The sequence below is a fragment of the Cheilinus undulatus genome, linkage group 17, assembly GCF_018320785.1.
Source record: "Cheilinus undulatus linkage group 17, ASM1832078v1, whole genome shotgun sequence".
Lineage (NCBI taxonomy): Eukaryota > Metazoa > Chordata > Actinopteri > Labriformes > Labridae > Cheilinus > Cheilinus undulatus.
In genome coordinates, this window is record NC_054881.1 from 14470254 (window position 1) to 14614432 (window position 144179).

Sequence of the window (144179 nt, forward strand, 5' to 3'; positions counted from 1 at the left end):
GCTAACTCAATCCTCTCCTCGTGTGGCCTGTGGCGGGTACCTACACACTGCATTAACTGTAACACAGTCAATGTCTCTAGCCTGTCAACCCGGGAAAGCAACCTTTATTTGGCGACCCCCCTGCAGAAGTGGATGTGTGCCCTAGCGAGCAAATGCTCTCCACATAAACCACAACTTTTAGACAAAAAAACAACAGACACCTATTGGAAAATGCCCCTTCGGCCTGACAGAGAAGCCTATGTCAGTGCATCAGCAGTAATGTTACTCTGAGTGATACCAACAAGCCAGCATTAACCAACAAACAAAAGGCTTCCCAGAGAGCACATGGTAAGTCTCCTAACAAACAAAACCTGTGAAAATAGTTTTTTTTAGGCCGGCCACACACTAGACAATGTTTAAATCTGAAATGATTTTAAAACCCTGTGAGACCACAGATATGAGGACAATTTCAAAGATTTTTTATCTGAACGCACACACTAGACGACCCAGCCAGATTATCAGATCACTGGAGACCACACACCTGCTCGCCTGCCTATGACCTTGCGTGATCACGTGAATTCAGAAAAGAAAAAGATGGCTGGATCATGGCTGGAATTAAGGTACAGTTGTGGTTATGGCTGTGAGCGGTGAAAGTAGGTTATGTATGATGCATATGGTGATGCTACCCAGGGTGCTCGCTCTCATTGGTTGTGGTGGGTACTCCGTCAGAGGCACTACAACCTAGAATTGTAAATGTTCGATATTTACGATTCAGAGTTTGGGAGGCTACAACGCGGTTTGGAGCAGTAAATTAGTTGTGTTGACACCACACACATGCAGACTACTCAGACAAATAATCGCTTGCGATGAGGCTCCAGTCGGTATGCGCCCCCACAATCGTCAGGGGGGTCAAATCTTGCCTAAAATCACGCTTAAAATCCTGTAGTGTGTGGCCAGCCTTACCAAACAAAGCTAAATGGACCAGCACCCACTTGTCATGACCTGGCTCAGGTGGTCACAACAAAGAAGTACACTGTGTAGACCGCCTTGCTTAGTTTTAGTATTTTTGTTATTTGACTCTTTGAAAACTGTAGCAAAAGATCGTAGTTAAAGTCTACCCAACTGAAATACATTGGCATTAGCTTGGACAGTGTTTGGATTGTTCTTTCCACTGAGCTGATTTAGTAGCTGAGAGTAGCAGCCAGCCTTATTATCTTTGAGAGGCTGTTCACATCAGCAAAAACACTTTTGTCTGTTAACATTTAAGCAAGGTAATAGAGTTTTGGCAGCAAACACTAGCAAAGTACTTGGAATCATTGAAACGTTTCAAAGGATTTTGTAAAATAAAGGAATGAATCCATGCTTAATGACTTGATTCTTTTTTTTGTTTGTTTTCAAGGCTCAGAAACATCAGGACATTGGCCCATTTGAGCATTCATTACCAGTCTTTCATCTCTTTGACAAAGCTGAACATTGTTATTGGTTCTATGTTTCCACTGAAGTATTATTTAGCCCACTTTGCCTTGAAATTGAAAGAAATGATGCCACAATTAACAGAGCAGACTTCTTGTTTATCGAGCAGTTTGTGTAAAAGATACAATGGAATAGTTTTGAAAGTGTTCGACAACTTTTTCCTCTCTTATGCAGACTGAATAACAAGACGGTGTCCAGACAAGAGCCGCCATGGCAAAAGCAGCTCTTTATATCTACAGAGATGATTGGCACACACTCTTGTTAGCTGCAAGTGAATGCTCTATAATTGGGGACCCAGACAACAGAGAGACAAACAAAGGCTAATTTCCACTGTAGAGAGGACAAATCAGCGACATCAACAACAACATTACGCTCTCTGATGGCAACAGAAGCAGTGCAGACTAAGGTGGACGGGTCCTTTCATTGATAGCATTTTTTAAGGGGCCTACACACTCAGATTTAATGCCCTCCTGTCAGCCAGCCTCAGCTGAGGGAGTACTGAAAAAGAGCCAAACAATGCTGCCCTCTGTTGGCTGTGCAAGCACAATCCAAGGGATAAAAAGGCAGAGAACAAAGTTAAAGTAAAACAGACACGATAGTTTCTGCAGGAGAATCATCTTAAAGCAGCTGTTACTTTCACCTCTTTGCATTTCCCTCTGCAAGAAAATATGTCCCTATTAAACGCTGAGGTACATGTGAACTTCAAAGCACACTGTGAAATGTGTCTGTGATAAGACTGTGGATTTTTCCTGCTTGGATTCAACTAGATTTTTTAAAATTCTGAAACTAGAAAGTGGGATGGATTTAGGCGGCGCTTTTAAGGTCAAACACTGTAAGACTAATAGGAAATGTAACAGGACCTGTGTATATATCTGCTTTATTTTCATCAAAGTGTCCCACATCGCTGAATTGTGATTCTGCTTTCTTAAATCTGGGGGCAGTGGTGGATAAAAAGATTCCCCCTAGCAACACTGTGCAAAGAAAGTTTGCTTTTCATTATCAAAAATACTTTGATGGTAAAAAATGTCAAAATCAAATTGAAAATAGCCTGTTTTGCATATACTCTAACCACATGTGATTTCAGGGCATAATCACGCTACCTAGTATCTAATTTGCATAACGTACAACAGTTGTGTTTTCATTATATAGAAGGGCTTCAGGATAATATGTGTCATTCCCATGATCCGAGTCATGTGTTTTTCCCCATAAGGCTGCAAGGGAAGTTTTGATTTGTGTCATTTTTGGCATCCCCTCTGGACAAAAGCATTCATCTTGTATGATGCTGCTTCTGGTCTGTGCATGCATGCACATGTTCTTCATAATTACTCTCCCCTGCTTCATTTTAACAGTTAAACATATGACTTACTGAACATTTTTGACTCCTATACCTGCTCAGTGTGTGATCAGAAGATGCCAGTGACATGCAGTTAAATTAACTACACAGGTAGAGCACCATTGTGTGAAATGAAACGGGAGTGTAGATAGGAGTTGCTGTTGTTGAGCAGACCCATGAAGGTGGTATTGGCAGAATGCTTGTAATAGATGCCCAAGCCTGAGACCAGCCCAACGTGGCCTACGGCCTGGAACCGAGTTGGGCTGGACCACTGCCCTTCCAACTGAGCTCAGGCCAGGTTAGGGTTGAGGGAACTTGCTGCCCAGGTCTGCTGGTCATGTATGTACAGTCATGTGCATAAGCCTTAGGCATGAAGGGGTGCTAATGATTTACAACAGGGCCCGACGCGCCACAACTCAGAGTTTAGGGGGGTTCAAGCTGGCACGTGTTGTCACATGTGTGTTGCGTGGACCTGTTGTCAAATTTGACTGAAAAATCTACAAGATTGATTGCATTTATTTTGTCTGGGCATTTTCACCACTTGTGACACACCTAGAGTCCATCAGCATTTTTTTTACAGTTAATTACTCACCACATCCACCTCTTTTTCTGTCCTAAAGGTGTGGATACTTACTTGCCACATCTACACCTTAACTTCAGCCTCCAATTTTACCCCAATCATCCCTAAAAGTTTCGCACAGTACCATAATATTTTGACATTATGCCGGAGAAAAGCTGTTAAAAAGTGACGCTGCCAGCCTGCTTCACTCTGCAAGCGAACACTGTGAAACAGTGCAGTGGGGAGCAAGTGAGGGGGCGCAGTTATGCACAGGTGGCCATGTATGGGAGAGTTGCAAAGAGAAAGCCAATTTTGAAAAAAAATCCTGACTAGAGCTCGCCAAGCTTTGAAAGTTCTTTAGTCTGAGACCAGTATGGGGCTTTTTTGCCATCATACAAGACACCAAGCACACCATCCCACTGTGAGGCATGGTGGTGGCAGCATCATGCTGTGGGGATTTTTATCAGCAGCCAGCTCTGGAAGGCTTGTAAAGGTAGAATTAAATGGAAAATGTTAACAACAGCTGTTAATCATCTCATGTAGCCACTGACAGCTATACAGGCATTAATATTAACTGTACATAATCATCTCTGATGGTCTTGTTTGCTTACTATTTAAAGATTAAACAGTAAAAACTCCTCACAGTAGCTTTAAATCATAATTTCCAACAGTGTTCAAACAGGCACTGACCATCTGCTGGGGCTCTTCTGTAGATCCATTGTTTGAACATATATGAAACTATTTCCTGCACATCTGCAAAATAGAGGCTTTTAATGTACATACACTTCAACCCAATACAGCTAATTTATGCACTTCTTAAGGGAATCCAAGCCAGTGTGGTAGAGGACAATAGCTGCTCTCGGTAAGGATGTAAATCACTGTGCAAACACACACTAATAACATTATTGCAGCATACTGCATCTGTTTACTTTGGACTTTAGACTAAAAGAGGAGAAAATCCTGGACATAAATTTGTCCTGCACTTCTTTCCTCTGTTTAGTAAGAAGAGTAATTAGATACCATACATTTTTGAATATATACTCTATATAGTGTGACTTCCTACTGTGAATTCGTCATCATAAAGTGTAAAACTAGGTTATGGATTCAAAAGTTTTTATGAGTTTTCAAACATTAACTTTGGATTTAAAAGTTCCTGTCTCCCACACACCCATCCCCTGTAAAACTGGGTCATAAAGTTCTTCCCTCCTCTTCACAATACCTTTTGTACAGAGACACATTTCCTCTCCCTCACACAGACACACTGTCCATACATAAAGCTACAAGGAAAGGCTCCACCTGTTTGTTTTTATCCTCCAGACATAAAAAGTGATTGTTTAGATGATTCTAAACAACAAGAACATCCCAGTAAAGTACCTAGACAAAAGAATTGTCAACTAGGTACTGGCACTATTGTCAAAAATGTATTGAACATTAAAGGCTGCTTATCCAGATGAGCCAATAAATGAGCCAATAAGAGTTAAGGTAGAAACTTAACATTTTTCAGCATGGTCACCTGCTCACTCAATCCTAGGATGTCTTTGTTAAAACCTGAAGGAAGAAAAACACTTAACTTAGATGACCTTTTCTGAATTATTGTCTGCTAACCCCTTTGTTAAACATTTCCTACTGGAAGAAAAAAACTGATTTCTTTGTAGTTTTGAGGGAACATGTTACCTACACCGTACTGAGCACAACTTTGAAGTTGTGCTCTATTTGGTTCAGGCACTATACAGTAAACCAACATTTCAATTTTGTGGATGATTTCTACATATATAGAGAGAGTGTTTTAAAGTGCAGAGGCCTTCCAGTCTTGCACCACACTAGGCCCCCAAAATGCATTGCATATGGCTCACATCTGCAGGAGGCATAAGCAAGAATAGGCTGGCACTTATGGACAGCTTTTCTCCATCAGTATGAAAATGCATTCATGAGTTGACAAGGGTAGTTAACTTGTTAACATGACAGTAAATACTCATAAGAAAGTGTGGTTTCTAAAATACATAAATAAAAAAAGACTCCTTTATTCAAAAAGGCAAGTAGGCAGTAGAGGTGTCTGGAGCAAAATGTCGTGGATTGCCCACTAGAGGGCGCTTTGTCACATCTTGTCCACTGGAGGGCGCTTTGTCACATCTTGTCCACTGGAGGGCGCTTTGTCATGTTTTGTCAACTAAAGGGTGCTTTGTCACATTTTGTCCACTGGAGGGCGCTTTGTCACATCTTGTCCACTGGAGGGCGCTTTGTCACGTTTTGTCAACTGGACAGCGCTTTGTCACATCTTGTCCACTATAGGGTGCTTTGTCACAGTTTGTCCACTGGAGGGCGCTTTGTCACATCTTGTCCACTGGAGGGCGCTTTGTCACGTTTTGTCAACTGGACAGCGCTTTGTCACATCTTGTCCACTATAGGGTGCTTTGTCACATTTTGTCCACTGGAGGGCGCTTTGTCACATCTTGTCCACTAGAGGGCGCTTTGTCACGTTTTGTCCACTGGACGGCACTTGGTCACATCTTGTCCACTATAGGGTGCTTTGTCACATTTTGTCCACTGGAGGGCGCTTTGTCACATCTTGTCCACTTTAGGGTGCTTTGTCACATTTTGTCCGCTGGAGGGCGCTTTTTCACATCTTGTCCACTAGAGGGTGCTTTGTCATGTTTTGTCCATTAGCAGATGCTTTGCTTTGTGGAGAAGCCCCTGAATGCAGTGTGCATTTCAGGCAGCGCTCAACGTTCGGCGTTTGACTCCACCCATCTCAATGTTCCATAAACAAATCACGTTTGGTCTCGTTACTTACAACTTCACTTCATTTTGCAACCGCTTTTTTAACCTGTCTCCTGCTCTACTCCAGACTTGTAATTTCTGCATGTTATCCCCTATTTTTAAGTATGAATCTGTCATCTCTTATATTTTTCAAGTCAAAGCAAGACCTCTACTTGTGCTTTATAACTAAACCTCAAAAACATCCATCCCTCTCCCCGTAGTTGGTTTAATCCAAAGACACTGCATGAGACCCTTTCTGCAGGTTACACAGACACATGTGTGTCACTTGTTGCTGAAGAGTTTATTAGAGCTTCAGCTCTTTTTTTAAAAACGTGTTAACATGATACACTATATTGCCAAAAGAATTCACTCTCTTGCCTTGACTCGCATATGAACTTAAGTGACATCCCATTCTTAACCCATAGGATTTAATATGACCTTGGTCCACCCTTTGCAGCTATAACAGCTTCAACTCTTCTGGGAAAACTTTCCACAAGGTTTAGGAGTGTGTTTATGGGAATTTTTGACCATTCTTCCAGAAGTGCATTTGTGAGGTCACACACTGATGTTGGACGAGAAGGCCTGGCTCTCAGTCGCCGCTCTGATTCATCCCAAAGGTGTTCTGTTGGGTTGAGGTCAGGACTCTATGCAGGCCAGTCAAGTTTATCCACACCAAACTCTCTCATCCATGTCTTTATGGACCTTGCTTTGTGCACTGGTGCACAGTCATGTTGGAACCGGAAGGGGCCATCCCTAAACTGTTCCCACAAAGTTGGGATCATGGAATTGTCCAAAACCTCTTGGTATGCTGAAGCACTCAGAGTTCCTTTCACTGGAACTAAGGGGCCAAGCCCAGCTCCTGAAAAACAACCCCACATCATAATCCCCCCTCCACCAAAATTTACACTTGGCACAATTCAGTCAGACAAGTAGCATTCTCCTGGCAACTGCCAAACTCAGACTCGTCCATCAGATTGCCGGATGGAGAAGCGCAATTCGTCACTCCAGAGAACACGTCTCCACTGCTCTAGAGTCCAGTGGCGGCGTGCTTTACACTACTGCATCCGACGCTTTGCATCTCACTTGGTGATGCTTGGATGCAGCTGCTCAGCCATGGAAACCCATTCCATGAAGCTCTCTACATGCTGTTCTTGAGCTAATCTGAAGGCCACATGAAGTTTGGAGGTCTGTAGCGACTGACTCTGCAGAAAGTTGGTGACCTCTGTGCACTATGCGCCTCAGCATCCACTGACCCTGCTCTTTCATTTAACATGGCCTACCACTTCCTGGCTAAGTTGCTGTCATTCTCAATCGCTTTCACTTTGTCATAATACCACTGACAGTTGACTGTGGAATATTTAGGAGCGAGGAAATTTGACCACTTGTCTTGTTGAACAGGTGGCATCCTATCACAGTACCACGCTGGAATTCACTGAGCTCCTGAGAGCGACCCATTCTTTCACAAATGTTTGTAGAAACAGTCTGCATGCCTAGGTGCTTGATTTTATACACCTGTGGCCAAGGAAGTGATTGGAACACCTGATTTCAATAATTTGGATGGGTGAGTGAATACAATATAGTGTATGTGACGAGTTATACTGGTTGGATAAAGAGTTTATTCATCCTGTGGTTTAGCCCTGTTCTCGCTATCTAACATAAGTTCTGACATGCTTTAACATAGCATCCTCTAATATTCATTTGGAGAGTTAAGAGCTGCGCAAATCTTAAAAGTAAGGAGGCTGACTGTTACTATCATGACTGACTTTCATAAAAAGTGTCTTGTCTACAATCATCTACTCCAGACCATATCCAGCTGTCTTCCTCCTCCCTCCCCTAATCCACAAACGGCTAAAACCTTGTTTCTGTCTCTCTCCCGGTCTCTCCCCTACTCTTCCAAAATACCCCAAAAAACTTGCCAATAACCTAGCTAGCAGAGCTATAATAGCTTTTGCTAAAGCTCACAGAGCTAAAGTAAGCCACCATTCGTTCTGCTACTTTTGAAACGGGTTGGTACATTATTTAATCCCTCATTTGACCTCTGACCTTTTTCTCTGTTTCATTTAAGAAATGTTTCTAAGTCTGTAATGTTTGCCATTTGTTTATTTCATGAGTGTAACCACAAGACTTTATCTTGTTGAATTAAAAAAAAGCCCCTACAACCTGAAATATGATGTACTGACAGAGACTGCAGATGATTGGTCTGTGAGAGAGGTCATCAGAATTGTACAGTCTGCAGCCAGACTGTCTTGTTTTTCTGCATTTCTATGAACATTATGGTACTAAATGGACCCTTTGGTACTGTATACGTACATATATATTAGGACTATAGTAAATACATAAGGACTTTAAAGCCTGACATGAATCAATGCTTGCTTTGTGACGTTTGCTGTATGTTATCATTTTAGGAAATACTATCAACTTAGTATTTGTACCTGTATCCGTCACACGTTTGTTTGTGAATGTTTATGTTAACAGTGCTTCTGTACATATTTATTTCACCAACCTACAGGCATCTTCCTCTGTCCCTGCAAGGTGCTTAGTTAAGGCAACTACATGTTTCTGTACTTGTGTCAACAATGAGTCACTTCCATACCAAATAATGTATTTCACTGTTCAAACAGTGATCCTATTTGCTGCTGAAGCCAGGCACTTTGGAAGACTTAGGTCAATGAAATCAATTTTGCAATGATTGGGACTCTCTCTAACACAAAAGCTGAGTTTTTGTTTCAAGGTTGATAGTAAGTGTACAATCTTGTGTTTTGTCGCTCTAGAGGAAAACTTGCCTTGGTGGCCTTAGCAGTGAGTTCAGGATGTGCTCCAGAAAACTCTGTTGTCCTGATGTTAAAGCACATATATCTGTCCCTTTACTGGTGGGAAAAACAACATCCTTACAGGTAGTTGTCCAGGCTTCTTTTATGGTACGAGACAATATTTTGTAATGTTGTTGATTCATATCTTCAAAATTAAAACGGTACACAAAAGGCTTAGTTGTATAGCAACATCAAGGCATACGAGCTTTATATAGGCTGAGCCTTGTGTATGCTCTAGTTGGAGCAGAATGGAAGCCCTGTGTGTTGTATGCATACAAAATAAAATTTAATTGAATATGGCAAACAGTCATCAACATGCTGGGGTAAACGTTGGGTTGTGCAAACTAGACTATATTATCAAAGCCAATTTAACCGAATCAAGTGTTCCCTTCATCCAACAGAAGGACAAAAGGAGATTTCACTTCTCCTGAAGGGCACACAGTATCAAGGCCTGCAGCTGCTGCAAGTACCATCTGTACATCTCTGATTGAAAAATACATCAACAGTCATGTCTACGATCCTCACTTTTTCGATTAAAATCATTGGCTCCCATACAGAAATGTCTTTAAAGATCCACAAAATGGATCTAAAAATGTGTACAAAGATACAAAAATGTTTATAAAGATCTACAAATGTGTATATATATCTACAAATGTTCATTAAGCTCCTTGATGTGTACAAAAATATACTAATGTGTACACAAATCTGCAAATATTTATATAAATCCACAGGGGTGTGTTCTGTTCCACAAATGGGCACTTAAATCAACAAATGTATAAACAGGTCAATAAATGCGTTTAGAATTCTATAAATGTGCACAAAGATCCACATATGTTTATGAGTCTTCACATGTTCATTAAAGATCAACAAATGTTTATTAAGATCTATAAATGTGTAAAAAGATCAACAAATGTGTACGAAGATCAAGAAATGTTATTAAGATCTACAAATGTGTAAAAAGATCTACAAATGTGTACAAAGACCTACTAATGTGTACAAAGACCTACTAATGTGTACACAAATCTGTGAATATTTATAGAATTTAGATCCATAAGTGTGTTCAGATCCACAAATGCATACTCAAATGTGTGTTTAAACAGATTCATAAATGAATTTGAAATGCTATAAATGTGTACAGAAATCTACGTTTCTTAAGATATACAAATGTGTGCAAAGATCCACATACATTCATAAAGATCCAAAATATATTTAAAGATCTACAAATATTTACAGCAAAAAGGAGAGATGTACCGTGAGCTCTCATTGTGTGGTAAACTCCAGGTAAAAGCCAGATGGATTTGAAGAATGAGTCGTAAATTGTTGATAAAAGGGAGAGCCCTGGTGGCTTCTCCCATTTTTGGACTATGTATAAAAGTTTTTAAGAGCTACACACATGTAGAAAGAATCCCTTATATTTATAAAGAAAGTTTATAAAGATCTACAAATGTTCATGAAGATCCACAAATGCATGCAAAGGTCTACAAATCTACAAAGATCCCCATATGTTTACAAAGATCTGCAAATGTGTACACAGATCTACAAATGTTTTTTAAGATCTACAAATGTATACAAAGATCCACATATGCTTATAAAGATCTACAGATGTTTATAAAGATCTTCAAATGTTATTTGAGATCTGTAAATGCATACAAAGATCTACAAATGTATGCAAAGATCCACATATGTTCATAAAGATCTACACAAGTTTTCTTAGATCTACAAATGTTTACAAACATCAGCATATGTGTTCACAAATCCACAACTGTAAGAAGGTCTGAAAAAAAAGTAAGATCTACAAGCGTGTACAAAGATCCATAGAAATGAATTCACAAATCCACAAATGTCTAATAGGTCCTTACTGCATTCGGAGATTTACAAATGTGTACAAAGATCCACAAATGTGCAATCAGAGCAACAGCCATGAAAAAGGAGCCACATATTTATACTGAGATCCAAAAATATGTTTGCTGACTCACAAATACGAAAAAAGATTTAAAAAGTGCAAACAAATTTAGAAATGTTTATAGATCCCCAACTGTGTGGATATATCCACAAAACATAGACGTTTACACTTTTTTTTTTCCATTTAAAAACGAGGTTAAAAACAACAACAGTCCCATCCAAGCTGGATGGGATAAAGATAGTATTGTACCATTGTAAATTTTCATTTTTACTGAGTTAAAGCATAGTCAAGAACCAAATTAGCATTATTAGTAAAATAAAAGGCAAACTTGTATTTATCTATGTTTGTAATGTAGAATCAACTCTGTGTTGTAGGGGTAATACTGTGCTTTACTATTGTTACTATTACATAGGCAGATAACATCTTAGATGTAGTGGAGTTATTGTTCAGAGAAAACAATTGGTCCTTCCTAAATAGAGATCAGCCAGTGGAACATTATGATAGCATGTACAGCATGTTTGTAACAATAGCTCCAGCTGTTTGGTGGAGTTCCAACATCATCTCAGCCAACTGAGTGTAAGGTCATGTGGAGAAGATACCATTCAGTCTTGGAGTATAATGCAATAAAAGAGCAAAGTCAGAGAGGTTAAAATGCCAATATAAATCATGAAGTACCATATCAATAAACACCATTATTTCTGGCTTCCCAAATTTTTGTAAATACAACCAAGTCTCTTCCAGACAGCAGCTCTGGAGTAGGAACGGTGTCATTATCAACTTGTAGAACAGCTATCTCCTTTGTTTGGGGGTGGGTGTGGTGGTCTGTGTTCCCCTCTGTTTCCTATCCTGCATCCTCAAACTGTGTGCAAAAACACTGGGAAGTGAGATAATCATACACGCCGAGACCTGGGGACATGATACATCCTGTATAGAGCACGATGAGGGTCTCAGAGTTGAACAAAGGTGATAGATAGAGCATTATGGTGTGATATTAACAAGATAGCATCAATATTTGTGATGCCTATAGCTATACCTTGATTGAAAATATGTTTTTCCTTCAAGAAAACAATGCAAAACAACAACAAAATACCAAGAACTTGAGATTTTCTGTTTTAAATTTTTTTTTTCATGTAATGCTTTTTAATGTATGGAATAATACACAGATCTGATTCTCAATGTTGTTTCACCAGAATGAAATGTCAAACATTTCAACAACATGTGTGTGAGGAGCAAAGGATTGGTGTGTTTATCTATCTGCTTGGCAGATTCTTGGACAGTTCCTCGGAAATCCTTCTGTTGCACTCAAGCATTTCGTGCAACAAAGATAAACAATGTTGTATTAAACTTTGAGAGGTCACTCCGTGAGTGCTTATTCAGATGTGGAAAGTGAGCTGTCACAATCCATCAGATAGCAGGAATCGGGGGTCACTTCTCTGTTTTTTACTCATCCAGTGCATTGCAGTGTTGTGATTTTACACACATTGGTAATATGTCTCTTACCATGCATGGGACCACTTCATAGGACAAAGGATAGCTTTGTTTTACAGCCTATAGATCAGTGGTTCTCAACCTTTTCAGCCCGTGACCCCCAAAATAAAGGCGCCAGAGACCGGGGACCTCCACTGTACCTGAAGGTGGTTGAACACAGCCATGCACAATTAAGAATAGTCATGTGCAGACAAGACCGTCCATAAAGGGGGATAAATGGGAGAGCTTTCTGGCACCCAGCCAAACTGGGGGCCCATGGAGGTCAACAAAACCATGGTCCACTGTAAATTTAAGCTGTGACATCCATATTTCATATTCAACCTGAAAAATAACCACTCATATCAAAGAAAAAAATATCTTTTTTTAATCATCTGTGTAGTAAATTGCCTTTGTTAAAAACATAATTAAAATTGGTTTAAAAATTGCTACAATGTGTTAATAATGGCCAAAAATGGTGGAAAAGATGGTAAAACTGGATTTTAAAAGTAAGCCAAAATGGCTTAGGAGTGGCAAAAATTTGACAAAAATGGCAAAAAAAGATGGTGAAAATGGGTTACAGTGGCAAAAATGGGCATAAATAGTGGTATAAGAGAGTTTAAAAAAAGGCTGAAATTGCTTAAAATTGGCAAAAATGGGTGGAAATTCGGTGAAAATTGATGAAAAATAGTTAAAAATCTGGCAAAAAGGGTAAACTGAGAAAGAAAAAACATGCAGATATTGGGAGAACTTAGTTAAACTAGCAAAAATGGCCATATAAAATGGTGAAATGGGGTTAAAATGGCGTAAAAGGTGGTAAAAAGGGGTTAATAGTAGCAATAATGGGTCAACAGAGGCAACATGAAGCTTAAGTGGCAAGAATTGATTTAGAAGTGGCAAAAACAGGCAGAAAAAAAGTGGTGGAAAGAGTTTAAAACTGACAAAAATAGGTGTTAAACGGCAAAAATTTGTTAAAATTGGTGGGAAAAATAATGAAAAGGGGTTAAAATCTGACAAAATTGGTGTAAAGTGGCAACAGTGTAATTTAAAAAATATTCTTAGTTTTTTAGGGCATCTGGAGACCCCCTCTTAGTGTCTCGTGACCCCAAAGGGGGTCCTGACCCCAAGGTTGAGAACCACTGCTACAGATGGTAGCATCACTTTAGGCATTGTGTAAACAGGTCTGTGAATTGGACTTAAACTTAATGATCTTAACATTTATTCAAGGATTTTTGAAACAAGATGATTTCCTCCTTGCAATTCAGGTCAGACTTTTTGTTTGAAATATCTCAACATTCCTACGGATGTATCCCACTGACTCTGCCAAAAGCCAAAAGCTATTAAACTGAGTGTCATGGACTTAAGTGAAGATATTTATGTGTCCCTCAGGAAATTTTTAAAAGCTGTAGGGATCGTCTAACTTTTACAAAACAATTACATCAGGTTGAACATTTTAGCTTTTTGTCCAAATAAGTTGATAACATCCCCACTGGGCAATGCTTAACTGCCTTGTTTGTGCTATTTGCAGATGTTCCCATGTACCCCAAGAGACAATGAACCATGGAACAGTATTACACAATCCAGTGATGGGGATCTCCATGTTGGGAATGTTGTCCTAAACTAACTTTCCCCATGTTTATTACAATGCATTAAAAAGTAGGATTTATATCTGATATGTGCATTCAGTGGTACCAAGTGGTAATCCTTAAATTCTATGTGTGGATGCATGTCAATTAATCGATCAACCAATCAATCAATCAAATCACTTTACAAAGAGGGCGGGTCTGGACCACACTCTCTGATGCAGCCTATTATTATAAAGACCAGTGCTAATCACTATGAGCTAAGCATAAGCAGTATTTAGCCTTGTTGTAGTCTCTGTAACGAGCAGTAATGTCGAGCAGAACCAGACTTATGTTGACAGCCATCTGCTGAAGCCACGCTGGAATTGGAAAGGGGTAGGGGACGGGGGGAAAAGCAGGAAGAGGGACAAGAGAAACAACAAAACAACAGATACAACAAATTTATGGCTGTCATCATTCTGGGCAAACATTACCTGCCTGACTGCTTTGTGCCAATTGTAAAGTTTGGTGGAGGAGGGATAATGGTATGGGGCAGTTTTTTAAGGGTTTGGAACATGCCCCTTATCTCCAACAAAGGGCAATCTTAATAATCCAGCATACCAAGACATTCTGGAAAATGCTACGCTACCAACTTTGTGGAAACAGTTTGGGGGATGCCCTTCTCTATTCCAACATGTTTGTGCTCCAGTGCACAAAGCAAGGACTATAAAGACATGGTTTGATGAGTTCAGTGTGGAAGAACTTGACCGGCCTGCACAGAACCGGAGAGACTGTGAGCCCGGCCTTCTCGTCCAACATCAGTGCCTGACCTCATATGTGCTCTTCAGAATGAATGGGCACAAATTCACAAATTTAAACAGAAACACTCCAAAATCCTGTGGAAACCCTTCCAAGATGAGTGGAGGCTGTTATGGCTGCAAAAGGGGGAACAACTCCATATTAAAGTACATGATTTGAAAGCAATGGCATTACAGTCCCTGTTGGTGTTATAGTCAGGCAGATAAATTCTTTTGTCTAGTGTAAGAAAGCATATAAAATACAGTGCATGCACATAATGGGTTGCAGAACAAATGCCTTATACAGTTAAGCTGCAACAGCTGGAGCTATGCCGAAGAGTGAACTCTTAAATGAAGCCTATATTCCCGTCGAATGTGTTATCTGTTTACAGGAGTGTTGTGACCAGCAGCTGCTAATGTCTGCATAAGCAAAGCTCAAGTTATAAACATCTTTGCCCTTAACCCTCCCCAGTGAATGAACTGTTCCTACCTTGGCAATGCTCACTGATGCTCAGAGGTCCTGTGGGCTTAAATTAAAAGGTTCTGGCCCTGTGAGGACCATGCCTAAAAGTCTCAGTTCTCACAACTCAAGCTGGAGTAAGCAAAACATGTTGGCAAAATTTCTGCTTTTTGTTATGTAACACTTACGGGAAAAACTCTCTCCTCTCCTTTCTTCCTTTTCTGCACAAATCAGGTAAGTTCATACATCATTAAAAATTTAATAGATCTCTGTCAGCTCTCCTGTGGTACATCTCTCCTAAGTGAGATGATGCAACCCCCCCCCCCCCCCACCACCACCACCACCACCACCACCCCCCTTCCCAGGCATCTTAATGTCAAAAACAGTCCCATTTTTTTAAAAGAAGGAGGAGAGGTTCACTTACAATAACGCCTCATGGTTATTTGTGTCTCACGTGTTTAAAGATTTAGAGAAAGCACTTGCATGGGCATGTGTTTGACTCTTCAGGCAACGGTGGGTGAGCAATCATTCATTTTGACAACTTCAGGTCACCAGAAATTCTCTTTGAAGTGTTAAGCTAATACCCCCCCTAACATTTTCTCAAATATTCAAATTTTCAGTCTTAACTAGGTCACGTTTTTAAAATTCCACCATAAATATGTGGTGTTAAATTTACCACACAAGCATAAAAAAGGGCAGATAGTACTTGGAATACTAATTTTAAAAAAGCAGCCTTACAAATGATACAACCAATGCATTTAAAGGTACGGCAAGCACTCTATCATTGGATACTTTTCTGAACTTTGAGAAAAAATGTACATATTGATAACAGGGAAAATACTCACTGTTGGGCTGTGGCAACAACAGCAAGGGCTACTGTTCATGTGTGATGACAACCATCTGGTCAGAAGACCCGAGTGACCCAGATTGCAAAGTAGGGGTGAAGAGTTCAAGGAAATTTATAGATACCACTCCATTTAGTGTTTTGTCAGAAGCCCAGAACCATCAATGGTGGTACTACAAATAGAATGTAGTCTACAATAAACAACAAAAGTTTCAAAATCAAGCAGAACTTTTTAAAAACTTAATTTAATGGTGATTTAGTTTGAATAAAGACTTTGCATTTCCTCAGAGCTTCAGAACAAACATATGATGAACAGATGTTCACCAGGCAGTGTAATCTTTTGCAGATTGCCCAGTTTGGCTTGCTGCATCTTTGAAGCTGGCACTGCTTTTCACAAATTCTGCTGCACTGCAGTTTATAACCAAATTCTCACATCTTCCCTTTCCTCTGTTATGAAACTCTGGGTGGAAGCTCTCAAGAAGAGAGCAGCTAGTAGCAGTTAGCATTCAAGCAATAGCAATTGTTAGAGTACAAGATTATCATTAGCTAGCCAACATTTATTTTATTGTTAATTCTGTTGGTATATTGACAGTTTTCCCCCCTCATGTTTACAGTTGTTCTGATATAGGTGGAAGCACACAGAAAGCAAAGAGCTAGCAGCAGTTAGCATTTAAGCAATACTATCTAGGAATTGTTGGAGTACAAACATTATCATTAACATTTATTTTACTTGTAGGAAAATTTTGTCGGTATGTTGACAGTTTTTCCCCCTCATGTTTGCAGTTGTACTGATACAGGGATTTAGCCGATAAATAGCCTAGCTTATAGCCTATACATTTTGATAAACATTGGCTGTCAAGAAACTTGCTTAAAAATAGTAATCAAACTTTTTTAGCTAGCAGGGCTGTTCAGTGGAGTTGAAAGGAAAGGTAAAACTCCCTCGCGAAAAACTTGAGCAAATTAACATTAAGAAACTAAAATAATGCTACTGTTAGCTAGCCAGCATTAAGCAACTGCAAAGTATATAGACGCTGCAACTCCTGAGGGACGTAAAACCATATTTCATGATAAAACAATTTGATAAAGTGTTAGCTGATATTGCACACTTAGTTATATCAGGACTCAGCTAAATTTTTGCTAGCATTACTCTTTAGCTAAGAGACTGACAGGAGCAAGACAGTCTGTGAGAAAAAGATAAGAGGTCAAAATTATGCATAGTCCTGTTTTAGAGGTAGTTATATGAATGGTGGCTGGCTTTAGCTTTGTTAGCTTATAAAGCTAAAATAGCTACATGAATTACATAGTTAACATTTCAACATGCTAATGTAGCCAAGTTAGTTTTAGCAACATGAGCTTTAGCAACGTGAGCTTTAGCAAACATAGCCTGAGCTGACATGGCTACATAGAGAATGTAGCTTCTTTATGAGCTTAGCCTTAGTTACATTAGCTATGTAGCTTATGCAGCTAACAGAGTTAGGTGAGCTATGCTTGCTGTGCTAGTCTTGTCATGCAGGACAAGCTTTCTGAGCAGACTGCTTACTTAGCTTTATTAAACGTTTTGTGATCAGGTTTTTAAGGTCAGGTTCTTGACCTTTCACTTTTGGTATCCTAACAATTACCTTCACCCTTGCCCTAACTCTGAACAGAAGTTTAATCCGGCTTTATTTTGAAAGTTTTAGCATGTTTTTTTTTCTGACAGAGATGTTGTCTCAGGTGAATGGACTGTAGCTAATGGAGCCAGACTTTAAGTATTCATTGTCTTTCCACTAATAATTCAAAAGCTGTGAAATATAGTTTAATTCTGTACTTGGGACATAATAACAGAATTATGCTTCCATGCTTGTTGGAGGAAAACAGTCGGCATATGAGTGCATCAAGCACTTTTTTAAGTGCTGTTGATTTTCTTTAAAATGAATGAGCTTGTTTAGTTTTTCTGTCCAGTGTTTATCTGTTATCAGACTCATTAATCAAACTAATGTCCTTTATTTTCTCTCTGCCAATTCAATGTTGTTAAATGGTGTACGTATATATCCTATTACCCTGTCATTGTTTCCTCACATAGCAATACACAGACGCAACATCCTCTTGAGACTAAGCGCACTGCTGATTGCATTTTCCTGTTATGTTAAACATAAAGCTTGATGTTTATAGATAGCTGTTTCTCGGACTTCTGGACTCCAGGGGCCAATACAATGCACACTACAGGGGGACAGCGTGAGACAATGGATATATTTCCTATAGCCTATTTACAAAATTAGGACAGCAGATGAAAAAGTCTCCAGATTTTGTTCTTCAATCAGGCTGTTCTTTGAAGTTACAGAATATTTTGTCTATGTTTGCATTTGCCCCTGTTAGCAGCTGCATCATTTGCATGTCAAAGCTACTATGACTGTAAAAGAAAACACCCTCTGGGCAAACAAGGTGAAGTTTTCGAAGAATAATGGTCAGAAAAAATGGGTGTTACCTCCAAGGTTCAACAAAGTGAATGGGGTGACTCTTCAAGGTGTCCCCTCGGGGTGTTTCTTTTAAACTGCCTAATGACAAAACAAACTAGTACTGACAGCTCACAGTGTGCTGCTGTTTGAATACTGGACGGGAGCAGCAAAGATCAATAGAGGCCAAGGCAAGCATTGCTACTGTGTAAGGTTCACTTTTACTAGAACAATAGTCACTGTTTTTCCAGTTCATTCACACATGAGCAAAGCAGCTAAAGAGGCTCAAACGGCGTTATGTTTTTATCCAGCTTACTGTCATTGATACAAAATGGTAGGTTAAGAATTTCAAGTCACTCTTACATCCTCTTTTGGATTTAGAACAGCGCTGGACACTTTGCTTCTAGTTGGTAGTGTTTGTCAAAATGTCAGCATTTAGCTCCACTGATTTTTCAACAATGCTGTGCCTCCAACTTTGTCTCAACAGTGTGGGGACGGCCCTTCTCTATTCCAACATGACTGTGCCTCCATGCACAAAGCAAGGACTGTAAAGACATGATTTGATGAGTTCAGTGTGGAAGAACTTGACTGACCACCACAGAGCGCTGACCTCAACCAAATCAAGCACCTTTGGAGTGAAGTGGAGCAGAGATTACACACCAGGCCTTTTCATCCAACATCAGTGCCTGACCTCATAAATGCTCTATAGAATGAAGGGGCACACATTCCCACAGAAACACTACAAAATCTTGGGGAAAGCCTTCCAAGAAGTGTGGAGGTTTAACCTTAAAAAACAGATGGATTCGCCTGTTTCCTTGTTTCTCGCTAATGAATCCATTTTGCAAAGCTCCAGTCTGAACAGATGGGGCCCTGTAAGAAAATGATAGGGCCAATCAGGAGTGAGATAAGCAAGCAGCAACAAGAGGTGGGTGGAATTATGGCGGAAGAGATTAGCGTGGATGCTGCTATAGCATCAGTTTTATCAGAAGTTGACGACATTTTTTCGTTAAAAGAAGAATAAACAACAGAAGTGAAATCTTTTCTGTTAAAAAAAATCGTATACTGACATGTCAGTGGCCATGGGTTGAGTTATGCGCTTCTCTATGGAGTTTACTCCTCAGTAGTGCCACACACCTATGACGTCACGTTTTGTTGCTCTGATTGGCCCATAAAGATGTGACAGACAGAACATTCATCCAATCATCCTATGAGTTTTTTTTTCAAAGGCTCTGCCCTTTCCCAAACACTTTCTATGGAAGGTTTACCAGATGGATGTGTGAAAAATCTATGTGGCGTGTTCGGTTAGTGGAGGTTGTCAAAGATACATAAGGGGGCCAAATCCATATTAAAGTACATGATTTGAAAACAATGCCATTGTTGTAATGTGTGTAATAGTCATACATAAATACATGGTGTCTGAATGACATGCCTCCCCCCCTTTTCCCTCAAAGTTTACATGACCCCCCTGAGAGTCAGGACCCCCACTTTCAAAAACATTGATAGAAACAACCAGACTTCTGGTTTATGTGTGGAAATGTGAGTGCTGTTCCTCACATTGCAAACTTGTCCTTTAGTCGTTGTTGACTGTGCACACATCCCAGTGTGTCAGGGTTCATGTCAGGCACTGTGTACGATATGCTGCACTCTGAGGCCTGCTGCCTTTTAGGAGACATTCATTTCAATAAAGCAGACGTTATAAATAAAGAAGTCAGTTGACTCAAACCGGGAGTGTGTTGCAGTGAGTAGTTTGTGGTCAAAGACTTGTGAATGACAGTCTCTCTCCATGATGTAGTAACTACCCCTTTTTTGGAGTGCAGCCCACAGTCACATTCAGACAGTTATTCAGGGACACAATGACTGCACTCTATTTGTGAACTCTTCCCCGATAACAAGAGCAGCCAGCATAGGAAGAAGTGAAAAAAGCTGATGATGTATTGGTGTTAAACTGGCTGTTTCGGTGGTTTGGGATAATTTGCTTAGTCATTGCCTTAACTCAGCTTTTCATCTGTATGCACTTCTATGGAGTAAGGTCACAATGTGAATTATTTTATCTTCTGTACTCAAGTGCCTCATAACTCTGCTTTGTGTTATGCTAAGTGGAGGGGGATGTTTTTAGATCTGGTGAAAGAAAATCCAGAATCTTACCAAGTACATAAGAATCAAAAGTATTATTTATGCAGAAATACACATTATATGTTTCTGAATTATATAATTTCTGACTTTGATGTTGACTGTGCTGTGTTTTAAAAAGGTTGCTTACTTTGACTTACCTAAATATGTCATTTTCTATGGAATAATGGTTCTCAACTGTGTGGTCAGGGTTCAGAAGTGGATCACTGATCTGTTTTCAGAGGGTTGTGAGTGTGTGCCAGGAGGAAAAGTAGCCACAAGTCTATGATATACAGTATTTTTTTATCAATTTTGATTTGATAGCATGTCATTTTTGCTGTTTTTTTTAAGGCGTCATCCTAATTTATCTCATTGACTTCAGAAAACAAAACAGGTTTTGTGGTTGTATGTTAATCTTCAGGATCTCTAGAAAACAACCAAAATATGCACGGTATCACAGGACACAGATTGGAATTGGATTGAATTGGATTCGACAGATTGGAAAATTCTGCTATAATGTGCTTTTTAAACATGTTTGTTTTGTCCTTTATTTTGTCCAATAACATGTTTTCTTCCATCTAAGGACATCCATCCATTTTGTATACTGCTTATCCTGTTTGGAGTCAGGGGTCTGGAGCCTATCCCGGCTGTCATTGGACGATAGGCAGGCTACAACCTGGACTGGTTGCCAGCATGTCTTTGGAGGTGGGAGGAAGCCGTAGAACCCATACATGCACGGGGGAACATGCAAACTCCACACAGAAAGGCCCTGACCAGGAAGCAAACCCACAACCTTCTTGCTGTGAAGCTAACCTCTACACCGCCGTGCTGCCAAACTGGACTTTGCTTTTGAACTGTGGTTCAGCAGAATCATTAAAAAAAAAAAGCACACTTGTTTAAGGTTGTTAGATGGAAGACTTAAAGGAGCCACAAGCTGTCACAAAAGAGCAATGTGTTGAGTATCACTGGACTTGAAAAAGCTATTTTAAGATAAATTAAGTGCATAAAAAACGCAGTATTTTCTTCTGAGAAGCAGTCAAGTAGAGGTATGAAGGTAAAATTACCTAACATACTCTACTTGAGTGTCTCACAATCTGAGGTTATCGTTTGCTCAAACTGCAGATCCATTACATGCACTTCTCTATTTTTATGTGCCAACTACTTCCTTAAATTCCTCCCCTCAGGCTCATAAGTGTGACTCAATGATCTCCTTTCAGTGGTTCACAAACTCTTTTGAAGTGAAAATAGTCGGAAATGTATGGATCGTTGTTCAAAGCCTTTACAGCGATGGATAGCTGTAACACTTTACAATAAGCCCAAGTCAGCTTGTTTTTTAATGCCTGGCCTTGTTGGTGATGGAGATTAGGGAGCTCTGTGTTTATAGGTGAAACAGCTAATGAGCAGGCGTAAGGTAAACTGTGACAGTCAAAGTAGTATAACCTCTTATATGGATGCTTGTCCTTAGGTGACCTTACAGGATCACCAGACAGATTGAATTTGAATACAATAGGCCTTTTCACTGCAGGCGGGCTTGTAACAGGAACCGCTGTGGAGGCCCATTTATGCCAACAAAAAAGTAAGATTAAATTAATGCGTGAAAAATGTGTTGATATATCACCTAGAATTTATGTCATAGTCATAGGATTGAAAGTTTTAAAAAGGAATCAAACTTTAGGAAAAGCCATAATACAAGTTTATAACGTTAAATAAATGATTAAATGGAATTTATCTCATGAATCAGGTTCTTTTTTAGTTAAATGTTAATCAAATATATTTTTTAATTTTTTATTCCTCAATCTTATTAAATTTCAGAGTTTTAACAATGAATTTTGACTTTTTATCCTAGAACTATATTCTTTCTATTTTCTTTTTCTTTTTAATTTTGTTAGAATTATCAAGTACTTTTCTAGCCTCAATTGATATTCGATAAAAAAGAGAGGTAGGGAAAAGTGAGGAAAACAAGTGTTGGATTTTGTGCAAAAAAAAAAAGGGCTCCTGGTCTGACTGCTTCACTTAACCATTTTCAGCATAATTTTCACCTTTTGAATCTAATTATTGTAACTTTGAATCTCATAATAATCACTCAATATCTCACAACTTTTACTTTCTATCTAGTTGTCAGATCATTAAGGCTATGTTCTCAAGCATTTTTTTTTCCATTTTACTGGCAGCAAAGAGCCTCCATACAATACCAATTACCAATAACAAATAGCAATAATTAAATGAAAACTCTGTTTTATGTAAATATTAATATACGCCATGATGACATTGCTCCACAAGCATTATAACTTCTCTACATGTCCTTTGTGGGCTTCCGTATACTAACTGACTTAGATGGAAAAACCAACAACAACATCAACAATGAATAAGTCAAGATCCCAAGGAGACTATCAAAGTTTACTAATTATTACAGGGTAATGGCGTAGTATAAAATGTACAGATGCATGTCCTCTGTGGGCTCCCGTATAGGCTGATTGACTTTGATGGAAAAAATCAACAAAAAAGTTTACTAATTATTACTAGAAAAGGGAGTGAAATAAAATGTTATCAGGGCTATATTATGCCATAATAATGTTTATCGTAGGAATGTTTTATTAATCAAAGCCGTTTCATGTTTTTTTTCCCTTTCACTGGCAGCAAAGGGCACCCATACAATACCAATGAACATTAACTATGCCAATGTAAGAATTCATACATGCCATGACAGCATTGATCAACATGCTTATAATGCATGTTGACGTATATAAATAATGACTTCTTTTTTAAAAACCTGTAGCCTACTTTGCCTATTGTGTTTCTTTACTGAAATACACTTGTATGAGGTGGTAATACACTTTGTTTTTGACTGTCATTCATGCAAATTTCATCAAATTATCACGTGTCACTCAGTTTCAGTTGAGTCACGCCACAGTGTAGGGAAGTGTCAAAGACTGCACTAAAAGTGCAATAAAGTTTCGATCACCCGCGAAATGGATCAACTAGTCGTCCTTGTGGCTCTGCAGAGGGAGGGCTCACTACACTCACGCGCACACTTATCCCTGGAGGGGGCACAAACTGCGACAACCAATCAGCGTTCTTCTCGTGGGTTAAGAGGGGGAGACGATAGCCCGCTACAAATATACTCTGTAGCAGTTCTCATTTTCTATTGAGTGCGCTTTTTGGTTGCAACTTCAGGCCAAGTCTGGAGGACCTCGTGGCTGTCAAACCGAACCGCTTTATTATTAACCACCAGTAAGCAGACTTTCCATCAGCTCTTCCTAACTTGGAGCCTCGGTAGGACGTCAACCGAGCGACTCCCACGGTTACTAAGTCGCTCTAAACTTTATCAAAACAAAGGAAAAGTAGCGCGAAAGGTGAAGTTGGAGCTCTTGAATCTCAAAACTGTGCAATTAAAGTGGAGTCTCTGTTGGAGTCGTGCGGGAAAAGTAGTTGGCGCGAGGAAAATTAACGTTTCCATTCATCCTCGAGAGTCCCACGCGCAGCTTTCTTGAGTTGCTGCCGCCTGCAAACATGACGCGAAGATCCTGCGCGATTTATGCGGTCGGGATCATCTGCGCTGCCCTGCTGGTCGTTGGGATTGGCTTGGTTGTGGGTCAAGTTTTCCGTAATTTGATGCACGAGCGCCTCAAGAAGGTAAGTGCACAGTATCGGTTCCTCTGAATTTTACAAAGCAAGTGCCATGAACAGGAACTATAAACTGCTTATTCATGCCTTCTTTCTTTGAATGCGATGATGTTTCCTGGCAGATTCTGCGGAGACTGGTTGAAAAAACTTGCAATGTTGAGTGTGTTTCTCACTTAGCATGAAGGCTACCTCTAATGTGTGCAAACTACAGCCATTAAACTAAAAGTACATCACTCTCCTGTGTTTGAAGCAGGCCCTTAGGTCAACTGTGGTAGCCCAAAGGGGACGTGTATCTATACATTTTTTTCCTGCTTTCCTGCAATATTGAGGATTTTTAAACACATTCTATAGATCTCAACCTATTTATGCTTTCTCAATAGGAGTGAAAAAAAAATCTAAACTGTTTAGTTATTCCTTCTTCTTTTGCAAGTGATGATGTTTGCAGGTGGATTCTGCTGAGACTGATGGAAAACATTGTTAATGTTGGATGTGTTGCTCACTCAGCATATAGGCTACTGTCTGGCGTTTGCAAACTTTTCGCATGAAATTAGAAATACTTTATTTTGCAGTTTTCTCTTCCTGTGCTTAGATCAGGCTATTAACAGTCGAAAGTTTACGTATTTGGAACAACAGGGAAAAGAGCAACCGGCCAGACTTCAACCCAGACCACCCATGTACATGGAGTGCAACCTAACCACAAGGCCAACAGTGCCCCCATTGTCGCTATTTTAATACAGTGAGACAGATAATTTAAGATTTTGAGTAAGGAACAAACCTTTTTTTTCTGAATACCACATGATCATAACATTTGGATTTACTTAAGTTATTTTATCAAGTGTTTACCCTGATTAGGAGTGAACTCCTTAGCATATAAAAAAAAGTCTGAAGTGGAGTGAGTTACTGATGAGTTCTAAGCTCCCAAGGGGATCACCAAAATGTATTAATTATTACAGGAAAAGGGAAAAATAACATGCACAGATGCATATCCTCTTTGGGCTTCCATATATGCAATCTGTCTAAGCTGGAAAAACCAGCAACAACAAAGTTTTTGAATTGTTACAGGGAAAGGGAGAAAAATAAATATATGAATTTATGTCCTGTCTGGGCTTCTGTGCATGCCTACTGACTTAGATGGCAAAACCAGAAACAACAAACAAATAAGTCAAGATTCCAAGGATACAACCAAAGTTTACTGATTTTGAATGGAAAAGGGGGTAAAATTGAATTGGCAGATGCATGTCCTCTGTGGGCTTCTGTATGAGTTAACTGACTTTGATGGAAAAATCAACAACAACAACCAAATTTGTTTATTATTGCTGGGGAAGGGAGTAAAAAAAAATGTGCAGATGCATGTCTGCTTTGGGCTTCCGTATGCTCACTGCCTTACATGGGAAAAGTAACAACATCAACAACTTTGGGGCAGAAAAGAAGACACAGACCACACTTGAATGCTGCTGCTTGTTTATTATCATGTATTTATGTGAGGCAATGATTACTTTTGTCATTGCAGTTTAGCAGCTGCTGTTAGGGCTCTTGATGGCTTGGCTGTTTGTAGCCGCCCAGAAGGAGAGCCTCTAATAAGCAGCTTGAACTCAGTGGGATGGAGAAGGTGGTGTTATTAAGGGTTCAGTAGTCTGTTCTGTGTCATCAGTACTTTCTCTTCTCCCACAGTTGGATTAGTCAGCCGCAGGCCTTTTTCTCTTGTCCTGCAAAAGCCCTTATCAGATGCTGGATCCAAAGGAATTCCTAATACTGCACTGGTTTGTTTTTCTGCCTTGAGTTCTTGTCATTAGGGCAGGAGGTGGTTAAGGCAAATTCCACAGCCAAGAATAAGTAGGCTAAGGGTGGGTTGGTTCTGCTTATTCTTAGCATTGGTCAGTATTTTTAAAGCTAGGAAAAAAAAGCTGCTTCCAGAGAAAATGAGCTTTTAACGAAAAAGAAAGTCTGGGATTTTGGAGCTAAATGGGAGGTTTTGTTCCTCACAAATGTGATTTCAATAAGCAAAGATGCAGTTTGAGTTCAGTCCAGCTGGTCCCACATTACACACTAGCCTTGCTCTATGTACAAAGCCTCATTCTAAGAGATTCTTAACATTCATGGATAAGCACTGTGTTCAGAACTGAGAAGGATAGTATGAGTTGACCTTCTAATGACAGCCTGCTTAATAGATGTGAGAGAAAGAACTTGTTGTTAGTGGTTTTAATTGATATGATGGGGATATAACCAAGTATGAGAAATGCAGCTGCAATTTAATTCATCCATGGTTCATTAAGTCTGTAAAATATGATGTTAAATTAGGGAAAATGTCACCCTTACATTGGTGAAAGTTCACTTTTGTCCAACTGCAATATTTAATATGCCAAAATTTAATTTAACAGTGCATTTGAATAAAAGACAACAGAAATGATGCCGTTGATGATAGGAATTTTTGACGTATAAAAGTGCCTTTAAAGGGAAACACAAACTTTGTGTCTCAACTAGGTGTGTTGGAGGCCGCGACATCACCAGTCTTGATGGGGAACAACCCCGCTCCCCCCAACAGTACAATGATATAAAATCACAGAGCAGTACAGTCTGTTGTTAGCTGATGTCACTGCCTTCACTGAAAGTTAAAAGCCAGTTATATGCTGTTTTTTTGTTTATTGTGAGGTAAATTTTCCAAATCTGTCAGTCACAGTGGCCTGTGGGTCATTAAAACTATCAGAACAGAGAGATTTGTGCCAGAAAACAGTAAATTTAATCCCCAACGTCTGTCTCTCCAGGCAGCTGCGCTCTGATCAGTATTTCTTGTGAGTGGGTGTGGCTTGAGCTCATTCAACCGACACACCAACTCCATCCTTGAGCAGAGTTTACTGCCTTCATACTTCTGAAGCTTAATTTGATAAACTTAGTGATGTTTTTTCATGACTGAAATTTGGCCTATGTGATTGATTTAGTCAGTGCAGAAGTGAAAACACCCAGCAGTTCCTCAAATGTCTACTTGAGGTTGGCTATAAAAAAATCAGAAGTCACATCCCATGATAAAATGTCAGTTTTTGTACTTAAATAACCATTCCCCCAAGTCACATTTGGTCATTAGTCACCAGATCTTAGAAGTGTAGGTTGACCCCCAGCTCACCATTGGCCAGTGTTCCACCGATGCATTGGTGCATCACTAGATTTTATAAATCAGTCATGGTCAATATAATTCAGCTATTTTGACAAAAAAAAAAATCACAAAAAACTCTTCAATGTCAAAGTGAAAACAGGTTTGTTGTTCAACTTTGTCATCGTTTTCAAGCATATTCATTGATATTTGCGTCGCCGAAGGAACTTTAGCAGCAGTTTATATGAGTCGTCATGTCTTAGTAAAGTCTTTATTCCCTTCTATGAACTCGTCAAATATGTGAAAGTGTTATCTTTAATTCTTCTGAAGCTGTAGCCTGATTGGTTGGTGTTTGATGACCAGCAGTGACTGATGATGAGACGTGCAGATTGTAAGCAGATGCTTCATGGAGAAGAAAAGCGTGGAGACATTAGAGTGGCATTTTCTCTGATGTGGTGTTGAACTTTGCAGATGCATCAAACTGTATAGGAGGGTAGGGCGGGGAATGTGGCTTCTTCACTGATGTACAATCCTGATGGGAAATGGATGTTTAATCTTATGTAAACTTGTGCCCCCTTGTTTATCTCTGTAGTTCTGTAGGGCTTTTAGATTTTTGATGTTTAATCCCAGAAATCAATGAACCAAAGATCCAAACAGTTTTATGAGAGATTAAATACAAAAATAAATTGTTATCCCACAAGGGAAAGTATTCTAATACGTGTAAGACTTAAAGGGATTTCTTTAGATGTCAATTTACCTCTAATCCTTGCAAGTTTAAGTCCAGGGACTTTGGATTTCCAACACTAAAGACTGCGTCAGACAGTGAGGTTCAAAGCTTTCCCAGAAGGTTCACTTTACTTTGATAACAAAGCAGGCGTGAAAGTACAGTTGGCCCACAGTCAGCGTTATCACATGGCACACCTTCATCCTCATTTTCATCTCAAACCTGCTTTTCCATAACAGGTATCAGATGATTTTTATCATGCTGACTATAGTGGGTATATTCATAAGCTTTGCTAGTGCTAGAAAATGGGTCTTACACTACACTAAAACTTTAGTAAAATTGCGTTTTCTTGGGCTGGTATTTGCCAGCTAAAGAAAGGATTGTAAGAGAATGTTTTTTAGCTCATTTTCATCAAATTGAAAGTTGTACTTTTGAACACTGATGCCTGCATTTCTCCAGCTGAATACAATTTCAATGGACTTGTTTGTGGGAATAACTAAAAACCTGCCTCACTGGCAGTTAAGCCTTGTTTAACCACCATATTTACATGTCAATATTTACTTCTACTAGTCAGTTATGCTGATAAATTACACTGTTTACTCTTATTCTTTAGCCTTAAGATAGTGTGGTCAGCCTCTAATTTCTATATTTTTTTGTATATGTCGATGAAGATGCTTTGTGGACCAGGAAATTACAACTAGTACCTGTTAAATCTATTCTAAGCCCTGTTTGCATTGTCACAATATTGTGAAAATGATGCTAAGCTTTATCTGTGAGCACAAATGGCAGAATTTTTTACCCTGACTTTACCCCGACCTTTTCCTACCAGCCCCTGACAACATGTGTGCACATAGTGAAACCAATGCATATTGTTTTCTCCTTACCTGTATGTTTTGTTTTAATTTGTTTCAGTGGCAGCAGTCTGTTCAGTCTGCAAGGACTTGAGTTGGGAACTGGAGGTGGTCAGTTCAAACCCTATTTGGACCAAGTTTGAAAAGTAGTGTGATAGCTGAAGAGTTGCCTATAATACCTGAATGCTGCACATGTGTCTGTGAACAGGGAACCAAACCCCCACACACTGAGTCTTGTCCTAATCATTAAAACACACACATGTAGACATGGCACACAACTCTCCCATGCTGTCACACATAGATAACTACTATCCTGGCTGTATGATTTATTTCCCTTCGTATCAGATTACCCCCTTACGCCAGCTGCAGCAGTGTGAAGGATCTCATTCCAAGCAGAAAGTCTCAGCAGTTGCCTCTCTTTGCGTGCTAAGCTTCTTTCACACTGCAAGGTTTATTGGGAAACTGGCCTGGTTGGAGGCTCCAGTGGGAGTCAAACAGGGTCACTGTGTAACGACCTGCTGCTGAGGTGATGGTGAAAAATGACGAGGCCCTCATGAGGAATTTGGTCATTTGACATGGACCAGACAGGACATAACAAGCGAGAGGCCTCTTCCCAGAAGTCTTCAGTTTCCTTGATAACTTTGGTTCTTATAAAAACATTTTTATCAAGGATTTTTTTTCATATTCTCTGGGCTTTACCAGCTGTTTTAATTCTGTCATCCATTTTGACAGAAACACCAAGAGAAAAGCCTTTATATCAGTTAAAATCAAAGGTGTTCTCCACAAGAATACTTTCTATTAGCTTTCTATGACTTTGAAATAGACTCCAGCTATGGTTGATAAAAGCAATAAAATAACTGCCAGCCTCGATCTTTTTTAGAGTCTTCAGCTTAAAACACCTGGACATTTCCTCATGAAAACAGGTGTTGATTCCTCATTTTTTTTCTGTTGTAATCAGCTTTCAACCTAAACTATCTAAGGCTTCATGCTTTTGTCCAGTTAAGAAATACCTCCCAGTTACAGTCATCTACAGCCCTCTGTTTCACTACACAAATTCAAACAGAAAAAAACTGTTGTTTTTTTGTTTTACTACTCAGTATCAGTAACATCGACAGTGAGTCTGACAGTTTTGGAAGAAACTTAAGGTAAAAAGTGCTGCCTTTCTAAAGACACCTTGTTTGTGCTTGTACTCCAAATGATTCAAACACAGCTTTTAATTAAATTTTGGTATTCCTGGAAAGTAATTTTTGACTGATTTTACCTGATATTTTAAGAGGTGAACTCTCTCAGACTGACAATGTCATTTAAGACAAGAAGACACACAGGTTATTTGAAGTCAACTAACTTTTGAACCATAGATTGTGGCCATGAACTTTTTTCCCCCTCTGAAAGCATTTAATTGTGCCATTCTAATGATGCTTTCCATGTCTCCATAACCTTTATGGAGGCTTTTCTAGAGAGCTTGGAACTTAGGTTTAAATATTAAATTGACACCAGTAACTCCATCACGTTTTTATCAATTTTGAATCAATTTTTGATCGTGTTTACAGCTAGCTTAGCATGCTAACCCACCATATTGTTTTCCCACAATTATTTGTGGGGAAACAATATGGACTGTTATAACTAATTACCTTTGTTTTATAAACCTAGGCTTGAAATCCCGGTCTAATTCTCTTAAACTATAATGAATCTCCAGCCACAAGAGGCCGTTGTAGCTTCAATTAATGGCCACTGCCTTCCTGTGAGCTTTCCCACGGCACTTCACCGGACGTAAATATGTGAAGCTCAGCGGTGGCTTAGCGGTTAGCTTGTAGTAGAAACAGCGCGGTATGACAGTTTTTTAAGTAGAAGATGGAAAAAAGTGGTATGTAGACTGTCAAGGGATAAACTCACATCAACCAAAGTGAAAAGAGGCTACATATCAAAGGACAATATTAATCTGCAAAGAGGAACAAAGGCTGGCAGCGTTAGCTTTTAATGTTAGCCACGTTGTATCAGGCACACACACCCGCTGACACAATGACCCTTTGAGGAATTTGACTGTTTTCTAAGGATATTCTCCTCTTAAGGCTAGTCGGTTAAACCCTCGGTTCCTAAACTGGGGTCTGGGACTCCTAGTGAGGGGGCCAAAGATCTTAGGGGGGGTGTTCTGAGGCTGCCAAAATTAGATTTGCAAATATTGACTAAAACCATGATAAAGCAGCTATTAAGTAGTTTATATGAAGGTCTTTTGATAAGAAAAGCATGCATAGGCATTTTTTAGGGTTTAATCAGTGAAACAATTAAAATCTATGTTGATTTTTGATGGCATTGTGTCACTTGTTCTTCTCTCTTGGGTTCTAGGGGGGCTCCACATTTGTAAGGTACAAATAGGGTGGGGCTCCAAGGAAAAATGGTTGGGGAATACTGGGTTAAGCGACATTTAAATGAGCGTTTAGCCGAGTACAGGAATAGATGCCTCAGAACATCTTTAATGACAACCAATGGCAAGCTGTTATGTTGTCACATCATACTTTGCCAAACTGTGCATGTCTTTGAACTAAGCTCAAGCAGATCTCTTGAATAGTTCATAATGGAGAGAAATAGAGACAGAAAGCCCGTGACGTGGCCCTCTGCATCACTGCAGACAGGAACTGCTTTGAATAAAATATGGTAGGATGTTGTAGATTTTGACGGTGCTTAGGGCTCAGGAGCTTTATGTGTGCCAGTAGTTGTTGCTTCTACACAACCAATCCAGTCTGGCTGAAGGCATCCCAGACTCCCTCTGTATACAGTCTGAGCAATCAGACATCAAATGGTTTTCAGTATGCATAAAGGTGTGTCCACGCAAAGCAATAAGGATTACTATTTGGTACCACTGATTTCTTAAAATGGACATAAATCCCTTCAGTGCATTGTATAAGCAGGTCTATATTACAGGTTTTTCTTCTTTGACTGCTTGTAACTATACAGTCTGGTCCATAGGAGTACAAATTTTGGCTATACTAAAATAAGGTCTCATTTAAGTAAAAAAAAAGGTTATATCCTAGTTGACATTAGCCAGTTGTTTTAGCAGCATCTATTAAAATAACAAATAAACACATTTGATTTATGTTTTTTGGAAATGTTTAGAGCAGCCAAACTACCTTCCTTTCATTGTGACTGTAAAGTCAGGGAGTTTCCACCACAACAATGTCAATATTGGCCTGAATTGACCTTAATTTAACTTTGATAGGGTTGGACTACGGCTCAGCTTGTAAAGCTTTTTAAGTTGTTTGACCTCCATAGAGGCAAACCCATTTGGAGTATGCAAAGCTTTTGCAGCACGACTGCAACATTTCATGAATAGTCTCTTGCTGTGGTGTTATTCACGTCTATGTATTTTTCCCATCCCCACATCAAAGCCCTTGCAGCGTGTGTATTTGTGTATTCACCTGCTACATGTGTTTTCAGACAGGGAGTGGTGTAAGAGCGGTGCTGAGTGCTGAGATTAGAGGGTTCCTCTGTTCCTGTTTTGCTACGCGGTATTTCATGAAGCATGCTAGGAGGGTTACCATATTGATTGTTCGTAAGCATGAAAGGAAAACATAGAAAGAACCGTATGCCCCTTCCTCAATCTAAGGCGACAGCTTTATTGTCCTTGGCTACTCAACTAAACTTTTGTCTCTGCACAAGTAGATGGGACCCCAACAGAGGAGGGGTTCTGTTCTCCTCTGAAATAATGGGACTAGTTGGTTTGTTCGGCTCTTTTAGGCTTGTATCATACCAAAGTGCTGCTTTTAGCTTAAAAACAAATCTGACATAATTAGGCCACAATGGGATTTCCTCTTGAATTGTCCAAAAAATGACTAATCCTCCCACCGCCTTCTTCTCTTGTTTTACAATTCTTCAAAAGATTCCTGCAGAGTTAAAGACCCAGTCTTGAGGCTAAAGACATCTTCAGCGACGGTTGTCTTGCAAACTAATGCCAAACCAGCACAGAGCAGGTTGTAGCCTGTCCTGCACCTCCCAGGGTTATAGGGCTCAGTCCTGAGGAATGCGGCCCTCATCATTAAGGTCTCGCAGTCCTGTGGGCATCCAGCTCTCCGCATCACATGACTCGTCAGCACTGCAGCTCTCCCTAGAGCGCCGGTTGTCATTGGTAACCACTCACAATGAAACTGTGCAAGGGTCTCCCCAAATGCCATTCATGTGTGCAGCCAATGCTCTTCTCTGACGCTGAGACAGCAGCCCCCCCCACCCCCCAGAACACCCTGAACCCTAGGATGTTTTTGTTCTCCGGGTTGTTTTCAGTAGGGAGATAGTGTGGAACACCAGATTGGAAACATGTGTTCACTGTCACAAAAATATAAGGCAAATGCATCACCAGGTACAAAAGAAAAAAATCAACTCGTACATTAAAAGTTTGTTTTATTCAAGTTTATCATATAGTATGTTTGTCTGCATTATTTGAAGACTTTAAAAGTCAAGCCCCCACAGTCCTGTCTGCATGTCTGATTGAATTACTTTCAGATTTAATGAGATGTTTCCTTTGTGTCCCAACAGGAGATTGTATTGGTAGAGGGCAGCCGGGTGTTTGAGTCATGGAAGACCCCTCCCCCTCCCGTCTACATGGAGTTTTTCTTCTTCAATGTGACCAATGTGGAGGAGTTCCTCCAAGGGGAAAAGCCAGTGGTCAACCAGGTCGGACCGTACACGTATAGGTAGGACGCAAGAGCATGTAGGTGATTACAGTGGTGCTCAATGTGCAACATAAAAGCTAAGACAGTAGCATGTAAAGTGTGGTGACTTTTATGGAGCTGTTTAAGTTGAAGCTGCTTGTTTAAGAAGGATGGCGGCATAAATTGGTATTTCCCATATGTGCCGATTAGGGTTGTGCAAGATTACCTGGCTAAACAGTAAAAGTCAGCTCCCTCGCTAAATGGCGCAATTACAACTGCAAGTCAGGTAAAATAATTATTTTTAATCAATTCAGGCACACAATCCCGGTCCAAGGTACTAGCTTTTTGCCACAATGCTCCTAACCTCACAGGTCTCTGCATGTACATATGAGAACTTTACATTTTGGCTTTCCTACAACATAGTAATAGTTTCTATTGAAGAATTTTTTTAGATCAATTACCAGAATGTCAAATGAAGTTTAAAGTCTCTGTAAAGTGCTAAAAAAGATCTTAATTTTAAGGTTGTTGTATGACAGAGCACTGTGTTTTGAACCATCAGGCTGAATTTCTAACATGAAAATACATCGCTAAAGTTTATAAAATTAAGCTTCAAAATTGTCAGTTGAATTAGCTGAAGCCACAGGAACCTCAGGGGAGTTTGATCACTCAAATTAAAAAAATGCTTCTGATCAGAGTGCAGCTGCCTGGGAGAAGCGAAGACAGAAGTTGGGGGTAAATTTACTATTTTCTGGCACAAATCTCCCTGTTATGATACCTTTAATGACCTGTAAGCCACACAGCATGAAGCTGGTTGTTAACCTTCAGTGAAGGCAGTGAGATCAGTGAACAACAGTCTGTATTGAGATGAACTGCTTGGTGATTTTATATCATTGTAGCGTTAGGAGAGCAGGATCATTCTCCATCAAGACCAGTGATGTCATAGGCTCATATATTTTCCTTGCTCGAATAAAACCAAGCCAGGAAGAAAGCCAAACGAGTTTATAGCAGTTTAAATCCAAAATTCAGTCACGCATAGTTCTCAGTGTTTTCACATGGTTACAGCAACCTTATTCCAACATATCAAGTGTGTTGAGACACAAAGTTTGGACTTTTAGTAATTTGCTTGAAATGTTGGGAAAATTTGCTGTGACAAAGTCTGGAATTTTCCTGGATATTTTGAAGACTTTGTTTGGAAATTTTCAGGAATTTTCCTAGAAATTTGGGAGATATTTATATATAGTTTGGAGAGTTTCATCTGAAGTTTTGACATTTTTTGGTATTATTATTATAATTTGATGTTTTGTATTTATTTGGGAAATTTGTTCAGATGTTCTGACGGAATTTGGATGGAAATTTTCAGGCATTTTAATGTAAATTTGGGAGTATTTGATTTGAGTTTTTTGGGGAAATTTGCTTTGAAGCTTTTAGGTATTTTCTCAGAAACTTGGTAAATTTATTTGTGAATGCTTGGGAAATTTGACTGGGAATATGGAACATGGATGTCCTTTGATATTTTCAAGTATATTGGGGAAATTCCAGGACATTTGTTTGGATGTTTGAGAACATTGTAAAATTCGGGAATTTCAAAGTGAATTCCCTAAAATGTCTGAATTTTAGGAGAAATTAGTTTTAAATTATGTTTTCTTGAATTTAGTTGAAAATTTACATAGACAAATTTTTCTGGGGATTTTTTTTTTATCGGAATGCTAAGGTTTTATGTTTTATTTAAGTTTCACAGAAACTTTGAATAAATTTTCAGGTACTTTTTATAGATACTTAAAAGATATGATTTAGAAATTTCACAGAAATCTATGTCATTTCTTTGAAATTGTAGGGAATTTGTGTGGATTTTGGAAAGGAAAAATTTTCAAGAAATTCTGAACTTTTAATGAAATTTTGTTCCTGCTTGGCCTTAACAAGTAGTTGTGGTTTATTATCAAAATAACAAGAAAATTGACTTTCCCATCCCTCTCTCAATGACTATCACTGATTTCCCCCAACAGCTGGCCAACTGCCAGATGCGCCTCCACAACATCTGCTCTGAAACTGATCCAGTGCTTGATTTTCTGCAGAATTAGGACCTTTGGGACATTTGTGGACACCATTTCTGGTCAAAACTAATTCCTGTTAAAAGACAAGGCTGAGCTTTTGAGCTTTTCAGTACATGCTAATCCCACATAAGTGTGAGAAACTAAAATACATATCACACAAAAGCTCGGGAGGTTCTATTCTTATGTAAACAACAATGACCTGATAGCATCTCATAGGAACAGCCCACTTTATCTAGTGTTAGGTAGTACTTTTAAACTTTAGCAATGTGAAAAGACATTCAACACAGAAATGTAAATGTTAGCCTGAAAGAAGACTGAAGACCAGCAGTGATGGCACTGCTAACATTAGCCACACTCTGCAAACCAACTTGACACCATTCACCAGCTGCTGCTGTGGTTCCATGTCAAAAAAAAATGGGCACAGTTTTGAGCTGGGTGATTTCTTTACTTGAGACTATTTAACTAAATGAAATCTGTAGTTAGTTTCCAAGCTGATGTGAAATTGCCAGGGAACATCACAAGTGCAGTTATGAAATTTGTAATAGAATACTGGGGGCCGAAAAAATCAAGAAATCATCAAAACGTTTTGAGTGGCACAGTGTGCTTATGCCCCTTTCACACATTTAAGGCATTTGTGCATGCACAAAACTACTAAACTTTTTAAAACTGCATGTGTCCCCTAGTATTTTTTTACCAGCTGAAGTCCAGTGGAGATTTTGTGAAAAATAGCAATTCTCTGCAACAACTGATTGGTACTCAACCGTAGACTATATGAACAGGACTGGTTCTCCTTTGCCCCCCTTTGTGCAGTCTTTGGAGGTAGTAACAGAGGCTGAACAGAAGCAGCAGAGCCAGCAGGGAGCATGCTTGTGTGCATGTCTGACTGAGTGCAAGCTCTAGTTGTGTCATGTCTTGCCCCAGCCCCCCTTGTGTCCAACAGGGATAGTCTCCCACTGTGAGGTGAATATGTGAAAACAGCTCTAGTAAATGCCCCCCCTCCCCCATCTCTCTTTTGCTTAACAGAAAGAACTGTCTGGTGTGATGGACACGTGTGAATAAGCAACTCAGTTAAATTTAGAAGCAGAGCTTCTTACATGTTTGCATTGCTGATGAAACAAACACGTTTTCTCTTCCTGTTATTGATGCCACTTTTGCAAAAGTTGGTTTGTAAAATTTCATCTTTGATGGATATGCCACAGTCAACTGTAATATTTTTAGTGGAAGCAACAACAGAAACTCAGCCATGAAGCAGAAGTTGATGTAAAATAACATAGCAGGTCAATGACTGCTAAGGCACAAGGTGCGTAAAAATCACCAACCCTCTGCTGATGAGTTTTGGACTTCTACTGACATTAATGTAAGCACAAAAACTGTGCAGCGGCAGCTTCATGGAGTGAGTTTCCATGGCCGAGCAGCTGCATGCAAGCCTGACATAACCAAGTCCAATGCCAGGTGGCGGATGACTGATGTAAAGCACACCAACACTGGACTTTGGAGCAGTTTTTGCAGTCAGTTACCTCAGGAGAAAGTTACCTGCCTGACTGCAATGTGCCTACTGTGATGTTTGGTGGAGGAGGGATAATGGGGCTGTTTTTCAGAGTTTGGCATAGGCCCCTTATCTCCAGAGAAGGGAAATCTTAATGCTTCGGCATACCAAGACATTTTGGACAATGCTTTGCTTCCAACTTTGTGGCACCAGTTTGGGGAAGGCCATTTTTGATTCCACCATGACTGTTCCCCAGTGCACAAAGCAAGGACAAAGAAAGGCTGGTTTGATGAGTTTGGTGTGGAAGAACTTGACTGGTCCTGACCTCAGCCCTGTGGAGCACCATTGGGATGAACTGGAATGTAGATTGCAGTCCAGGCCTTCTTGTCCAACATTGGTGCCTGACCTCATAAGCGCTCTACAGAATGAATGGGCACAAATTCCCCCAGAAACACTCCTAAATCTTGTGGAAAGCCTTCCAAGAAGAGTGAAAGTTGTTATAGCTGCAAAAGGGGGGCAACTCTATTTTAAAGTACATTTATTTGTAGACAGTGTTATTACAGTAACTGTTGGGGCAATTGTCAGGCGGCTGAATACTTTTTTCCATATCTTTGCAAGCAAAGGATTGTTGCACCCTGAAATTCCATGGCTACACTGCGATGTTAACAACAAGAAACATGCATGCAGCATCTTTATTAAGATAAGATTCCTTTGTTATTTCCACAAATTCCGAAATTACCTCACCTCATCATGTCATGAATCTTTGGCCTGAACTGGAATTAAAATGCATACTCTGGCTGACCAATATGGACAGCGTCTAATTAGATTCCAGATTTTACTGTATTGGCTGCCAGATGGTCTCTGAAATCTAGATCTGTCTTGCTAATCAATGAGGTAGTTTTTTAATTTCCTGTTTTATCACTTTGCCTTTCTTCACCAGAGACTAGATTTAATCTCTGGTACAGAAGACAAACTTCTGCGTTCTCCTGATTGTGTTGCTATTAATTTATCAAGTTTGCTTTGTGTGTGATGTTCAGTATCTCCTCTGTCGTGCTCACTCACTCACTACAGAAGAGCTTTAGTCTGGCAGTAAAAGCATTTTTAAGTGGGACTTCCTTATCTTCATCCTGTAGTGCTGTTGGAATTTGCACATTTGTTTAACAGCCATGTAAACTAAAAAAAGTCAAATCAGCTTGAGCTTATTGGCACTTTTCCTGTATATAATGTGGCTTTTGTTTTAAGCTTAAATTGGGTTGATTTAGCTATTTGATAATGTGCTTATTCTAAAAATCCAAGATGAAGGATGTTGTTTAAATACCTGACTAAAACTCTGTAGAGATTGACTTTTGTTATCATGTCTGATGCCCCCAAATGAAGCCCTTAAATAAATAACAAGGTTCAATGTTGAAGCACAGAAATGTTACATCAGCCACAGCGCTTTAAAGATAATCCATCACCATTATCTCACTAATGACACAGTCTATTCAGCACTTTGGTTGTTGTGTTTAAAGGAAAAAGTTGTAAAATTAAATTGTATTGATTTTTAACTTTTTACAAGCTCTTGTAAAAGATTGAAGGAAGCATTATGAAAGAAACATTAATCCTATGTTTAATTGTATTTGTCCAGAGAATACAGGTATAAGACAAACGTATCCATGGTGGAAAACAACACCAGAGTCTCTGCCTACACCACCAAAAGCTTTGTATTTCTGAGGGACAAGTCCGTGGGTGACCCGACTGTCGATAACATCACCACTGTCAACATCCCGTCTTGGGTAAGTCATGAACAGAAAGTCTGAGCCAAATAGTGAAAAGTTTAAATGATAAGGAAATGGAGTGTCCACTCTTCTCATCCTGAATTCTCTGCCCCATTTATTTCACACTCGGATCCACTTCCTGTCTCCAGGCTGTAATGAACAAGTTGAAAGGCAGTTTCTGGAAGGCTTCGTTGGTGTCCATGTGGATGACTTCTTTAGGGAGCGGCCTCTTCACGACCCGTTCTGTTGATGAGTTGCTGTGGGGCTATGAAGACCCCTTACTGGCTCGCGTTGCTCCAACTAATCCTGAGGTGGAGAAAATCTTTGGCCTCATGTACAAGGCACGTACACCTTTACTCAGTTGAACTTGATGAACTCTTGTGACTGATGTTTTAAGAAAATGTTCACAGTAATAGCTTCTTTATTACATCAAGTATCAATATTTATCACATGTAATTTACTAGTTCTGCCAGTAGGAGAAGTTAGCTGAAAGAAACGAAGGACGATAAATTAGCTAAACTTTGATTACAGCCTGTTTACTGGTTGTAAGAACTTTCAGATTTTGCTCTCCACTTGCTTTAAAACCATATAGTCCACAATTATGATTGGGGGAGTTTGACTGCAATTTTTGTAGTTAAAACCAAAAAAGGTGGATACCAAGAACTTCCTTTTTTGTTACAGTGATGCTGAAACAAGTCTGGATGTTGTTTGATTTGAAGTTTAAAATTCTGGTACTTTCACAACCCTACTTTAGTATCCGAAGTTTTAGGTTTGAACACATTCACACTGACACCATCCAAACGCTTGGTCAGTTAGTAAGATGGCGAGCTCTCCTCTGACCAAAATGTTAGGGAGAGAGAAGAGAAATAGGTATTATTAAATCCCTTTGTCATGTCATTAAAATGCACATTAATGTAAGTGCCTGTTGTCAGGCAGAGAAGAGAAAAAGTCAATGTTTGACTGTCCCTAAAAGTTTTTTTTTTTCTTTTTTTTTTTGCATCCTGACCTTCAAAAATTCTGTATTTTCGTTTAAGCTTGGTAGACAAACATACAGTATGTTAGGAAAGACATAAACAAAAACAGGGTGCAACGTGAACGGGCCAGAAAGTAGAGCTCTTCTCACAGAGCAGAGCGGAAAGAGAGAGCATGGGTTGGGTTGTGGGTACAACAGAATGCTGCCCACCAGCAACCTATTGGCACGCCTTCCTGTAAAGAGGAAGTCACACTTAAAATAAAAAAATGAATAATGGTCTTTGAAAGTGTTGTACTTTCAGTTCTTCACAAACTTTCAGTAAATGAGCTTTGATCAGCTACTCACTCTTGAACGCTGCTCATCTGCTGCATTACTCACTTCCAAAGAAGCTGTGCATCACAGCATTCAGCCAGAGTCAAACTTGACACATGTTGACAGACGTGTGTCACACAAGGTCAAGCTCGACAGCAGCTCCTGTTTTCTGTGCTTTTTCACACCTGGTAATATACCTGAGATGGACAGCAGTTTTCAGTCCCTTGGGACATCCACAGCAGGGCCAGGGGCTCTTGGCAACCCTACTTCCCACCTGGACACTACCCCAGGCCATTCGTACTCGCCACATCCACCCCTTACTCTGCCCTAAAGGTTTGGACTTAATTTTTCTAACTGATTGTTTTCCCATGCCCCTGGAAAATGCGAAGACATCCAGAGCACAACCAGGATCGTGTCAATCCTCCATCCTGTATGATGATGTCCTCAGGAAGCTCAGTCACCACATCAACACCTCAATTTTTGGCTCAAACTTGCCAGATGTTCTGCATAGTACTATATGTCTATCTATGTTTTGATTTAAGGATGTACAGTATTTATCTTCATCCTACATTTAACTGTATTCATTTGATTTTGATAACTTTTAAAATAAATTAAAATATGAATTAATGATCTGACTTATTTATTCCTAATATTGATTTAAGGTTACTCGGCCAAAAATCTGTAGTTTGACTTGAAAATGAGATACTTAATAAAGTTGCTTCTGCTAACGTGAGTTGTTGTACGTAAAATTATAAAAAGTGGATTTATTGTATTGCTCCAACTAAAACTGGACTTTAAAAATACATGTTAACATGTATGGCTGGGATGAGAATCAGCACCTCCAAATCCGAGGCCAAGGTCCTCAGTCGGAAAAGGGTGGAATGAGATCCTGCCCCAAGTGGAGGAGTTCAAGTATCTCGGGGTCTTGTTCACGAGTGAGGGAAGAATGGAATGGGAGATCGACAGGTGGATCGGTGGGCGTTGGCAGTGATGTGGTCTCTGCATCGGTCTGTCGTGGTGAAGAAAGAGCTGAGTCGAAAGGCGAAGCTCTCGATTTACCGGTCGATCTACGTTCCTACCCTCACCTATGGTCACGAGCTGTGGGTTGTGAAATAAATGAATGTGAAAGAATGTGATCACGGATACAGGCAGCTGAAATGAGTTTCCTCCTTAGGGTGTCTGGGCTCTCCCTTAGAGATAGGGTGAGAAGCTCGGCCATCCGGGAGAGACTCGGAGTAGAGCCGCTGCTCCTCCGTGTTGAGAGGAGCCAGATGAGGTGGCTCCTGGTGAGGTGTTCCGGGCAAGTCCCTCCAGGAGGAGGCCCCGGGAAAGACCCAGGACACGCTGGAGAGACTATGTCGCTCGGCTGGCCTGGGAATGCCTTGGGATCCCCCAGGAAGAGCTGGACGAAGTGGCCGGAGAGAGAAGTCTGGGCCTCCCTGCTTAGGCTGCTGCCCCCGCGACCCAATCTCGGATAAGCGGAAGATGATGGATGGATGGATGGATGTTAACATTTTAGTCCAGCTGAAATCATACAGAATAAAAAATCTCAAAGTTGCACAAACACATGACAACACTGTAAAGTCATCATTTATGAGAAACCAAACTAAAAAGAGTGGTGCAATAGCCCAAGTTTAAAGAAATGTCTCTTCTCCATTCAGATGATAATGATAATAAATGTATGGATTCTGGTGGAAATTTCGAAGACTTTCTTATCAGTGTCAGTTAAAAGTATAATTAGGCTATCAGCTTATGCATTAATCGTATGTTTGATTGTGCTTATGATCCACACAATCATCACTTTCTAAATTTTTTACCTGAACCATTTGGTTCTCATAATTTTATGACTTTTAAGTGAAGCACTACATTTTAACCTTGAAAATTGTGAGTTTATTCTCAAAAATTAACAGATCCACTCTATTCTTATGAACAGTCATACTAATGGATAGTTTGTACATAGATCTTTTGGCTAGAATAAGCATATGTAGGCCCATTTTGTCGATGAAAACAATGAAAATTGATGTTTAATTTTTCTAAGTGGGTCCTGGGGTGCTTAGCTTTATTTAGATACGAGTAGGGGGGGTCTGAAAGAGAAAAGTTTGGGAACCACTGCTTTATTTGACCTCTGCTGGATTTACTTTCTTAAATTTTTTATTTGATTTATCTGTACATTTCTACTGTTTGATTGATATCATGACCACATTTTAATGCTATGATTTTTTTTTATAAATCAGAAAAATAACAGTAACAATGGGGAGTTTGTCTACCACACTGGGCAGCAGAACTACATGGACTATGGCCGTGTCGAAACATGGAAAGGCGAAAGGTAACACTGTTGCAGTCACAACTCCCTCTTTGTCCTCATCCACTCTAATGAAACATCTTTGAGTGGCCTTTGGATTTAGAAAGTTTCCCAAGTCTCCTGCTTTCTGCCAATAACAGTAGAGTACAGGCTGCTAATGTGTTTGTCTGTGTTTGCCTGTCAGTCTTGGCTCTTTCCCACAGAACAAAGAAAATGGCAGGATATTCTTATACTCTGGTTGTCTTAATGGCCTTTTACTGAAACTTCTTATCCCAGTTCATAATCTTATTTACCCTCCAGTCTCTGATTACCCCTCTCACTCCTGGGAAAGGTCTTCTTTCAACTGTGACTTTCAGATATGAACATCAAACATTTCATTGCAATTTACTGTCATTATGATGGGGATGATAACTACACTGATTATAAAAGAGTAACATTAAAAAACAGCTTATTCTGCCAAGAACAGCCAATACTACTGTTATGGAAAATTCAGTACAGTTCGCTATACGGCTCATTTACAGTCATGCTTTTTACATCACAAACAGTGCTTCCAAAGAGAACGCCTTATTGGTTTTCAGCTGAATGATTTTTCTCTCTATAAAAGAAATAAAATGCTAATATGTGTGACTGTTTCTCATTGCAGCAAGCTGTCCTTTTGGACATCGGACCAAAGCAACACCATCAACGGATCGGATGGAAGTGCTTTCCACCCTCTGCTGAAAAAAGACGAACGCATTTACGTTTTTTCTCCAGACCTCTGCAGGTAGAGTACAGCATCACAGTCTCATCCTGCGGCATAACACGTGTTCGTTATTTAAGATGTGAAAAGGATTACATTTTAGCTGTTCAACATGTTGATTAATCCGAAACTTTGATACAAAATCAGGAGGAGAGTGACATGGGGAAAAGAGGGCCAAGAATCTGAGTCAAATCTAGGCTGCCAGCTTTGATGACAGCAGCCTCTGTACATGGGGCACATGACCCAAAAATTTAGCTCTCACCACAATTAGAGCCACAGTGAAGAGATCTCTTTCCCAGGGTGGACACATATTAGATAGATCTTTCTAAATCTTTCTATAATCACATAATGGACAATCAGGATGACTAAATTATAGACTGTTATTGGACAAATATGCATAAAGGTTGGATGCAGGATGACATTTATAAACTTAAGGTGTGGCCAAACAATCCTTAATCACATGACCTCCACTTAACAGGATAAGCTCAAATAGGGCCTCACGTAGCTTTTCAACACTATTAATATAAAAGAAATCAAAGTATGTAAAGTTTTGACAACCTTCGCAAGAACTTCTATGATCACTACGGCTGTCGTTCGATTATAGGTTAATATTGAATTGAGTTGAGAATATATGATTGAGAATATATTTTGATTTGATAGGAGCAATGCAGTTTGCTTCATGTGCCAACACGTAGCATGGACGTTGTTTGTTCAACTGTGAGTTTATAGATTTTGTTCATTTTCGGCCCCGGTCCACCTTGGTCCACCTAGCTGTGCAATATAATTCAGCATGGATTTGCTTAACCCCCTGAAAGCGACACTGTCATGTATGACAAGAAGAGACACAGGTTAAGAAAAAAATAGATTTTGAACCCCTCTTAAAGCTAGCCATTGTGCCATTCCAATGATGCTAGCCTTCAAATTCCCTACAGAAGCTTACTTAGCAAGCTTTGAACATGGGTGACTGTCTGGGGGTCTTTAAAGATTAAATCCACACCAGTATATCCAATAATGAATATATATTTATCCACCTTTAATCCAATTTTGATAATTTCTGACTCTAGCTTTGAACGCTAACTGCCATGTATCCTAGATTGTTTTCTGACATGGAGAGAAAGAGAGGCAGAGAGCCTGTGATGTGGCCCTCTGTGTCACTGCAGGCGGGAACTGCTTTGAGAAATGGCTCAAAGGCATGCAATACAAAACAGTGCAAGGAGTTTTTTGTTAATATGTGAATATTTTGAAGACTTTTTGTCACAGAATGATTTTTTTTTTTTTACTTTTTGGTATTAAAGAGATGGGAGAACAAGTTTATGCCAAAAAAACCTTTACTATCTTTGAGTTTCCACTCTTTTGAGTTTAACTTCTGTTTTTAAAATTGAAGTGACATTGCTGCAGCACACATATTCTTAAAGCCCAGGTTGTCCTGAAAAAAAGGATGTTTAAAGCTTGACTGTGCACCACAGGTTTGATGTTTTACAGTCTTTTTAAGACAAAAGTCCAGGCGAGACACAGTGGTTGAAAAATAGCCTAGGGCTCAAAGGGTTAATAAATTGTCCCTCATTTTGACTGTTTCCTGAGTGTTTTCTTAACTAGACAACTAGTAAGAACTAAATATTAGTTTAATCAGGGCTGCAGGTGGCTGAGTGGTTTAAGGCGTGCCCCGACTCTATCCGCTATCCTCCTCTATCAAATAAAGGCCCAAAAATGCCCAAATAAACCTTTAAGAAAATATATATTTGTTTAATCAGCTGGGAAGTAAATCTTTAAACATTCATTTATGACTCTGTTTTTGGGTCAAATAGAATTAGTTGCATCATGTGTCATCAAAGAGAAGTAAGAAGCTTAAAGAGGGATTTGCATCCTCCCATTTGTCTCACTCATACCCAGTGCCAAATATAAGATATTTAACCTTCTGATGGGGTGGTTATTCAGGGTTATAAATTGGCGTCTATTTTGGGTACATGACCCAGCCTCAGATCACCACACAGCAGGACACAGCTCTTTTATATCGGGTATGGAAATGTGCTCACAGGTCTCAGATCTCTCAGATTGTTATCATAACATACTGATCATTTGCAGAAGCCCCACAGGTGATACCAGTTTTCTCACTAAGGCTTTGCTGCCTGTTTGTACTGTGTGTGCGTGTGTGTGCGTGTGTGTGTGTGTGTGTGTGTGTGTGTGGGTGTGGGTTTGTGTGTGTGTGTGTTTTTGTATAGGCTAACATGCCAGCTTCCAGGAAACATTTTATGGAAAGGCTTACTTAAAGAGGAATGTTGGAGAGGAAGGGTCAGGAATGTTGTTGGAGGGAGATTTACTCTAAATAAAAGCGCTTTAAAGACAAGGAAAGATGAGGGTTTTTGCTCTTGAATGAGGGTCTAATACTGTTCTCTTAGTGAAACAGGCTTCCATACAAATTTTAACCCCTTGGGAATCATCGAGGGTTTTGCAATCAGAATGTACTGGCTGAAGCTGAGTAATGTTAAAGAAAATACTTCCCACACAGTGATTTAGTAATAGTTCTGTTGTATTTTGCTCAACTTTAGTGCTGGTTTTAGTTATAAAAACAGCTCCTTTCTTTTGTGGAAGTGAGAGCCTCTTTTTCGAATAACCTTTACCTATAAAAAGCTGCAGCAGGCATCTTCTCCTTTTTGTCAAGGGTGGAAAGAATCTGTCGGAGTGTCATGTTTGTACCTTTGACTCTGATTGGACGTGTGTCAAAAACCCGTTGCATTAACGATTACACTTTCACCTACTTATTCAGTGCTTTGTGGCTTCATCACAGCTGTCTGACTTACTGTGGCTAAAGGGGAACCCTCCCACCCTTTTCCTGTGCTTTAACCCTAATGTAAAGAGGAAATGTCCCTCAGTGTCATCTGTGTTAACCTTTCTCACAGATGGATCAGAGCTTTTTTTATCATAAGTCCTGTAGGTGTAACACGGCACTGCTTTGTGTTGAGATAAAAGACATTTGGGACTGATCTGTAGGATAAAAACAGAGCCAGAATTCCCATCTGTGACCTGACAGGACCCTTTAGTCAGGTCACCGGCAGCTGAGCCACAAAGACCTCCAGATTTTGACAGATTGCAAGCAGGTGACATTATTTAAATACCAACTCGGACTCTCCCATACTTTGTTTGTATTTAGCTATGCTCCTTGATTTGAATGTATTTGGTTGTATTTAAATGGTTAAAATCATTAACAACCAAGTACACACAAAAGAACGAATCCAATCCTGTGCTGGAACTTTATAAAAGTATAAAGTAAGTTTAAACAGGCCATAAACTGCATTAAAAAAGATAAATTGATGTTATTTTGCACATTTTTTTCCTCATTCAATACATTTGAATTAGGGCTGTCAATATTAACACGTTAACGCTCGTGATTAATCTTGAAACCATAACACATTAAAAAAATAATAACACAATTTAATCATATGACTGAATTTGACCACAGTTTGCTCACATAGTCCCTCAGTGCTGATATTTATGTGCCTGGAGGTGAAGAGGTGAGAGGCAGGTCAGACAAAGCCAGCAGTGATTAGTGAGGAGACAGACCCAGGTCTGCTTCAGGGCAGTTTTCTTTTTAAAAAGCTGGCGAATGGAAGTTGAGATAATACCTCAATTGTGGGTACATGCTGCAGTGATGAACTGTCTTTACACCAGAGCACAAGTCTGAAGTACCTCCTTCAGGAAAAGGACATCTTTGCTAATGTTAGCAAAGACGCTAACAACAACACGGGATCAAACCATGGTTGTCTAGCTACACTGGCGGAGTCCAGCAGACCTGGATTTGTCTACAAAACGACATTGTCTACGCTAACGAGTGCAATCAGTAATGGGTTGCAAAAGACTGCAGACCATCAACATCGTTGACAACAAGGGGCGTAGAGACTACGGATGGGGATCGATAACGGGTTCTGTGTTTTTGAAATACCCGAAAATCAATAACCTTTAGCATATCGATACTGCTATCAAGTCTCACAGGCTCTATGACGTAAAGTCACTTGAAAATATACCTGTTGTAAAAAATACATCAGTTCTTGCAAGGGGAACATTATAGCACATCAGTATTGTGTATCACATTAAACCAGAAAGTTAAGAAAGATAAATGCTAAAAAGTGCTCCAAAACTTTGTAACAAGTCCTGTTTGTTAAAAATATTAATCGAGTGTAGACATCTACACTATAAGAAAAAAAAGATGTGATTAACTTGATTAATTGAGTAACAGCACTAATAAAAAAATAAAAATACACACATTATTTATCCCTTAAAACACACCTGTAAAGGTCTTTATTTGCACGTTGATTTTTTAAGTGTCAGTATTAGTATGTTATAGAGCAGTAGACAAAGCTGGTTGTCTGGCTGGTGGTTGCTCTTTTATCTGTATGGTCTTATATTTGGACAGAAACAGTAATCAGGGTGACCTCACAAGAATACTCACAGTTATTGCTGAAGCCGTCACCTCACAGTTCAGCCATGAGTCGAAAAAAATGTTTGCTGACAGAACAGCTAAAGTATATTATGAATACAAAACTTGAATTAAAGACTTGACTTTAAGAGTACCAGTTAGTTGGACAGGAATAAGCTTTTGTGTTGAATAAATACAGATTTACTTGTCTGAGTTTTACTTGTCAGTTCAGTTTCAGTTGACCTAAAACTCAATAGCACTCCAAACTTGAACTTGTTCCTAATGTTTGAACACCTTTTACACAGTGCAGAAGCAGGCCTTGAAACAATGGAAGGATCAAGTTCCAAAAGCAAACATATCTCAGCTTATTTGAGTTTGATTGAAACAAGTGTCTCACTCCCTGCAGGACAAGGCCAAGCCTTCACAGTCCTGTCCTGGAGTAGAAACACATGAAGCTTTCTACTTGGCCTCTCTCACAAAGGTCAAGGGAAAGGTCTGTACAGTATTGTTGCTCGGCTGGTGGGCCGCGTAGCCGTGGCCCGCATCCTCCCAGCAAGTTGGCAGACATTGTAAAGACTCCTTTGTTCCCAGGCAGAATCGTTGGGATTCCCTGAACAAAACAGAACTGCAGATACATGGAACAAAGATGAACCGCTCACAAGAGTGTGATTTTCTGGACGGCTGTAAACACAACATAGATTTAAATATGATGAAAGATTGATGATTTGTTTTTGCCTAGTACAAAAAGGTCAACGGCAAACTGCTGAGTTTTTGTGACACTATTTGATAAGAGAGGAAGAAAAACACCAAAAAGGATTTCAGTATAGGGGATTCAGCATTAATTCTCTGATTTCTTATCTTTTCACTCCACTGTTACTTAACGTTTCCTTCTTCGGACATTTTATTGTTTCATCAAGTAGACAGTAGAAGCAGGAGCTACACTCGAAAAATGTACATTTTATTTACTTATTTTCTTTCCCGCACCAAACTAATCTGTAAAATGTTAAAGCATTTTAATTGTAAAGTTGGTTTCAGACTTAGCCCAACAAGAGACATAAGCAGAGTATATAAAAAAAAATACATACAGAAAAGCTGGTTGGGTATTTTTCACTGAAATGCCTCCATGAATTCTTGTATTATTACAGCTGTAGTAATATTTCAACAATGCTTTTATTTAAATTTATTTGCTTTCTACACTCTTGGCGTCCATCAGCAGTAGCCATCTACCATCGTCTGATACATGATTAAAACCGACATATTTCTCAGTAATGCCACTCAAGCCAACGGTTACAGCTAAATGACTTCCTGGCAAGACTTCTTTTTCCATGTGGCGTTTACTTTTGTAACATACATGCTGTCATTTCTTTGTCCAAAGAATCCGGTTATGAGTCTCAGTTGAGTGTTAGACAGCAACCATAATAAAATGCCTATATTTACAGCAGCACAAAAACCAGCTTTGGTTTGAGTAGCCTATTTCTTTATTAGATCATGCTTTAGGGAGTTCAGTTTTTATACGACTAGTTCATTTTGTTGCCAAATTGAATGTAAGTTTGGAGTCAACAGCATTTCCAACATGGTGATTTTCACTGTTGGGCTTCAAAATTCGACTTCATTAACTAGTGGGTGTTTTCAGTGAAACTACAGCTATGTTTCATACAATCTACAAGTTAAACTTTAAGATGACATTCAAAACAAGTTGTATAATGAACAAAATTTCACTCAGAATGCTAAAATTCAGCATGCAAAATGATAGTAATGCAAAATGTGCACATATACATCAGCTGTAAGGCAGTTCTACACACTGAAAGAAGTAGAGAGATGAACGCAGATGAAATAAAGCTTATTTTGAATATTCTTTCTTTACTCAACAGGTCGATCTACATGGAGTTTGAAAAAGACGTAGAGGTGAAAGGAATCCCGGCGTACCGCTTCACCCCACCCCCCTCCGTCTTGGCTAGCAAAGAGGAGAACCCAGCCAATGAAGGTTTCTGCATCAGCCCCAAGGAGTGCCTGGGAACCGGCCTTCTTAAAGTCAGCCCATGTCGGAAAGGTATATGTCAGCTTGTGCAGCATTCTTTACCTAGAGGTTCAACAACTTTTAATTCTCTTTTCTTTTCTTAAGTTAGCTGAGCATCCCTCATTCTGTTTTTTCACCTTGAAGCTCTAATTTGTTGATTTATTCTTTCCACTCTATTTAACTTTTCAGGACCTCAGGTTATTGTCGAATCAGTCAAGCCCTTCTGTTATTTTCCTCTTACTATCAACAGAACTAATACCAACTAAATGCCCCATGTGACACAGCTCTCAAGGCCTCTCCACACCTCAGGCGCCATCTGACCATGACTGACCCAGTATCTGAAGGGGCAGTAAGCTCTGTCACCTGATTCAGCCTTTGAAAATGACAAACATTGTGGTACTTCTGTGCCTCTCTCTACTGCCCAATTTCAGTGCTTGAGTTTGTTACAATATAACCACTCTGGATGAGGGAACAGTACATGTCTCATAATGTTTTTATACAACAAGTAGCTCTGGCCATACAACTCTAAATTAAATTGATTGAGAGCATCACTTGGACTTTGCACATGTGGAAATTTGGCTCCCAGCCTGTGTCGTGGTTTCAAGGTAACAGAAATTATACAAAAAGACGAGTTACACAGGCACAAACTATCAAAAAATTTCTTTGGTATCTAACAACACTTACAGTCTTACAGTGATTGCTGTGAGACAAAATCACAGCACACAAGTCGCTCTGCCTCTGTTCATTTGTTGTCTTTACCTGCGGAGCATTTTCAGTTAAACCCGTGCTCCACACATGTTATTTACTAAACGGTATAGTCCCTGCTTTCTTTAAATGTATGATTATAACATAACAAGGGGGAAAAGCTGTTAAAAAGTTTCGCCAACCCCTGCCAGTGTGGTTTGTGTTGTTATCTATTACAGCACAGCTCTGAGCAGTGAAGCCGAAGTGACCATTCACAATGAATGGGCTGAATTTTCGGTCGCGTCAGGTCTCGTGCAGCATGTAACAGCGGCAGCTGCACGCACTAGAGGAAACGATGTTGCATGTCTCAGGACCTGTATATACATGTTATATTAAAGTTTTTCAAAGATGAAAACAAATCTTTATTAAGTGCAGCTTATACACAGGATTTTGTGGTACTTTTGACTAGGGCTGAAGGATTGGGAAAATAATCTAATTGCTTTTTTCCCCCCCTGATATTGTGATTACAATTTGATTATTCCTTAAGTAGCTGCAGAAAGTGTATCAAAAGGGAAGTCAATAGTTGATGTCATTCAGGCTTCATCCAGTGTTTTCGACAGCTTAAGCTATGGTCTTGTGCCTACAACTGAATCACAGATACTTCAGATCACTTCCTCAGCTTAGGTAATTATTGCAAAGCAGATTTAGGCCTTTCTTGTATTCAGAATCATACAGTTTTGGGTAAAATTATGTTATCTGTGTAGACTAGGGGCAGGGATTGAAGGGTAACTCACTAAATGGTGCAAAAGGGGTTAAAATCATGTGATTGGTGGTATTTAGGTGAGGACACAGAGGAAGGTGGCACTTTAGAGTATCTCACAGTCTGTGTTTGTGTTTGCACCACATTGACCTTGTGGGTTGTCACAGGAACAGCCTCTCAGGTGACTGTGGGTGTTTTTTTGTCAAACATCTGTTGCCAAACACACGAGCAGGAAAACCGTCACCTCTGCCCCACTTCATCAGCCCCTTACCCATGCCACTGTCTCTCTGTTGTTGCTGTGGACACGCATGAAGGTGAGACGAGACATCAAGAGTGATCCTGCCTTTCATATCTCAGGTGCAACAGAAGCAGGAATGATTCACTGAGGCCATACTGTTCCCTATCTAGACCGAGGCCATTATGTGGGAACTCAGACTCTCCTGTCAACAATATATGGAAGGAACTCCTGAGTAACAGAGTCTTTATCTGGGCAACAGATATAGCTCCTTAATCTGTTTTACAAGTAGGGGCTGTTCTCAATTTGTCCACCTATTGTTTGCTTTGGAAGATTGACCTGGAGTTAAGTGCTGCGTGTACTGCAGCCGAGGTTAGATTTTATCTCTTCATATCACTTAATGTTACTCAGGAAGGCTCCCTGCTTCTGTGTGGGGTTATTTTATAAAATATCAAACAGCAGGAAATATGATGTTTGATGTAAATGTTTTTAGTGTGATGCTGCACTGCTCAGCTTTTATTTTAGGAGTGAGAGGTTTTTATTAGGGGTCCAAATCACCAGTAATATGATTTGATATCAATTTTTTGGAAAACGATGCAATATTTTACAATATTACTTTATGATTTCTATTTAATTTGATACTGGAGCCTACAGCCCTACTATAGTTATGTCTAAAATATGTCAAAACAGCTGAAAGAGGAGTGATTAAAGTCCCTGCAAGTGAAATCCAAACTTTGAGTCTTAACACACTAGATATTTTGGAAAAACATTGCTGTAAGCATGTGAAAACATGAGATCTATGTGTGACTGAATTTTTCGATTTAGGCCGTTTTGTTGTTTTTGAGCGGGGCAAATATATGAGCCTATGACATGACTGGTCTCTTTGGGGAATTACCCTCCCCCCTAACGCTACAATATAAATCACAGAGCAGTTCATCTCAGTACCGTCTGTTGTTAGCCGATGTCACTGCCCTCAATGAAAGTTAACAGCCAGCTGCATGCTATGCTTTTGTTCTTTGTGAAGTAAATTTCCCAAATCTATCAGACACAGTGGCCAGCGGGTCATTAAAAGTATCATAAGAGAGAGATTTGTACCAGAAAACAGTAAATTTAATCCCCAACTCTCTCTCTGCTCTTGTAGAGCCAGGCTGTGCATTTCTTAAAGGCCAGTAATGCCGGGCATATACTGTGGAAATCATCTGATTCAGACACAGATTTTTTTAGTTGTACACCTCGCCTCAAAATGGCGCTGACTTTCAGTCATATCATGTATCGTTTGTTGTGCAGTTTACATGGGGATACGCGGTCAACCATGACCAGACCAGCTGCGCCAGACTGATTGGATGGATTTCAGGCATGTCTGATATTTTGGTCTTTTGACTCTACACACTCCCAGGATGAGAGCAGAGCTGGGAGCAGAGTTCTCAACTTTGAGGCTTTTACCCTGTGCAACTGTCATGAGATGTCCTTAATCATTGGTCCCCAACACCGGACGCCAAAGATCTTGGAGGGTGGTTTTGCCCATGAAACAATTGAAATGAATGTTAATTTTTGACAACAATCCATCACTTTTTAATTCTTGTGGGTCTTGGGGGGCTCAGATTTCTTCTTAGAAATAAGTGGCGGGGGGCAGGGGGACTCTTTCAAAGTAAACTCTACAGATTTCTGTCACAGTCTGTCCTGACTTCACTTTTACAGTGTGAGTGATGAGGTCATGCACGACCATTGTATAGTTTGAGCACATAAATCTTGCACAATGCTCATGAAGTGATTCAGTCTAGTTTCTGATCTGACCTGAATCTTGATGTTTGACACACACATGAGGATGTTTTTTCTTTTAAGATTATTTTATGATTTTTGCCTTTTTGATAAGACAGCTGAATAAAAGAAAAACTGGGAGGGACAAGATATTGTAGACATGTTTTACAGTACCAAGGCCAGGTGTTGATGTCACAGTTTATGTATTGAAGACTTTAACCTTCATGTGCTGAGCGCTTGCTCTACCGGCTGAGCGACACCAGCACCCTACAAAGTAGGACTTCAAAGTAAAAAAAAAACAATGAAAACAAAAGCATATTTATATATGCTAAAGGCTTTATGTTTTGAAGCTGCCTGCCTATCATCTTGGCCATTCTTGGGGGATTTGATGTGTGTTTTATCTTTTCACAGTAGGAATAAACATTCATTGATCTGCAATGTTGTCACAAACCTTTTTATTTCTCTCTTTCCTCTCTCCTCCACCAGGAGCTCCAGTGGTCACCTCCTTCCCACATTTCCACCTGGCGGACTCTAAATATGTCTCTGCTATTGAAGGAATGTCCCCTCAGAGAGAGCATCACCAAACATTCCTTGACCTCAACCCGGTAGGGCACCGAGCCACAGTTTATATTTTAGGATACATTTTCTCATCACAACCCATAAAAGAACTATTACTCCACCTAGTGGCACATTAGCTGTAGTACACCTGCTTTAATGCCACTTACAAGTTGTTTTCTTAAAGCTGTGTTGAAGTTTTGACTTTATTCTGATGATATAATGCTTTAATTGACATTTTTATCACTCTTTTTGCATGCAGACCACTGGAGTGATAGTGCGTGCAAGCAAGAGAGCCCAGGTGAACATCCTGATGGAGAGAATCTCTGGATTCCCGTGAGTATCTGAGTCCAACTCCAAACATTATTATTCTATACATGTATGGATATATCTGTGTATGTATATCATAAAAACACATTTTCTTTTGGTTTATGACAGAAAAACCAGGACTTTGAATGAGACAGTCTTTCCCGTCATGTTTCTCAATGAGGTAAAGAAACTTCCAAGACAGGCTGAAAAGCATTCTCGTGGTCTATATGATGCATAAAAGCAGTTTGGTTTTTTGCTTTAAAAAGTTTAACCCAGTGAATCAAGGCTAAACCTTAAGAAATTATTGTATTTTCCATGCAACACAAGTCATTAATATTAAATGAAGTTTGCTCTTCTAAATGTTGTTTCTGATTTCTTTTGTTACACAGAGCGTAACAATTGATGATGTATCTGCAGCCAGACTACAAAAACTGCTCCTGATCAGCACCCTGGTGTCTAACTTCCCCCTCATTATTGTGGGTCTTGGTGCCATCATGCTCGCTGTCTTCATCATCCTATTATACCGGGCTCACAAACATAAGGTTTGACTTCAGCTCTTACTTTATTCTAACAGCTTTCTATGTGCTTGCTTATTAAGTCATGCTTCTTTGTTTCTGCACAATTCATCCAGTTACTTAACCTTGCACTAACGCACTTTGTGGATGTATTTATCATTATGTGTCTCTGTGCAGAGTGAAGTTAAGCGTGTTGTGTTTACCAAGCCGCTCTATGCTGTAAGTCCTCCTGGTTATTTTGCTGCTATCTGGCCTTTGCTTTATTAAGCCATTGTCTTACTATGTATCCAAATGCAAGTTTAATCTCATTTTTGCTGCCTGGTTGTAACAGATTAACATTTAAAAGTAACACAACATATCATGTTAAAGCTCTGAGACTGAAGACTGAAATAGGTTATTTGTAGATGATGTCACGCAACAGAAGAGAACTACCCTTGGGGAAGTTCTCACTTCATTTGGTAACAGTTTGACTTTTTAAATATGTATTAAAAACAAAGAATGGGGGAAAGGAATTTGGAATTCAAACGGGAGCTAGCTTCCATGGCTAACATTAGAGAGCCGGCAGTGATTTCTGCATAGTGAAACGTTAACAAAAATATCATGTTTTGAGCTTTTTATGACTATGCCAAGCATTCAAAGTGTAAAAATGAAAACATTTTTTATTCTAAAGCTACTTTTATGTCCCAAAAATGTGAAATATTCAGGCAAAAGTAAAAAGTAAAAAAAAAACTCACAGTAAAGGCAGGAATCTAAAAAAATAGCCCCTGTCCAATGCCTGGTTGAATGGTGTCAGTTTTGACAAAGCAGTCTGCTTTGGTACAGTACAGTTTTGCCATGTTTTTGGATAATTTGCCCTGATTCTACACATGTTCATTCAGCTGCATTTACACTACCTCGTTTTGACAGGAAATCCATCTCTTTTAAGGGAGCTAGATCATCTGGCTCAGCTCAGTAGAACTGGTTGTGTAGCGCCCAAACGGCTCTTCATTTCATAACAGTTTGACTTTTTAAAATATGGATTAAATAACGACAAAGGATGGAGGAAAGGAATCTGGAGCTCAAATGGAAGCTAGCTTCCGTGGCTAACATTGAAGAGCCATTTAGCAGCACAGGCTCGATAATGAACAGCTCATCATCAGTTGATGATGATCACCCCATAAGGTTTATTCGGTTAATAGAATATCACCGTTTCAATTAAAAGCATGTTTGTGGCAAAAGGAGAACTAAGTAAATTGTTATTCTAGTCACTGTTTTGTAATGTGTAGGAATTGTACTTTCCTCTGTTCCCATTAATTCCTTATCGCTGTGCACCACTTCCTGACCCCCAACATGTTCTGTAATTTGTTACTGATGTGTCTTTATGACCTACAAAAGCAAACAAAACCATCAGTGACTGGATTAATTATTTCCGTTTTGTTATCTTAAATGCCTTAAACTGCTACTGTGGGGTAGGTGTCATGTAAGAATGATTAACCGTGGTTCAAAAACTCACAGTGAATTAATCTTTAGTGTTCCAAAACACAAATGCAATTTATGTTAGAAGCTCTAGTGAGTTATGTTTTTAACCCTTTTGTTTTTCTTTTTAGACCACTGCTGAAGAGGACACTTCTTACTATCCAGTCAGCGACAATGACAAGGAAAAGGAAATGGAAAAGGACGATCCTCAAAACGGCACCTACATTGGTTTGACACCTAAAGTTGACCCCCAAGCTTGAGGGAAAGGTTGGAAGGGGGTGGGAACAATCAGAGTTACGGATTATTGTTTTACGAAGAGGAAAATCCCCATGAAAAACTGTCAATATTGCCTTTTTGAATCAGAAATCTCTGGGGGCTGGGAGGGTTCATGGGTAGAGGATGGGGGATTTTTTTAATTGTAGCCACAGAGGGGCTACTTTTATGTCCAGGTCTGGCACAAAGAAAAAACAACCTTGATTTGAAAAAAACTTGCACAAAGTGCTACTTTTTGCTGTTTGCTGAAATCATTTGCTGAAAATTAATGACAACAGGTAAAGCCTCTATAATGAGTTGACATGGAGAGTACACCCTCTAACAGTCATAAACAAAGTACATCAGTGAAACTTGAAGCCTGGGATGAAACAAGATTTTAGTGCCTTTATCAATATTAGAGTCTTGCCTCTCCGCTCCTTTTATTTGAAGGTATAATATGCAACTCTCTGTGTAGATGTCCACTAGAAAACAAACCCATCTTGACCTTTCCTGTGGTGTTTTGACAATGCAGGGCAGACCTCTATTCAGATACACAGCCCAAAGTTTTTACAATTCTTATTTTTTGAGCATTCTAGACAAATAGACCATGAAGTTTTGAAAGTATGTTGGTTCCTTATACTTTTGAAGTCTATCATTGTGCTTTTACATCAGGGGTGTCCAAACTATGGCCTGGGGGCCAAATGTGGTCCATTTTTATCAGCCCATGGCAATTCTAAAAACGAAATTAAATATGGCCCATATTAGGACCTGGAGCTTGTGCTTGACTGTATTTTACCTAGGTTAAGCGCTAGGCGGCACTACCATGCTAATTCTGGAAACAAACATTTTGACAAGAGGAGTTTATGGGTGGGTTTTGTGACTAATTTGAGACAACACTGTAAATGGTAAACATACAGATAACCAAAATCAAAATATGTTGATTTACCACAGTGACTCGCTGTAGCTTAATTAGCTTTAGCTAAAGCTAACATAGCTATGCTAGCTAAATAATTCAATGTAGCTAAGCAACGCCAGCTTTCGCTACTGTAGCAACGTAGATAACGTACCTACGCAGCTCATATAGCAGCTTTTACCTTTAGCTATAGTAGCCACATTAGCTACATAGCTATGTTATCTCAAGCTTAGTTAGCTTTAGCAATGAAAGCTTTAGGAAACTTAGCTAAAGCTTACTTCGCTACCCAGATAATTTTGAGCTGCTTTAGTAAAATAGCTACATTGTCTATGTAGCTCATGCAGCTAATAGAGCTACATAAGCTACTCTTTCTGCGTTACAATGTTTTTTCATGGAGGATAAGATTTTATCCTGTAAGCGGACTGTTTTCTTGGCTTTATTAAATGATTGGTTGTTCGGTTTAGCTCGGTTCGGTTTTTAACTCTTATCTTTTTGCATCCTAACTATTACCATAACCCTTCACAGCAGGTGCTTCAGGACTGATATATATGGTGTCTCAGAAGAACAGTCTGTGAGAGTGGCTGTCAGAGATGAATGGTCGGTAGCTAGACAGTCTTGATCAAGTTTGGCAGCTTCATGAAGTTTGCTCTTGTTTTGTGTTTGAATGTGGAGATGAGCCATCAGCATCTCCCCTCTCTGCTGCAACAAGCATTGTTTTCTTCCTTACCACAGCTGGAGCCAGTAGTAGCTGGGGTGGTGGAAGCTGAAATCTATTGGCCTCCTCAAATCCTTAAAATGATTGGATTTGTTTAAATGGCTTGTTAGTGGCTGACAAGGCAACTAGCCAATCACTTAATATAGCTTAACTTACTGGACTGGCCTTACTAACTGTGATATCCTAAATGAGATGTATTAAATAGCACCACCATCCTTATATTTGTCTTTATTTGGCACCAGTGGAAAAGTTTTGACACCCCTGCTCTACATACGTCATCCCTGAGTAGGTGGGGTTGACTCTTTTCTGGTGGGCTAGCCATTGGACTGGGGGGCGTTGTGTAAAAAAATCATGTATGAAACATGTTTGAGTCATAACTTAAATAAGCTGGAGGATGAACCATCCAACCAGTGTGAACACAGAGCTGAGCACAACAACCCCATAAGAAATTTGACTACCTTTTTTTAGATAAATCTGCTGTACATACGTCTAAGATGTTGCATATTATACCTTCAAGGACTACTGTTCGACCAGGGTTGTAAAGTTCATAAACAGATTTTATACTTCACTCTCAGGGGCTCTGCTTTGTCATTATTAAATATTAAAGAGAAGGTATCAGGTCTGCCCTGCATGAGGACATTTAAAGCAATTCAGTATTACTGTGTCATCTGCATTTCATCCTAAGTATAATGTTACACAACATTTCAAGGCTCATTATTACTTCCTATTCATACACTGTTTCCAGAGAGATGCCTGTGCACATCATTATCACTGTACCTGAACGGCCCTCAGGTATGTTTTTTTTGTAAATATATAGCCTTAGATGAGCTGAACTGCTCGCATTCCCCTCTGTGTATGATGGGAATGAGTATCAGACAAAAAATTGTACATTTTGAATGCTTAAATACTTGTATAATAAGTTCTTTGCATTTTTTGTAAATGTTCATGTAGAAAAATGATAGGATGAGGAACTTAGATGTTAGAGCCTCAAAAATGTGTCTTAGTGCTATAATGAGCATCACTTAAATCAGCTGTGCAAAGCCCTACATTTGTCAGGAATTACAGTATTTTTGCCCTGTGTAACTGCTCATACTGTCAAACATAGACATAGAGACATGTCATTGATTTTATTATCATTTCAAATTGTGCATTTTTTATGTGGTTGATGGCCTTAATGGCGTTTTTTTGGTGCTGTTTGGACACTTATCCACAAAATAGATCTTTTTAGTGTTTATAAAAGACTTCAGATTTCATTTCAGGTGTTCAACCATTACAAAACCTACAAGTGGGCAATATGAAGAAATGCTGTAGTTGTGCCTTTTGAAGAATGAATGTTAATGGGTTTGTTTTTCTTTGATATTTCTACACATTTGTAAAAATGGCAAAAGTAGTGCCAACAAACTGTGACGTAGATGTCCTTTTCCTCCATATACCAAATAAACTCGGCATGAATCTGGTCTATATATTGCTTGAATGATAGACTGTTTTTAGTGTTTTAACTCAAAGCTGGTGTAGATTTCAGGTGCCGTTAAATGTGATATTGATAATGCTGCAGAATGACTTCATTGAACTGTGATGAGCCCTGCTTTTACAACTGCTCTTATTCTTAGTTGAATGAATGAGTTGCTTCAGAACTCTTGCACTCTTGTGATTAGTAATGAATACAAACAATGGTGAAGAGGCTGTTTTCTGTAGAGATATTTGCCCTTTAAATGTTACTATTTTTGTTTGATGTATGCTTTAATTCATTTGTGTATAATTAAATCAAATAAAAATGGAAAATTCATGGAATTGATAATGTAACAGCATATATCCTTGAATGAACAGATATGTCTACCATTATTTTATGCAAAAACAGTATTACATGATATTAGTGTTTTGTTTTAACGGGATAGATTTTTTTTTTTACATCGGTAAAACCAAAACTGAAAGCATCACATGGATTGGACACATGTACTCTGAATACTGATTGTACTTTCTGAAGTTACACTGACTTCTGTAACCATATCTAACTGTCAACTTGTTATCAAAATTGACTGTAAAACTGTTTCTACTGTGTACACAGAATTAAAAGTACTTAAGTGAATGTAGCTTGTCATTATTTAAGATGATGTCTTGGCCTCTCTCACTAGTCCATCTGATTTTGGCAGTTTTACACATGTGCCATATTCCTTCCATTTCTTGATGATGGATTTACTTGAACTCTGGGGGATGTTCAGTGCCTTGGAACTTTTTTTTTTTTTTTATCTATCCCCTGACATAGTTTTCAATAGCCTTTTTTTCTAAGTTGCTTGGAGTGTTCTTTTATTTTCATGGTGTAATGGTAGCCAGGAATACTGATTAACCAGTAACTGAGCCTTCCAGACTTAGATGTCTTTATACTAAAATCACTTGAGACACATTCACTGTACTCAGGTGATCCTTGTTTCGTTAATTTTGAGACTGCTAGCACAAATTGGCTGGACCTCTGTTGAATTAGGTCAGTCACTGTAGAGGGGGTGAATATTTATGCTATCACTTATTTTACATGACATATTTTTGTTTAATTGACATAACTTTGGAGAATTTTGTTTTCACTTCGACATTAAAGTGTATTTTTTCCTCAAAAAAGCCAAAAAGATGATTGATTTTCAAAATCAATGAAAGGGTAAAACAACCAAGGGGTGAATAGACACAGTAGCTGACAACTAGAATAAACTAAAACTTTTTCTCTAACGGTCAAAAAGGTATGGGCTTCAAACTGATGGATAACATTATGACTTTTGACATCCAAATTCAAATGAGTTCATTCACAAGACAAAGTGTAGGTTTGTGCCAAATTTGGCAAAATCCCCCAATGCATGCTGTACTTATTAGATGTTAAGTCCCCGAGCATGGGATGAACATGATGCCTAAAAAATTTGACCTTTAAGCTCCAAAATCTAATTGGTCAAGAGTGGACATATTTGTACAGTTTGAAGAAAATACCTCAAAGCTTTATTAAAATATTGCATTCACATTTATGAAAAGAACAAGAGGCAACAAAAATGTGCTCTGATTGTATTTTGTCAGTCCAGTTTTATTAGAATTCCTGTGATGTACAGTGCATGTAGACAGTATTCAGAACCCCTTCGTTCTCCTCAATTTTGTTATGTTGCGGCCTGATGCAGTTGGGGAAAAAAAATCATTTTATTCTCAATAAGTACACTACATTCAGTACCCCATTATGACAAAGTGAACAGAATTTTAGAATTTTTTGAAATCTTATGAAAAAACTAAAACTTAAATTTCACATTGACACAAGCATGCAGACCCTTTGCAAAAACATTTGATATGAGTGGCTAGACAGAAGTCTCTCTTCATAAAAAACATGAAAACCTGCTTTGAGATTGCAGTCATACTCTTTGTTAAAGCCAACTGAATGTAGATTTATGAGAGAAAAAAAGTTTTTTCTGAATATGGCATCATGGTTTAACATAACATCTTAAAAAGTGAAGGGGTTTTAATACTTGAAAGCACTGTACATCAGTAGAACAAATACCTAAAAATATTAATACATATCTGATTAGTGTTCATATAAAATGCTCTAACAATGTAGATTAATTCAGTTCTAATTGAAAGTATACAAGTACCGAATGATAATATATTTAGAATTTGAGTACTCCAGTCATTCATTCAAATAGGTAAACCATTATGGAAAAAAATAAAGGTTGTTAACACGCATCACGATTTTTTTACTCAATATAATAATTAAGTAACAACTTCCCATATTACATAAAAAATGAGCATTTTTCTAATCCTCCAGTTTTTATCTCAGTCCAGTAGGTGACGGAAATGCACCTTCATCTGGTTTGCTAGCCGCCAATCAAATCGAAAACAGAAGAAGAAGAATGTTCCAGTGCCATCCAGTAGAGGCGCTGTAGCCTCTCAATCTAACATAGAAGAAGAAAAGCGAAAAGTCATGGCGGCTGACAGTTTGTAATGAGCCCACGAAAACAGACTAGATTCTTTCAAGTTTTGCCGACAACATTAAAACCATATCAGGGATTAAAAACACCAACAACAAAATGCAGATAACGCTGAAAACCCTGCAACAGCAGACGTTCAAAATCGACATCGACGAAGAGGAAACGGTAAGAGTCGAAACCTTGCATTGCTGAAGGGGGTGGAGTAGGAATTGGGTATGTCCTGAAAGCGAATACTTTAGGTTGAAGAGATTCAAAAACAGAATACCGATAAAGAAGTATGTGGTAACATTTAGGAATTGAATTTTAAAATCTAAGTTGTTCCGGTTTAAATGGCTATTGTTTGATGAGGGAAGTGAGGCAAATTAGCGTCATTTATTAATACTCGCTCCGGAAGTAGTTTGGTGTATCAGCATTTAGCCGTAGCCCGCTCAAGGTTCGAAATGGGAGGGGGTTGAGGGGTGAAATAATATACTCTCTAATATGTTGACATTAACGCTGGTTACCACCGTGTATGCGTGAGTTATTAATAAATAAGAAAATGGGCACCACGTCTTTTCTGTTGAGTCACACCACATGGTGACAGTAGCAGTTTATCAACGGACGCTGCAGATTACTGGAGCAGTGATAGCATTAACTGAAGCTGTTGCAAGTATTGATATATAAAATGCTATTTTAAAAATGGTTTAACATAACTATGGCATGGTTTCATCAGTAGTTATCGTAAACAAGATATATCTAGACGTAGTTGTCATAATGTAGAAGCGATCTGGACATTTGAAAAAAAAAACAAAAAAACACTGCTGCTCTCTGTTTAACTACAGCTTTTACTTACCGCTTTTGGCTTCAAATATAACTAAAGGTTTTTTTAGTTTCTCTGTACTTTGGTATTTTTCGGCGTTCTTTCCATGACACACAACAAAGGTGGTTTTAAAAAGTATAAAAAAATATTAGCAATCTTAATACACAAAAAAACCGGAAGGATGTCATTTGAGACAATCGATATTTTGCATTAGTGTTAAATTACATTGAAAAAAGTGAAGTTAAATTGTTTTCTTTCTTCAATAAACATTGTAATATAAAACAGTAAGGTAGTTACTACAGTGACTTCACTTAACATTTGAGTCTTAAATTAGTAACCTACTTATTTTACTCTTTTAAGTTCAAACTCAACACTGAACAACCAGTCGTGGAAAAAGTACACAACTATTTTATTAAGTCCAAGTTAAAGTCCTGATCTATAAATCTACTCAAGTTAAAGTAAAAACTATTTTATTCAAGTTTACATTAAGTACTAAGTAGTTAATGAAGAGTTGTACAGTAAAATATAATCTTTCCTTATTGGCTAGAACAACAGGAGAATAGATCTCCCACCAGATTGCTCAGGTGATCACACCTCTGTAATTAAAGTAATATACACCACAGAATTGACACTTTAAAAGTATCTATATTGGTCCACACTGTATTAGGGATGCACCGAAATGAAAATTCTTGGCCGAAACCGAAAACCGAAAATGAGGAAACCAAGGCTGAAAACCGAAACAGCGAAAGAAATTATTATGCCAATTATTAGTGCCATTGCATTTATGGCTATGACTGTGTACTAACCTTACTAAAATCAATTGCAGTTGCAAAAATTAATATTAATGCTTCAAAGAATAAATCAATTACAAAATTATGTAAATATTTATTGAGCACTTCATTCCAACAATACACAATATAAAATAAAATAAAATACAAAATAAAATGTTTAACTTTACTGCAATCATGTATACATTAAATCAGTGGTTCTCAACCTTTTTTTCAGTCATGTACCCCCTGTGAAGTATTTTTTCAGCCAAGTACCCTCTAAACAGCGCAAAGATTTTGGGCAAAAAGAAAGGCATTAAAGAGTGCTGAGACAGCCGTCTGATTTATCAAACTTTGTAACTGATAAACACTTTCAGATTACAAATATTAGTTTTTTTTTTTCATACATTTTAAATGTTAAAAATGCATGACTAAAGTCATGGCACATCTTCTCATCTCTAAATGTGGGAATTCAAATAAATGTAGCTGTTGAAAACAGTGACTGGAAAGGCTTTAAACCCAGAAGTGTGCAAAACTCTGCTCGGCTGCAGTGGTCTCTCTGGAACAATTTGGAAATAAAAACATAGAGTTAGAACTAAAAACCTGTAAATAATAAACAAGTTATAAAAAAGACTTCTCTTTTCTCCAACTGAAATCATGAACTTAGTTATGGATCAGCATTTCTTCACAAAAAGTAAATCATAAACCTTTTTGTGAATGGAGAGGTTGTGAATACAGTGATTGACAGGTATGTGCCAGTGTGGGTCAAACCATTCTGCCATGGGGGAGACTCAGGAGGTTTTAGGGTGATTAAATTTAAGAGCCTACAAAATATTAACTCCAGTTTATAAACTTAAGGTCCTTACACTCTATACGCAATTTTTTCATGCAAATTATTTGCACAAAATATTTTCATTTAGAACCTGTAGGGAGTCAAAGCAAGCTTTCTCACCTGCAATATCACTTCGCAGCGCGACATTGCTGCGGATATTTAAGTAGCGCATTTGCGCTAATATGGACATGTCGGGCTGCCTGTTGCCTGTCTCCCTCTCTACCAGGCTAAAAAAAAAGAGAGGCAAAAACACAAACACTGATACAGACAGATATGAGGAGATATCAAACATCAGGTGGTGCGCTGTGGAGAGAGTTAACTCCTCTCACTGCGAGCCTCAGCTGTGAAATATTATAACTCTTACTGATCATATTTGACATAGAATGAATGAAAAGTCAGTCCTTCCTCTCACAAACTTGGCTGGCACAGTGAATGAAACCGTGAAACAAAGCAGTACTGACATCCTGGCTGTGCGTAAAAGTGCCGCATTACGCACGGAATGAAGGACAGAGAGGGACACACCCCCTTTTATCTTCCACTCCAATAAATATCACTGTTTATCAGAGGACAGAGAAAACACACTGCAGACATTCGCAGCAGGAATGTGATTTTAGAAAGAAAGGCGTAATATACTATAAATTGTGTCGCTCCTGACGTGCAAAGACAGGCGCTATTTTTCTTAAATTGCTGGCATGTATTTTAAAATCTCGCCTACCCCTGGAGTGCCTTCACGTACGCGTACCCCTATTTGAGAACCACTGATCCAAGCGCGTGCTGGCCGTGGTTTTTGCTTGCGTCATCACAATGTCGTGTTTCGGCCTTGTTGTTTCGGTGATAAAAGTCTTTCGGCCGAATGCCGAAATGCACTTTCCCTACAGTATATTTAGTTAAACTTCATGTTGGAAAGTGTAAAATATGCTACAGAGCTGTAGTAACTCTTGAAAATCTGTGCCAAGGTGGATCTTCTTTGGAGAACAAAGCAGAGATTGAACATCACAGCAAGGCAATGCAGACTGATGAAGAATGTTATGTGTCTTTTAGGAACACCTAAAGTAATAGGCGGATTGTCTAGCCCAGTGGATAAACTCACTCATGGTGCAAATGTGTCTCATATCAAAAACAACAATAATACACCAGAAATTTGATCAAAAGAACACCAGCAGGGATCACTGTACAACAGGCAGCATCAAAACACAATTAAACAAAAAGCGATATGTATTTCTGTTTTGTTTTGAAGAAGTTTTGTGTGAAACCATTCAAAATTACCAAAGACGCTGTAGTAAATATGCCAGGCATGTAAGTGGTGCTGTAAACGGACTCCTTCTCCTTCTGGTTGCACTCAGTGGTGGATCTAAGAACATGTGGCGTATGCTGTTCTTCATGACCATCTGTTGCTTACAGTGGTTGTAGAGAAGCAGAACTTGCCAGAATTTATCTGTATTGGCTGAAAAGAATTGGTAAATATTGGTATTTCTGATACTGTTGAAAATCCAGTATCTTACAGCTGTAATAGTAACACAGTGTTAAAATAATAGCTACTAAAATAACAGTAATTTTGTCTCATAGGTGAAGACGCTGAAGGAGAGGATTGAACAGGAGAAAGGGAAGGACAATTTCTCAGTTGCTGGACAGAAACTGATATATGCTGGTATGTAACAACACACATTCAACTGCTCTTAAATCATCACCCTTTTTAGTTCAAATGTTTCTTCTGCCATAGTGCAGGGCAGCACTTACAGTTGAATTGTGCTAATGTCTATGTAACAGTCAGTCTAATATCTAAGACAGTGTTTGTGAGTCCTAATGCTGCTGTTGCTTTGTTTACGACTGAATCAAGCAGTGTTTTTTTCAGTGTCTTAGGAGGCACTCACACTAGGCCCAGTTGCACTGTGCATGATTGTGCTCCTTACTTAGTACCCCACTGGCCTCCATTCACAGTGCTCCAGGCTCAGCTGGACATAAGCACAGCTACTTCTTCTGTACATACGTCATCACGTTGTGATAAAACACAAGCCTGGCTTTGTTTACAAGAAGCTTAGTCTTGAAGTCAGCATCATTGACAACACAGAGAACATGGCTGCAGTTTAACTGACTTTATGGCTTATTTTGAGTATTTTTGGCCAAATACAGCCCATTAATACTCATGGATTTCTTTACATTGCAAAGCAATGCATCAATTTGCATTGCTTAAGTCTTATGTCCACATTGTATACCTGTGCTTGCACTTGTGCAACCATACCATAACAGAGCTCACCTCTTCCATCCATGCCAGGGAAGTGCACCATGTTTGAGCCCAGTATGGAGCAATAGACAGACAATCTGAGGGCTAAACACAGTGCCTAGTGGGAGTGTGTCCTTAATTTAGACAGGAGGTTTAAACATTTTGCTGTCATATTAACTATGGTGTGTTAATGAAGATGTGTAATTTCAAGTCCCTAGAAAGTCAAATCCAAACATTGTGCCTTAACACGCTAGATATGTTGGAATAAGGGATCTGTAGACATGTGAAAACACTGACATCTATTTATCATTGTCCTGTGTCGTGTTTTGCAATTGTTGCAGATATTGAAATTTTCATTCAACAACTTAAACAGTGTTCTAGACAGATCGCCTGGTCAAAATGAGTTCAGGATAGGTAAAGAAAACCATTTGTGACTAATTTTATCTCCTTGTTCCCAGGTAAAATACTCAGCGATGACACGGTGCTCAAAGATTACAAAATCAGTGAGAAGAACTTTGTTGTCGTCATGGTGTCAAAGGTTTGGAACTAATTATTATCATGATAGAACAACAAGGTTGAACAGTTGGGACTTCAGTATATTTGAGTAACTCTAAAAGATGGAGATGGAGAAATTGTTACAAAAGTGCTGATTTTGTTCTTTTAATGTATTTTATCCATATCTTTTATATTAGTTTAATTATTAGATGGCATGCTTGACTAATCTTACGTTTCCTTTTCTCTAGAAAAATAATAAAATTCAACATACTTTTTGCAAATGTCCGATTTATGGGTTAAGAAAAGTTTAAGTCCTTGTTGAACTCCACAAGTTTGGTCTCCCCCATTATTAAAGAATAAACAGCCGTGATGACCATTTTAGAAAATGTTTAACAACTATTAATTGTTTTTCTTAGCCTAAAACGACCCCAGCCACCACACAGCCTTCATCTGCCTCTTCAGCTCCCAGCAGCACGGCCTCTGCTGCCCCTCCTGCCTCATCGTCCAGTAGTGAAAACACAACAGAAACTTCCTCTGCAGGGGAGAAACCTGAGGACAGGCGGTCATCGACCGCTGAACCCACTTCCACTGCTGCCGGGTAAAGATGTGCTTGTGGGATGTTTTGTTTTTTAACTGTCTGGTTTTGTCCTTCACGCACAAGGGGGGGATGTGCTGCTCATTGTCTCTGTTCTTTTGCAGAAGCTCTGAGGCCTCAACAAACCCTAACCTTTTCAATGAAGCAGTCTCAAATCTAGGTAAGGCACCAGTTGTAAATAGAATTTGGTGGTTATTAGGGTTTGACGTTTGTGCGGAAAGTACTTGAAAAATCTTAAAGCCTCTCACATAAATCAAGGTTTTTGTTCCATTTTTTTCACCATAAACTTGATGTGGACATCCATAGCATGCTGTCATATTCAAGGCTTTCCTCAGACTTGTGAAGTAGTTACCTTGTAGGAAAAGCAGGAAGTTAGGGGGTAAAGCTAAAGCTCTTCTATCATGTTTAAAATGTTTAGAATGTCTGACTGTTTTATAAATTGTTTTCAATTTAAAGGACATTTTAAAAAAAGAGCCAAGTTGGGTCTATAAGCTTGATTTTGATTCTTGACAAATCGTTTTTCAAAACAAAAACTGAACCACCATTAGGTTCTGTGAATGCTCCTACTAAAGGTGCATCTTTTCTCCTGTTGGTGTGTTGTTTTAGTGACCGGCTCTTCATATGACGCCATGGTGAACGAGATCATGCTCATGGGCTACGAGAGGGATCAGGTGGTAGCAGCACTGCGAGCTAGTTTCAATAATCCTGACAGAGCTGTGGAGTATCTGCTCACAGTAAGAACAATTTTTCATTTCCCCTTGATAAAGTTGTTAAAAGTCAACCTTCTCAGTTATGAATTATGATTTTTTTTTTTCAGGGTATTCCAGGCAGAGATCAGGGCACTTCATCAGGACCTGATGCAGCAGCACCTCCTGTTAGTGCAGCTCCTGCAGCACCAACAGGTGGTTCTAGCGTTCCTGCCAACACTGAATCTTCACCAAGTGCTGGGGGAGGTAAATTATCTTTACAATTGTGTATATAAATGAAAAATATGCTATTTTTGTGTCATATTTTTCTAAGTTCTACTTAAATTTTAGGCAACCCCTTGAGTTTCTTAAGAAATCAGCCTCAATTCCAAGTGATGCGACAGCTGATTCAGCAAAATGCTGCCCTGCTGCCAGCCCTGCTGCAGGAGATCGGCAGAGAAAACCCAGAGCTACTGCAGGTGAAGTACTGACACAAGATAGTGTTTGTTGTTGTCAAAGTTATACTTTACAATAGAAAAATATCATTTAAAACAGGTTTAAAGCCCAGCTTTAACTCTTCTGGAGGTAGTTCTTAACCAAGAGTTACAGATGTTTTGGGTGGTTTTCGTGTTGAAGGACAAAGTGACGACCCAGACCCAGTTTAGTTGCTGACTGCTCGAGTTTTTCTTTCAAATCATCACCATGAGTCCTTCCACCTTTATGAGATCCTCAGTTCCAGATGCGCTGAAGTGTCCTCACAAGCCAATACTCCCAACGCGGTGTTTCACTGTGGGAACGGTGTTCTTTGGGTGATACACCTCTCCCTTCTTTCTACAAACATAAGCAACATCTCTACAGCCAAAGAGCTCTAGTTTGGTCTCATCTGGCCGAAGGACATTCTTCCAGTATATAGAATCCTTCTCCAGGTTGTCCTTAGCAGACTTCAGTCTGGCTTGGAGGTGTCTCCTCTGCCTTAATGGAGTTTTCTTGGTCTACAACCTCTTAGCCCATTCCTGTGCAGAGATCTAGTGATGGTCTTCTTTAAGACTACAATTCCCAACTTGGCTAAGGCATTCATTCATGTCTGAGCAGTTGTTCTGGGTTTTTTTTTTTTTGGCACATATCTCTCTAGTTTTCTTTCCAGAGCCTTTGGAATCTTTCTCTTCCTACCTCAAGTAGGATTAAAGTCTGAACTGATTTCTTTTGTTTTTACATGATGCTTTCTCAGTGACAGCTCAAACCCTTACTGAAGTTTTATTCAGTGTGTAAATTGGTAGATAAACCTTAGTTTTAACTTGATTTTACAAGCTTTGAGCATAACAAAGTCAGAGCACATCATTACACAACAGTGGTTTTTGCTATGGCTCAACAAAAAGGTCAGTTCTAAAGGGGGGTAATATTCTTGACCCTGTTGTTTTTTTGTTTTGTTTTGTTTTTTGTAAAATAATTTTGTTTCTGTGTGCAAAGTAAAATAATAAAAGCATCCAAAATAAAACTAGGATGTTTGGAAAAGCTCTTAAAATATCTTGCTCTGTTTAACAACACTTGGAAAATACATAAAAAAGGACATTTTCACATAAGGGGGAAATAATTCTGTCCTCAGCTGTATGTCTGCAGGGTGTACTCTAGCAAATAAAATGTTGAAGGTCACTTCCTAGTTGGCCAAAGAACACAGAACACTTAGTGCTAAGAATAATGAATCAGTGTTTAAAGGCCTAATGAGGCGCTTCATTTACGGTGCTGTCACGGACATGCTCTGAGAAAACACCTCAATGTTTTTGCCTCCACTGTTACACATTAACTGTTTTATTTACCACCACAGGAGATAAGAAACCACCAAGAGCAGTTCATCCAGATGCTGAATGAACCCAATCCAGAGGCAGTGCCGCCAGGTGGGGGAGGAGGAGCGGGAGGAGCAGGGGGAATTGGAAGTTTGGCAGGTGACACATCAGGCGGGGGTCACATGAGCTACATCCAGGTCACACCGCAGGAGAAAGAGGCCATTGAGAGGGTGAGTAGGAACGGAATACAGTCAATAAACTTTATTTTCAGTGCAAAGTTCACTTCTGTTTTACCGTAACTGTTGGAATATCACTTGCAACTTTACTGATTTCACTGAAATCTTCAGTTTTTTAAAGTAAATTTTGGTAAACACTGTCATTTATCAAAGCTGTTAATTTTGGCAAAAATTGTCTCTAATTCCAGCTAAAAGCCTTGGGATTTCCAGAGGGACTTGTTATACAAGCTTACTTTGCTTGTGAGAAGAACGAGAACTTGGCTGCCAACTTCCTTTTACAACAGAACTTTGATGATGATTAGAGGAGCCATATTTGTTTTGACTTGCTTTCTTTATTTCTTCCTCTACTTCTTGATTGCTAGCATTCATTATATGTCCATAACAAGCCTTTTACATGACCAAAAAAAGTTTTATTGATCACTTCCACGTTCACCTTTCTTAATAATAATAATAATACAGGATCAATACAGCTGGTGTTCAGCAGTATGTTGTTTGTAATCAGTTCAACACAGAGGACCGATTAAAATTTAAGAACTTTGCATCAGAAATCCCCTGTGTGCTATGGATTTTTTATATTTTAATTAAGACAACATGATTTTTTTAAATTGAGGAAAATCAAAGTAGTTTCCAATGAGGGTTTATGTCACATTTAGTTCAGGGCGTAACTGAAGGGTTGTTGTTCTTTTCTTTTAAATTCCAGTTGAAAAAATGAATTAATGTTCTCTTAAAACAAATATGACAGTACATTGCACTGGTTCTTTTCTATGTTAAAGCTCCTGTGATGAATTTGTAGCTGGTTAGGGGTCAGATTGAAATGGATTTTAATGTCCCTTTATGAGCTACAAAAGGAAGAAACTACCAATAACAAGAATGAGAGCTGATAATATTGTATTTTTAGTGCATGTTATCACTGCCGAAGGGGTAGGTGCCAGATAAAGTGAGTTATAGCACAGTGTAGCAACAGTCTTTCACATTTTCCACACCAAAGATTCATAATTAGTGCAAAAAACAGGATGAGAGTCACATCAGAAAACGCCTCTTATTCATGTCCAAGTCAAGATCGTCCATGGCGAGGATGCCAACGTTGACACAAATCAAAAGTTCCTCACAGGAGCTTTAAATCTTCAATCTGCATGTTGAACAACAGAGCTGTTAGCAGGAGCTGTTGTAAGAAGTTTGAAGTATGTGAAGGTGTCTTAACATGTACATACTTTACACACACGGTAGGGTTTAGCTGCAATGAGAACATGAGAGTAATTTTTACAGAAAAATAAAGTTTTGATACTTGATGAAATTGTTCTGTTTTGTGTTTTAATGGAGTGTGGCTGCAGGATATTGAGTCAGGTTGCACCCTAACCCTCCAAGTCTTAAGCCATTTTTTAACCATTTTTTCTCACCTTGACTTATTGTCATAAAAGGCTTGCGAAACATCAATCCTGTAGTGCAAAGTCAAGCTCTAAACATCTTTCTAAGGCCAATCTTGGCTTTGAGAATATATGTGCTTGAATTTTAGCATTTAAGGAGTACTGATTCTAGTTTTCATTCTTTTAATCTAAGAAAATAGTTGCAAAAGTAGCCACTGAAACCCTGGTAAAACATGCAACTTTTTGATTACATTGCAGCACCAAGTTGCAGTGTAAAAGAAAAACAATGTGTTTTGTGAAGGGCTCTAATTGCAGAGGGTCAGTCATGGAAGAGTACTTCCAAAAATGTCCAGATACTTAATACTCTAATATTAGCATTGGTGCCATCTGTTGGCCCATTTCTTACATCGTCGTCTTACAAAAAGCTTTAGTGAATGTGAAATATCTTCTAAAAGCATCAAATCTTTTAACTGAAACAGGGTTTGTACAGAAAATCTGACATTAAATTTGATACTTAATACCTTTTTCTATGCCTTTTTCATACTTATAAAGACTAGCATCTACAATTTCTAACCTGTTAATAAACATGTTTTGTGATGATTGCAGGATAAAAATATGACAACATAGAAAAGAAAAGTTCAGTAGTATTTCTTACTGTAGTAGGAAAATTAAGTTACTTAAAGCATTTTGAGATCAGACTATGGTTTAAAAAAGACCTTTGTTTGATACCATAAGGTAGCTGACTGGAAATGTATTTATTTTTGTTGAACAACCTAGAGTAACCATACCACAGTCTTGCAGTACATTTTCACAAGTTTTGCACTACAAAGTAGAACAACCTATATTTAGGTATTAAAGGTAAAAAAAGAAAAAAAAAATCACATGGCATTGTTGCCCATTAGCAGATACTTATCCTTTAATTTGGATTTTTTACACATTGATGTGTCCTTTACTTTTGCAGCTGATAAAATATAGCTTACTATAGTTGAGTTATATTAATTTAGATTATCTGGTAGAGTTTCAGAAACACACTGTGATTAAAATCAAAAGCAAAAAAACTAATTTCCTTGTTTACTGATCATACAATTATAAAAAAGCAAAAAAATTAAGACCTCAGTCTTGCATGTAAGACTAATACTTCTTAAAGGCTTTAAATTTGGCCAAATTAATTTGATTTGATCAACTTTTAATACTTTTAAGACCCTGCAGACACTATTTGATTCAAAATACAATATTGATAATACTTAGTAACAGATAAAGAAGAGCAAAGAGTTAGCTGAACCAGAAGAACATACATTGTTTTGGTTTCTTGCCCTGTTCAATATGGTGTAGTTAAAAATGAGTTAAAATAGAAAATATGCTGTTATTTTAATCCTCCAGTTGATTTTGTTTTTCCTCTAAATGCTTCATATAAATGCAAAATGAAATAGGTGTATGATCTACACTCAGTACTTCATCATGACAAACTGAAAACAAACTTTCACAACGATTATAAGATCGAAATATCGCATTGACATAAGTATTCAGATTCTTGCAAAACTTGAAATTTAGCACAGGTTCCTCCCAGTTATCTCAATGATTCTACACCATTATTGAAGCCCACCTGTGGTAAATTAAGTTGATTAGACAGGATTTGGAAAGGCACACACCTCTCTATAGAAGGCTGCACAGCTGATAATGCATATAGAAAATTCTGCTGCACTGAAGGTTTTCAAGTGCGCAGCATCCTTGATAACTCTCAAATGGAAGAAGTTTGGCACAACCAGTACTCTTACAAGTACTGGTTGCCCGGCCAAACTGAGCAGTCAGAGGAGAAGGGCCTTAGTAAGAGAGGTGACCAAGAACCTGATGGTCACTCTGACTGAGCTCCAGAGATGAGGAGATGGGACATAGTTCCAGAAGGACAACCATCACTGCAGCCCTCCACTGATCTGGGCTTCATGGCAGAGTGACTAGAAGGGAAGCCTCTCTTTGCAAACTCCAAACAGGCTTTCAAAGTTCATGTCCTGATATGCACTGTCAGCTGTGAGGCCTTCTATGGTCGTGTCATGTCCAACCAATTTCAATACTACAGATGGACTAAAGTCAAGGTGTAGGAAAATCTCAGCAAAGATTTAGAGAAATCAGAGGTGCCTGAGCTAAATTTCAAGTGTTGCAAAGGGTGAGTGTAGATTGATGAGAATCCAAATGTTTTTTTTTTTCGACTGTAGTATCAGGCTGGCATAAAAGAAAATTGAAAAGTGAAGGGGTCTAAATACTCTCTGAATGCACTGTAGTAAAGCCTGAAAACTGGATTGACCTGTAGGGGGCGACAAAGACCAACATATTTCCCCTAAAATTGCTCCATCATGCTGAGGTCATGGTGACTTTTGTTTCGCACAATGAGTTAATATCAGGTACAGGTCTTCATTTTATTCTATTTTTTTTTACCTTTGTAACAGATCTGACAAGTCTGTTGAAAGCATTTATTTTTAATTTTAGAAACAGGCATTTAGGTTGTTCATATTGCTCAGCACTCTTCACAGTGTCATTTTTTGTTTTAGTATTAAGATGCTCCAGAGTTGTTTGCATTTTTCAGTTAATCATGGCCTATGCTGTTGAATGACAAAAATATCATTGGGAGAAATTGTGCAAAAATTGAAACTTTAAAAGTATATGAAAAATTTAAAGCCATAATTACAGTGTGAAATTCAGCTTAATTTTAGTCTAGTTTTTTTAAGAAGGCATATTGCTGCTTATCTGTATATGTTACACTCATAGACTCAAACAGATGCTGCATAAATACAGGAAAACACACCTAGACCCTACTCCATGCTCCCATCTTTTTGGCTTTTTTCTTTTTGACATATCATTATACCTAAGCTCAGAAGCGCCATCACAGATTTGGTGTCACCTTTGAATGCAAGCCAGTAACTCAGCTGTCCTCCCCATTCTTCCCACTGACAGGTGGAAACAGAAACCCATGGAAACAGGAAATTGTAGGAGTGTATTTAGTTCAGAAAAAAAAAACATCTTTTAAACTGCAACATTGTGCTAGTTTGCCTGCAGCGCTCTCACTATTATTAGAGGAGACATTGTGTGTGAGCTGTGAACTATTGCTGCCATTTAAAGGAGCTTCTCAATTACACTACCTGGGAAATGTTAAAGCTCCTGTGGGGGAAGTACTGTTTTTTAACCTAAAACTCTATAACAGAAAAAAAACTGCTGACGCTTCAATTTCAGGCATTTAGAATAACAGAAAAAATGTCTAAAACTTGTTGCTAATGGTACCCTTTGCTTTTGTAGGTCATGGCAAAGCATCTGTATTCATTTAGTCAATTTCATAACTAGTTTAAACTCATAGCAGCAGCTTTAAATTTCTCTTACTGATGTTTAAAGCTCCTGCAAGGAACTTTTGGTCTGTGATGACGGTGGCGCCCCCAGTGGAGAAAGTGGTACTCCCTTTCTCTTTTCCTTTACAGGATTATTTTTTCCTTTTTTTAACAAAAAGATCTCTCTCTTTTTTGTTTCTGCTTTAAACATGTAAATTAATCTGACACCTACCCCCTGCAGTGTCAATAGAAAAAAAACTTAATTGCAGTAACTAATCTTATCAGTAATGATCTCATTTGTTTTTCTCTGTCATATCAAGGCATCTCTACTACTTTTAGTGTGTTTCATAAGCAACTGAAAACTCCTCACAGGAGCTTTAAGTATATCTTTATGGTATATCAATTAGTACATTTAGTTAATGATAATACTGGTGTGAGGTAACAGTCCCATGATGGTGTAAACTTTATAACTAGTGTAAAACTCATTACAGGAGCTTTAAATTTACAGGTGTTTAAAGCTCCTGCAAGGAAATTTAGGTTTGTGTTCAATGTGGCGCCCCCAGTGGACAAAGTGGTACCCCGTTTTTCTTTCTTTAAAATGACTCTTTTTTTCTTGTTTTAACAAAAAACGATTTTCTGCTTTAAAAATGTAAATTGTTCCTATGACTGAAACCTACCCCCAGCAGAAATTTTAAACATTAGAAATAACTTTATTGAAATAACTAATCTTGTCACTAATGATCTTATTTGTTTTTCTCTGTCATATCGAGGAGTCTCAACTACTTTTAGTGTGTTTCATAAGCCACTTAAAACTTGACACGGGAGCTTTAAATATATGTTTAAGGTGCATTAATCAATAAAACTAGTGATAATACTGTTGAAAAGTTACAAGCCCATAATGGTGTTCTTATTCCAAATACATTTTGTTTTATTATACTGTAAAATACAAAACAGAGAAAATTTTATTTACAAATGTACAAAATTTAAGATTATATTACATATTTTGGCTATAAACAAACATCTTTGTTCAGAGTTCACTTATTCAATACAAAAATATGAATGTCTCATATAAATTATTGCACTTTGCGACCGCAGTGCATTGAAGATTGCCATCACCATTTTTAAGTGAAGTGTTCACCTGATTTACGTCAGATTGTGGAAGAGAGGTTTCTAGGAAACACAACAACCATATGGCACTTTCATAGTTTTCTTTTCTTTGTATATTTTCCTTAATCTTTGGTACCTTTCTTTAAGAAAAACCTTCTTCAGAGTCACTGAGCACCATTCTGTATAAGTTAACATTGTACCTGAAATTAATGGCAGGTGAAATGTGTGTATAAATATAGATGTATTTATTAATACAGTATTTTGAACAGTGTGTGGTTGTTAACAGAGCCTTTGTTGGCGTGTTGCTGGTAGAAGGCCTCTGGAGATGTTTGTCTGTTGCTCCTGGTTTCCCTGACAAAAAATACATTTCCAGTTAAAAGCTCTTGGCACCTGGTCCTCCAAGTTTTGTCGGTTAAATAAGACAAATTCCAGTTTGGTCCCTTTCATAAAAGTTTACAACCCTGACTGAGAGGTCTCGTCAAGTCGCCTACATGATGTGCGAAGACGGGGATCAGTCCGGAGGCTCTTTTTCTTTTTGGCTGTGAACGCCACAGCTCGTCTTGTTTTCTTGACAACGGCTTGAAGGCAAATTATGGTTTTTAAAAAAAGTTTAAAAGTTCGTTCAAGGTTCTTCTAACATATACTTTTTTGTTTCCTGGAGCCTTCATGCCATGGCCAAGTCTCATAAGTGTCTCTTCATATGGAGAGCGAGGTGGTCCGACCTTGAGAAGGCCCGGTCACATTTCTGACACTGAAAAGGCCGGTGGCCGGTGTGTTTCCTGTAGTGGCGTGTGAGCTCGTCCGAACGTGCAAACTTCCAACCGCAGCCCTCCCAGTCACAGTGGTAAGGCTTCTCCCCTTTGATGGAAACAATACACAGAGACACGGAGCAGTTAGTGCCGGCCCTGAGGTTAAACTGGCCCAACCTTCGCCTCCACTTTGAGGAGAAAAGAGGTCTGTCCTGTCCTGCAGCTAGCACATAAAAGCCCGGATAATCGGCCTGGGGTTTGTATTTAAGCAGGGATCAGTATCAACCTGTTTCACTGCACCTGCCGAGGAACCCTTCCCCCACCAATCTAACCCCTTTTCATTACCCCTTTATTCAACATGTTAGCAGATCTGAATCTAAGCATTAAATATCCTGTAAAAACTGCTTTAGAAGTGCTAAATTTCTTAAATGAAAATTCCCACATGCTGAAAATGCTGCAGCAGCATACAGGTACCTACCTGTGTGCGTGCGGTGGTGAGCTTTGAGGTGTGAGCTCTTTGTGTACGTTTTCCCACAGCCGACATAGTCACACGTGTGTGTGGCAACTCTCTTCCTCGGCCAGGAGCGCCTACCACGTTTGGGCTTTGTTTCCTCCGTTAAACCGTCCCCACCGGAGATCATGAGGGGCTCTGAGGAGGCAAAGAACAAGGCTTTAATCATACATGTAAGGACTGAAAACAATCAAATACATGCAGAAATGGATAAGGTCTGCAGTTCACCATCAAAGCTCTGCTTTTGTAGGCTTACTGAGCTGAAAATGGTAAGAGTTGCAAGTTGCTTTTTGTCTCTTAGATAAATGAAATACAAGACTTTGGCCTTTTAATTTGAATAAACTTTAAGGCTTTAACCAAAGCACTATTTTTAAAAGCTTAGTACCACCATTATGAAAAAAATACACAATACTTTTATATAAACTGTCTTGTTTTGTTGAAGAATATAATATAATGTGAAATATGTACAACACTGTGGGAATAAATCCTTTTGAATATTTTAGGGCTAAATTAAAGCCTTCAATGTTGGAAATTGCATCTAAATAGAGTGCATGGACTCTAGGCTTTCTAGTCATGTATTTTTAAATAATTTTACATGTATACAAGCATGATCTTACACTAATTGACAAAGAGAACGGATGCTACAACAGACAACAAAAACATCTGAAGTTCTTGTAATAGAGAAAAGAAATGAGCTCTAACCTTGGTACTGCATTGAGGACGGCTGAGGGTACGAGGCATATCCCTGCGGCGAGCTATGGTGGTATCCCTGGGGAGGTAGCGTGATCTGAGCGTGGGGATGCCCCAGCACCTGGTGCTCCCGGCTCATAGGATGATCCGGGGAGAGGGAAGAGGACGAGGATAACCTGCCTCCCGTCATGGATCTCTGTCCGCCGGGGAACCCGTGCAGGTCTAAATGGCTCGGGCGCTGTTGAGCACTCCCTCTGCCTTGGGAGTTTACCCCTGCCAGGTGTAGGTCCATGGGCTGGGAGATGGTGCAGTTGCTCGGATTCTCCTGCTTTATCCTGTGGCATGTAAAGGACGGAGAGGCACGGGACGGAGCAGACTCCGTTGGGGAATTAACACAGGCTTTGCTCACGTTCACGCCTTGACTGTACTCCCCCATGTCCATCGTCGTCTTAACCACAAATTTGCCATGCAGGCTGGTGGGATGGAGGTAAGCAGGGTCCAGTTCTGGTCTCATGAGCTCTGCCACGAAGCCTCCAGAGGGTGAAACATCACTGATATCAGGGATGGTGTAGAGGAGCTCATTGGGGGCACCCTGAGGAGAAGGAAGGGGGTAAGATGAGGAGAAGGAGCCCGAGGAAGGAGACAAGGCCTGGGCAGAGCTGCATGCCATGGCCTCCTCTTGCTGCTGCTGCTGCTGCTGCTGTTGCTGCTGCAGAATAGAGTTCGATAGGATAAAGTCATAGTCCAAGTCTAGGTCAGGCTCCGGGTGTTTCTTGGACATGCTGGGGCTTGTGCTGGTGGCGGTGGGATGGTCAGGGTCAGGGGAGCTGCTTCCGGTTGGCACGCTGGGTCTCTTAAGATGGGACAGCTCCTCCTTCCATCTCTAGAGGAGAGAGCGAGGGTCAGGGAAAGGAATTAATGAGTGCACACTTGTTTGTGTCATGTTTATGACTTCAGAGGAATCACACTTGATGTCCCAATTATAAAATAAAGCTGTTTTTGGATGGAATAGGCCTTCAGTAACAAGTATAGGTCAATGCAAGGAGAAAAGACCCTGAACGTGCGTTAGAAAGTGATTATTATGACAGCTAAGTCTGGTGTAGCAAGTGTCCTTGGCAGAGAGCACTTACTGGAATACAGATTATGCTCCCTTACAAAGAAATTATATTAGTGGTGGAACAGGTAAGCATAGCTTGATCATATGATCAGGCTCAGACGGGCATCAGAGGATGTTTTAATCCATTTATGACCATTTTAAAGAATGATCATGATGTCAAACAGTGGGATAACAGTGGGAGCCTGTTTCTCCTAGCTTCTATGTTTTCTTAAAACCTGCTGGGGGAGCATATGTAAACTGGTGCACGCCCCAGCAGAGCATGGCCATAATAACATGGGAGCCCCACATTGGAAAGCATTGTGAACGAACTGCATAGGCTCCGTATTTCCCTCTCATATATCAGGGATGCCACAGGCTACTTGGCATGCACATGCAATAAGAAGTGACCACATTGCTACTCACTAAATTGGCACTTCCTATGGATTTACTCTTGACTGTGGGGCCGCTGGCAAAAGTGGATATGGATGGCAGAAGCGTCCCACCTAAAGCCATCTCGACGTCATTTGGAGGCTGCCTGAAATTGAGCAGAAAATATGGTAAATCCTTCTGGAAAGATCCCGGAGCAGCTGTTATAGTCCATAAGGGGACGTTCAGTCAAAAATGTTAGGAAAAGTTTCCCCACACCTCATCAATGGAAATCTGTCCTCTTCGGTGTCACTGCACTGGCTTTTTTTGGTCAAATATCCCCGCGTTTAAAGTTTCTGCTCCGCCTCGCGCGTTATTCTGTATTCCGGTACATGCTGCCGCTGACGGGCGCGTCAAACAGCCTGGGCTTTAACGCTACAGAGGTTATAAACGGGAAGACAGAAAGGCGACGTACGGGGGAATCCCTCGCGCCTGTTGCCATGCAGCGACCGGCAGTCTGTACTGAGAAAGCAGAGGTATCTCCTTAAATCAAGGAGCCAGAGCCACGCCTCGTTGCCCCCGCAACCAGCAAAGAAAACACTTCAGTTTAGCGCGAGGGAGGGAAGGAAGGAGGGAGCACGTGGGGAAAAGGCTGGGCGAGCGGGGCAGAGAGAGAGAGAGAGGGAGAGAGAGGTTTGTTTATATACCTAGCAACGGTACAAATGAAAAGTGGGTGAAGAAGCGCACTTTTTCAGGCAGCGGCTCACGTGGGAATGACAGTGAGTATTATTTGGTTTTCTCCTGAGTCTTACCTGCAGCAAGCATCACCTGGGTGACCAAAAGCTAATAGAGGCTACAAGCTAGGCGGGTTATAAACATACACTGTAGCATGGTTCTCCACCCTACGGAAGCCCAAAGACAACATACATCATCACATTTTTTTTTCTGCCATGTTTTCCCACGATAACGCACTTTTTGTTGAATAAAATGTCATTTTTATCAAGGATAATTTTGATTTTTCTTTGATAAAAAGCTTTTTTAAATTGCATTAATAAAGTATTCAGACCCCCTTTCACTTTTTAAAAACTATGTTGCAGCCTGATGCTGCAGTTGAAAAACAAAACAGTTTTATTCTCATCTATCTACATTAAGTATGCCATTATGACAAAGTGAAAACAGAGTTTTAGACATGTTTGCACATTTATCATAAAGCCCAGATCAGTGGAGGGCTGAAATGATGGTTGTCCTTATAGAAGTGTGGTTCTTGGTCACCTCTCTTACTAAGGCCTCTCACCTCAGTTGCTCAGTTTGGATGGACCCCAGCTCTAAGAAGAGTCCTGGCTGGGACAAACTTCTTCCTGTTTCTGAATTATGGAGGTCACTGTGCTCTTGGGAACTTTTAGTGCAGCAGATTATTTTTTAGCCTACCCCAGATTTGTGCTTTGCAACAATCCTGTCTCTGAACTCTGCAGGCAGCTTCTTTGACCTCATGCCTTGGTTTTGCTCTGATAAGCATCGTCAGCTGTGAGGCCTTCTATACAGAGGTGTGCACCTTTTCAAATTAGTTATTTTAATTAATTTCTCAAATTAATTTAACACAGATTGACTCCAATCAAGGTGTAGAACCATCTCAGCTAAGACTGTGAGAAATGGGAGGAACCTGAGCTAAACTTCAAGTGTTGTTGCAAAGGGTCTGAATACTTAAATGTGATATTTCAGTTTTTATTTTCAAGAAATCTGCAAAAACATGTAAAATTCTGTTTTCACTTTTTCATGATGGGGCATTAAGTTTAGATAAATGTGAGGAAAAAAATGGCTTTAGCATCAGGATGCAACATAAAATTGAAAAAAATGAAGAGGGTATGAAAACTTTCAGAATTCACTGTAAGTAGTTCCCTCAGGATCTCAAGATAACTTAGCATGAAAAACCTAAAAAAGAAAAAACAGGAATGAGCTCAACCTTCAGAGCACTGTCAAACAAAGCAGGTTAGAGAACTTAGGGGATCTTCATAAGGAGTGGACTAAGGCTGGAGTCAGAGTATCCAGAACCACTACACACAGACCGGTCCAGGAAATGGGCTACAGGTGTCTTGTTTCGAACCACAGATGTCATCAGCCTCTCACCTGGGCTAAGGAGAAAAAGAACTGGGCCATTGCTCAGTGGTCCAAAGTCCTGTTTTCAGATGAAAACTAAATGTTGCATTTCATTTGACAATTAAGGTCGCCGAGTCTGGAGGATGATTGTAATGATTGATGATTAAAAAGCCAGACTACCTGACTGGCTTTTTATTAATGTGTTTGATTGGCCAGCCAGTTCTCCTGACCTGAGCCCCAAGAGAATCTCTGTGGTACTGTCAAAAAGAAGATAAGAGACACCAGACACAACAATACAGATGAGCTGGGGGCTGCATTTAGAGCAACCTGGGCTTCATAACACCCCAGCAGTGCCACAGACTGACTGGCTCTATGCCACGTCACATCGATGCAGTAAGTTGTGCAATAGGAGCTCCGACCAAATATAGAGCGTATAAATGAACATAATTTTCCAGGAGGTCAACATTTCTGTATCATAAATCCTTTTTGATTGGTGTTCTGTGATATTCTAATATTTTGAGATAATGAATTTTTGATTTTTTGTGCTGTTGGTCATGATCATAAAGATTAAAAAAAGAAAAGGCTTCTGTTTTTCACTTTGTATGAGATGAATCTAGAACAGTAGTTCTTAACCTTTGCAGCCAGCGGCCCCCAAAATAAAGGTGCCAGAGACCAGGCCAGCCATACACAATCAAGAATAGTCACGTGCAGACAAGGCTGTCCATAAGGGGGTATACAGGGGAGAGCTTTCTAGGACCTAGCTGGACTGGAGGACCATGGAGGTCAGCAAAATCATGGTCAAATGAAAAGTTAAGCTGTGACATCCATATTTTATTTTTTAACTGAATAATACCAATTTTCTTTTTTTCATTCTTTTGTGCTGTAGTAAATATCCTTCTTAAAAGTGTAACTCCTATTTCTTAAAAACATAATTAAAATGGGTTAAAAATGGCTGAGATGGCTTAAAAATGGCAAAAATTTGTGGAATGGGAATGGGGACTTGAAATGGGGGTTTGAAGGTAGCAGAAACTGTTTACAAGTGGCATAAATTTGATAGTAGTAGTGAAAAATAAGCAAAATAATGGGCTTAAAGTGGCAAAAATGGGTGGAAAAATTGGTTTAAGCTGGCCAAAAAAACAGGTAACCATTAGCAGAAACGGGTTAAACTGGCAAAAATGGGCATAACATAACAAATAGTAAAATGTGGTTAAAATGGGGCAAAAAGTTGTAAAAAAAAAATGGTTTACAGTAATGGGTCAACAGAAGCAACATTAGGCAGAAAGGGCCAATAATTGGTTTAGAAGTGGCAAAAACAGCCAGACAAAAGGTTTAAAAGGGTTTGAAATTGACAAAAAAGTGGCAAAAATGTGTTTATATTGGTATTATTGGTGGAAAAAAGTGATGAAAATGGGTTGAAACTTTTTGCATAATAAAATTTTGCATAAATTGGCAAATGTGTGATTTAAAAAATATTCTTTGTGTTTTTTTAAGGCATCTGGAGACCTCCTCTCAGTGTCTCACAACACCAAGGGGGTCCCAACCCCCACGTTTAGAACGACTGGTCTAAAATATATTGACTTGAATTTTAGAATTAAATTACAGCAAAAATGAACCTTTTTATGAAAAGTTTGATTCTATAATTGGTTGAAAACCTTTTAAAAAAGGGATCTTAGTCATGTTCTTAACTAAAAGTTGCCACGAGTCAATGAGAAAACACTGGATTGCATATAAATATTGGAAACATTTCGGTGCAGGGACACTGCGCATGAGTCCAGATTCTGTCTACGGCAGTTGGATCATAGGGTCAAAGTGTGGAGAAGATGCGGAGAACATCTTTTGGTAGAGGCAGTGTGATGGTGTGGGGCAGCATCTCCCTCACTTGAAAAACAAAGCCTGTCATCATTGGAGGCAATCTCAATGCAGAGAGATACAGAGATGAGATTCTGCAACCAGTGGCAATCCCATATCTCCACAGTCTGGGACCAAACTCTAACCTCCAAGACCTGACCTCAACCCCATTGAACACTTGTGAGATCAGCTTTGCACGCTGTTCGAGCCAGAGTGACCGACAGAACCACGTTGGATGACTTGCACAAATGTTGGTTAAAGAATGGGATGCCATCCCACAGCAGTGTGTGACCAGGCTGGTGACCAGCATGAGGAGGAGGTGCCAGGCTGCTGTGGCTGTGTATGGTTCTTCCACACGCCACTGAGGCCCCTGCTGGTTAAATGAATAAATTGTTAAATTGCTAATATGTCTTGTCTCTTCAAACTTCAGTCATCCAACCCACCAAACAAGAGTCAATGGCAGAATAAGCTGTTTGGCATTGGCAGAGAAGATCTGGCACAGTTTTCATGGGTGCAACCCACATACTCAGCTCTGCTGCTTATCCCACAAATGCATGTTCCTTACAAGTGCAGCACCATTTAAAATAGTAATAAACAGGCTTTCCAACGGTATAATATTTATTGCCAAGATGCATTGTTACAACAAAGGAATAATATACCAAACACAAATTTTCCTACTTATATAGGTGTAATACAGGTGAAAAATTACTACAAGCTTCTAAAAGTGCAAATTACATTACACCACTACATAGTCAAAAGACTTTGAATTTGATACTGAAGTATAGTTACAACAATTGCATATGGGAAAAAACTCACCTGGGTACATTAAAATAGTGAGAACAGCTCAGCAGAGTTTGAATTGGGCTCAGGCAGTGTTTGCTCAGAGCTAGCGAGCTAACACAAACCTCTCAGTCCAACATAATTAGACACATTCACTCAAGAGTTCAGTGTGAGAGCAAACAAAGTGTTCGACGCTGATCCTGCTACATCAGGATCTTGTCCGTTAGGCATGTCAACAAACGCACCGTCACTACAGCAGGACACATTCACTGTGTATGCTGCAGAGAATTTAAAGTGAGCTAAAGCTTGTTTTAGTGGGCAAACAATAACTGATGGGAAAAATAGGCACTACAATAGCATCAGGTCTTAATAGAGAGAAGTATATCCTGTTGGACTAACTGATATATTGTGCTGTTGTTTAACGATAAGACCTTTAATCTAATATGTATCCCACTGTTTTCTGGAGTTGTGTGAAGAGAAGTGATGCTTTAAACCAACCATGTTTGCACTGCTCATCTTGTCCTTGAAGACCTGCTTCCTACAGCAGGTAACAACACAATAGCAGCCGTGTCATTAAAGCCATATTCTTTATGGAGGGGGATAATGGTTTTGAAAATGATCCTGAAAACAAAGGCTTGACTTTGACAACTGAAATGCTTCACATCGTAGTAACGACAGAGCGAGGAGGAAAGAGAGAAAAAGAGATAAAGGGAGAAAAGATGACACCACTGTGCTTTTCTTGACACAATGAAGTCATGGTGATTTAGTAACACACACCAAACCCTTGTGTGGAAGATGTTAATGCAACACTCACAGTATTAACCAAATGTAGTGCAGAGAGAGGATATGAGAGTGAAAGCTTCAATACCCTGCCCACGATGAATCATTCAATCATTCATCACGCTGTTCCAGATATAGACTTTATGTTAAAGGCATTGGTGACACAAACAGAAACCAATGAGGAGACACTGATGTAATGTTATTGTATCATCAAGGATTTCATTGTGAAGTTTAACTCAGTATTTCAGAGCTGTCACTTTTTCCTATCATCAAGATTAACTAACGTACTGGGAGCAGGGGTGGTATTATTCGGATGTTTCAGAATCAGCGGTACTGGCCAGGCATGTGAGCACATATACATGATTAGACTCTTCTTAATTTTTCTCTTCATGTCTAATAAAAAAACCAATATTAACATATTAAAGGAATAGCTACAAGAATATATTTATTTTCCAACCATTAATTTTTTTTAAATGGCTGCTCCATTTTAACAGACTAGCATTTGGAGCCTGTCTAGCACAGGGGTGCCCTCAAAATGTTTTATATCTAACCAAGGATTAACCTTAACTAGAGCCCTGCACGGGACCCTTTTCTTAACTGCCCACTCCCTCTGGATTTCTGACCATTACTGCCCACTCCCACAGTGCATGCCATCCACTCCTGTGCGCCCCCAAACAGGTCTGTCCAATCCCAGCCGCATCCCACAGATTCTGACCATACATGTTAAATATTTAGAATAATAGACAGTGTGTCTATGTGAAGGAATGTCAATATTAATGTGTTCACAGAGGCACCACCTTGATAAAGTTTCCTAAGAAAACAAACACAGCGCAGACATCCTCGTCATAAATTACGGTGCCACGCATGGATAAAAGAGCAGCTGAGAGTCTCAGACTGATTTAGCTCCTTATTATAGCTAAATTAAAGCACTATCATAGTAATATTTACCGAACTTCACCACATCATGAATCATCATTTGTTTTCAAGTCTCACAAAGGTGGAATTGTTTCCTGATCTCTGGAAAGTTGTTGCACCATAAAAACTGCAGCAGACTTCTATCAGCTCTCGCAGACAGAAGACTTATCTTTACTCTATTTATGTTGTGTTGTAACTGTCCTCGTCATAGCTTCATGCAATAAGGCCGATTTGGAGAGGGGTGTTTGTCGTCAATTAACTAAAATTGCTCAGTGTCTCTGTGGGCTAATGCATATTTGCAGGGATAGGCCTACAACATAATAAGGGGAGCATTAAAGCTGTGCCTTTTGATGTATTTACAAAGTCTTAGATCATGCACTTGATCGTGGAGCTTTAACAAAGCATCACACTACTTGGCTGCACGGAGAAAGCCACATATTCAAACATGTTTATGTAGCACCGCCAACTACAGCCAACAACAAACAGCAAATTAGCTGTGTGGCACATCTCCTGTGTCATCTTGTATTAGAGCAGGTAGAGGTGCTTTAAAGGGAGCTTACTTTAATCAGGGATTGTGGAGCTGGCGTATCATCACATCCAAGCGTGCCAAATACATTTCCTTGTGGGCGTGTTTTAACAAAGTCCAGTTGTTTTCCAGTTCTGTCACTTTGTCTCTTCAGTATAAAGAAAGACCAGTCATGAGCTAGGTGTAGTTTCTGTCTTAAAGTGTATTTGAGAGCGAGGACCATCTCCTCTTCAGTGCTGTGGTAAAATGAAATGTGGCATCATGGTGCATTCAATATAATACAGGAAATTCTAACCTACCAGTGGGGGACATCATCAAAAATGCGCCCTGATCTTGGAATTCTGACTCGGAAAGTCAGAGCAACTCTCAGTACCCCTAGTTACGAACTCCTAGCAAATGAAAGGCATTCAACTTGGGTGCGACATCCGAGGTAAATGGAATGCTGCATGATGTGTTATACAGGGGAAGTGATATAATCGGGGATGGGGGCAAACTAAAACAAAAGGTGCAACAATTTTGGATTTTATTGAAAATCTATACATATTTAGGATTTTTTCATGGCACCAGTTTCGAACCAGAACACCCAAGAAGTCTTCTAAGAGGTATCAGGGAGAACTGGAGCAATAGTGGGGCGTGTAAGACCAGACAGACACACCGCCAATTACAGTTGGAAGATATGCAGAATATTATCTATCCCTGCATAAATAATAAAAATTGTCTCAATAGTCCTGAAATCACACCAGGGGTTTTCCAGCTAGGCAGCTGTTCAAGGAGAGAGAAACGCATCAAAGTGTGTTTTTAAGGTCTACACGACCACAGCGTATTTTATCATTTAGAGATTTGTTTTATTAATTCTATTACTACATAAATCCCTCCACAGTCATAAGGATGTAAAATGTTGGGTTTTTAATCACTTTTGATATGGTTGACTTAAGACTTAAATATTTTTAAGTGTGCCTTCACAGAAAAACTTAGATTGTTCATTACTTTTTAAACTTATAAAAGGTCCTCTCTGTTGGCTCTCTAGCTGTTTTTTCCATATAATAACATTGTGCACCACAGGGGATGGGTATTCTAAATATTCTGTCACAGCCTTTACGGCCATATTAATTCTGTAACATCTTTATCAATACACATTAGCAAGGAACATGATGATAAAGGTTCTTCTGATGGCGCCTGAATGTCTGTTGGGGGTCGGGAAGTGGGGTCAGCCATTATGCTTAGGAATCTAAGAGCACTATGTACGTTACATTAGAATGACTGGTCATGACTTTTGGTCAAATGTGGGGACATCTTCACCGTGAGCAGTTTTTGCTTAAAATTTGATGCCAGGTCCGCAGTATTGACTTATTGGTCTAAATTCGAGGAGTTTCTGCTGTGGTCAATTTTTCACTTAAATTTGGTGACAGGTCTACGTTGATGACTCATTTGTCAAATTTGAGTCATTTCCTCCAAGGCTGATTTTTCACTTAAGTTTGGCAGTCAGTCCCCAGTCATGACTTATTGTTCAAATTTTAAGTTGTTTCCATCGTAGTCAATTCTTTGCTCAAACTTGGCAACAAGTCCAGGGTCATGGCTTTTTGGTCAAATTTGAGTCAGTTTTTCCCTCAAATTTGGCCACAGGTCTCTGTTGATGACTTATTTGACAAATTTTGAGTTGTTTTCTCCGAGGTTGATTTTTCGCTCAAATGTGGCAACAGGTCCTCAATCATGACTTTAATTTGTGTCATTTCCTCCAAGGTTTTAACCTGACACGCCAGATGGATGTGTGAAACATCTGGAAACCTTGGATATACAGCATTTGGGAAAGGGCAGAGTCTTTGAAAAAAACTCGGAGGGTGATTGGATGAACGTTCTGACTGTCACATATTTACAGGCCAATCAGGGCAACAAAACACGCAACGTTGTCGCTGCTACTGACATGCACATGTGCAGCTACTGAGGAATTTACTGCATATGGTACTGCATGATGCAAACCATGGCAACTATAGACATGAAAAGAAAACAACTCAATGCTGTTCTTTGTTCTTCTTTTAACAAAGAAATGTCATCAAGTTCTGATAAAACTGGTGCTTTAGTAGCATCCACGCTAATGTCTTCCGCCATAATGGCACCAGCCTCTTGTTGCTGCTTGCTTATGTCACGACTCTGCCGCGCCCGAAAGTACTGGCCCTTGTCGCTGATTGGTCCTGTCACTTTCTAACCGGGCCCAAACGGTTCAGACAGGAACTTTGCAAGATGGATTCACTTGCAATCATGGCTTTTTGGTCAAATTTTGAGTCAGCTCTTTGAACTGGCTCATTCACGAACGACCCATCACCACAGTTACAGTCTGTAAAAGGGAGCATCTGAGAGCTATGGTCTGCAGCTAGACCCCTTTCAGAAAAATCAAAACTTTGCTCAGTCAAAAGGGGGTATTAACGCTTGCAAGCGTCTTGTAGAGTGTACCTCGTTTAACTGAAGATCTCATTGTTTGTTAGGAGACTGACCTAATGTTAACCAAAGAATGTATCTCAATATCATTGGTAAATAAAAACACATTACAACAGAGGTTTTATGGCCCTATGTATTATCAAGAAAGTTAAACACAGCCTCTGACTGAGAGTCCTTTTCTACGTATGTATTTTTTCCAGTGCCAGATGCAAACAAACACTCTATTGAGAAAGCAGCTTCAGAACAATTACTCCTTCAAAGGTGAGCTCAGGTGCTGCTCTTGGCAGTGGCGCTGGCTCAATTGCTTTGACATTCAATGATTTCTAAACAGTTCTAGGACAGTTGACACATTTATAGGTTATGCTAATATTCTAATCAAGCTCGAACTTAGCTGCTAATCACCTTCTAAACATTGGTATTGGAGTGTAAATAGTCAAAGAAGTATTTTGGAGCGATGTGACTGACGTGGTTTCCTCCGGTGTCCGTCTGTTAAGCTCCTGGAAAGCACCCAAGTGAATATGAGCACCAGCGGATCATAACTCCAGATATTGAGGTTTGCAGTTCTCTTTTCCAGATGCTGTTGAGTAATTAAAAAATAGCTTTCATTCTTTCCTTAATTTTTTAAAGCTGAGTCAAGCTTTTTTAAGTCTTAGCGCTGCAGTTCACTCCACTCTAACTCACATTAGCTGTAATACAATTATTCATAAAGGGACTTTATGTTTCATGAATTGTGGCAAAGCCAAAGAACAAGGCAGGAAGTAAAAGCCGAACTGTAATAATGTTTTCTTCTATAATGTAGTTGTTTTTTTCGAACAGCAGTTTTGTATAGAGGCCACAAGCTGCCATCTCAGAAAAATCTATTGGCAATAACATCATGAAAAGTCCACTTCTTTAGTTTTGCTTTAAATAATTATGAAACTATTAATCTTTTATTAAGCTATTCATTAAAAAATATTGTAAAGTGGTTTCACATTGTAATCTTTTTTTTGTCTTATCGCATTTTTTAAATAATTTCTCTGTATTTGTTAAACTACCATAAAAATCTATCTGTTTTAATACTTTTGATTATTTTATTCACAGTCATGATTTCATTTTTATTGATTTTAAGGCTAAAACAATTCCTAAAGTAATTCAAATCAAAGAAAATGATCTGCCACAAGGCTTCACTTAAATAAAGTCTTGTTTACAGCGTGTTTTAAGAAGGCTTCGGCGTCCCAAGAGATTAGAGAAGACTTCATATTAATAATATGTAGATACAATCAAACATAACGACATTTATATATGGTGTTAAACTTTCATATTTTATAGTGGATTAATTTACAGACAAAAATGTGGTTGAAAAATTGTGAAATGAATGCCCTTTGAAAAAGACATCATATTCCTGTAATACAAGTGTGCAGCTTTCATTGGCATCATTAGACCACTGTGTGAATGACTGAGCTTTCTTTCTATGAAGGTGAAACAAACAAAAATCAAATAAAAGTGGAGGTGATTGGTTAATTAAATTATAATGTGATAATTTGAATTGAAGTGATAAATTATGATTGGATTAATTTGAGGTTGATTTGATGAAAAAGGCGTAAATTTTATCTTTTGTTTTTCATACATCGTTTGTCATTAACAGTGCAAACATTTCAATCAAGAGAGCATTAATATGAGTTTAACAATGATTTATTTTACATGAATGTCTGAAGTTGTGAAATGTCTCTGGCAAATAGACTCAATTGTGATGTCTTTATGAACTTGAAAGGATAGTGAGGCCAACAGCAGGACAGGATTAACCTGACACGCCAGACTGACTGTTTCATATCAACACTGCATGGATGTATTTCACAATCATCTGGGAAAACTACCATAGAAAGCATTTAGGAAGGGCAGCACTTTTCAAAGAATTCTTGGAAAGTGATAAGAGGAATGTTCTGTCTGTCACATTCCTGATGGGTCAATCAGAGTGACAAGACAAAATGATCTCACACGCATGCTCTACTCTTGTGCTGAAGGCTACCGCTAGTGTAGATTGGTAATGGTGGAGCTTCTCAGTCGATGAAATTGATGCCAAGGCCAGTCGGAAGATGTGGAAAAACATCATCTCTAACAAGACAAGTTTTCAGTGTGGCTCTTTGCTCTTGTTTTGAAAAATAATGTGGTCCAGTTTCGATTAAAGCAACTAACAGCCGAGTGGCAGCAGCCATTGGATACACCAGCAAACCCCAACCATAACTATCACAAACCTATGCAGAAGCAGACTGGGAGAAGAGCGAGGACTCCTTTTCCATCATGAAAAGCTTTCAATACAGAAATGTGGTTCAGTACTAGTAAAACTGGAGTTATATCAAAACTAAATCCAAGGTACTCACTGTACTGGAGGCAGCCATTGCAAACGGCTTTGGTCCGAATAGCATTCGGTTCAGAACAAACACTGTGGATTGGAGCTTTTCAAGATGGATTTGCCTGATGACAGAGATGGAGTCTGGCAAATCCATCTTCTTTGCAAGGTTAGAATAGGAGACCCCCCTATGGAGTCTAGACACTGGTGGTGGCCATGGAAGAAGAAGGATGAGTAAGAGACTTTTTAACCTCTGAGGAGCAGATATCCGAGGAGCTTGACCCTGAAATTGACGAGATGACTTTGAAGTATCAATGAAAGGATGCAGGATGTACAGAGGAACTTGACCTGGACACCAGTGAGATGACGATAAAGGGATGTAGGATGGCATGACGAAGCTGAACCTGGATACAGATGAGATGTAATGGAGGTGGCTGGGGTGGAGGAGGGTGGCAGCGGTCGCACTGAAACAACTGACTGTGGAGGAAAGAGAACAGATTTTAAAATATGAAAGCTGCAAGATGATTGGATCGAGAGAGGTGCTGGCTGAAAGAGATTGGCTCAGAGCTTAAAGGGGACATATTTTACCCTAATAAGATAAGTTTATATTGGTCTCAGAGGTCCCCAAAACATGCCTGTGAAGTTAATTGCTGTAAAAACACTCCAGTATTGGATTTTGCATGTCTAAAAACCCCTCTGTTTCAGCCCTTCTCAGAATGAGCCATTTCTGTGGCTTTAAATGGTAATTAGCTGTCTGACTCCATCCCTTACCACACCCCTCTCAGCAGGGTCAGTAGGGTAACCCACTGAGCTATCCAGCATCTCAGCAGGTAGCAGAGAGGAGAAGTAGACAAGGGCGGAACTTTTTTCCAAGTGGGGAAGGATCCAATCAAACCTGGGGCAGGTGCTTAGGCTCCTGGTGAGGTCACTAGATGTAAAATCTGAGAACAGCTTGTTTCAGCACACATTTTCTGAAAGGTGGAGAAAGAGAGAGGGAGAGGAAATGGTACTTTTCTGGCACTTGAGGGGATTGTGGACAGGCCAGGGACACATATTTGTGTTAGAAAAGCCTGAAAAGTGATTTTTGCATAATATGTCATCTTTAAGTGAGTAGACAGCCATACCAACTGATTACCAGGGTGGGAAAAGGGACACACAGAAGTTATGCTAAGCAACATTTTGATTTACCATCTAGGGGAAAGGAATTAAGGGATAAAAATGTTGGTGATTGGAATAATAAAGCATTAAAAATTCACGTAAATTAAAATGTTAAGTATTGAAAATGTTTGTAAAGAGAAAATAAAAGTGAGAATGCAATAATCAAAAAATCAGTTTTCATCATTTGTATGTAATTTTTGACATCCAGGTCTGAAAAACTTTCCACTTCCAGTCTACCCTGCCCTAAAATGTCTCAAACTTCACCCAAGAGTACATACTCTCAACTTCACAGCAGTAATAGAGAGTTTTTAAGACTTTTGGGTACCATTTATCTACTAAATTACCTTGAGGGAATTTTTAATGTGAGAAATTGTTGGTGGTTGTTAAAGTTTATTGTTTCATAAATTATGACATGAAATTGGAAATTCGTTGTTTTTAGGAAGCTCCAGGTGAATTTAGCCAGCACGCCCATCACAGACGCCTCCTGCCCTGCACTGGTACAGACCACAGCAGCCCTCTCTCCACCAACAGCCCAGAGCAAAACCTTCCTTTAACAGGCAGAACCCAAGGGACTTGAGCTTGAAAAGTGGGATAGAAGAAGAGACAAAGATTAGCCCATAAGAACATTTAATAAAGCCTAATGTTGCCTACTGACCCAGTGAGAGTGGTAAATGTACCTGGTGAGTTCAGGCCTGGTTTCTAGACACCTGTAACTGTGGTCCAGACGTACTGAACACCAGCCATCAGAGCCGAGGACATAAATCATCACAGTGTCAGAAATGTTCTTTGGTCACTTTTTATGACCAAATAGTCCTGTGTGTGTTTTCCACAGAGCTTTCACACTAACAGACGGCTGTGCTGTGTGATGGTATGCATATGGATGAGGTCTGAGTCAGCGGGAGATGTTTGTTTGGACGAAATGAGCAAAACCTCTATAGCTGCTCTGGGATGTTACCAACTCAAACTGAGCTTTCATCACGTCGTGTAAAAATTAGTGGTGGGCTTCCACAGGGTCAGGAGAGTGTATTCGAGGTACAGGGTGGTGGTCTTGGTTATGGTTGTGTGGCAGTGAAAAGGGTTCAGAAGAGGAAGCAGAGAGAGGGGGAAACAGAGCAAGAGGGCTGAGAGAGGAGAAGGAGAGCTCCAGCCGGGCGGCAGGCTGTCCAGCCTCTGCCTGCCCTGGGATTCCTCAGCAGCCTTAAATATGCCAGTTATTTTTAACCGGCGACGTAACAGAGCCCAGCGCCGGCCCCCTCTGTTACAATATTTCCTTTCTGTCAGGAGGGGAAATGGAGGGGAGCCACACTTCCTGGTCACATGACGTGGCCGAAATACGAGGGGAAGTGGGGAAAAGCGAGCGAGGGGAGGAGAGGGAGCCTGGTTGGCTGCCTCCTACCCACACCAGCCCACAAGTTCACTCAGCGCCTCCTTTCCTCCGAAGTTTAACCCCCACAGCTGGCCAGATGAGGCAGTCTGTTTTAATCAGATGCGAACGTCACAAGCTGGAGCAGAGATTGGCATTCGTGAGCCGTGGAGGAAATGAGCGAGCTGGGTACAGCGCATCGGGCAGACGAAGGGGTGGGAGGAGGGTCTGTGACGTCAGGGCCGAGGACCCGCCAGGATTAGAAGCCTCTAAAAAGAAAAGGACTGAGACTCTGCCAGAGCCAGAGAGAATGAGTTTCTGTGCGTGTCTGACATGGGAGAATCAGGGACTTCCCATGAGCTCACCTTGTTGACACACAGAGAACTTGGACTGGGTCATGTCTCAATCTGGGCTAAGCTCACAACCCGCAGAATGAGAACCAGCATCTCAGCACAGACTGGGATGTTTCACTGGTTTCAAATAACTAACATCATCAGGTAGCAGAGGTCAGTTTAAGTCAGTGTTAATTTTGACAGCTAATCTAGATTTAGTCTCAGGACATTTTCACACCTACAGTCACAATCATGGACTGATTTCTAACTCTTTGTCACACAGGGGCATTTACAAATGGACCAAAATGTGTGCTGTATGACGAAAACGTTCCCGAATTGGTTGGAATGTCTTGTGGTTTTTCAATAAAGTATTTGGTAATGCAACTTTGACACTAACACTTGAGGTAAATACATATAAAAGAAACCATTCTGGTCACTAATGATTATTGAATTTAGAAATCATTGAATAAAAATAAAAAGGCCAATGCTTCCAGCTGTTATGTCGGATTGAGGCGAGTTTGTGGTCCTACTACAAATGAACCACACCAGAGGCCCCATGAAAGTGAACCCAGACCCATGTCAGATGGCCTCGGTACAGTTGTTCGGTTGGTAGTAGGGCTCATTTGGCAGCTTTCACACCAGTAAAAATAAACCACATTAAATGGACAAATAGACTAAAGTTTATTTTAACTGAACCATTCAGATCAGGTGTGAAAGCACACAGAAGATCCAGTTCTTTCATTTCAGTCACTACCTATAGTCACTACATGTTTTTTTCAAGTGACTTATCAAGAAAAATTGTAAAATAAGAATAAAACCCTCTTGGATAAGAGCAGTGCAATGTCACTTCCTGCTTTCCAATGTGACCACACCCCCTTCTGGGAGAAAACAAGCCCTCAGAATGAATGGCGGTAGGTTGGAAAACATCAGTAACAACGCTTAAACGATTAAATGCCATTTTGTTGTTTTGTGCCTTAAACAATTAAAAAGCCATAATTTAAGGCATGTTCTGTTATTCTCAAATGATGAAAGAGTGTCAGAAAATAGTTCTGTGCCTTCTTGCTGAAACTAGAGAGGACAAAAGCAGGCAAATGTTAGACCCTGATCCTGTGTTCTCGATGACCTTAAACTCAACAATTTTTGGGGGGCTTTTCTAACAAAATATGTGCCCCTGGCCTGTCCACAACCCCCCCAAGAATAAAGTCTTTATCAGTACTCCATCCGTCCATCCATTTTCTTCTGGGGCGCAGAGTTACATCGGCAGTAGGCCAAGCATGTCAGCCCATTCATCCCTCTCCCCAGTGACATTTTCCAGCTCTTCCTGGGGGATTCCAACGCCGGATGAGATCCCTCCAGTGAGTCCCGAGTCTACCAAGACTTGCATGTCAACTGCTAAAATAGAAAACTGAGCTGAAACAATTAAACTGGTGTTTATTTTTCTCTGACGAAGCCTGCAGACACAGATCAGACACGCTTTCTGGGTGTAAAATAAACACAAAATTTTAAATACAGTGTATTTGAGCCAGCATTGTTTTTTGGCCAAATTGACCTAAAATTTATGTGGAGCAGCTATACTCATCTGCAGCTGTGTAGAGCCTAGCTTCCCCCTCTCCTCTGATGGAGCAATGCTCACTGAAATCACGGGTGCTACTTTCACCAAGTACCACGTACAACACAACTTTAAAACACCAGAATGTCCCTTTAATTTTTATGTCGCTGGTTTCGACACAGATTTCTACAGTGGATTAGTATTTTATCAACTGGGACTTGCTGCAAAGTTTTGGAGTATATATAACAGCTGCTCTGACCAAAAGAAATACACATGACTTCATGACAGGTCATGATGCTTGTTATGTCTAACACTGAGACAGAACAATCACGTTTCACTTTATATAAATAATCCTTAAAGTAAAGACAAATTTAACACTTGCACTCCCTCAAAATAACCCATTGTCTTGAGTTTGCCTGGTTGAATACCCAAAGACACAAGGTTTATTTTGAACCTGGGGTTGTGTCGGGGTATACTTTGGGTAAATTTTGATTCTAAGTGGTGAAATATGACTTTGAAAAAACTTGGCGACTAACAAGTGAAGAAGTCTTTTATATGCAGCAGCATTAATGTGAAAGATCATTCCATTTTTTAACTAGATGATGAAATAAAGTTGAAATTGAGTCACTTCTCACGGGACAATGCATTTCTAAATCAAGGGAGTGTCAGACTAAAACTAAAAGGCCGTTGTATCCTTAACAATAATATTTAGGTACTAATGGAGAGACATTAAGCCTTCAGCCTTAAGTTAAATTAACTAACTTCAAAAAGTAATACGCTGTACACAGTTTGACTATTGATAAGATTTGATTTACAGGAGTTTCAGTGTCTTGATCCTTTTCATTTCTTTTGCTTCAGGGTTATTTTTATGTTACCTTTATTTCATAGGACAGGAATAGAGATACAAGAACTGTTAAGAGGAGAGAGTTGCTACAGCAACCATTCATCTTTTATTCATATTATTATTTCTGAATCCAACTCACTGTTGAAATGTTGAAGTTCTCTGCATGATCAACACTGTTTACCTTATAAAGTGCAGAAAACCTACTATAAGACTACTACTGTCCTTTTCTGATATGGTTATTAGCCTAAAAATGCCTCAAAATAAGGTTATCTAAGGTTGAATACCAGTCAGCAGCTGTCAGCTATAAAAAAAACATCGAGCAATCAACACTTTGATATGAGATTTCAAAGATTAAAAAAAAAACAATGGGAGACAAATAAATGAGCTTCAAGGAGGCCAAGTCATCTGTGAGCCTCCAGTGCAGGTGCAGAGACAAAAAAAATGTAATGGGAAAAATCTCAGAAAGAATGAAACATGTGGCGAAGAATTAATACATTCAAGAACTGAAGGTGATCAAGGGCATGGTACTTGTTTTGATTTTTGGTTCATAAGCAACAAAAATCTGCAAACATATAAGCGTTAAACTTGTGATTTTTTTTTTTTTTTACACAAGTGTGTAACTCCTGAGGATTTCTCTTAATAAGATGTGGATGCAAAGAGCTAGTTGTTTCAGCATGACAGCCTCTTTGGGTAATTTTCATGTAAAACTGGGATGAGCCAATTTGAAAAATTACACTTGTTTATTGATTCTGTGAATAAATCCGGTAACACTGAACATTGATATTAAGGTAGAAAACTCCAATGGTTGGGATTTCCATCCACCATGTCTTCATCTATTTGCTCATTTAAAAACGGCCTGGAAAAGCTACAAATTTCAAAAGAACTTCAAATATTGTAAAAAAAAAAATCTTTGTGTTTTAGGGAAGTTGAAAAGCTAGATTGTTGAAAAATGTGACTTTTTGCAGTGAAAGCACAAGTAACAAATAAACAGCGATGTCTCTGGATTAGCAAACTTAAATAGACACCCAGAGTCAGAGGCGTAGCTATAGATAGTACGGACATTGTGACTATACTGGGGCCTGTGGTACAAGCTGGCCCTGCTGAACAGCAAGGGAGGCCCTCAGTGGGAATATGTCAGTAGTATTTCCTTCTCTTCAGGACACCTTCACATTCAGTGATGAATGGTATCACCTGCTAAATATACCCTCAAATGTTGAGAAGGATGGCTGCAGACCAAACATCCAAGACGCCATATGTTTAAATATAAATTCAGGCCAAGTCATGCTGTTATCCATATCAGACAGATTAATTTGTCTATATTTCATACTAAGCTAATAAATATGACTATGCCATGTTTAACCTTTTTTTTTTTGCAGAGCTTGATGAAATGGATTCACAAAAACTGGAACCAAGAATGTAAGGAAAATTGCTACTTAGCTGTCAGTTGGCTAAGATAAAATACACAAGTCTCCACTGCAAAAGTTTACATTTTAATGCTTGCGCCACATTAAGGATGAAAATACTTTGAAGGAGGGGGATTTCACAGGCACACAAGATATAATTGAGATTCACATACAAATGGACTTATGATTGACTCGCCTCTGTAAAAGTACGTACGTGGAATCAAGCGCTCTTCTTCTACAGTTTTTTTTTTTTTGTTTTTTTTTTTCCTTTTCCATGAGTAATGCCACATACTGCTCAACCTATTGACTCCTAATACTCCTAGTGGATTAACACATGTATAAATCTGAATTTACTTAAAACAGATTTCTAAAAAATATATTTGAAGGGATATTTTGGTATTTTTTAAATAGTAGTGGCATTAGTCTCCAGTGGTTTTAGTGGGTGTTGCCCCTTTAAGAAGGACTCCTGAGTTGTACTGGCAAAGAAGCTAGGTTGTACAGAGTTGCAGACTTGTACAATATCTTTGCCTAATTTTGTGAGCTTTACGTAAATGTGGCCCAAAACACAAATTTGGCTCAGTTGTTAACTATATTGAACACTTTTGAAGTGTGTTATTTCTCATCTGGAAAGACTCTACGTTGGACACTATTATGCAATGCAAGCTCTGGCTTCCAGCTACATGCTCTTCCGCCTCAGCGTATCTCAGCTGTTTGGGTCTGTGGGTTTCAACAGAGACATCAAGAACAATCTAAGCTAAATCAAGACTAAAATTAGCTTTTTAACTCAAGTAGCGATGAACCATTACTGTGTTTACAATGGGATACTTTATGAGCTGCAGTACACAGACGAACTCCAACAGATGGAGATTCAGTGGGAAGAGAGAGCTCGAGAGAAACTTCAGTCGAAACTATTTAAGAGAAGAGATCCTGACTGACCTGATGATGTAGGTGTGGAAAACTGTGAGCCCATGTCCACGAGAGCTACTGTTGTCATGAGTGGGACTTCTCAACTCTTCAGGACGTCTCTGATTGAGGATAGTGGCTCACAGACACCTGCAGGCTGCATCACTCCCCATCCAGAGTTCCTGCCTTACTTGACGCTGGTGTTTTATGGACCTTCTTCAATTTTCTGAAGATAAATTGGAATAACCAATCCAACCAGAAGAGCTGAACGGAAATTTGTCATCCAAGTAAGTTTACAGTTATTCTTCTAATGACTTATAATCAAATATGTTACAGTCAGTACGAATGCCACTACAAAAAAACATACCTCATACAACCCAACTTCAAAACTACTGAAATTTTCCTTGAAATCTTTCATACCTTTGAATGGAAACCTTCGAAGAGAGACTACAGTATCTTTGTTGCTTTGTTGGCCAACATGGTTGCTCTGGGAGAATTTCACGCTATAAATTTGCAACTCAAGAAGATTTTAGGGGCTGCCTGTTCTGAAATTTCCAAGAGTGCATATCTAAGAGCAGCTCAATACACTATATTGCCAAAAGTATTCACTCACCCATCCAAATAATTAAAATCAGGTGTTCCAATCATTTCCATGGCCACAGGTGTAAAAAATCAAGCACCTAGGCATGCAGATTGCTTCTACAAACATTTGTGAAAGAATGGGTCGCTCTGAGGAGCTCAGTGAATTCCAGCGTGGTACTGTGATAGGATGCCACCTGTGCAACAAGTCCAGTCATGAAATTTCCTCGCTCCTAAAACTTCCACAGTCAACTGTCAGTGGTATTATAACAAAGTGGAAGCAATTGGGAATGACAGCAACTCAGCCACGAAGTGGTAGGCCATGTAAAATGACATGCAGGGTCAGCGGATGCTAAGGCGCATAGTGTGCAGAGGTCGCCAACTTTCTGCAGAGTCAATCGCTACAGACCTCCAAACTTCATGTGGCCTTCAGATTAGCTCAAGAACAGCACATAGAGAACTTCATGGAATGGGTTTCCATGGTCGCACAGCAACTGCACCAAAGCCATACATCACCAAGTGCAAGGCAAAGCATTGGATGCAATGGTGTAAAGTACGCCACCACTGGACAAGAGAGCAATGGAGACACGTTCTCTGGAGTGATGAATCGCACTTCTCCATCTGGCAATCTGGTGGACAAGTCTGGGTTTGGTGGTTGCCAGGGAACAGTACTTGTCTGACTACATTGTCCCAAGTGTAAAGTTTGGTGGAGGGGGGAATTATGGTGTGGGGTTGTTTTTCAGGAGCTGGGCTTGGCCCCTTAGTTCCAGTGAAAGGACCTCTGAATGCTTCAGCATACCAAGAGGTTTTGGACAATTCCATGCTCCCAACTTTGTGGGAACAGTTTGGGGATGGCCCCTTCCTGTTCCAACATGACTGTGCACCAGTGCACAAAGCAACGTCCATAAAGACATGGATGAGAGAGTTTGGTGTGGATGAACTTGACTGGCCTGCATAGAGTCCTGACCTCAATCTGATAGAACACCTTTGGGATGAATTAGAGCGGAGACTGAGAGCCAGGCCTTCTCGTCCAACATCAGTGTGTGACTTCACAAATGCACTTCTGGAAGAATGGTCAAAAATTCCCATAAACACACTCCTTAACCTTGGGGAAAGCCTTCCCAGAACAGTTGAAGCTGTTCTAGCTGCAAAAGGTGGACCGACGTCATATTAAACCCTATGGATTAAGAATGGGATGCCATTTAAGTTCATATGCGAGTCAAGGCAGATGAGCGAATACTTTTGGCAACATAGTGTGTATGAAAACATTTTCATTACCTCCGCCAAGGAGGTTATGTGATCAGGTGGGTTTGTTCGTTTGTTAGTTAGTTTGTCAGTTTGTTCGCGACATAACTCAAAAAGTCATGGACGGATTTTGATGAAATTTTCAGGAAATGTCAGAAAAGGCATAAGGAAGACCTGATTAGATTTTGGGACTGATCCAGATAACCGTCTGGATCCAGGAATTTTTTAAAGGATTCTTTACTGTTGGGAGATAGGGCTAATGGCCGAGGTCTGCACTGTTACCACTTCCCACCAGGAGATGGCGGACAGGAGTAACTTCAATCCCAGAAGCATGTTTTTGGTGTCTATTTTAAGTTTTGGAGTTTATAGAGTTTGAAAGACACACGCCCAGTCAAGGAGACGAGTCGGAGTGTAACTGAGAGAAAGACAGCGAATTGTAGTGAGAATACTCACAATGCTGGGAGGAATAGAGGACTATTCACCCTCTGCCATGACTTTCAGTCATCTAGTGAGACCATGGGTGAGACTGTCAGTGCATCTGTTGGCTAGGCAGGCAATGCTTCCACCATGACAGTCCACACGTAGCGAAGCCAATGCATTGCTTCACTGTGACTCCACCCCACCGGGGAGGGAGTAATTGGTGAAATAGAATTTGGGAGTGACCTGGATCGCTGTCTGGATCCAGGAATGTTTTTAAAGGATCCTTCATTGTTGGGAGATAGGGCTAATGGTGGAGGTCTGCACTCTCTTAGTGCTTTTCTAGTTATTTTATCGATTCAATAAGTAAATTCCTGAGAGAACAATTAAGTTTAATACAGACTGTTTCATTCCTTATTATACCATAAAGAACCCACATCTTTACAATGCTGAAGCAGTTCCTATAGAAAAACATGTATTAAAGTTTATTCCTCTGTATCAGACCACTGCTTCAAAGCTATTACAGCAGTTACCGACATTTTTAACCTATCAAGAGCGTGCTGACATCATTTCAAAGGTTGCTTTTTCACTCTGTGCACTGTTGTTAAACCCTGGCTGTCACATTTTCACAGCTCTTGTTTAAATCTTTATGTTCGTGAGGTACATTGAGAACATGAGATGCAATGTGATAACAGTTTGTGATATTTTGAGCTTCAACAGATTTAGTTGAAGCCTAAATACTTTGCATGGATAGCTTTTATAGCTGAAAATACCATGAAGCATACACATCATTCTATGATGATCTCCAGACAGGCACAGTGGAAGTCTGCAGATAAAGTGTTTGGCATTATAATACACCGAAATTCATGTGGTAATTATTGTCAGATTTCAGGGTAGTAGGCCTCCGCGTTCCAGAGAAGGTGTGGACTCTCCTGTTTTCCCACTGGGAGCGGTTGGGAATGTGTGACCTTTTCCATGGATTGCCGTTTTTCAGGCCCTGGATTGACTCTCTGGAAACAAGCCTGCGATTGGTGCAAACATTCATAGATGACAATAATAATCCTGAATATCAGCACGTAGGCGCAGGATGATCCATGGTTTGTAGGAGAGAGGAGACAGTGGTGTTGGGAAATTCCCGTCTCTTAAAAAACAGGGAACTCCTAATAAATTTTCTGTGCAATAGGAGAGGAGAAACATAAATGTCACCAGCGTTTCTTCAAACCTCCCAATGGTACGAACTTTAACATTCAAACATAAATCTGGATGTCGATGGCTAAACTCTGGAAGAAAAGGGGAAAAAAGGGAATCTCTTAGAAGATTAAGAGGAAAGACATGGAAAATTACAGTCAGAAAAGTGATTAAAGGTCAAAGTAGAACTTAATCCTTGCTTTATTTCTCACTGACAACCTTAAGTTTTGCCTTTTAGTGCCTTTTTTCTGAGTATATCTACCCCGAGTTATAGGCAAACAACTTTTATAGCATCATTTTAAAGCCAAATGCCCAAGTGAAATCAGAAATGGCACGTTGTGGTAACCTTAATCAAACTACAAATCATCTCCAACCGAATGTCTCTGCCGGGGCTCTGAGGAAAGAACAATACTTGACAGGCTCAATTTAAGTGAAAGCTTCTCCAGTCTGACGTTTTATTGACATCATGCTGAGTCTAATTGAGGAGGGGGGTTTCAGTAACGCAATCCAGATGGGCCACCAGCTCATGAACTAAGCCCCCCTTCCTCTAACCCTCTCTTTCTTGCGCTCCCTCTTCCCTCTAACTCTTAAAGCTATTTGGCTCAGTGTAATACTTAAAATAAAACGTCATAAAACTGACCAATTTGGTCGAGTTTATATTGAATGTAAAATCTGATACCGTGCCATTCACTGTAAAGATCCTAGTACTGGCAGGGAAAGTACCCAAGTGGTGAAATGATTATCTTTTCATGTTGAAAACTGTGGGTTTTATATCAAATAGTCTTTTTTATGAATCCAAGTAAATGATTTTTTTGACATTTGGGACATTATGCTCAAACACTATCATGTCAGGTTCAGATTAAGACCACTCTCATGTTTCTATGCTAAACTTATCTGTAAACGGCAGCTAGCTTTCAGATGATCCTTTTTTGTTATGTTTTGTGCAAACAGTCTAATACAGAGCCTACCTTTGCATTTGGAGCCTGCCTCAAGTGGCTACTTGAGAAAGTACATAGTAGTCCAAAGTATTTGCTTCTTTTTTAACCCTAAAGGTTGCTGTTTGGTTTTGTATACAGTTGTGTTGGGACTAATGCTCAGTCCCAACACAACACCTCGTAATCCTACCACTTAGATGTAGCTTTGTATGCTATTGCTAGCTGTTTGCCCCTGTATTTTTTGTCTCCATTTTCAAGCTGTTTTTCTTGTTTCAAGAGTTAACGCTACCCTTTTTCTTTTTGACTTATTTTGTATAGTATGGTAACAGTGTGAGCTCTAAATTTGTTATTACATGTATTTCTTGCTAGTTTTTGATAACAGTTTGCCCAGGTCTTCTTTCCTTGTGCTAAGCTAAGCTAACCCTTCTGAATTATTTACATCAGTTAGATAGCTAGAAAGCAGGTGAGGTTATTTCATGTGCATTATTAGTATAACATAGTTGCTGTAGGACTTTAAAGGCCAACTAAGCTTTCTCTAACTTCTGGCTAGCTCTTTGCCATGTTTCACATCTAATAAGCTAACCTAGCTCTTTTTGTTGGCCTGCTGTTAGGCTTTAAAGGTGCCAATATGCATATTTTGTTTTCTCTGGCAATTAGTTTGCATTGTTTCATGTCTTAATGTTAAGCTAACCCAACTGTTTGTGAGCATTAAGTTAGATATTTGCTGAGCTTTAAAGGTGCTCTTTATTGTACTTTTGGCAGCTTTTGCTAGGTTTTTGCCCAGGTTTCCATTCCTTGTTCTAAGCTAAACTGTGCCTTGATGCTTTTTTTACAATATCTAAACTAGTAGAGAATGCTAGAGAGTACATAAGCCTACTTAAGTAACATAGCTAAGATAGCATGGTTACTGTTACACTTTAAAGGTGATTGTATGTATATTTTTGTCAACATTTGTGAGCTATTTGCCTTGTTACATGTCTTAATGCTAAGCTAACCAACTGTCTTTTTGTTTATTTGGTTGATTTTTTATTTAGTTAGATGTTTCCTGAGCTTCAAAGGTGGTTTCAAACAAATTTTTGTTGTATGTTAAGTTTTTTATGGGCAACTTTACACATCTCTTTTTAAAAATAGATGTTGCCAGATAACCGAAAAACTCTAAAGACGCTATTAGTTTTATTTTGTTTGCTTTTTCTGGTTGTTTTCAGCTCTTATGCTAAGGTAAGCTAACCTGGCTGCTATATTTACATTAATGGAAACTAAATGGAAAACTAGAAAGCTAATTAGGCCGCTTCATTAACATCTTTTATAAAACATGGTTATTGTTATACTTTCACAGTGCTTATATGTTTAATTTTTTTTATTTATGTGAACTGTTTGCCTTGTTTCATGTCTTAACGCTAAGCTAGCTCAGAATGTTTTTAACATACATAGTTGAATTACCCATGAACCCCAAAGAGGCTTTTAATTGAAGTTTTCTGCTAGCTGTTTGCCTGTTTTCAGCTTTTATGCTTAGTTAACTTGGTTGCTTTATTTACATTATTGTGACTAGACAGAATACCAGAAAGCTGATTAGACTTTTTAATTAACATATTTAATAGAACATGGTTACTGTTATACTTAAATGGCTCTTGAATGTGTACTTTTGTCTCCATTTGCAAACTGTTTGCCTTGTTTTATGAATTTATGCTAAACTTACATAGCTCATTTTAAAAATATCAGCTAGATAACCAACAAACCCTGCTATTCATTGTGTTTTGTCAGCTTTCGTTAGTGTTTTGCTTCTGTTTTCAGCCCTTATGCTAAGCTAAGTTTACCCAGCTGCTTTATGTAAATTATTTAGTCTAGATGGAAAGCAAGAAAGCTGATTAGGCTTCTTCATTTTTATGTTTAACATGATGTGGTTGCTGGTGTACTTTAAAGGTGCTTTTATATGTATTTTTGTTTCCATTTGCAGGCTGTTTGCCTTGTTTCATGTCAACGCTAACCTAACATAGCTCCTTTTTTAAAAACAGATATCGTTAGATAACCAAAGGACCTTTAAAAGACTATTTATTGTATTTTATTGGCTTTTTCTGGCTGTTTTCAGCCCTTAAAAGCCCGTAAACTTAACTGGCTGCTTTATTTTCACTATTTAGACTAGATGGAAGCTAGATGAGACAAATTTATTTTCATATTTAATATAGCATTTTCGCTGTTTAACTTCAAAGGCGCTCATGTGTATTTTTGTTACTATTGGCACGCTGTTTGTCTTGTTTTACAGGTTAATGCTAAGCTAACTTTGCTAACATATTCAGCATAATGTGACACATGATCTCACAATGACATGATGAAATGTTTTTGCAAGCTGTTTGCCCATAATTTCATTCCTTATGCTTTGTTAAGGTAACCTGGCTTCTTTGATGGCATATTAAGACTAGACAAGAAAGCAAGGAACATATTTCCTCATATGTCAAACTTTATAAAAGTTACATATAGAGCATTAACACGGCACACATGTGCACAAGCTTATACAGAGAGAGCGGAGTACTTCACAGGCTGTTGATTAGACACATGGATTTAATGAGCCTGAAGAGAAAACTGGCTGTTAAAGGGGAACTAAATTAGTAGGTTCATATTCCTCAGAACTAAAATGGGATTTTTGCCACATAAGCAAAACAGCCTTCGCATGCGGGCATTTTTGAAAATACATCAGAGACTTTTGGATTTCATACCAACTGTGATCAATATGGCAGTTCAAAGGCACTGATGTATATGTACATCGACTGTTAATGATATTCAAGATGAAGCTTGTAGGCTATGGTACAGTAATCAAAAGGGCTTGCGGAAAAAAAAACACTGGCAAGTTCAGAAGAATTAGGATTAGGATTCCCCTGGCAACACCTTCCACATAAAATGCCCATAAACATGACAAAAGCATGGTAATAATTAAAGCTTGGCCATGGGTGAAATTACATGTAAGTCTGTTTTAGTACACTGAATACTCCGGTTCTTTCCCACAGATTTTATTGATCTTTGTTGGGAAACATTTAGTCAGATGGCTCAGAAGAGAAGCAGAATCAAGTGAATTCTTAACACATGTATTAGAAAAGCAACAATCAGACCACTAGAACTGATATAAGATCAATACTCGATCCTGGTCACATCCGTTATTTCACTCTCCAGCTGCTGGCACTGAGACACTGTTGTATGTTCACCGTGTCTGTAGAGACAGAGCCTTGGCTAACAGTGAAAGTTCACTAAAGCAGAACAGCAAATATTGATTGGTATTAATTCCTTTCAAGTTCCTCTGGATGGGCAAATAAATTATGAAACCACAAATTTATTTGACGTGACTTAAGACAGTGTTGATTCCTGGCCTGTTTTGAAACTTGCATGCAAAGAACAGTGTGTTCATTGTGAGGTACATCCTCTTAGCGACCGATACGCCAATCATAGAAAACAGATCACTGGCCTGCATGCTGTCTAGACCAGGCACTCAGAAGGCACCAAAGAGAGCACTGTATTGTGTTTATCTACCATTGTGGCATACAATAGGGAGGCTTTTGCAGCGATCTTTCAAGATAGATCGATAGACTTTTCAAGAAGTAACAGAAATTCTTATTTGACAAGGCTCAACATCACATAAAAAACTTACATAAAAACACATCTAAATGGTTCCCCTGAGTCCACTTGTGGGATATCCTAAAAGTATGATTTTCTAAAAAGTTACTATTAAGTCTTTGTGAGCATGTGTAATTGGAAAATGTTGGAGGACGGTGCTGTTTTAATGAAGTCTTGAACTGAGAGATTTTGAAATAACTCTGCTAATTATCCTGAATCATAACTTTTCCCCACTCTATTGTACCATGAATGCTTTGTGGGCTTTTCCAACAACACTTGAAGTCCCCGAAGTTTCTCAAAGAAGCGTGTGACTCACTCAGCGGTTGTGTTTCTGACTACATGACCTTGTTGCCTGCGTTGGTTTACGGGCCTTCCAGCCAGAGTGGATGCTCTCCAGCTCGTTGACGGTGTGAGAAAGTGTGCTGACATATTCCACTGCCCCTCAATGCCAAGCTGCAGTACGTATTCCTGCTCACATACACGACAGACGTGAGCTCGCTGCATGGGTACCGGGGAAAATGTGACGCAGGATTCTAGCTGTAGTGAAATGTCGACATTATATGGAACTTCACAAAAAGCCTGTTAAACGTGGGTATACAAACACGATGTAAGCATATGCACCCACACACTCGTACGACCTCCACTTGGAGGGAAAAATACAGCTTTTGTTAGTCTTGGAGGTTTAGCACCGGTGTCACCACATCGCATACGGCAAGAAAAAGTCATTATACTATTTAAAGCAGCCCCATTTTTACAATGAAAGGCTTATTCAGCTGCCTGCTTTTTTATTTTCTTATTAAATAAGCAAGGGGCTGCTTCCTGCAAAGAGCAAACAAGTGCATGAAGTGACTCGGCGCAAGATGACGTGACGAGAGAAACAATCAGCTGTGTGTCTGTTGTGACTGTCAGCAGCAAACGGATGTGTTTGCGTCCTCACACATACCTTGAAGCTACGAGTATCCTCATTTCCCCATTCTGTATGTGTGTATGCTTTTGTGTACCTAACAGAGACATGTAAATAGAGCAGACGGGTATTGTATGTCTTCGAAGTTTAAAGCTCAGTGTGTTACTTTCTCTCCTCCGTCACAGAGCTGGGAACCACTGCAGGGCGGACATAAAAGCTATTTTTGGACAGACTCACCTCTGTTTCCCCTCTCGGCTTCCCAGAGGATTTTGAACATAGTGATTATTCACAATCCAAGAAAGTATCAAAGATTTTTTTCTTAGAAATGTGTTTGACAACTTTTTCTGCTTAGAAATATTTAAAACTCCTGCTTGGAACTCTGTTATGTCACTTTGAGCTACCACTGTGAAAAACGTGTAAATTTTACCTCTTTACTGACTTCTGTCGTACGTACCACTTAGATTTAAATATCAAAAGTGCTGATCACCTCATCTGACACTCACCTTTAAACAGGTAAGGTAACTTTACTTAGACTTTCAGGTAAATGTAGTAAGCAGAGAGTGAGTTGTCCTCTTACACATACGATCAACATCAAGGTAAAGGGACACAAGTCGCCTCATCTAGAGCCAGTTTGTGGTGGCAGCAGGATAAGGCAGCCCAGGCCTCCCTCTCCCTAGCGATACCTTCCAGCTCCTCCTGAGGGATTTCAAGGAGTTCCTCGGCCAGGTGGAATATACAGAGAATGTGATGTTATGTCACGCCATGGTGCATGTTAGGTCATGGGCACCATCTTTGATCCTTGCACTGCTATTATTTACCCATTGTGTTTATCTAATAACTTCAGAAAATCAACAAGGTAGAGCAGTGCTACTGCATTTAAGATTTTCCCAGCAGATCCAGTAATCGAGCAGGGGACAAAGATAGTGATGGGATTTCTTTTTCTCTTATTTCCCAAATGGAAAAAAACAATCTTTTACTTGGCTGCATATCATTTTACAGGCATAAATACCTTACCTTTACTAGTACTACTGTACAGTTGCAATTCTAAGAGGAATCTGGCTGCAAACCTCCATGGTGGGACGTTTTGGGCTCATCTGTTGCTGACCTCTACAATGGGCAAATTGACTGTCGGGCAGGAAGTGGCGTACTAACCCTCTTTAGGTTTTTCCTTAATTTGTGGTGTGTTATTTTTAATTTTTATCCCCCTCCCCTTTATCCTTACCCTAACCTTTAAGGTTCAGGTGCCTAACCCTTACTCTCTTTGGGTTCACCTAAGTTTGTGGTGTGTTACTTTTAACTTTTACCCCCCCCCCCCCCAATCCTAACGCCCCCCTAACCTTAAGAGTTCGGATGCCTTACACTAAGCCTTTTTGTTTTTTTTAGTTTGTGGCAAGGTTATTATAGTTAACTAAAACTAACTAAATAACTAAAACTAAAATTCAAAAATCATTTTAGTTAACTGAAACTAAATAAAAACTAAGCTTTACCAAAAAACAAAAACTAACTAAAACTGTATAGTGCACTTAAAAAACTAACTAAAATAAAATAAAAAAAAAAAAAGACAAAATATACTTAGATTTAGTCTTTGACACAACCATCTTTACTGGCACCTACACCAGTCTGGGGAGAGTAAAATTGCCTGAATTGATTGGTTAAGACTTCATACAGTGGTAGTTTTATGTCTGTAGTTGTATTCAAACATCATCTTTAAACAAATGAATGAAAAGTGAAGAGTAGCCTGTTTGAATATGGTTTTTAAAAAGGTATGACGTTCCCTCAGCCCCGACATGTACCTGAAAAACAAAAACTAATAAAAACGAAACTGAAGCGAAGCATTTTTGCTAAATAAAAACTAAACTAACAAACCAGCAGTAAAAACTAATTAAAACTAAACCGAAATTGCAAAAAGAAAGTGAAAATGACATAAAAATAAAAACTATTGAAAAATCCAAACCTATTTTAATCTTGGTTTGTGGTTCAATTTTTTAAATTATTATCTCCCTTCCCTTAACCCTTACCTTTAGGATTCAGGTGCCTAACACTGACCCTCTTTGGGGTTTCCTTAGTTTGTGGTATGTTTAACTGAAATGTATTCCCCTCAGTAAATTTTAGATTTTTAATCATGAAATTCTGCTGTTGTGAAAAATAGCCCCTAGTCTTTAGATTAAGTGCATTTTAGTTTTAGTCACATTTTAGTCTTTTCTACCCTTTATCATTTTAGTCTAGTTTTAGTCCATGAAAGGTCCTCACACTTCATTGTTTACTTTTAGTGCAAGCATTTATTCTCTTGCCTAAATTTGGTACCAAATCCTGGTAGTGTGTTCCTGCTTTCAACAGCTGAGAGGGAGAACAAAGACAAACTAAAACCAAGTTATTTTTCAGTCTAGTTTTAGTCATCTTGATGAAAACTGAACTTACCTACATTGAGTTCTAGTCATCAAAGATCTATTTCTGGCTAGTCTAGTCTTTCACATGGAAAAAAGGCTGTCACTAAAAATTTTTACTCAAAGTTTAAGTCAAAATTAACACTGGGACAGAAAAAGCAATTGATTTTATTTTTCTAGTATCATAGACTTCAGTTCATATTAGAAGTCGATACTTGGTGGATGTGAAATAATACAATATCACCACGCAAAACACTGCATTACTATACTGTATGGATTTTTTCCCTCACCCCTAGAAAACATAGTGTGATTTTGGGCTGGTCCACATGAAAGAAGAACATTCATGGTGATATCTGGTCACGGCTCTAAATTGGTGGTCCTACGTCGGACTGTGAGACAGGTTGACAGACGGCTGTTGTCATGGTCGTATGACCAGAGATAGCCTGGGATAAAATTCTGACAGTGTCATAAATTCACAGGATGACCATCTCACAATGTGACTGATGCTATGACCTGTCAACTAACAAACCAATAGGAATGCAGCAAAAAATGACAACTATAAATGCGACACTGGATGCAGATGCATTAGGGTCTGTGTCCATAGCCGTCTTTTTTAGCGTCGGCAGGGCTTATTTTTAATTCAAAACCAGTGTAGTCCAGTGTTCTGAATGCTCAGCGCCCTGGGCAGAAGAAGCATGCTTGTCATCGTACGTTAAGCGCTCTCAGTTGAAAACCGTTAAAACACTACAGCAGGCCTATTCAGTTAGCAGCCCTGGGGCCATGTGCGGCCCAGAACCAAACCCCAAAAGGCCCAGCCTGTGGTCATGCCAGAGATGCAGTGGGCAACTTGTTTTGCAAGTTTTCATTAATTTCCACCATATTTCAGACTGTGAATGCAACACTCCTCGCAGCCTAGCAGCAGTCTACCTACATTATGCAGGCGTTGTTTTAAAGCATTGCTAGCGATACTGACAGAAGTAGCCCCAAGATACCAAGTATAAAAAAATTTCGTTTTCAACTTTGATGCTTAAAATTGTCAATGAAAACCGTCGATCTAACCCTCTGAACTGACAAATACTTGTTTTGTTTTTTTTACCATCTAGGTCAAATGCCAAACTCGTGTTATAGTATGTGTTTCTTTTTTATTTGTTTTTACAGTGAGGTGTCTGACAGTTTAATTATTGTTCAGCTAAATGCACTGTATAATGGGGCAAGTTCAGTTATGACTAGAACGAATTGTTATAGCTGCAACTGTTCAAATTTAGTTTTTATGCACCTTAAGATAGGCCTGGGTAAGGTGCAACCAAAATTATTATTTATAGAATTTCCTTTTATTTTTTCATTCTATTTATTTTACTTTTATTCAATTGAAAAAACATTTCCACTACCTCAGGTTATGTTCAAATACAGCTCTGTTGTTGTGTTTTTATGCTCTTTTTGATGTGCTTTAGTCATGTTGCCAAATTTAAAAGGGAGACTATGAAAAAAAGGTGCATATTTTCCATCAAATTGATCTGTATTGATCTGAAATTTGACATTACCAGCTGCTTCCTGGGTGCCGAACATGTCTGGCCTGGCTACATTTCTTGATTTTAAAATTTGGCCTAGTTATATCTGTAATTGAATAGCCCTGTCCTACAGTGTCACTACTCCCTCACTTGCCAATCCGTTTCTGATCTGACTCGTCTTTTATCATTTTTTTTCAAGTATTGTTTTCAGGTCTGCACTTGCTGTCTGTGTCAGGACAGGATTCCTCTACGTTGTCTGCATGTCTTTTATATTTCCTTGAAATATGGATATATGAAGTACATAGAGCTATTTTAAAATGTCACATATTCTACTCGGAAACGTGGGATTCATTTTTTTGTTATGAAGCAACAATAAGCGCTGGTGAGAACACACTTCGGACTTTAGGTCCTGAGCCCTGCCAGCACAAAAAAAAGCAGGTTATGGACACGCAGCCTGACGGAGGACACACTGGTGAAGTTTATATCTTACATGTTAGTGAATGTTGTAGTCTGTGATTCAGCAGAGTTCAGAGTTTTAATCATACAGTCTGCACACATCAAACTTGATGCCCTACAGAATTCATGTCACACACTGTAGCATGCAGCAACATATAAAATTGCTGAAAACACACCGTCTGTAGGAGGCTTAAAAGGGCTCAGATGCTTGAAGTGTTTCTTGTCTCATCTGTTAACTGTGATTATGGGACACCAGAGTGGTAAAAAATATACGTTTGAAACTCTGAGAGTAAGACTGAAGTAGTGTTAGATCAAATTTAATGTTACTTGCAGGATGGATTGAGTTAGAGTGTCTTCACTTCCAAATACCACATTGATTTGGATGTTTTCACTTTCTCCTGTGTCTTTATTTTTACAGTCCAGTTACTTGCATGCACATCCCTCATCAACACATCCACCACAACTTAGCCTGCGTTCCATAACAAAGAATCTTGATTGTGTAACTATCTGTCAAACCAGTTTTTTTTCTCCTCTCCTTGCTATGTTCATACTTCACCACAGAGCTGCAGAGCGAGGGAGGACCCTCCCCTCCCTGTGACTCATTCAGATGCGTGCGTAAGCAGCTGCTACAGACCTGAGAGTAGTATTCCATTACTCTTGCCATTATTTTTGTCTTCATTTACATCACCATCATCATGATCGTGTTGTTGTACTGTTAGCACCATGTGCCAGGCTTAGATCGCTATGCAGATAATGCATCTCCATGGGAGCTGTTTGGTTTCATCACTTTTTTACAGTGTTGAAAGATTGTTTTTGCAAGTAATATGCGAAGTGTTAAGACTACGGCAGGTTAAGAAAACAAATAGCAGAGGGGAAAATGTAGAGCTGACAGAGAAAAGATGGATATGAGGGGGGGAAATGGGGAGAGAAGGCTGAAAAGTATGAAAATGCAGGTGTTACGGCTGCAGTAACACAACTTTAGGTCCAAGAAGGATCATTGTTCAGGGGGTTTTCCATGGAGCTGAGGGTCTCTGTAGTATTATGTCACTCTTAGGCCCCATTAAGCCATAATGAGGGTGTTACCTAAATTAAAATGTCACAGTGGACACTGCCAGCACACTTGGCTTCACAAAGTCTCAAAGCATGTCCAAGTGACAATATACAACCTTCAGTATAGCTCTATTTGTCTCCTTAAAGTGGAGCAACAGGAATGTGAAAACTTCACTTCAGCTTGGATATGAAGCCACACGACGACAGCGTCGACATGCTCAGTGAGCCTGGAGGCACTAAAACCACGTCAGATGCCATCGTGAGAGAGAAGCGAGGGCACCAGGCCAGAGAGTAAATATTCAGGCGATAATGTGCGTGCTGATCTGGTGTACACACCCTCAGCCCACAGATAGGAACAGCCTTTTATCTTAAACTGTACACACACGCTGGCTTAGGGAGAGTGACAGGAAAGAGGAAAGGTCCGCTGAGGGAGGAAATGCTGAGTGGGAATCTTCATATATCAACAGTTGAATATATGGCAGTGGAGATTTACTAATTACTTAACTGAAATCGGGCACCCATTCTAGGCCTTTTTCACACATGCACTCATGAAGAAGTCCTGAAAATTTCAGGCAGACCCTTTAATCTACCTGTGTTACCTGTTACCTGTTACACATGCTTCTCATAGGAGGGTGCTAACCCAACTGGACAAGGAAGGGTCTTTAAAGGGGACATATTTTATCCTTAAAAGACAAGTTTATATTTGTCTAAGCGGTCCCGAAAACATGGCTAAGAAGATTATTGCTGAAAAAACACTCCAGTTTAGAATTTCTGTATGTTTTAAAACCCCTCTGTTTCAGCCCCGCTCAGAACAAGCAGTTTCTGTGTCTATGGCTTTAAATGTTAATGAACTGTCTGACTCCGCCCCTGACCACGCCCTTCTCAGGAAATGGATGTGGCTTAATGGATGTGGTTCTCCTGATCTTCGGATCAGGAAAGGAGGGTGAAACTTTCTTCCAAGCAGGCAGGGCCAACCAAACCCGGGGCCGGTGCTAACTCCCCACATGACATCATGAGGGGAGAATCTGAGAATCACATGTTTCAGCACACATTTTCTGAAAGGTGGAGCAAGAGAAGGAGGAGGGAACAGATTTTTCTGGTACTTGAGGGGATTGTGGACAGACCAGGGGCACATATTTTTGTTGGTAAAAACCTGGAAAAGTGATTTTTGCATAATATGTCCCCTTTAAGGAAAGGACATTTTGTAAAATGGACGCCAAAAAATAAAGACAGACCAAAAGCACTAACAAACTGAATATTTTAAAGATATGATATTTGACTTTAAATCAATCTGAATCTAATGTCATATTTTTTTCTGTCCATTTTTGTTACTGTGTTCAATCCATTTTGGCCTTTTTTTGGGTTTTTTTTTTTTTGCCCTTTTTGTCCAATTTTGAATGGTTTTTGGCTTTATGGAGATACTGATTTCCTTTTCCAGCCGGACTTGCCCACAGTGAAGCCAAAACTACCAAAAACATGATTGCTGACCATGGTATTACTGTGTTTGATTGGCCAAACAACTGGCCTGACCTGAACCCCATAGAGGATCTCTGCGGAAATGTAAAGAGGAAGATGAAAGGATGAAAGACACCAGACTCAACAATACAGGGTGGTATCAGAGCAACCTGGTCCTCATTACACCCCAGCAGTGCCACGGGCTGATCAACTCCATGCAGTGGGGCATAGATGCATTGAGTTTGTGCAAAAGGAGCCTCAACCAATTACTGAGTGCATAAATGAGCATAATTTTCCAGAAGCTCAACATTTCTGTACAATAAATCCTTTCTTGGACTGATGTTGTGTGATACTCTAATATTTTGAGATAGTGGATTTTTAATTTTTGTGAGGTGTAATCATCAAGATTAAAAAAAAAAGTACAAGTTTTTGACCTGCACCTGTATATCCATGCTATTGATAAATGAAACAATAAAATCTCTCAAAACTCTTTTTGCAGCACAGGTCATACTAATCCATTTACATCGCATTAACACACTGAGTAATAAAGGCTACTATTAAAAAGTTACCATCAATATTAACTAACACAGTAATCGGCATGTGGCTGCTGGGGCATGGCCGTGAACCCTGGACCTTCTGGTTGAGATGTGATGACTGTTTAATTAAGCCACAGCCCCCAGTTTTAACAGGCAAAATGTTGTGCATAAGTTCTTTAATGTCAGTGACATATTCACTGAATGACACAAACAGATAAAAAAAAAACATACTGGAAAACAAGAAAGATTCCTTTTTAAAAACAAGAATAAAAACATTACAATGTGCAGTAATGTACCAAGAGGGCTGCAGACCACTATGGCGGGGTGACCTCTATGGTGGGGCAGGAAGTGACGTACGTTACCCAAGCCGGAACCAGATTGACGTCCTGAATGATGTTTATTTTCCACCAGAGGTTACAGTAAGCGGCTATTTTTCACAACAGCAGAATTTTATGAATAAAAATCAAAAATGTACTAAGGGGATAAATCTTAATTTAACAAACCACAAACTAAGGAAAACCCAAAGAGGGTTAGGGCTAAGCACCCAAACCACAAAGGTTGGGGTTAGAGTAAGGGGTAGGGGGATGAAATTAAAATATAAAACTCCTGGAAGGATCTCAAAGTAGAGCCGTTGCTCCTTCACGTTGAAAGGAGCCAGTTGAGGTGGTTCGGGCATCTGATCAGGATGGCTCCTGGGCGCCTTGGAGGTCTTCCGGGCATGTCCAACTGGGAGGAGACCCCAAGGCAGACCCAGAACTTGCTTGAGGGATTATATATCCCATCTGGCCTGGGAGCTCCTTGGATTCCCTCAGGAGGAACTGTCGCTAGGGAGACGGATGTCTGGGCTGACTCAGCCTGCTGTCACTGAGACCCGACCTTGGGTAAGCAGAGGAAAATAGATGGATAGATGGATGGATGGATGGATGGATGGCCCTTAGGAGTCTGCAACAGATGAGCCCAATTGCCCCACCATAGAGGTCTGTAGCCACATGCCTATCTAAATATAAGCACACCTCCAACTTACTCATGTGTTTTCCTAGATATGTACTTCATTCATATGTTGGCCCAGTCATCTATATGTAATAAATTTATTGTCAAGAACATACTGGTTGAAGTTGTAGTTGAAATTTGGCCATACATGCAGCTCACCTAGAAAACTTCAGCAGTTTTGTGCATGTGTGAAAACACTTCAATAAAGTATGAGTTGCTTTCTTCATCTCAGTAAACATATAAAGTGATTTTGTTGTGTTTGTTCACACATTAATCACATATTATTGCCTGTAGCGCATTTTTAGCATCCCTGTCAAAACTCTTTATAGGTGTAAAAATACAGAACAAAATGAGCCAAGGTAAATTCATGAAAACCACCCACTCACACGAATATGGTGCTATAGATGTTAAATGGTTTGCCCACTTGTCATTCCTCACCAAATGGCTCTGATATTTTTCACTGTTGCCTCCTCTATAAAGTGTCTTATTCAGCTCCATTTCTAAAGGCGCCGTTTTTCTCATAAACATGGCCGGAGCCATAAAATGCAAGAAACAGAGACAGTTTTTGTCGCTGATGGGAGCAATTTGATGCTATCATCCTTTCTGTGCGCCGCCTGGTCTCCACGCCATGTCCTGGTCATCTACAGCACAAACTGTTCTCGCAATAGGAAATGTTCAAGTGGACCACAGAATGCTAGATAAAGCTGCAGACCACAAAATACACCTGAGGAGCTTCTCAAAGAGACCCTTTATGATTTACGCCCCCCTCGCTGTCTAAACAGAACTAATAACTGCTCACAGCTAAGGGCCATTTCTAGAATACACACAAACATGTAATTATTGGCTGCTAATTTGGTCACACAGCGTTACGGTACAAGGGCAGCCCGGTCATTAAAAAAACATTTCCTGTTTGAGTTCCCTGATGCTTTGATTGATAAGTACAAAGACACTGTTTTGTATCGGCAAAGACTGCATGCATCCAAAAGCAGAGAAGTTTCAGGTCAGAGAGGGAGCCGTGGAAAGGTGTCATAATGTTATATTTGTCCATGTAGGTTTGTCAAAATCAGACCTTAGTCCAATTCAAAGAAGATAAAGATATTCTTTCTGGGTTTGGTGTGCTTGAGAAGAATTACATCATCCCTAATCGTTACAGACGAAGGCGGGACAAGAGGCCCACGATCACAGCGTCTTCTTGGTTGCATCACAGTGCCTCACTGATCTCTATCCCGGAACTCTGAATCTTTTGATGTCCGATCTAAAGAGCTGTACAAACAAAGAGTAGACAGCCATACTGCAGGCTTTGTCAGGCTCTACTAAGGCTCAGTGGGACGAGAGCAAACACCAGTATGTAAACATGTGCATTATGGAAAAATTAACCAAGCAGCAACCCCCAACGCTGAAAAACGAAGCCGAGTGAAGAAATGAAAATGTAGTTCCTTAAGGGCCCACTTAAAGCTCATGCCAAAAGCAAAAGAACCCTCACAACAGAAATACTCATGTTTAGCCATGTTTTATGTTTCATATGTTTTTAAAAGGCATTGGTCTGAATAACTTGGTTCTTTATTGGTACACATTGTACAGAAGTTATGAATTTTTATCCTCTCTGCCTATATAAAGGCTAACAGTTAAGCATACAGTCATTTGTGTAAGTCTTAGGCACGTAAAGGGTTAAATTATTCACTCCATCCATTCGACTGATTTATCACAGGGCCCAATGTGCCACAACCTGGCGCCTGGTCGAGGGGTTGTCGTCAAGCTTGACCTTGGCAACCAAGGTCAAGCTTGACGGCATCTCGTTTGTTGGCCTTTTCACCCCTGGTAATGCGCGTGAATCACTGGCATCCACCTCTTTCTACGCCCCAAAGGTTTGGACTTTATTTTTTGTCCACAGATTATTTTCCCACGCCCCTGGTAATATGCTAGGACATCCAGAGCACAACTGGAGTTGTGTCAATCCTCGCTCCTGGCTGATGGTGTCCTCAGCCAGCTCACTTGCTACGGCTCTGCCTCACTTCAGCCTCATTTTTTGACCCAAACATGCCTAAAAGTTCTGCACAGCTCTACATTTGCATAACTGGGTTGCAGCTAAGTAGCATTTGTATGCACTGCAACTCTGTCCCAGGAGGTTTCTTTGCCGGTTTTTAGATTGATTGAAATTTTGCATTTCTAACACAGCAACAGCCATCACTGGGCTTCAGAATTCTCTACAAACCAAGGGAGGACAATACTGAAAGTATGCCATTGTTTTAAACAGTCTTAAGCCTTATTTGCACAGGAGTTTTGCCTTGGAATTATTGCATGGGGCATCTGTGTTTTTGATCCCGTGTGAATTAACCATTTCTGGTCATAACTTGCAGAGTAAAAGTCCTACCACATTTCTGCAGAGGCCCACAGATAAACTAATCCCATTCAAATCAGCATCTCTGTAATTTAGGGTGGTATTTAGGTATTTTTCCAATATCTGTGCAAATCGAGCTTTTGGGTTTCGTAGGCAAAATAGTCACCAAGTTGAACTAATCTAATCATAGTACCCTTCAGTCAGAGTGGACATTTGTGCATGGTTTGGTGAAAATCCATGAAAGCATTTTTAAGATATTATGTTCAAAACTAAGAGATGAACATGAGGCTCAGTGACCTATGACCTTTAAAAACAAACTCCAAAATTTAATTGGATCATCCTTGTGTTTGAGTTCTCCTGATATTGCGGGCACAAAGAACAGATCAAAATGAGGCCCAGTGATCTTTAACCTTTGACAACAACTTCCAAAGTCATCTCAGTTCTTCCTTGAGTCACAGTGGATAACTGTGCATCAATCTTTGCACAACTGGATTGAAGGATTTTGTACCATTCTTCTTTGAACATCCTCTCAGGCTCAGTCAGGCCTGATAGGGTACATTGATGGACAGCAATTTTCAGGTCTCTCCGGAGATGTTCGATAGGGTTCAAGTCAGGGCTCTGACTCGGGCACTGTAGGACATTTACAGAGTTGTCCCATAGCCGCTCCTGTGTTGACTTGGTTGTGTGTCGGCCCAGTTTGAAGTCCTGAGCGCTACTGAGGTTTCATTGAGGACACCTTTGTACTTTGCACCATACAGGTTCGCTCAACTCTGACCAGTCCCCCAGTCCCTGCTGCTAAAAACATCCCCACAGCATGATGCTGCCACCACCATGCTTCACTGTTTGGATGGTATTGGGCAGGTGATGAACATTGCCTGGTTTCCTCCAGCCATAACGTTCAGAATTTAGGCCAGACAGTTCAATCTCAGTCCTATAGGTGCTTTTTTTTCAAACTCTAAGTGGGCTTTCATGGGTTTTTCATTAAGGAGAATCTACAAGAGCAGTTCTACAAGCAGTTCTACGTCTGCCGTGTTTGGTTTACTTTAAAGTCGTGTAGACCAGAAGAGATTTTCCAAGATTTTCTGCATTTCAAGTTGTGACTTTGGTTGCACATAAATGGAATCTATACATATGCGGTACACTGTTTTGTTTCTCTCTTAACACTACCAGGACAAAACTGTTTGGTCTGTGATTTCGCTCACATTTATTAGTAATCTGTAATTGTGGTCAATAGTTACTAGATAAAAATTGAAGACCGGTACATTCCTGTTATCTGATGATGTAATGCTTGTCCTTTACACCTCCATTGAGGTGGTGTAAGAAGGTCATTCTGATGGTATATTTTGTGTAACTTAATTATGACATAATGCCCGCATCAGTGTTATTGTTTCCACCCTCTGTAAGAGCGCCTACTGTAGCAGGAGCATGACTAAATCTCAGACTCAGACCTACTTTCACTACATGACAGGATGCACTCAGGAAGGGAGGACCAGGCTGGAGCTTGATTCTAGCTGTAGAGGAGTAGCCCGGCATAATGTCGGTCACAGGACGCTGACCTCATAACTTCGTGCCTTCAACCTGAAGTTATGCAACAGCTCCAGCGTCAACCCATGTTGGTGAGACTGGGGAGGAAGCGCCAGGGACAGACAGATCCCCCCTCTCGCTCTCGTGGGGCCGGGTGGAGAGACAGGCTGGGGCTCAGATCTGATTTCGCAGGAAGGAAAGGAGAAGGGAGGGGAGCGTCGGATAAGAGCGCTGCTGCTGCTTTATTTTATCCTTTCTCCCTCTTAACAGTGACCAAAGCTTGTGTTATGAATGCCACAGAGGTGGAGTTATTACACACACAAAGCCAAGAAAGGTCTAATCTTGCTACTATTCTGTGCTGAAACAATACAGGTCTCCTTTTTTGGGGGGGGCATGATTCTGATAAGTATAGTTCAAGAGACAAAATCAGCCAAAGTTACGCAATATCTTGAGTGACTGCAGCCACTTTAGCTTAATTTAAGTTTAACTAATTGGCCTTACTAGTCACTGACACTCTAACAATCCTAAATTCACCTGCAATTCTTGTAGTTTTCTCCTTTTTGGTGAGTTGAAATACACTCATGTATCAGATAAACATCCACCCGTATTGCCCTGTTGAAAGTTTCTCTGTGTAGTGATGAAAGTGGCCGGTTCTGCTTTCCTGCTCTGAACATGCTGAAATATACAAAGACACAGACAGCACTCCTTTAACTGCTTTTCCCCCTTGTTAGGTCATAACTATGTCTTTTAAGAAAAGGAGAGTGTACGATTACATAAATAAACCTTGTGGAGCTCTAGTTTGACTGGAAACGCTAAATAACTGAGGAGCTTTTTCAATAAGAGCTGCACTTGATATTGTGTCTTTACAAATAAGTAAACCACCATGGTCACCTGATGAATGAATTTCACACATCAAGGGAGAAAAGCTGTTTAAAAGTGCTGAAGCCTTTGGGGTCAAGCCATCCATTGTGCTACACACAAAGCATTTTGTGAGCATGGAGCAGCACAAGGAGGGAAGGCTTGGCACTTTTAAACAGCTTTTCTCCTTCAGTAGGCTATATGAAATTCACCCATGAGAATGTTGGTTTAATAACTACACCTAATGGAGTTCCCATTTTTATTTAAAAGATTTCTTGATTTTAATAAAAAGCAAGTAAGAAACAGACTTGGGCAGAGCACAACACTGTAGATCAGGGGTCATCAGGTACATTTGCACAAGGGCCAGATTTAGTCTCGGTAGAAACTCTGGGGGCCAGACTTTCAAATAAACAAAAACTTGATAAATATTTTGGTCTGATTAACATATTATTGTGCAGCAGGCCACAAGAAGACAGGCCTGCCCACGGAAGTGACATGGGCCCTCCCCAGTTGTGATTTAGCACCAGTTTTAACTCATTTTTGACACTTTTAACCCCTTTTTGAGACTTTTTGCCAGTTCTTTTTTGCAACTTTTCACTTATTTTGCCACTCTTTGACCCCTTTCCACTACTTCGCCAGGCTATTTTTGCTATATGTTTGCCACCTTTTGATATTTCAACCAACATTTTTTCATTCTTTAACCCCTTTCAAATCACATTTCCTGCATGTTTATCTCCTTTGTGCTACTCTTTTATCCATTTTTGCAACTTTTCTTGTATTTTTGCCAGTTTTTAAACCATTTTCATTGCTATTTCCACTTTTTTGCCACTTTCAACCCATTGATATTTCTTTACTCCTTTTACCATTGTTTGCCCCATTTTAACCTCTATTCACCACTTTTTCTGTCAATTTTTAGTCCTTTTGTGCCACTCTAAAACCCATTTTGCCACTCATCACCCATTTTTGCCACTCTCTAACCCCTTTTCACCACTTTATCTGTCCATTTTTGCAACACTTCTGCCAACTTTAACATATATTTTGTTTTATTTCTTTTTACTAATAATGGCTGGCAAGTAAATGTCTATAAAAAAGATCAAATGTTAAGTTATTCTAAAACTTTTTCAATACTAATTGTTTTTGGGGTGGATTCAAAAGCTGCAGACATTTAAAGCCAACATCTTCTTTTTCTCCTTTTCTGAATTTAATGATCTTCTGGGGGCTGGACAGAAAGCTTTGGGGGCCCTGGTATGGCCCCCAGGCCGTCAATTGATGATCAGTGCTCTAGATGTTCTTGGATGCTTCCAGCCAGACACATTTGAAAAATAGACACAAATAATTATTAAAATCAGCAATCAGCTAAGTTGTTATTTTATATTTTGCGAATTCAGGTCTACTGCAGTCAGTATTTACATCAGTATTTGTATCAGTTTTGCCTTCTGCCCTAATTTCCTTTTTCGACCAGGCCCAAAAGGCTCCATAGTTAAGCTATAAAAAGACAATAACCCCAACAGGAAGCTCTTGTCAGCTGGAGGTACACACACCAAAAGGGCCCAGACATGATCAAGGAGCACACACCCTCATGTCTGCCTCCCGCACACAACTACAAGCACAAGTAAACATGCTGGATATCTTTCTGTGAACACCCAAATGCTGCTCAAACGACATCCATTCCTACTCCAAGTCTGCAATCCCCCGCCTTCATTCATCTGCTATGACGAAGCACTTCTACCCCAGACAACACAAGCTCTCTCCACCCACCAGAGGATGTCGAGCCCTGTGCCAGAGTGTCGACCCAGCACTGGCAGAGGAAGGGAACCCACACCCTGCTGGCAAGAGATCAACCAGTCCAAGCCTCAGTACCTGCTAACATCTCCTGTCAGTGTTAACAAGCATTGAATAATTGTTGGTTTTAAAATTGGCACCAGGGAACTACTGAACATTTGGGGAAATTCAGTTGCTTTCTAGGAGAGAGTTGGGTGAAAAAATGTATGCCTTTTCATGTTTGTTAAAAATGCAGTTATTGTAGCTTTCTAAATGTAAAACCCTTCTCTGGCGTTTGTTTGAAATCATTAGATTTTATTGGATCCTCTGAGGGGATTTTGTTCTGAGTTAGTTCTTGGTCAGGGCTGGTTGTTCAATAAATGGCAGTGATTCAGAGAAGTTAGCTGTGTCGAGGAATAAATTGAAGAATAGAAAAAAAACCTTAAGTATCCATCTGTTTTTTACAAACCCCATTTCCAAAGATGTTGGGATGTTAAACAAGAACAGAATGCAGTGATTTGCAAATTCTTGGAGAAAACAAAACAAAAGAAAAGATATTTAATGATCAAACTGCAGATTTCACAATTTTACTGGAAATATGCAACACTTCTGAATTTTATATCTGCAACATGTTCCAAAAAAGTTGAGACGGGGCAGAAAAGACTGGAAAAGTTGTGGAATGTTCAAAAAACATGAAAGTTTAGGGTAAGGTAATCGGTAACATGTGATAGTATCATGACTGGGTGTACAATTGACAGTGCAAGGTTCTTTACATCGTGAAAGACTGTGTGGATTAATAGTTCAACAGTTTATGAATGTGCAGTTGCAGTGGATTTAGAGACTTCACATCTATAGTCCATGATATCATCAAAAGATTCAGAGAGTCTAACAAAATCTCTGCACATAAAGAGAAAGCTCCAAAACCAACATTACATTTCAGTGATATTTGACCCCTTCAGGTGACCCTGCATTACAAAACAGCATTGTTCTGTGGAGGATACTACATTCTAAGTTCAGGTACATCGTTGTCAGTTAACACAGTACCTCGCTTTATCTACAAATGTGAGTTAAGACTGTGTCATACATCCAGAGAGCACCACTGACTTTCTGGGTCTGAACTCACCTAAGATAAACTGACGTAAAGTACAAAACTGTGCTGTACCATCTGTGATGTGTGAGGGTGTATTAGTGCCGATTGCATGGGTCACTTGCACATCTGTGCAGGCACATTTAACACTGAGAGATGCATACAGGTTTTGCAGCAATATACAGTATGCTTTCATCTAAACAGCATACACCATACGGACAAAAGTGGCTGCAGCTGTTACTGAATGAATTCAGGTGTTTCAATCAGAGCTGGTACCACAGGTGTATAAAATCAAGCACCTTACCATGCAGTCTCTATTTGCTAACATTTGTGAAGAGATCAGTGACTTCAAACATTGTACTGTGATGGATGCCACATTTGCAATAAAATGAATTGTGAAATTTCCTCCCAGCTGGATATCCCAGTCAACAGCAACAGCACCTCAGCCACGAAACAAAGCCCACAATTTTTATCCACCACGTGCGTGGTGGATAAAAATTGCCAACTCTGCTGATTCCATAGCTCAAGAGATTTTAACCTCAACTGGCATTATTGTAAGCAGAAGAATGGGAAAGAATTTCACTTTCCATATTTCCAACAGTTACTGCCTTCAGTTCTCAGACCCAGAAGACAATGGGATCTAAGAGTGTGGTAACAAGCTAGTGTCCTAGCTTTTTTTGGAACACATTTAATCACATATTCAGACTCACTGTTATCCTTGTTGCTGTTCTTAGCTAAATAATGTTAACTTACCACTTTTGCCAATCACTTTTAATGTAATGGTTGAGGTTGGCATATATTTCTTATCCATCCTTGGTACAACAACAAAAGATAATATTCCACATATATTCCTTACTTTCATTGAAGCTTTTAATAAAGTGTGTTTCATGTTCTATAAGAGGGACTGCATTTGGATGAGACTTGAGTTGAAAAATCTGGAGTCCAAGCGTCTACAGAAGAAAAGGTTTTTCTTTTGGCAGCATTTTGAGGTTGGGTGTCTCGTCCAAGGACATTTCAACATGTAGACAGCAGAATGTAGTGATTGAACTGTCAGCCCACCAATGAAAGACAACCCACTCTACCACTGATCCAAAGCTGCCCCACAATGTTCACAGAGTTGTAAACACTTTTAACAAATGTGAAACTGATATTCTTTTACTCAGACAGTTTACTTATATCCAAAAAGCTGGAGTCGAGCCAGAGCAATTACAGTAATATCACTTTCCAAACCCTTATAAATGCTGAGTATGTTTACTGTAACTTATCGGTTACCATGGCAGCCAATTCTCAACATTAAGCTTTGAAAATGAATTCCTTTTAAACCACAAGTAAACATTAAAGAGTATTTCTAATGTAATCTATATCATTCTGCTGTGGAGTGTTTCTCAAGTGGACCATGCAAACACTGGCAGAGTTATTTTTTCTTTCTTCATCTTTGACTCCCAGCGACTAAAGCTGGCCTTATAAAAGTAAATTACATGTCTATAAACTAACCTCAGGGGTTTGTGGGGCCATATTTGAAGTTGCGTCATAGCAGCAAAACAAACCCTAAATTATGTAACACACGTCATGGCACTTTAAGCTCAACAGCTGTCAGAATTAAGAAGTATAATATATTTATACTTGACTATCTAACTCAGGTTCATGAAACATAGCCATTCATGCAGAGAATGTACATCTATCATCAAACTGCTAAAGGTTTCATCTTTTTCAGTCAGTTCTACAGTCTGTGTCTGACATTAGTGGATTATTTTGGGACCGGTTACAGCCACAAACACAGCTGTTCTTTGGTTTAAATTATTCTTTCATTAATAAACACCAAAAATAGAGCTCAGTACAGTACACAACACATTTACTTTTGGAAAGATTCTGATGGGGCATATGCATAAAAGAAGTATAATATGATCTACTTTCAGTGCCTATAAAAAGTATTCACCCTTTTATTTTTTTTATAAATCAATCATGGACAATATAATTTCATTTTTTTACCCAAAAAATTAAAGAAAAACCTCTTTCATGTCAACTTGAAAACAGATTTCTACAAAGTAATTTCAGTTAAATAAAAATATGTAATGTGAAATAAGGGACTGCATAAATATTCACCCCCTTTAAAGTGATTTGCTTAATTCAACAGAGGCCTGGTTGTAGTACAATTGTAGTATAAAGACACCTGTGTCTGAAAGGTCCAATTACTGGTTAATCAGTACTCATGGCTACCATTACACCATGAAGACAAAAGAACACTCCAAGCAATTCAGAGAAAAGGTTGTTGAAAAGCATAAGTCAGGGGATGGATAAAAAAAAAATCCAAGGCACTGGACATCACAAGCATTCAGTTAAATCCATCATCAAGAAACGGAAGGAATGTCTACAAGCTTCATCAGCTGAGATGTGAGACTCTGCATACAACCACTGTTGCCTTGGTTCTTCACCAGTCAAAGGGCTATGAGAGAGTGGCAAATAGAAAGCCTTCTTTAGTCTTGTAAGACCAAAATACTACTTTTGGGCCATCAGATATCCCACTATGTTTGGCTGGCACCACAAACACACCATCCCCAGTGTGAAGCTCAGTGGTGGCAGCATCATGCTGTGGGGATGCTTCTCGGCAGCTTGTCCTGGAAGGCTTGTAAAGGTAGAAGGTATGAATTTAGAAAAATAGAAAAAAATCCTGCAGACAATCTGTTTCAGGCTTGCAAGCAAACTACAGCTTGAGAAGAGATTTATTTCTATGTTGCTCCCAGAATCCAGGAAAGAACATAAGGCCCAGGAACCTTGACCTTTCTCCTACAACCTCCAAAAATCAAATCAGTTCATCTTTGAGTCAGAGGGGATATTTATGTGAGTTTGAATTAAATCTCTCAAAGCGCACTTGGATACAACCTTGAAGACAGCATTCCTCTTTGGGACTGAGTGGACACTCATGCAAAATTAAGAAAAACAAACTTCAAAGTGTTCTTGAAATATGTTCACAGACAAGGGATGAACTTGAGACCCAATGGTCTTGATAGATCTTTTTGCCTGGAAATCAAATCAATTCTTTGTCAAGGCTATATAAAATCATTTATCTTATTTTATTAAGGTTTGAATAAAAGTATTTTTATGATTTATTCACAAGCAAGGGATGAACATTAGATGCAATGGCTGTGACCTTTACACTCATCCTCCAAAGTCCAATTACTTAACCTGGGTGACTGAGATTACATTTGTGCCCAGTCTGTAAAAGTGTCGCAAAGTATTCTGGAAACACCGTTTCCAAAAGCAAGAGATGAACATAAAACCCAATGGCTTTGACTTTGCCTCATGTTCTCCAACATCTTATCAATTCATCTTTGAAAATCCCCCAAGGTCTTTTGTGAAATCATTCTCATAACCAATGGCCTTTGCCCTGACATTTAGCCTCCAGAAACTTAATTACTTCATCTGTGTGGCTGAGTGAACACTCCTGCCAAGTCTGCCCATGACCCTGATTTGATTTTGAACAGTAAATCCTTGGGGCTTTATGGACAATTGTGCAAATTTTGAAGAAAATACCCCAAAGTCTATGAGACTCTGTGCTCACAAGCAAGGGATGTTTACAAGAAATGCATGAACATGAGGCATAAAGGCCTTGATCTTTGACCTCCTAAATCTTACTGGTTTATCTTTGGGGGTGTGTGGGCTTTTTTGCCAAGTTTGACGAAAATTCTTCAAAGCCTTTTTGAAATATTACTTTCACCAGCAAATGATGAACATGAAACCTACCTTGATTTTTATCTTTGGCTGCCAAAATCTCATCAGTTCATCCATATGGCTGAATGGGCATTTGAGCAAAGATTGAAGACAATCCTTCAAAGCCTTTTGGACATATCATGTTCAACACCGAGAGGAGAGCATTAGGCCCAATGCTCCTCACCTTTAGCCTTCAAAATTAAATCAGTTCATCCTTTACTCAGAGTGGACATTATCACAAAGTTTGAATTAGCTCTCCTGCAGTGCTCTTGAAATACTGCCAGGGATGAACATGAGGCCCATCTACAACCTCCAAACTAGAACGAGACCCAATGAACCTGTCCTTTGAATTCCAAAACCTAATCCGTACATCATTGAGTCAAAGTGGAGAACTGTCCAAACTTTGATGAAATTTGCTCAAACTGGTCTTGAGGTACTGCTTTTACAAGAATGGCTTCGACAAATTTACAGATGTTTGGAGGAAGAACCTGAAGACTTAAAGCCCTGGCCTTGGTTTTTATCAGAATGGAAGCACTCCAGCTGCCTGTCTCCTATTCTTAGCTGTGCCAGTATTTATAGACAAGTTTGTTTTTGCACATTGAACCCAGCAGATGATCGGTACTAAAATATTATCTTATCTCACATGTCATGCATATCTGACTTAACTATTTTTGGAAAATACATGGGAAGAATTGTGTCAATGGAATTCTTAGAGGTTGCCTGCTTTCTGAACTACAACCTGCATCTAAAACATCTTACACATGCTTTGCGATGTACAAATACATGGGTGAGGTTGTGGTCCATGGCTGAACGCCATGGTTACATCCCACACCTGAATACCTTTGTCTCTCATTCTTAGACTGGCCTACTTTCACCCACACATGAGTCATCATCGACCTGCTATCTGATAAAGACTCATTGTCCTTTCCTCTACTTTTAAGGAAACAAGTTTGTCAACCCTGCGGTGACTATTTCCACTTATCCAGCCCATTCAAACAGTAAAACATTTAACTACATATCCCGCCATAACAGTATAACTTTGTATCGCTGTCACTGTTGTGACAACGTCAAATTATGAACAGTCACAACTGCTGATATTTTCTTATCGCTGGTGGACTGCGTGGGAGGTTTGTGGTGCAATTTACTGCCACAAGGAGGCCAACCAAAGTCCAAGTGAAGATGTTTTACCTGCACTGACAAGAAAAAGTGGAAAAAAACAAGCTTAAGGAAACCCCTGTCCATGACCAGAGATAAGATAAAGCATGCAATCAGAGGTTTAAGGTGCACGGATTCTCTTTAAGCAGAATCACCAACTACGGCTTATTCTAAGGTTTCCAGTGACCTGAATGCATCACTGAGGGAAGACACACTTTCACTAACAGTCGGATTAAAATCAGTGTAGTCACCGTTGCATAGGGATCCCTGTAGTCTTTAATTAAGACTCTGGTTGTTGCCAGAACTCGTCATGCTTGCCTCTTGTTCTGGCATTGTTGGTGTGTTGACTTAATATCACAGGACTGAAATAATCTGAAAAATCTCGACAACTTGAAGACAAATTTCTATGCCATTGTCTTCAGGAATTCAAGGTCCCCAGAGGATTAATCATACTAGCTTTTGCTATCCCTGGGCTTTACTTTAAGCAAAGTTTCCTTTATCCAATGAAAGGGCTCTATACCAAACTGAAGGGATTACAATTTGGTTTGCATGTTCACAGTACCCTGAGGATAAGTTATTCAGATTTTTCTACCACATGAGCTCCAATTTCAGGGTCACCAGTGGGTTAGTTTTTCCCCTTATTCATGAAAATCTATAAAAGTACTTAATAAACAACATAAAGTCCGGTACTACACATTCATGGTTCCAAGAGGAAAAGCCAATACAGGCTTTTGATATCCCAGGAGCTTTGACTTAAATGACACCAGCAGATCATAGTTTTTTTGTTATTCTACAAATTTTGTCAGAAACTACTAAATGAATTCCTTGAAATTCAGTACAGACATTCATGGTTTCAAAAGGATGAATTAATACTAGCTTTTGCTACACCCTAAGATTCTCTGGAGAGGCCACCAGGGGGCCAAAGTACTGACTTATACGGTCAAATATCTAAAACGCTAATGTACTATTGGAATGTGGCTTTTTTGAGTGCCACCACAAGATATGTTTGCTGTATCCAAGGCCGCCCATAAGGGGGGGATAAAGGGGAGAGCTTTCTGGGGCCCAGCCAAACTGGGGGCCCATGGAGACCAGCAAAATCATCAAAAATCAAATAAAATCAGATTAAACATTCAAGGTTACGGTAAGGGTTAAGGTAACGGTTAGGACACCAAAAGTTAAAAGTCTGCTTAAACAGTCTGCTTACAGAAAAAAAGCTAGTCTTCCATTAAAATACAAAGCAAGTGTAGTTAACGTAACTCCGTTAGCTGCATAAGGTATGTAAATAACAGAACTATGTAACAAATGTACCTACAAAGGAAAGTGTAGCTTACTGAGCTAATGCAGCTAAAACGTAGCTCACAAAGCAGCTACGAAGGCTATGTATCGACAGTAGCAACATTGCTAAGTTAGCTTTGGCAATATTTGCTAATGCTCACTTTGCAAAAGCTAATGTAGCTATCGATAACAGAGCTAAAGCTAAAGTAGCTAAAGCTAAGCTCACAGACAGCTATGTAAGCCAGATAGATACATTATCTACGTAGCTAAGTAAGCTTTAGCTATGTTGCTAAAGCTAACCTAGCTCTAAGTAATGGAGCTATGTAGCTGAACTAGCTAAAGCTAAGCTCACAAAGCAGCTAGATATGTTATCTACCCAACTAAGTTAGCTTTAGCTATGTTTGCTAAAGCTCAAGTTGCAAAAGCTAACCTAGCCACTTTGGCCTTTGTAGTACTGTTAACTAAGTAGCTAGTATAGCTATGTTAGCTTTAGCTAAAGCTTATGAAGCTAGTGCTAACTGTTCATGAAACTACTCCTTAAATGGGACTGTACATAATTGAATCCCAGATTCGACCTCTGATCCTTATCCCTATTTTATTCATGAATATTCATGAGCAGTGTGGTTATTTCATTAATATAACTGTCAGATTTTGTTTATGAATAAAGTTGAATGTAAAGAAAAAGAGAACAAAAAGGATATTGTACCGGCAAATTACAGCACTTGCGTTCTGAGATATATTTCAGATGGCGGTTGGTGAGAGTGAACATCAGGAATGTAAGGCCTGCAGTCAGATCCCTTTCTCAGTTTCAGCTGTGCCCATGGTGTCCACATATCTAGTGTTGGCACACTAGGGCACCATGATTACAGCTGAAGAAGTCTGGACATGCTGTGTCATGCTCTTTTACTTACTTGTTATCTATTGTAACTATTTTCGTTAAGTGTTAAAGGTTTTTGACACTGAATATAAGGGACAACTCCTTTCGATTCCTAATGAAGCAAAGTAGGCATGTTGGCCCCTGATGCATGATAGCATGTTAGCATTTAGCTCAATGCACCATCTCTGCCAGCTTAGCAGAGATGCTACCATGTCTCAGTGCCACATGTCTTCATTGTCCTTTATTTTCCACTTTATTATCAGAACATCACCCTTTAAATCACAGATTTTGCTCCTCTTCCCCTTTTATCTTCTTCTTTCCTCTTCTTTTCCTCCTCTTCCTCCTCCTTCTTCTTCAATTTCTCTTCCTCAGTTTTTTCCTGCTTCAGTACAAACGTCATCGTGTGTCCATCCAAAACCCTGACTGACTGCAGAGAACCCCAGAGGACCCTACATACTTTCACCCTGCCCTAAAATGTGCGCACACATTCACACACATAACCCCTCTCAGCTGCCTGTCCAATCACCACGCCCGTCTACATGACATCAGGTCGTGATGTCATCATGGGACCGATACTGGCATGCTGTCCAGTGCAACTTCATCATCAGCATCATCATCCCTTGGCAGCGGCCGACATGCCTCGGATGGGAGGCAGCTGGATTGTAACAATTCCTTCAGCCTTTGCACATGTCAGGGTGTGTGTTACTGTGTGCTAGTGTGTGTTTTAGTGTGTACATAGAGAGCAGAGGGGAGGCTAAAAGACGCAATTGCTCTAATTCAAACAATCTGAGCCAGGCTGGGCTTGGCTTTTTTTGGCTACTTTCTCCTGTTTATAAAACGCTTTCTGGGCAGATTTGTATCGTGTTTGTCAATAATTCAAATGGGAGGTCAAAATTACAGTGACAGTGCTTTTTGGAAGGAAAAGCAAGGAGGAATGTGAGGCATGGAGAAACAAGGTTCAGAGGAGAGAGGGTAAAAGACAGATCAACAGTTTGATGGAAGTAAAAAAAAAAAAAAAAGATGGCAAGGAAGGGATTGGACAGGATGGGATGGGACAGCAGGAAAAGTACTTACATCAGGGAGAGGTGGGGCATTTCTCTTTGGCATAACGACAGAAAGAGTAGGGCAAAATTATGATGACAGGTGCAAGAAATATGTGTGATGACGTCCAAATAAAAAGAGGAGAAATGAAGGCCAACAATGACGATCATTGTGCTACTTTCTTAGTTAGTCTTTTTCCATATCATGAACATACTGATGATCACAAAAGTGCTGCATTAGCCAATTAGATCATAGACAAATCCTGGCTTAAAAGGAACACATTCTGGGTATTCTAAGGAGAAATAATATTATATGTTAACCAACAATTTGCTGTTTCTTCAAACTTTATGCCCCCCTCTGCTTTTTTTCACATTAAGCTATTTAGATTTTGATTCAGTTTGAATCAGTTGAGAACATCTGTAGCAACAGTCTTGATAGTCTGGTGAGGTTTGACAATGTAATTATTTACTGACATGTAATAAGTTGTGACAGCACATTTGCATTATGTCACAAAAAGTTGATTTAAGGTGTAAGTTTGACCAGAAATCGACTTTTGAAATGCATGTAAACATGTTTCCAAAAGAAATTGTACTAAGAATCTTTTTGAGTCAATTGAACCCTCAAACTCCACATAATCCGTCTGCATAGCGATCAACACATGAAGTGCACTGCAAAGCAGACTGCTTCCTTATTTATGGTGTCAAACACATCAGTCCACTTTGAGAAGATTGATTTAAACAGGAGAGAGAATATTCAGTGCATCCATTCAACTTAAGATATAACACACTGCACAGGAATCCAATTATGTCCCTTCCTGTGTTACAAGTTACTGGTTACCAGTCAGTCAGGGGGTCACACAGGTGCTATGGTGCCATTGACAAAGCTAAGTTAATATTTAGATGGAAAGCCAGAGAACTTTACATGAAACAATCCATCCATTCATCCATCCATCTCCTTCAGGTCGCAATGGCAGGAGGAGAAGTCAACCCAGACATCCCTCTTCCCAGCAACATTTTCCAGTTCTTACTGAGGGATTCTGAGGTGCCCCAGCGAGTCCTGGATCTGCCCCAGGGTCTCCTCCCAGTTGTTCGTTCCCAGAAGACTTCCACAGGGAGGCATCCTGAAGGCATCTTGATCAGACGCCTGAACATATTTGTGTAGACAACTTCGATCAAATAAACAGTTCCTGAAAAGTGACTGAGAAAATCACAGCACTCTGGCGCCTTTGCAGTGACTGTGTAGCCTTGAAACAACCACAGTGTTACAACACACCTGGAGCCCAACCCAGGCCCAAAGAGACAAAGACAGACTGACTGACTGACAGATGGATGAGCCCTAACCTCAAAGCCTAAGACAGCATCCCCTCTGGATTTATAGCTTCATTTAAAGCAGTCTATTCTGCTTTTAGACCTTCTGTCAGGCATTAATGCTAACATCATGCTGCCATTCTGCATAGATTGCCTCCAGATGTTTTCATGTATTTTTCACATTCACTCAAGTAAATTGCTCTTTAGCTGGGAATGACATTTAAAGCATGAAATGTCTTACTATATCTACTATGTTTAAAATTGTTTTTGCTGCTTTTGGGCTTGATGTATGGTGGCCCAGTAGAGTAAATACATGGCAATGGTTAAAAAAAATTACATTAAAAAATCCTGACTCACTTAGCATCAACTAAAGGCTGGAACAGTTCTATTGTTCAGGCTAGAAATGCAAAAAAATTTGGGGGAAGTTGCTTATAGGATTAGCAAAATTTTGACTTAGCATATTTTTCATGGTTGCAGTGTTTTTTTTTTTTTTGTTGTTGTTTTTTATCAGTAGGGTTTCTTTTATTTAATAAACATTTATGTAAACATTGGCTTTTACTTTATTTTCTGAACTTGTATGGAAGCCCCAAGAGGCCATGCACCCTTTTGACTTTTTTATACCTTTATCTTGGTTTGGCTATATCTTGATTGGTTATTGTACCGATCAGGTCGACAATTACAATGACAATTTACTGTTATTGGGTAGTGTGTGGTCAGCCAAAGCTCAGATCATGAGAAAAAACCCATAAGTAAATGTTAACAGGGGAAAATTGAGTGAATTAAAATGTCTGCTTAGGGTGTCCATAGCATGTTACTGAAATCCCAGCTTAGAATAGAAATATTTTGGTTGCTGCAGCTTTTTTTAGAGGGGTCTGACTGCAGACCACCACTGTAGGACGTCGCCTCTAAATTAAAACTATCAAAATAAAATTGTATTTAACTTCCAGTTAGGGTAAAGGTTTGGGTTAAGGTAAGGGCTAGCATACCAAAAGTTCAAAGTAAAAAACCTGATCTGTGAAACCTAGTTACAAGAAGTTTAATGAAACAGAGTAAACAGTCTGCTAATGGTTTTAAAAGCTTGTCATACATGAAAACACTCTAATGCAGCTTAGTAGCATTGCTTGAGCTAACAAAGTTATGTAAGCTATCTAGGTGATATATTTGAAGACTACATCTTTTACAGTGCAAGTCTCATAAACCCATATTTTATTCATGTAATGTAGCCAACATAGCTAAAGCTAATAGAACTAGGTTAGCTAAGTTAGATTATGCTATTTGTACTAAAGCTCACAAAGCTACATAGCTACATTACCTATGTACTAACATAGCAACATTAGGATAAGCTACATTTGTTAAAGCTCACATCTATAAAGCTAAAGATAACGTAGCTACATCAGCTTACATAGAAATTTTAGCGGTTATAAAAGGTTGTCCCCAACGAAACCACTCTAATGCAGCTTGTTAAAGCTAACAAAGCGATATAAGATATGTAGGTGACATAGCTAAACGCTGTACACCATTTACCATTTAGTAAAACTTATAAACCCATATGTTATTTATGTGAAATAGCTTTGTAGCTAATGTAGCTACAATGGAGGGATGTTTGCTAAGTTAGCTAATGCTATGTGTGCTAAAGCTAAAAAAGCTTTTTAGCTACATAGCTACATTACCTATATAGCTAACCTTGCTACATTAGCAATCGCTACATTTGCTAAAGTTCACATTGCTAAAGCCAAAGATAATGTGGCTACATCGGCTTATCTTGTAATGTTAACAGTTAAAAAAATCTTTTCCTCCACGAAACCAATCAAATGCAGCTTGTTAAAGCTAACAAGGCTACGTAAGATATTTAGGTAGCATAGCTAAAGGGTGTTTACAGTTAAGCAAAACTCATAACTCATTTATTCATGTAAAGTAGTTACGTAGCTTATGTAGCTAAAGTTTATGGAGCTGTGATAGCTAAGTGCGATTATGCTATGTGTGCTAAAGTTAACAAGGCTATATAGCTACAGATACACTAGATACACTACTTATACAGCTAAATTAGCTAAAATTCATGTTGCTAAAGCTACCATAGCTACATTGGCTTTTGTAATAATAGTAACTACATAGCTATAAACATGCCAACAAAGCTAAAGTGAGCCACTATTTTGGTAACTACTTCTAAAATGGGTCACAGATTAGATCTCTGGCCTTTTTATCTGCTTCATCTATGAAATGTTGCCTTGTCTGAAATGTTACATTTATTTCATAAATGTAACTGTCAGACTTTGTTTATGAAAAAATATGAATAAAAAAAGCCCTGACAGAGGAAGAGTCTAGTGGTCTGCATATCGGGGCATCTGAGAGCTGTGGTCTGCAGCAGGACTGTCTTGGCTTGTTTTGCCATTTTTGGCCTCCATATGTTACTTACCTGGTCAATAAAAATTCTGATCCATTATTTGTTAAGATGTTCCATATCTTTTATTAACTTAACCAGCATTCACAGCCCTAAGAAAGTGGCCTTTAACCTACTTAACGGTTGTAGGGGACAGAAGAATGTAAGTCTAATGATCTCAAATATGCACTTTCCTGCAATAGAAACCTGACGCTGCAGAGGGAAAATACTGCATATAGTGTACAGAATTCAGCCGAGCCTGACAGCACAAATCATCAGTGATGGATGTTTTACATTAGGGCAATTAAGTGGACTGGAAGAATCCAGGCTGGATCAATAGGGCCTGGGAGAGAGCCAAACCGTGTCATTAACTGCGTATTAATTCTGGCAGCAGCCGTCGCTGAGCCACATTCTGATCGGAGCGGTTTCTAGAGGAGTGTTTACCAAAACAAGCTTTCCAACTCTGCCTAAAGTGGTTTCACAGAGTGATCCAGTGACGTAGGAAACCACGACATATTTCTGACTTTCTGTACGAATGTGGAGCCGTGAGGTCACGTCAGTCATGGAAGTGTACTTTCTCACCAGAGTGTGTTACACTATGGACCGATTCCCTAAGAAAATTAAAACCTGGGTCTGCAACGGATCAGAAGTACAGCTCTGAAAAAAAAAAGAAATCCAAACAATGAGCGAATATGGAAGTATTTGGCTTTCAAATTTCAATGCATTTAACACACTTTTTCCAACAGCAACTGCTTGTGAAGACAGGCACTTTAAACATGTATCAAAGAGAGCTTACTGGATTTATCAGACACTTAAATACACTTGACACTGCTAAGACTCAAGTTTGACTGAGTGTTTTTATTAATCCTTGTCAAAAAGATCTCATTGCACTTATAATAAGCCACATTCACCTGATCGATCCAGATATAATATAATGGAGTATATGCAGGTATACAGAGTATATCCATCTCTTTTTCAGTCTCCATGGAGTGTACTTAGTTCTTGTGTTGCTTTGTAACATCCTGACCCCCAACATTCTGCTGCTTAAGGGAGTAAAGGTCGTTTTGGTTTGGGAACCTCTGCTCTATAGCTGTGGTTTTCAGCTGGTGGGTCTGGACCCCAAAGAGAGTTGCAGATATGTTTCCAGAAGGTTGCGAATGAGTGTATGGAAAAAAGGGGTGATAAAGTCTGTGATATACAGAAGCCCTAAGCAGGGGCTTGGTCTGAATGATTTTGTGCAGAGCTTGTATGTCTCCCATGCATGTTTGGGTTCTCTCTGTAAAACGGTGCTTTTTAACCATCAGACAAGATGCTATGTTTGGCGGACACAAAACACTGCACATTAGGACAAACACACCTTCCCCACTGTGAAGTACAGTGGTGGCAGCACCATGCAGTGGGGGTGTGTCTCAGCAGCCAGCCCTGGAAGGCTTATAAAGGTAGAGGGTAGAATGAATGTGGTAAAGTATAGGAAATTCTGGAGGACAATCTTATCCAGTCTGCAAGATAACTAGAGACTGGGAAAAGATTCATTTTCCAGCAGAACAAGGACCGTAAGCATACAGTGAAAGCTTCACAGAAATGGTTTAAAGAGAACAAGGTAAATGTTCTAAAGTGGCAAAGTCAAAGCCCAGACTTCAATCCAATTGACAATTTGTGGCTGGACTTGAAAGGGGGTGAACCGCCAGATCTCAGTGCAACCTGGCAGAGCTTGAGCAGTTTTGCAAAGAAGAATGGAGTAAAATTGCAGTGCCCAGAAAATGTGGAAATTAGGAAATTAAAAAAAAGAAAAAGAAAAAAATCCTAGGGCATGATAATGACATTAAAAGTCAAAATTATGAGATAAAAAGTCCTAATCATGAGAGACAAAGTCGATATTTTGCAATAAAAAGTCATAGTTATGAAATAAAAGTTGAAATTATGAGATATCAAAATTATAATTTTGAGAAAAAAATTCAAAATGATGGAATAAAAAGTCCAAATTATTATCACAAAGCTTATAATTTTCTCATGATTTTCATCTCACAGTTTTGACTTTTTGTCTCATCATTTTTATCTCATAATTTTGACTTTTCATCTCATTTCTATCTCATAATTTTGACTTTTTATCATAGTTTTTATCTCATAGTTTTGACTTTTCATCTCATAGTTTTGACTTTTGATTTCATAATTATGGCTTTTCATCTCACAATTTTGACTTTTTATCTCATAATTATGACTTTTTATCTTATAATTATGGATTTTCATCTCATAGTTTTGACTTTTGATTTAATAATTATGGCTTTTCATCTCATAATTTTGCCTTTTTATCTCAGAATTTTGACTTTTATGTCACGATTTTGACTTGTAATTTTTATCTCATTATTTGACTTTTTATTTTCTAATTTCTATCCAATAATTATGACTTTTTATCTCATAATTATGACTTTTTATCTTATAATTTATGATTTATCTCATAATTATGACTCAGGATTTTTTTTTTCTCAAGAACTGCCTTACATTCACATTTTTTCTTTTCTTTTCTTTTCTTTTTTTTTTTTTTTTGCAGAAATGGGCTTCCATTTAAATGAGATGCCTTGCCTTTTTTTTAAGAAATGGTAAATGATAAATAATGAATGGATATGATTTAGTGGAGCATTTTTATAGTCATATGATGTCACAAATTACTTTTATACTGCAAGTCACCCTGAACCATCTACACCGTTTCAGGCTGATGGTGGAGGCTGCTGTGGAAAGTATTCATTGGTATGAGCTTATCCCATTCTTACCCTCTCAAGACGCCGTATATACAGCTGTAGAACCAATTTGTGGCTCAGTGTCTTGTCTAAGTACGTTTGACATGCGATTGCATCGGGATTGAATCCCCAACCTTGAAGTGAGATGACTGACTTGATTGTTTGAGCACAGCCACATCCAACTACAACTACAAGTAAGTCTGGCCACAGTTTTGCTAAATTTATATTTGACAAGAAATGACACAACCGCCCTTTCAAGATTTTCAGTACAGACCCTTATAACGTCTTCAAAATCAGTGGTGTATTAAATATCAACAACAGTCTCCTCCTTCCTCGCCGCTCAAATCTCATTCTTCTCACTCCAAATATAAGACATGTGTCAAAATGTTCCTCCTCTAATTGACCCCTAATCACATTTGCAGAGCACACAGATGTCTGGGGGGTCCGTCGGACTTCTCTCTCCTGAGGGTGTCATGTTTGCTCAGTCTTTTCTGTCTGGTACAAACACAGTCTCTCTAAGTGCAATGTACTGTCGATTTAGATTTTCCATGATCCTCTTTTCACGACCTCTACATACATGAAATCATCCGTTTCCCTGTATATCCTCATGCTTGTGTATGAAATATAATGAGAGTTCTGTTGATAAAAATATAAGGGTCCATTTCTGTACGTAAATAAAGCAAGTTTACAGCAGAAAGGTGTGAAGATAAACTTAAATCAAATGTGGATGTCTTTTAAAATTTAAACCCAGCGTCTCGAGCAACAGACTAAAGAAGATAAAGGGTTGAGAGTTCATGCTGATACTTATTATTGTCTGATTAAGATGTATGATGACCTCTGCTCTCTCTAAAATCTAAACCAGGTGTGACCAAAAGAGGACACTAATAGAACTCTGATGAGCCTTCATACGACCCCGTGTTTGTCTGACATCCCCCCGTTTTCTGTATTTTTTCTCTCTAATTGTTGCCGTGACCCTTCCATATTTTTGTCCCCAGACTCATAAAAGCTTCGAGTTAAATCTCCGTCCTTTCAAGGTGTGAAGTATTATTATAAACAAACCATAAAACTTTATTTAAAGACGCTGATAAAGTGGCCGGTGACAAAGCGCAGCCTTAAAATCTAAGGCACACATTGTAAAAAAGTCTTGGCGAGTCTACAACGTAAACCAAGCCATTGTTATAAAGCGACTGATTCCAGTTGAGTTGAAAGTGTTTCAACACTTGAAGGAGAAAGGTTAATTTGATTTTTATTAAGTTTTTGGTCAAAATAATAAATCGGAATGATTCTGAAGCCGTACAGATTTACAGTGACTTTTTAGACAAAAGAAAATAAAGAATAAAAGTAAAAGCCGTATTATCCTATTAAGGCTTTTCATGGTCCAACGGGCAAACTAAATCTATGGCTTCAACTTTCACCTCTGCTACATCTCTGACATCAGCCCTCCGTTAACTGTTGAGAGGAATTTGGCTGCTCATATCTGGCTTTAATTATGAACTCTGTCAATGCTGTTTGGAACGTTAGCTGTGTCTCAATTCAGGGGATAAATCCTTTGGTGGGTGCATTTTGAGGCACATTAGCCCTCGTTTATCAAACTTGCTTACGCCAGAAATCAGTGTGTGCAGTCATATCCCCGCATAGATCAACATTTATCAATCTGTACATGAGTGTATGACACGCTCAAATCCCACGCCAGATCTGAGCTCATGTACGCACGTATTTTAAATACTGCTTTGTGAGTAATATTGCTTGTTAAATGAGATTTCAGCTGATTATGTTGTTATTTGTTATATTCAATTAGCAAATATTTATAGATTTATTTTAGAATAAAAATCAGAAAAAATTGATCTAGTGCTCTAAATTGTAAGAAATAAAACTGATATGTTTGGCAAGAAAGCCAGAATATACAAACTGTTGTGGTAATACCTGAAACTGAGGTATTACAGCCGCTCTCCTCTCAGACTTGGGCAGTTTTAGGCAGGCCTCTCCCTGTTTGCATGCTTTTAATATCCACAACACACTTTGATGTCCCAATCTTAAGACCTGGCCATGTTTTTTAAAACCCAAAATGTAAAGTTTATTTGTTATATTATAATGTAACATAAAGAATTATGATATCATATACAAGTGATATATCACAGATGTGTGGATGACATATTCTTAAATCAGCTGGAGTTAGATTGTTTGCAACAATGCTGTTAACCAAAGCAGCGACTTCCATTCCAAATTCGGTGATTCTGTTTATTGCTACCTCTTAGGCTGAAACCAATAAATATTTAATTCCCATTAGTTCTCTGACCTGGAAATCAACACCTTTGTTATGTACCTCCATGTTGTAAACATGAGGTGAGGCCGGCTGAACAGTGAGCATCAGTGGCGTGCACAGACTTTTTCAAGGGCAGGGGTGAAAAGAAGAGGGCACGAAGTTTTGCTTGTTTTTGAGGGCACTTTAGACATGTTTATGTGTTATACAAATGGCACATTATATAGCCTTGAAACAGACTAACTAGACAGACTACTCAAATTAGTTTGCAGTTAGGATCAGCATCCACAAGAACTGTGTAGATTCAATGTTGGACTGTGAAGAACACACAAAAATAAATACATAAATCCCTAGGGGGTCTGGGGGTCTTACCCCAGAACATTTTCAATTAAGTAGATGCCATTTCCTGTATTCTAGTGCATTTGGTCCTAATGGTCTTCTGGAGTTTAGTGTGTTTTCTTCACCCAAGAGAGCAGTTTATCATGTTTTAACCAGCCAAGAGGGCAATTAAGTGGGGTTTTTTCACCCATGAGGGCAGTTTAGTGTGTTTTGCCAATAAGGAGGGTACTTAAATACACCTTTTTGCCAATCAAGTGGGCAGTTTATCATGTTTAAACCACCCAAGAGGGCAGTTTAATGTGTTTTGCCAACCAGGAGGGCACTTTTGCATTTGTTTTGGCTCCAAAGAAGGCACTTTAGCATGTGTTTTGGTCCTCGAGGGCACTTTAGCACGCGTTTTGCCTCCCAAGATGGCACTTTAACACGCATTTTGGTTCCCAAGAGGGCACTTTAGCACATGTTTTTCAACAATTGGGCCATTTGTACACCATGTTTGACTGGATACATTACATCAAACACGGGCCTTATCGTAAGATGATTTCTGCACCCAAATCTGCACTGGTTTCTACCTAGGTTTGATAAATGAGGGCTACTGTGGTGCAGAGGACCAGTTAAGGCTGACTCATTTGAAATTTTTCTCAAATGCAGACGAACAAAATTGTGCCTCCTTTTCCCCGGTCATAAAGAACCATCCAGTGCATCCCCATGGCCTGACGTAACTCATTGTTCATTGTGCACCATTCAAACAAGAGTGACAGTTGAGTAATTCAGTTTTAAATGTAAGTGGTATCAACTCACTCAAATAGCTACTAATACTGATGATAAAAACAAAAGAGGCCTTGAAACACATAACTTAGAACACAAATATTGTTAGCTAAAGAGTTTTATTTTAAGGGCTAAATATATAAATTAAGAATGCTAATACACGTGAGTTTACATATGGCTGTGTACAGGAATACATACCGACCATCCCATTGTCCACCTCTGTGTTCTGAGTCCCAGTAAATATTTATGAAACTCTAAAGCCACGTTTCCTCTAGGTAGTTTATTGAGTATGGTTTGGTATGGTTTGGTAAGCTAAACACTAAAATAGTTTGCGTTTCCACAGACATCTGTACCCTCACTTGGTGGGCGGGCTGTGATGGCTATGCATGTGAAGTCACATGCAGCACAAGTCTGCCAGTCCAGCCGTTTAGTTGTAGAAAGGATGAGCTTTATGTCAAACCCCTATTGTAGTGTGTGTAGCTACACCTTTTTGGGGCAGATATGTGATTGGTACACCTACGGAAGGGTGCTGAAAAGTGGGACAGTATGGGTTGTTTTTTTGGGACCCTTTCCAACTTTATCTCAATGGAAACGCAAAAACAATGCATACTGTGCTGTACCAAACTGAACAGGACCACTCTGTGGAAACAACCTGTAATATGTCTCCGTTTTGAACAGCCTCTGTTCTGGTTTGGACCAAAACAGTCCACCATGCTAATAATTCTGATTTGTGTGCATGTCAGTCAGTGTTGTCTCCAGGGTTGGCGCTATTTTAACCAACAGAAAAACACATGCACCACAAGTTACTACGGAGGGAACTCAGTGCCGATCAATCAGTCGTGGTGCCTGGCTGTTGCCTAGCTCACTTAGTTTAAAAAGATGTCAGCATTTTCTGAAGAGGTGATTCACAGCTTCCTTCAAAAAGTACCAGGTGAATTTTAGACGCACTGACATGCAGAGCCATATAAAAAACACTTGTACTGTAAGCATACTCATGTGTGTCTCTATTTGGCATATAAAATATGTTCAACCTATACTACACATTAAACCAGGATATTGACGCTCAGATGTTGTTTAAGCCTGCTATCATGTTGATGCTGTAGCTTTCTGTCCTCTTCTTTTAATTGTCCCAAAAGAAGCCTGAACACCAAGCTTTAAATTCTGTACAAACACAAGAAAAAAATGACAGTTATACAGTAATAAAGAGGTTTTTTGTTAACCAACTGTGGAAAGATTTGCAACACATCATTCCTCTGTTTGCTGTAATTTATGATCCAATGATTAACCAAGCCCACCACAAATTGTCCCTGTGGCTTATTAGTATAGATAGGCAACAGTGTTGTTGCTGTTTCTTTCACTTTTCTGGGACAATTTCATTGCTATCTATTTTAAATATGCAGCAAAAATAAAAGAAAAAACCCAGAATAGTATTCAGTTGACAATGATGAGATGGATTCAGGCCATGGAAGAAAAGCAGCTCAGTGAGTAAACACATACTAAAGGCAGAAGCAGACAATGAGATCAGTGTTTTATTAAAAAACTACACTTATCACTGCATGTGTAAAGACACTATAATAGAGACAGCATGGCAGTTGGCACTGCTGAATTCAATTTTAATTGCATACTATATTGAAATGCATGTTGAATTAAATTGAGCTAAATACTCAAATGGTCCTCTTACAACCAAAGAGAGAGCTGTGTCCACATCCGAGGCACAAAGTCAGACATGTTTCCGGTTCATGTTGGCCTCTGTGGTCCTGTTGACTTCTTTAGCCAGGGACCTCCAGGATGCACTGGGGCAGTTTGTAGCTGAGTGTTAAGCGGTTGGGATAAGGGTCACCACCTCTAAGTCTGAGGCCATGGTCATCTGCTGGGAAAAGATTGCCCTCTCTGGGTGGGAAGGGGGTCTTTGCCCCAAGTGAAGGAGTTCAAGTATCTCGGGGTACTGCTCATGAGTGAGGGTAGAATGGACCGTGAGATTGACAAATAGATCGGTGCAGCGTCAGCAGTATTGCAGAGGTTGAACCAACTGCTCGATCTTTGTTCCAACACTCAACTATGCTTATGAGCTCTGGGTAATGACCAAAAGAATGAACACAGGTCAAATGAGATTCCTCAAGTGGATGGCTGAGTTCAGCCTTAGAGATAGGGTAAGGGCACTCAGATGGAGCCTGAAGGAGAGCCGCTGCACCTTTGTCTTGAAAGGAGTTAGTTGAGGTGGTTCAGGCATCTGATCAGGATGCTTATGGTAGTCCTTCTGCTGCAACCGCTTGCCCTCATGCAGTTTGTTGCTGACTACAAGAGTGAGGAGGAGTCACTGGATTCTGCACCGTATAAGTAAAGCTTAGCTCAAAGACAACTTTAAAATATACTTTTCTAAGAAGGGAAGACTAAAACTAGCCCACCAAAGACTTTGGATTCTTTAAAACCTGCTCTTGTTAAGAAATAGCAGTAATCTGCTTGTTTAAGACATAGTTATGACAAAGTCTTCACTATGGGACAATTTTAAAACTTCATTTTGCCTTCTTAGAATAGTATTACAACAAATATAAATAATCCGCAATCTGCGCTGAATTTAATCCCACTCCAGCGCGCTGGCCAACGCATAGCTAACATTACAGATGCCATTCAGTTTTCATCAGCATCAGGTTTACACTCTTAAATGCTAAAGTTAACATTCAGCCAGTTTCTATAGTAACTAAACAATTGTAGTAATGAGTTAAGTATTTACCAATGCTTTACTAATAGTTAATACCGATACAAACCATTCTAAGAGCTGATGTTACACAGCTGTTTATCATCAGTGTACAAATGGAAAGACATGTTATGTTTTATTTTATAGGGTCCAGGGGGAGCTTGTACAAAGAAAATAAGATAGGACCAAGAATGGAGCCCTGGGGAACTCCAGATATACGAGGGGCAGAGGAGGAAGTGACATCACCAAGACTGGCGGAGAGACTCCTGTCTGCCAGGTGAGACCAGCGCTCCAGATGTGGGATTAAAACTGTGGTCAGCAGTGTCAAAAGCAGCCATGACATTTAAAAGCTGAGCGTGATTAATAAAATATCATTAAAAACCTTTAAAAGTGCAGTTTCAGTGCTGCTTTAGTGCTT

At 39.4% G+C, this 144179-nt stretch overlaps 3 protein-coding genes across 5 annotated transcripts; 2 read left to right on the forward strand and 1 right to left on the reverse strand.

The window, feature by feature from the left end:
• Positions 1-23595: 23595 nt before the first annotated feature.
• Positions 23596-59691, forward strand: LOC121524901 (lysosome membrane protein 2-like). Of its 2 annotated transcripts, XM_041810469.1 has the most exons (13): positions 23596-24115; positions 33291-33448; positions 38571-38718; positions 38850-39041; positions 42220-42311; positions 42931-43050; positions 49309-49487; positions 53378-53496; positions 53709-53782; positions 53885-53936; positions 54145-54297; positions 54448-54489; positions 55857-59691. In XM_041810469.1, the coding sequence occupies exons 1-13, from the start codon at positions 23993-23995 to the stop codon at positions 55983-55985; spliced, it is 1581 nt and encodes a 526-aa protein (XP_041666403.1). In that variant the 5' UTR covers positions 23596-23992; the 3' UTR covers positions 55986-59691. The 2 variants fall into 2 exon arrangements, with proteins under 2 accessions (XP_041666403.1, XP_041666404.1); XM_041810470.1 differs by lacking the exon at positions 54448-54489 and having other exon boundaries at positions 23599-24115.
• A 1813-nt stretch (positions 59692-61504) lies between these two features.
• Positions 61505-71253, forward strand: rad23b (RAD23 homolog B, nucleotide excision repair protein). Its single transcript, XM_041810811.1, has 10 exons — positions 61505-61717; positions 65517-65598; positions 66630-66709; positions 67083-67264; positions 67366-67421; positions 67868-67995; positions 68079-68214; positions 68299-68426; positions 69770-69958; positions 70153-71253. The coding sequence occupies exons 1-10, from the start codon at positions 61652-61654 to the stop codon at positions 70264-70266; spliced, it is 1161 nt and encodes a 386-aa protein (XP_041666745.1). The 5' UTR covers positions 61505-61651; the 3' UTR covers positions 70267-71253.
• Positions 71254-75583: 4330 nt separating this feature from the next.
• klf4 (Kruppel-like factor 4) lies at positions 75584-80044 on the reverse strand. 2 transcript variants are annotated; one of them, XM_041810810.1, is made up of 5 exons: positions 79971-80044; positions 79216-79327; positions 77709-78579; positions 76974-77144; positions 75584-76604 (listed from the first exon to the last, which is right to left on the reverse strand). In XM_041810810.1, the coding sequence occupies exons 2-5, from the start codon at positions 79303-79305 to the stop codon at positions 76429-76431; spliced, it is 1308 nt and encodes a 435-aa protein (XP_041666744.1). In that variant the 5' UTR covers positions 79306-79327; positions 79971-80044; the 3' UTR covers positions 75584-76428. The 2 variants fall into 2 exon arrangements, with proteins under 2 accessions (XP_041666744.1, XP_041666743.1); XM_041810809.1 differs by lacking the exon at positions 79971-80044 and adding an exon at positions 79438-79772.
• Between the last annotated feature and the right edge of the window lie 64135 nt (positions 80045-144179).

Excerpts from the sequence above, each read along its gene's own strand:
- LOC121524901 (XM_041810469.1), top strand. The coding sequence starts at position 23,993 with ATGACGCGAAGATCCTGCGCGATTTATGCGGTCGGGATCATCTGCGCT. Across the intron at positions 24,116-33,290 it reads TGCACGAGCGCCTCAAGAAG|GAGATTGTATTGGTAGAGGG; the intron begins GTAAGTGCACAG and ends GTGTCCCAACAG. Across the intron at positions 42,312-42,930 it reads GAAACATGGAAAGGCGAAAG|CAAGCTGTCCTTTTGGACAT; the intron begins GTAACACTGTTG and ends TTCTCATTGCAG.
- rad23b (XM_041810811.1), top strand. The coding sequence starts at position 61,652 with ATGCAGATAACGCTGAAAACCCTGCAACAGCAGACGTTCAAAATCGAC. Across the intron at positions 67,996-68,078 it reads CTGTGGAGTATCTGCTCACA|GGTATTCCAGGCAGAGATCA; the intron begins GTAAGAACAATT and ends TTTTTTTTTCAG. Across the intron at positions 68,427-69,769 it reads AAAACCCAGAGCTACTGCAG|GAGATAAGAAACCACCAAGA; the intron begins GTGAAGTACTGA and ends TTACCACCACAG.
- klf4 (XM_041810809.1), bottom strand. Across the intron at positions 78,580-79,215 it reads CCATAGGAAGTGCCAATTTA|AGATGGAAGGAGGAGCTGTC; the intron begins GTGAGTAGCAAT and ends TCTCTCCTCTAG. Across the intron at positions 76,605-76,973 it reads TCACCACCGCACGCACACAG|GGGAGAAGCCTTACCACTGT; the intron begins GTAGGTACCTGT and ends TTTCCATCAAAG.